The 129,526-nt window shown below is 39.4% G+C and overlaps 2 protein-coding genes across 3 annotated transcripts; one reads left to right on the forward strand and one right to left on the reverse strand.

The window, feature by feature from the left end:
• The first annotated feature begins 3,619 nt into the window (after positions 1–3,619).
• Positions 3,620–60,592, forward strand: LOC143031826 (pH-sensitive chloride channel 2-like). 2 transcript variants are annotated; one of them, XM_076196155.1, is made up of 12 exons: positions 3,620–3,775; positions 11,471–11,698; positions 14,730–15,066; positions 18,971–19,138; positions 22,195–22,634; positions 27,890–27,972; positions 28,608–28,814; positions 37,273–37,431; positions 37,874–38,039; positions 48,739–48,925; positions 52,019–52,162; positions 59,890–60,592. In XM_076196155.1, exons 2-12 carry the CDS (start codon positions 11,505–11,507, stop codon positions 60,034–60,036), a joined length of 2,232 nt encoding a protein of 743 aa, XP_076052270.1. In that variant the 5' UTR covers positions 3,620–3,775; positions 11,471–11,504; the 3' UTR covers positions 60,037–60,592. The 2 variants fall into 2 exon arrangements, 1 of the variants encoding a protein (XP_076052270.1); XR_012967041.1 differs by lacking the exons at positions 52,019–52,162; positions 59,890–60,592 and adding an exon at positions 44,078–44,194 and having other exon boundaries at positions 48,739–48,875.
• Positions 60,593–101,122: 40,530 nt separating this feature from the next.
• On the reverse strand, positions 101,123–124,876 carry LOC143031833 (receptor-type tyrosine-protein phosphatase epsilon-like). Its single transcript, XM_076196169.1, has 5 exons — positions 124,766–124,876; positions 108,579–108,704; positions 106,424–106,566; positions 103,988–104,123; positions 101,123–101,734 (listed from the first exon to the last, which is right to left on the reverse strand). The coding sequence occupies exons 1-5, from the start codon at positions 124,820–124,822 to the stop codon at positions 101,654–101,656; spliced, it is 543 nt and encodes a 180-aa protein (XP_076052284.1). The 5' UTR covers positions 124,823–124,876; the 3' UTR covers positions 101,123–101,653.
• Between the last annotated feature and the right edge of the window lie 4,650 nt (positions 124,877–129,526).

Genomic DNA, 129,526 nt, shown 5'->3' on the forward strand with positions numbered 1-129,526 from the left:
AGAAGGTATCTAATTCTGTAAACTCCATCACTACTTGGTTCTGAACTCTTTAAAAGATCAAGGATCCTTTTGTGTGCAGGCAATCACCACTTCCCGTCTCCACCATCCCTTATACAGCCTGTTTTAGCTACTGGCTTGCGAATTAATTAAACGAATTTCAAAAATTGTATTTAATGTCGCTATTACAGACAGGATAATGTAAAAATATTTCATATTCTGTTGATTCTGAAGCAAAATTCGTATATCACGGTAAAATATTCAGGGCTCCTTTGACCTTCCTTTTTATTATGATTATTTTGTCAGCCTTGTGGGCGGCATGCCCAGACTAGAATTGCCGCCCCGCTAAATGTGCCGCCCCAGGGCATCCACGTACCTACTGACGAAAGATCCTTGCCTTCTTCAACTTGGAAGATCTTTGGGAGTATTCAAGCTATTTGATTACGCAAAAACATACCAGAACAACAACGCACATGCATAATCACCAGGGACCCTGACATGGGGGAGGGGCCAGGGCCCCCTCCCCCATGTTAGGGCCCTGGTGATTATGCATGTGCGTTGTTGTTCTGGTATGTTTTTGCGTAATCAAATAGCTTGAATACTCCCAAAGATCTTCCAAGTTGAAGAAGGCAAGGATCTTTCGTCAGTAGGTACGTGGATGCGTCTGGAGTCGTTAGCTTTGCCCCATGCACCTGAACTCCTGGGACAAGTAACAATCACTGCTGGAAATCGGAGTGAAGTGCGGGACTCGAACCCACAACTAAGGGAATGCGAGGCCAGCACATGCATAATCACCAGGGCCCTCACATGGGGAAGGGGCCAGGGCCCCCGGGGGCCTAGGATCTAACTTTTTTTTTTTAACTTCCTTTGTACTAATTTGATATTGTCCCGGTATTCTCTTTTTACTTTTTCCAAACTCAATTATACTACATTTCTTAATGATGAAGTTCATTTCCCACTTCTGGCTCCATTTCCAGACTTCTTCCAGGTCTCTCTAGTGATTCACAGTCTTCCTCCATACTTACCTTCTTTAGTAGTTTTGCATCATCTGCAAAGAAGTTCATGTAACATTCCACACCTTCATCCATGCCATTTATATATATGGTGAACATTATCGGAGCCAATACCAAACCTTATCATTACTCCACTTATCATTACTTCCCAGGTCGAGTATTTGTTTCTAAGTATTACCCTCATTTTTCTCCCGGTCAAGAAATATTCCATCCATTTCAATAAATTTCCTTGAATACCACCTATTGATTCTATTTTTCTTAATAGCTTTTTGTGTGGTACTTTAACCCATTCAACTCCGATGACAAGATGTCTTGTCATTTGGTCAAATAAAACAAAAAATCATAAAACACCAAAATGTTTGATCAAACACCAGAAAAATATGACGTCAGTCCTCGCTTCGCTCGCAGCGAAGCGAGGACTGACGTCATATTTTTCTGGTGTTTGATCAAACATTTTGGTGTTTTATGATTTTTTGTTTTATTTGACCAAATGACAAGACATCTTGTCATCGGAGTTGAATGGGTTAATAGCTTTTTGTGTGGTACTTTAAGAAATGCTTTCTGTAGATCTAAGAAAGCACAATTTGCCCTTCCGTCCCTTTCTTGCATTATTTATATTAGGCTCGAGTAGAAGCAAATCAATTTTGTGCCATATGATCTTCCGTGTCTAAATCCAAATTGTGTTGGATTCAGAATATTATTTTTTTTTCCAGGTACTTAATCCATCTATTTTTGATAACCTTTTCACATATTTTTGCTACTGTGCTTGTAAGGGAGACCGGTCTATTTTTAGTTGGATTTTCCTTGTCCAATCCTGTGGTACCTTTCATTCTTTGAGTGAGTAATCAATTATCTTATATATTTTGTCCGTTAGTTCATCTAAGCATTCTTTTGATATCCAATTTGCAATTCCATCCAAACCATGTGATTTTCTGACGACAAGGTTTTTTATCTGGACCCTTATTTCCTTCTGTGTCACAGTTATTTCTGTCATTGGGAGGGGAACTTTCTCTCTCTGTATTTCCTCCCAATTTTGTGTACTTTCAATTGTGAATACAGATTTAAAATGTTTGTTCATAATTTCAGCCATTTCTACATCTATATATTCATTGTGTGTGTGTGTGTGTGTGTGTGTGTGTGTGTGTGTGTGTGTGTGTGTGTGTGATTCATCATGGTCTTGGATCACGTGCTGGACTCGTGACCGACAGCTATTTCCCTCCCGAAAGAGAGCTCAGAGGTCATATATGACCAATCTACGGGTAATGATGTGACCTTACGCTCACGCACACACCCAACTCCCAGCCCACGAGAGTTGGGGTGACGAATCGCGGCGCAACGATACTGAGATTATTTCAACCCTAGGTGGGATTCGAACCCGGACCTCCGTAGTGGCAGCGCCGGGAACTCTACCAACTCCGCAACGAGTTGTATATTCACTTGGTCTTTGGATCACGTGTTGGACTCGTGATCGACAGCTATTTCCCTTCTGGAAGAGAGCTCAGAGCTCGTAGGTCCGATCTATGGGTAATGCTATGACCTTGCACACACACACACACACCCAACTCCCCGCCCACGAGAGTCAGAGTAACGACCCGAGGTACAGCGATACCGAAATAATTTCGGCCCTGGGCAGGATTCGAACTGGGTACTGGGAGCACTTCTACTCCCCAGTTCAGCGCTCTACCAACTGTGCCACCGAGTCGGGGTGTGTGTGTGTGTGTGTGTGTGTGTGTGTGTGTGTGTGCACTTTATTATATTTACCTAATTGTAGTGTATAGGAAAGGAGCAACGCTCGGTGGGTTCCGTCTCCTATTTTCAAATCTTTATACAACCTAGCTTCAAATTCATGTGCAGCTCCAACTTAATCTATATCCTTGATTTCCAGTTATCATGTTTAGATTTTAACTCATTCAACTCCGATGACAAGATGTCTTGTCATTTGGTCAAATAAAACAAAAAATCATAAAACACCAAAATGTTTGATCAAACACCAGAAAAATATGACGTCAATCCTCGCTTCGCTCGCAGCGAAGCGCGAGCGAAGCGAGGACTGACGTCATATTTTTCTGGTGTTTGATCAAACATTTTGGTGTTTTATGATTTTTTGTTTTATTTGACCAAATGACAAGACATCTTGTCATCGGAGTTGAATGGGTTAACTCATGTATTTCTTGAGCTTGGCCTAAATCACCCTCTAAGCTATTTCACATTTTTAAGCATCTTTATGGAAAACTGATTCTTCGCATTCTTCAGACAAGTTGTCCTTCTTAATTTGTTCCTGTGCCCTATGTGTGTGTATGTGTGTATTCATTTACCTAGTTGTATTTTACGGGAAGGGGAGCTATGCTCGTGGTGCCCCGTCTTTATATCTCATTTTATCTAAACTATTGTATTGTGTGTGTGTGTGTGTGTGTGTGTGTGTGTGTGTGTGTGTGTGCGCGCGCGCGTGTGTGTGTGTGTGTGTGTTTACGATTAAACATATCCGTTTACATTTTACATAAAAAAAAAAAGAATTACATCATCCAACCGACGTCCTTATCAGGTGACAAATCCCTCATCCGCAGTCGACATGACGTCACCACGCGTTAACCATGGATTGTGCAGTAGCTCTAATATTCCTTCTAATAGGAATGATAAACTCGGGGCTTGGCATGATAATCGCTACCAGCTTTTGAGTGGCAGTAACCAGGACGCCACGAAGCAACTAACGTGAGGGCGACAAACACCAATTCCGCCTCAGTCACTCTTCGACCACGGAGCCCGCAGTATGTAATTCTGTTTACAGTTGTCGCCTTACAACCGCTCGGGCTGACTGTAGTGTTTGTATAGTATTATGAAGAACAAGAGATAATTATCTGGTGTTTTATATAACAACAAGTTCAAAGACGGCCACTTCACGGAAGGGATTTGATCGTACAGTGAGAATGTCAGTATGAGGATTTGACTGAAATTTGACCATGAGAATGCGCGCACGCACAGACAGGAAAGGATCAACGGATATGGGCCCAGTCTCTTACTCTTCGGTTATCATGTGTGTGTGTGTGTGTGTGTGTGTGTGTGTGTGTGTGTGTGTGTGTGTAAGAGGGAGACCAGACAGAAGGTGGAGAGACGAGATCGAGAAGTTTGCAGAAGTGGAATGCTATGAAGGAGGCCTTTGTTCAGCAGTGGACTCAGGATGGCTGAGACCAGCACTAATTCAGTATCAACTAACTTCTTAGTAGTTTTCTCTATCTTCCGAACAGACTTCTTACAATCAGAAGGGAGGTCAAACACGAGGATACCGAGATCCATGATATATTGCTAAGAAAATACTACACAATAATACGAATTACGAGCTTTCGGTTGATGCTTTCAACCATCTTCAGTCGAGAATAGATGCTAATACAGAAAAGGGGGCTAACACTTTAAGTGCAAATTTTTTGTTGAAAACATGGTACTAGGAGAGGCAACATATACTGGCGCTCCGTGGGAAGGGACAGTTGGTATCGCAGACCCAGCAACTCCAAGCAACAACAGCACCCCCACGGAGTTCCCGTAGACATACTCCCAGGACCGCGGACATAATCCCACGGAGTTCCAGCAGACATCCTCCCAGTATCGAAGACATAATCTCACCAAATAGCAACGGGCTAACCCTACGCAGTTGCGTAGGGTTAGTCCGTTGCTATTTGGTGAGATTATGTCTTCGATACTGGGAGGATGTCTGCTGGAACTCCGTGGGATTATGTCCGCGGTCCTGGGAGTATGTCTACTGGAACTCCGTGGGGTGGATCTGTTGTTGCTTGGAGTTGTTGGGTCTGCGATGTTCTTAGGATGTCTTTGAACAGTAGAGTTCTTATGCAGAAGGAGGGTACTAAGTGCGTCGGTCTGTATATTGATAAGAAGGGTTTGTTGTGAAATGTAGACTTTCTCAAAGATGTGTAGTTTTCTGTGATTGCTGCGTTGTCTAAGTATTTTCGTGTTATCCATCAAGTGTTGTCTTGTAAGGGTTTTGCTGTGAGTTTGATTCATATGTTTATGTATGCTGCCCTCACGAGCAGGCATTGTAAGTCTCCTGCATAGTGAAGTCATAGTAACACCAATGTAAGACACATTATTAAGAAGTTTGCAACCTTCTTCGGGACAGAAAAAATTGTATATTACATTGGTTTGTTTGAGGGGACTGTGGTCTTTAGACAAGTTGTTCATTATAAGGACGGTTGGAGACCTTGGGGTTTTTGTAGTAGATAATGATGGTTAATTTGTCTTGTGGGTTTGTGCAAGTGGTGTTTCGTGTGATTATTTCTTTCATGACGCGTTCATCCGCTTTGTAAGCAGGTATCATTTGGATTTTGTAATAGAGTAAGTGTTTATTGCCTCTCCCAGTACCATTAGGTTAAGAAAAAAAATTACTTAGAATGTTAGCCTCCTTTACTGTATTAGCACCTATTCTCGACTGAAGATGGTTGAAAGCATCAACCGAAAGCTCTCATTTTGTAATATTGCATAGTATTTTCTTAGCAATATACTATCGATCTCGGGATCTTCGTGTTTGACTTCCCTTCTGATTATAAGAAGTCTATTAGGAAGATAGGGAAAACTACTAAAAAAGTTAATTGATACCGAATTAGCGCTGGTCTTTAACCAAACTTGTTCAAAGAGAACTTACTGCCTATATATTCTAATGTGTAAATATATATATATATATATATATATATATATGTATATATATATGTGTGTGTGTGTGTGTGTATATATATATATATATATATATATATATATATATATTGGATGAATGGTTTAGACAGATGAGAGTGTGGGTGGAGAAAGAATAAGCGAAGATGGGCTGGAACTCCTTTATTGCTTATACGTTTCGACCGACTCGGTCTTCTTCAGTAAGCTGTCTACAAACAGCTTGAACCTTAGAATTATTCACACTCGAAGACGGGGACATGGACAGGTCATCCAGCTGGCTATCTGGGGATTCCCATTCCCGTACCATGTATATGTTTCCCAATTGCATTTATTATCAATTTACTTGCTGCCTTCGATAAACAAACGAAACCTTCCCTGTCATTGTTATTTTCATAAGAATTAATATAGGCAGCTTCAACAGTCTTCCTCATGTCCCTTTTTTAATCACATGTGTAGGACCTCGACCCCATCCCAGTGGGGCAGATGTCCAGACTGGTTAGAATGCTGAACAAGTGATTTAGACATCCTGTGTGACCTCAAGTCTCGTTTGTGCTCGGCTATGCGTTTCTCGACGCCTCGACCTGACTCGCCGTAATAAGAGGAGGTGCACCTGCTGCAAGGAATGCGATAAATGGTACTGAGGACGTTTTTGGGGACAGTCCCTTTATATTCTTGGTCTTGACAATTTTTCTATATTAGAATTGGATTATGTAGTGGTAAATAGGATTATGATAGGAAGAGTTAAGGATGTACATGTGCTAAGGGGAGAGGGTGGGGGAATATCAGATCATTTTTTGGTGGAAGGTAAGCTGAGAGTGGAGGATAGATGGAGAAGGAGGAAAGGGACAAAAGGTAGGGAGGTTCTTAGAGTGAACTCCTTGAATGAAAAGGAAAAGGGGAAGGAGTACGAAAAGAAGCTGAAGGAGGAGTGGGAGGGAGTAAAGGATAGAGCAGAGATGGGTGTGGAGGAGGAATGGGGATGGTTCAAGGAGGGAGTCTTAAAGTGTGCAAGGATGGTGTGTGGAACAAGAAGGACAGGGGGAAATAGAAGAAAGGGTAGTGAATGGTGGGATGAGGAAACAAAGAAGGCTGTAGAAGAGAAGAAGCGAGCATTCACAGATTGGTTACAAAAGAGGACAGGGGAGTCATATGAGAGGTACAAAGAAAAGAAAAGAGAAGTAAAGCAAAAGGTAAAGGAGGCAAAGAGGAGAGCAGATGTGAAATGGGGTAGGAGTATGACAGAAAATTTTGAAAGTAATAAAAAGATGTTTTGGAAAGAAATTAAGAGGAAGAGGAGGCGAATCAAGTAGGGAAGAAAAGGTAAAAGGTACAGATGGAGAGTTGATAATGGAAGAGATGGCAGTGAGGGGAAGATGGGCAGAATATTTTAGGGAGTTGCTGAATGTGAAGGAGGATAGGGAAGGAAAGATAGCTGCAGTGGGAAATGCGAAGAAAATGAGAGTGATGAGTGAGGAGAATGGAGGAGAAATAAGGAAGGATGAGGTGAAGGCAGTTGTAAAGATGATGAAAGCAGGTAAGGCACCTGGTCTGGATGGATGTCATGCAGAATGTCTGAAAAAGGGAGGTTCAGTGATGGTAGACTGGTTGGTGAGGTTATTTAATGTTTGCTGGAGAGAGGGTAGAGTACCGGAGGACTGGAGTAGTGCCTGTATAGTTCCTCTTTACAAGGGAAAAGGGGACAAGTGTGAATGTAGTAGTTTCAGAGGGATTAGCCTGTTGAGTGTAGTAGGGAAGGCTTATGGGAGGATCTTAATTGAGAGGATTAGGAGAGGAACAGAAGGAGTAATTGGTGAGGAACAGTGTGGATTTAGGACAGGTAGAGGTTGTGTAGATCAGATCTTTGTGGTAAGACAGATATGTGAGAAAGCTATAGGAAAGGGGAAGGATGTTTTTTGGGCTTTCATGGATCTGGAAAAGGCTTATGATAGGGTAGACAGAAAGGCACTGTGGGAGGTTATGCAGATTTATGGGATAGGAGGAAAGCTTTTGGGATCTGTCAAGAGTTTTTATGAGAGTAGTAGAGCATGTGTTAGGATTAGAAATGGAGAGAGTGAGTGGTTTGAAGTAAAGGTGGGACTTCGTCAAGGATGCGTTATGTCGCCCTGGCTGTTCAACTTATACATGGATGGGGTGGTGCGAGAGGTGAATGCTAGGGTAGTGAGTCAGGGATTGGAGATGGTTAAAGAAAATGGAGAAAAATGGGAGGTGAGCCAGCTGTTGTTTGCGGACGACACTGCGCTTGTGGCAGGGTCAGAGGAGGGATTGAGGAAGCTGGTGGCAGAGTTTGGGAGAGTATGTGATAGAAGAAAGCTAAAGATAAATGTGGGTAAAAGTAAGGTGATGAGATGTACAAGGGGTGAAAGTGGCAGTAGACTGGAAGTGAACATTAAGGGAGAGCGACTGGAGGAAGTGGATAGTTTTAGATACTTGGGTGCAAATGTAGCAGGAAAAGGTGGAGTGAAGGTGGAGGTAGAATGTAGATTGAGAGAAGCGAGTAAATGCCTTGGTGGTTTAAAGAGTGTAATGAGGAATAGACATTTGGGAATGGATGCAAAGAGGAGACTGTATGAAGGAGTGATTGTGCCAACAGCACTGTATGGGGCAGAAACGTGGAACATAAGAGAAGAAGAGAGAAGGAGTCTGAATGTGTTTGAGATGAGGTGTCTGAGAAGTATGGTGGGGGTTACTAGGCTAGATAGAGTGAGAAATGAGGAGGTGAGGAGGAGAACAGGGGTGAAAAAGGATTTGGGAGATAGGGTTGATGAAAGAATATTAGGATGGTTTGGACACATGGAAAGAATGAGTGAAGAAAGACTAGTAAAAGAGGTATGGAAGGCAGATGTGGAGGGAGTGAACATGAGGGGACGTCCTAGGATGAGGTGGATGGATGGGGTGAAGGGGGCTTTGGGGAAGAGGGGAATGTCTGTTGAGGAAGGAAGGGAGAGGACGGAAGACAGAGGTGAGTGGAGAATGGTTGTATATGGATGATGTTGTGACTGCATGAGGAGGAATGGGCGGGGTGGGTGGGGGGGGGTGGGGTCGTATGTGTGAGTAAATTTTTGACGCAGCCCGAAGGGATTTCTCCCCGTCCTCGCCTTAGATGCAAAGGGGGACGGAGAGGGGGGGTCGCCGATTAAATGAAGCGGCCTTGCTGTGGATGTACTGTGTCTTGCGACACTGCTTCTGACCCAGGGCGGTGGGCAAGGTGCAGGGATGACCCGTCATCCAGGAGGTGCTCAGATGAGAGGAAGGGTGGGAGGGGTGTGGAGTGTATTTAGGGATGAGATGGGTGGGAGTGTTTTTATGCCTTTCCCTTTTTGGCTACCTCCCTTGGAAGGGGGAAAAAGCCTTGGTATATGTATGTATGTATGTAGAATTGGAAGTCCTTGCTATTTTCACCCCACCTTTCCCAAGAAGTCTGTCTATGCCTTCGGTTTTCCTAGAATTGGGAGCCAAAATGTATTGTATTTTATTATTCTGGGACAATTGGGCATTTGGTCTCATGAATATGTTCCTAGCTACTTCTTTCAACTTGTTAGTCATCCCCCTGGATATTTTACTTTCTTAAAGGCATTGGTTAACTAAGTTAATTCATCTTCCAGTGAGGAATTTTTGGAAGATGAATTAACTTACAGCCAGCGGGATGACCTGTCCATGTCCGTCTGCGAGTGTAAAATGGTAAGGTTCAAGCTGTTTTTAGACAGCTTACTGAAGAAGACCGAGTGGGTCGAAACGTATAAGCAATAAAGGAGTTCCAGCCCATCTTCGCTTATTCTTCCTCCACCCACTCTCTCTCTCTCTCTCTCTCTCTCTCTCTCTCTCTCTCTCTCTCTCTCTCTCTCTCTCTCTCTCTCTCTCTCTCTCTCTCTCTCTCTCACACACACACACACACACACACACACACACACACACACACACACACACACACACACACATATATATATATATATATATATATATATATGTGTGTGTGTGTGTGTGTGTTTGTGTGTGTGTGTGTGTGTGTGTGTGTAAAGTTCGCGTATACGTATGTAACTCAGGCATACATATAAAAGTAATTGTGCTTAACTTATATCTCTCCTGATGGCTGAGTTGGTAAAGTCACTGTCCATCTTTTTATGTATCGGTTAGGTTCGAGTTCTCGGCCTGACAGCGTCTCAATTTCCGAATATGCTTCCATCGAGCAACATAGCCCTGTTAGTCTCGATCGTGCTTGCAAGGAATTGAAATGAAAATAAGTTAATGTGGTTGATAAGATGAATATCTGTGTATTGGGGACAGTTCAGGCTGTTGATATATATATATATATATATATATATATATATATATATATATATATATATATATATATATTTGTATATTCCTATATTTACATATTCACATATCTATTTATGTATTTACATATTCATGCATCTATATATTTACATATTTATATATTCATATATCTATATATGTATTTATGTATGCATTATGCATGTATATATATATATGCTTATGTTCCCTGTCTTACTGTACGCCTGTGAGATATGGTACAAAGTGCCTTTGGAGAATTATGGGATATCTCTGGAGTGAATTCATAACAGACCAGATCCTGTGCTGTGAGACTCAGTCTAGGCCAATTACCAGCTTAACCCATTCAACTCCGATGACAAGATGTCTTGTCATTTGGTCAAATAAAACAAAAAATCATAAAACACCAAAATGTTTGATCAAACACCAGAAAAATATGACGTCAGTCCTCGCTTCGCTCGCAGCGAAGCGAGGACTGAAGTCATATTTTTCTGGTGTTTGATCAAACATTTTGGTGTTTTATGATTTTTTGTTTTATTTGACCAAATGACAAGACATCTTGTCATCGGAGTTTAATGGGTTAATTCGTGAACATCAACACCGGTTATGGGCATGAGACACGTTTCCCTGACGTTGATCCTACTCACAGGGTTGTTTCCACAAGAGACGACTCTCGATGGTAGGAAAGGAAGGAGGCGCGAACAGAACTCATGGTTGTGGCAGGTTGATCGACCCTGTCGAGAGTTGATTAGAAGGTTGGCTGAATGGGAGAAAGTTGATAGAAAGACCATATGGGGACTGGCGCCGGCGTTTGAGTGAAAACAACGCGTTCCCTGGCTTATGCCTCTGTGACAGCTATGCAGCTTGAGTGAGTTCATTTGAGTAGAAACGACTTAAGCTACAATCTTTTATTTTTCGAATCTCCAAATGTCAAATTACCTTTGCGTCATATATTGAGAAGCTGAATAACAAACTAAGAGAAGTTAACCCATTCAACTCCGATGACAAGATGTCTTGTCATTTGGTCAAATAAAACAAAAAATCATAATAAAACAACAAAATGTTTGATGATCAAACAGCACCAGAAAAATATGACGTCGTCAGTCCTCCTCCTCGAGGAGGAGGACTGATGACGTCATATTTTTCTGGTGCTGTTTGATCATCAAACATTTTGTTGTTTTATTATGATTTTTTGTTTTATTTGACCAAATGACAAGACATCTTGTCATCGGAGTTGAATGGGGTAAGCATATTTGTGACAGGTCTAGTGGGTCCGTTCTATTTTGTATTTGGCAACCGTTGCACTATTTTTCATGGTATACGTATTTTACTTTTTGTATTTTACTTACTCAATTGTATTTCGTAATTAACCCTTTCCTTGCGCTGGTGGTGGCCAGAACAAACGTACAAATGACCAGTTGTGGAGACTGGTAATTGGAGACACTTTGACGAATCTATTCGCCTTTCTTTTACAGTCAGCAGGGCAAAGACAGACGTCTTCCTACAAAGATGGGAAGGAGAAGAGGAGGAGGAGGAGGAGGGAGAAGAGGAAGAGAAGGAAGGGCAATAATAGATAAGAGAAACGAAACCAACGTCACCATTACCAAGAACATAAACAAAGCAGTGAGGATGCAGAAGGTACTTGGTGGACAGGCGCTCGTCGCTTTGTTTATCCTCGTCTGTCCTGCGATGGTCCTCGCCAGGTACTGTACTCCCCGATACATTTGGCACTTCACTTCGTCCATCAGGGCCGGCCGTAGGCTGTGTTTCCACCGAGCGAGTATCGTCAGATTCTCATCAAGCGTTGTGAGTTCGTTTGGGCAGAAACGACTTCGGTTACAATCTTCTGTTTTTTTTCAATCTTCATATGTCAAATTGGCTTTGCGTCACGTATTGAGAAACCGAATGGCGAAATGAAAGGAGCGAAACCTTTACAAATGTTAGACAGATTGTTGAAATGTTCTTAGGGAAGTCTAGAATGTTGTAAACAAAGTCTTCTTCCAGCTATTCGAATTCACAGCATTTGACGAGAATCGGCCCTGACTCGCTCGGTGGAAACGCAGCCTATACCCTACACACGCTCAGACTTTTACTCAGACTTGTCTGCAGAAACCATGTATGCGCAGACAAGTCTGAATGTGTGTAGAGGAGATTTGTGGTCTGCACAGACCAAAATCAAAGACCAGAAAAATATGACGTCAGTCCTCCTCGCTTCGCGCGCTTCGCGCGCGAAGCGAGCGAAGCGAGGACTGACGTCGTATTTTTCTGGTCTTTGATTTTGGTCTGTGCAGACCACAAATCTCCTCTACACACATTCAGACTTGTCTGCGCATACATTGTTTGTGCAGACAAGTCTGAGTAAAAGTCTGAGCATGTGTAGGACCCTTTAGTCTGTGCGCTCTAAGCACCCCATTCTCGGCTTGGTATTAGTGATTTACCACTAGTCATTCTGCCAAATCAACCTTAGCACATGGCCTCTCCGTTATGTGCTATTTATTTCTTATATTCTGTATTTAATTAAGGAAGCTGTTAACTACAATGATTATAACGTTTTAGGATGAAAACAGTGATTTGAATAAATACTATGGCATGTGGCAACAGCGCCTTTTCCCACTGTTGCCACGCCGAAGTGTCATAGTTGAGGCGGGGGGAATGGGATGGATAATAATTGTTACAATCCTAAGAAATTATACTCATTGTAATATACATCTTCGTTTGCTATATACAGAATATATATATATATATATATATATATATATATATATATATATATATACACATATATATATATATTTCAAATGGCACATAGATGGGAAATAAGAGAGAGACGGGGAGAGGCATGTTCTAAGCTTGGTTTAAAAGAATGACTAGTATTAAGTCACGACGTGTGCCACATCCTAAACGGACCCCTTGGAGCGCACAGGCTGATAGTAAATGCAACAGGGCAACAGGGGATATAAAGAGCACTGGGAACCCTTTGACCTCCCCTAAGCCGTCTTGTTGCCTTAACCCATTCAACTCCGATGACAAGATGTCTTGTCATTTGGTCAAATAAAACAAAAAATCATAAAACACCAAAATGTTTGATCAAACACCAGAAAAATATGACGTCAGTCCTCGCTTCGCTGCGAGCGAAGCGAGGACTGACGTCATATTTTTCTGGTGTTTGATCAAACATTTTGGTGTTTTATGATTTTTTGTTTTATTTGACCAAATGACAAGACATCTTGTCATCGGAGTTGAATGGGTTAAGACCGACCTTGTTGGCGAGGCAATAATGGAATCCCCTCCCAACGGGTCCCTTCTCAGCTGATTCGAATTTCTGTTCATTACACAATATGTTTTCTTTTTTATTATATGCCAACGGGTCCCTTCTCAGCTGATTCAAATCTCTGTTCATTACACAATATGTTTTATTTTTCTATTGTACGTCAATGGTCAGGTTAGTTCCAAGTCAGGTGAGGAACAATTTATATATGAAAGTTAAGAGGTGGTGTCCAGGTTATGCCACTCTGTTGGGAGCGGTGGAAATGATGGAAGAGGAGTGGTTCCTGTCTGCAGTTGGCGGACCTGGATTCGTGGGAAGAGGCTGACTTTGACTTCGGAGATGAAGAGAGAGCAGTCAGGGGGCAGGATCAGGAAGGGAAGGCACCCCTCGATCCAAGACAGCGCCAGGGGGAGGGTGTGTTTTTAACCCATTCAACACCGATGACAAGATTCTTGTCATTTGGTCAAATAAAACTAAAAAATCATAAAACACCAAAATGTTTGATCAAACACCAGAAAAATATGACGTCAGCAGTCCTCGCTTCGCTCGCTGGCGCGAGCGAAGCGAGGACGACTGCTGACGTCATATTTTTCTGGTGTTTGATCAAACATTTTGGTGTTTTATGATTTTTTAGTTTTATTTGACCAAATGACAAGAATCTTGTCATCGGAGTTGAATGGGTTAAGGAAGTTGAGGGTTATTTCGGAAAGGGATACAGTAAGATGTTACTCCCCTCTTCCTGAGGCGAGTGGCGCGCTGAGGGACATAAGAAAGGGCAGTAGCTCTACACTCCAGGAGGTAATGGTACAGGGGTTGTTGTGCCGCGGCCCTTCAAATTCTGCAGTATTCATGATCATCTCTCCCTGCATGTAGTACTTGCCACTCACAAAGATATCCAAGGCGGATCCTGTGGAAGATAGTTTCCGTCCGTCCACCAGGTGGCAGGTGAATGGCCTCGTACCTAGTGACGAGGTATTACCACAGTGCTGAGTACGAAATAACATTAAGGCTGTTATGGTCATCCCTGGCCATCATTCTGGTCTTCTTGATGGTGACACCCTTGACCTGTGTGATTATGGGCGCCAGGCAGAGAGGGGATCTGTGGGGAAGTGACCTGTTGTACAATAATTCTATTCTCAAATTGGCGATGCCCTAATTTTTTTTATTATTATCATTATCATCATTATTATAATCATTATTATTATTATTATTATTATTATTATTATTATTATTATTATTATTATTATTGTTGTTATTGTTATTATTGTTATTATTGTTATTATTGTTATTATCATTATTATTATCATTATTATTACTATCATTATTATCATTATTACCATAATTATTAGTATTATTGTGAATATTTATTGTTATCATTAACATTGGTTCCTAAGTCCACCATTATGCTCTCCTACTTATTATTATTTATTTATTTATTTATTTATTTATTTTTTTTTTGTAATAAGATTCGTTTCAGAAGATGGGGCCGTATATAACACACCCAGAAGACAGAATTCTGGTCCCTCAACTTCTCCGATCTCAGGAGAAGATTTCCACTCAGACCCTTTCAAGCTGAGAGACCCGTTTGGCAGTGTCAACTCGGTTGGTCTCAGGGGCCACTCACAGGACCTCAGCGGCCCTGAAGAGGCCACAAAGAAATCCCTCGGGGGGCCGACGGGGCTTCCTTCTCAGCTGGGGAAGACAATCAGCTCGTCACACTTTTCGCGGTCGTCGTCGGAGTCAAGTCGTCAAGGATTTTTCTTACGTCATCACTTCCATCCGGCAGCTGAAATATCTGAGGAGGTAAGAGGGAGAGTTTTAGGCAGGGAATGGGTTATGCCGATGAATAGGTAAACACAATAGTGCATTGATAGTCCCTGAAATTTTGCCCATTCTCGTTAATTTGCGTTTTTGGGTCTTGAGGTTCATTTGGTTCCAGTCATGTATTCTGTTTCTTTTTCTTTTAACAAATTACAATTTCCTTGATCTTTTATTATCATTGTGATTTCTACGTCGTCTGCAAACATGTTAGCGTAGCTTGTTCTTCCCATCAAATCATTCATCAAGAACATTAATGGTATCAGTGCGCTAAGTTCTTTGGGACCGATCATGGACTTATGGGTGCAACACTCAGGTTGTATGCCAAGTCCAGGAGAATCTTGAAATGTGACCTGCCAGGATCCCATGTGATGAAACTCAGGAATGATTCACGTGCTTAGGCGCGTGCGGTAAGTCTCCAGTCAATTAGAAGTTCTTGGCACCCCTAAGAATCTTGGGGAATTGTAGAACTGTGGAATACGTTCAAATGTGAGACTCTGAAGGCTGTGAACGATTGTATTTAGAGCAACCAAGGTCGAGGAATAGTGTAAAGTTGCGTGGGACACTGAAGAAAATAGAGATGAGTCATACTCCCATGAATGCTGGGGACCTGGACCAATACAGGACTTTGAAACTAGAGACCTCACGAGGAGGGATGAAAAAGGTATGTAATGGAAATCAATGAGGATGTTGAGGGTCATTACAATGCGACTGACCTTAGACCTGGTGACCGACCCCTCTAAATCCACCAAGACTCAAGGCTACTAAGACTCAGGTAAGCACTATCCGAACAGCTAATGGATTACTTTCAATAGTTGTACATGGCTGCTTCTCTGAGCGGTCAGCTTCCCAGCCAGCGTTTGGGTGATGCTTGCCGATTCAATGGCAGATGAAACTCCACCTTCTCTAAAGTTAGAGAGGCTTTAAGTTGGAGGGTGGGAATGCATTTGGTATTTGCAACGTCATTATGGAGTCACTGAAAGATAGAAGTGAAATCATGATCTATAGGTTGCATACGGTGCTGTCTGCCGTGTGATAGTCCGGTGCCAATCCCTCTGACTGCAAAGAAGGTAATCGTCCCAAACTGAAGGGGGAGAAGGGACCAGCAGAACTTAACCCATTCAACTCCGATGACAAGATGTCTTGTCATTTGGTCAAATAAAACAAAAAATCATAAAACACCAAAATGTTTGATCAAACACCAGAAAAATATGACGTCAGTTCTCGCTTCGCTCGCAGCGAAGCGAGGACTGACGTCATATTTTTCTGGTGTTTGATCAAACATTTTGGTGTTTTATGATTTTTTGTTTTATTTGACCAAATGACAAGACATCTTGTCATCGGAGTTGAATGGGTTAACAAATGCCATGGTGATATAATACTCGGTGTGCTTGGGAAAGTGATTTTCCATCTGTTACTGGTTCGGGTTTGATCCCATCTGCTGAAGTTCCAGAGGCTGTGTTAGTCAACAACTGATCAGACCTTAGAGCTTCGTGATTTCGTGGAGCGCCAACGTGAGACTCAACAGGGGTTGCTTGCAGCCTTTGTTGACCTTAAGAAGGTGTTTGATTCGTGGGACTCCTTTGAGGATTACAGGCCTTGTGCCTAGCATGTTTTCTGAAAGATGGAGCTGTGGTGTGTGGAAGAGATGTACTTTGATTCTTTTGTATTAAGGAATCAGGCAGGGGTGTATTCTCGCCCCGATACATTTCCATAGCTGGATATTTGATGAGTTGTCGATCAGTGTCACTGACAACACTAAAGTAAGCACCCTTATCTTTATCGATAATGTGCAGCCTTACCCCTATACATTTCATTAGCTGTATGGGCTGAATATTGGATGCGTTGTCGATCACTGTCATTACGGGGTAACTATTGACTACACTAAAGTCATCACCCTTGTCTTTATCGATAATGATGTGCTTCTTGCGGAACTATTGGGGATTGTGGTCGCAGCCCTCAAATTACTGCACAGGGAGATGAAACCATTGGAACACAATTTTTACTGGACAAAGACAAAGGTCCAAGTGTTTCGGGGTTTACTGAACGATTCTTTCGATCTGTCCATGCATGTAGCGAGGACATTGAGGTCCTGAGAAATTTCACATGTCTTGATAGTGTTGTGTATAACAGTGGTGAGTTATGTCTTCTCTTTTTATGCATGATGGGAAGGAGAAGGAGGGTCGCTGATTAAGCGAAGCGGACTCGCTGTGGATGTTCTGTGTCTTGCTACATTGCTTCTGTCCCAGGGCAGTGGGTTGGATACAGACATGACCCATCATCTAGGAAGAGCTAAGATGAGAGGGAGGAAGGGGTAGTGGAGGGGAGTGGAATGGGTTGGAGTAGGTTCGTGCCTTTGACTTGGCTACCTCCCTTGTAAGGGGAAAAAGCTCTTGGTATATAGATGGATAGGGTCATGTCAGGAAGTCCTTTACAGCAGAGGTTCTCAACCTTTTTCCTTATGCTCCCTGTGCTTATGTCTCGCTGTTCTTCATCCTCCTAGAAATCCCATTACTAATTAATAGAACCAGAGTGTATCTAGAAACTATCACTAGTTTTTAATTCATGGTCCTATTTATGAACCACTGGGGACCACAAGGGCACATTGAACCATGGGTTGAGAACCACTGCTTTGCAGGATTGATATAGAACATGATGTTACTAACTCACTCGACTGTAGTATATGGCGTGGCCGATATTTATGTAGGTAGACTAAGATTCGAATCTTCAAGGTGTTTTGTGCTCCCTGTATTGTTGTGCGGTTGTGAGACATGGACATTGAGTACCAAGTGCCTTCGGAGAATTCTGGGCTGTCGTCGGTATTACTTTAACCCATTCAACTCCGATGACAAGATGTCTTGTCATCGGAGTTGAGTGACTGCTCCGTGAGAGTTGGTTATAGTCAATTACAAATAGAATTTGCAAACTTCAAGTCTGGCTGTATGTTGATCCCACTCACAAAAAAAAAAAAAAAAAAAAGTAGGGAAGACAAAGGTGGTGCTCACAGATTTTATGATTGGAGTAAATTGAAGGATCCTGACAAGAGCTCTTTGGAATAAGAATGGTGGCTACATGAGGGTTTGGTTGGAGAAATCGTAGAGAATGGTCAGTCCGTGAAAATGAAGCGACCCTCCTTACCCCAAGTGTATGACTCCCATTGATAACAATGAAAAATTCACACAATCCACCTATCCTCCTCTTTCTTGTACGACAGTAATTGTTTTTGAATAAAAACTTTACAGGTTTTATACTAATGATCTTCCAGTTCTGAAAATGAATAGAATTTTGGTAAGATGTTCATCTTTTCAAGGTATTTAGACTACTTGTTTTTAACTGCCCTCTCCCATAATTTAGCTATTGTACTGGTCAGGGATGATTTTGGAGAGAATGGCTTCACGGAAGAAGGCGTGACCGAGTCAAGTGGCAACGACTGGTAGAAAATGTCGATCCCCCACAGAAGCAAGAAATTGCAAAAGAAAAAGCTGGCCAAAGACACGGGCCTGTAGTACACAGGATTCTACTTATTTCTCCTTTATGAACTTATGTTACTGTGCTTTCACACATGCGTTCATGGTGGCAGAAATGCATCATGGGTCACCTGAAGAGTTGTCACCTCAGAACGTCCACCTGAAGATTCATCACCCCAGGATAACTCACCTGAAGAATTGTCACCCCAACCAAAAACACCTGAATAATCGTCACCCCATTTAGGTTAGGTAAGGTTAGGTCAGGTTAGGTTAGGTAAGGTTAGGTAAAGTAAGATTAGGTTTGGTTTGGTTAGGTTAGGTTAAGTTAGGTTAATTTAGGAATAATTACCATAGGATATCCCACCAGAAGAATTGTCACCCCAGAGTAGCCTACAGAAGCAGTTATCTCACTATACCCACAGGAAGCACAGTGGCTCTACATGCAGCTTACTGACTCGACCGTGTACGACCGGCAAGTGGGACCCCCTCAATCACCCGTAGCAGGATCTGGGGACCAAAGCATGTCTCCTCTGCAGGTCACTTCAGCTGTCTATGTCTACTACATCGGTGACATCAACTCCCAGGATGCGGTAAGGTTAAGTGTTTAATTAGAAACTTAACTAAATGCATTTGGCTAGGTATACTTAGGTAGATCAACAAGTTTTAAGGAACAAGTATAATGCCTGTTTTGTTTTTCCATGTTAGTTTAGACTCATGAGTAGATTGCTTTGAACTTTGTATGCTTAATGTCATATGGTCTCCCACCTTGTCCACTGAAAACCAAATGTAAGATGCCGTAAAGAATTAACAATTCAGCAAAATATGAGGAATTTGAGAAAAAGTATAAAACAATATTACACACATATGTAAACAACATATATCTATTTCAAAATAATTGTCTGGAGAAATATTGTATAGAAATTTAATTACGTGTTTCTTCATGTACATCATTAAATTGGTAGACTGGTTATTTAGATTTTTTCTGGATGTGATTTTGTTAGTCTGAAGTAGAGGAATCATAAATGCATCTGGTCCTTGAAAAACATTAATGAATCTGTTGAAAAATTACCCTTACTGCACAGAAAGATGAAACTGTTGGGACATTAATTTTCCTGGACAAAGACCAAAGTCCAAGTGTTTTTGGGGCTAATTGAATGATTCATTTCAATCTGCCCATCCATGTGGTGAGGACATTGAGGTCCTTAGAAGCTTCACGTGCCTTGATAGTATTGTGTATAATAGAAAAGAGCAGTTGAAGGTATATTTTACAAAAAAAAAAAAAAAAGGCATACTGTGGGATAATTAACTGCTTCACAGTTGTTACTGGCATGAGATACATCAGCATTTAGATTTGAGCATTTGCCAGGCTTGCTAGACCATGGGCACTCAACACAAGATCTGTATTCAAACCTAGGCCATTCTAGTTAGAATTTCTTTGGGATGCCATTACTACCATTCTGATCATCTGATCTTACACCATCAAACCCAGAGAGAAATAGATGTTGGATTTCCCCATCAATCATCTATAAATGTGAATGACTGCTGCATGTCTTGCAGTGTACTCTAGAACATATGTACTGTATATTTTATTCAATAGAATGATATTGGTTGAAGCTTAAGTTTGAGGCTGACAAGGTGTGGACAAGATTGATGAAGAAGATCTGTTTGTGTAGGGTGAAAGACTATCAGGAAGATAGTAAGAAACCTAAGAAGACAGATTTTTTGAAGGACATTAGAAATATGATTTTTTATGCAGAGGCAGTTTGTGAAAAAAAGCCTGGGTAGACAATATGAATTCATTCAAAGTAAATTTTTGATAATTGGAGACATAGACAAAACCTCATAAGCACTGCTCCTGTCCCATATATTGCAAGTAGGTAAATGATGTTTACATTTATATTTTTTCTTTCAGTACCCATCCATGCTTATATATTGATGATCCAGGGAGACATTGAATTCCTATTTCAGCCCCATCTCCACTTTCAACCGTTCAGTCTTTTTCCTAAGTATCTTCATATAAACCCCCCTTCTATGCACAGCCTTTGCACACCCCAATAGCTTTCCTATCACTATACATCTGATCTCTGCACCTCAATCTTTTACCAATTCTCTCATATGACCATCCTAATTCATAAGCATCTTAGATCTATCACATGTCCCTGCAGTTTTCACTTAATTTCCCTTATGATGAACACTTATGCCTAATACAACCACTCCTCGTTTAACGACGACAATTATGACCAGCGCGCCGTCGTTAACCGAATTGGTCGTTAAGCGAAAGTGTATACATATACGTACATGTACTGTATGTACAATGTCCAGCAATACATGTATCTTTATTTTCGTGTATTTCCCTCTTTTATACAGTACATTAAAGCTTTATTTACTCTTTATTTACGGTGGTTATGTTCCCGAAATTACCCTATATGACCAAATCCGCGTATGTTGACATTCCATATTGAATACCGGGGTATTTTTTTTTTTTTTCGACCATGGGCGCAATATAGCAATAGAAAATTAATTATTAATTTTGTAAATTAAAATGTATCAACGTAATATGCAATTTTGTGGGCGGAAATGAAAGTACCGGTAAAAAATACCTTGCTACAAGAAAATATGCTAATGAACGAAGTCGGTAGCATAGGCTCGGGACGCCATCTTGTCGTCTGCCAACGTCTCTCACGACGACGACAACGAGGACGAGCCGGATGACATTAAATTTGCAGGTAATGATTTATCAAACACAGGTTAGGTTAGTTTAGTTTAGGTTAGGCGAATTTATCATCCTTTCATTTCCTCGACATAGGCATCTATTATAACAAACATGGTGTACCATTCGTCCGACATGACTCCGTTACTCACGAAATTTGTTTTAGCATCTTTTTTTTTATTTCCGCTCACAAAATTGCATATTACGTTGATACATTATAATTTACAAAATTAATAATTAATTTTCTATTGCTACATTGCGCCCATGGTCGAAACTAAAAATTTACCACTACCGGTATATATTGTACCCCAGGTAGTTTTTGCAGCTTGCAGGATGGTAATGTAGACCTAAGCTTCAGAACACTTTACCTCACAGCTAATATCCACCGTACAAGTTCATTTATAACATCATACAAATTTGCCTCAGCCAACTTAATTATCGTACACGACGTCGTAACTTCGGGAGATTTACGTTAAACGACGTCATAAAGCCCGTCGTTACTCCGAGTTGTCGTTAACCGAGTAGGTCGTTAAACGAGGAGTACCTGTATACTCTTCCATACCTAAAGCCCCCTTACCCTTTTACCACCTTTTCCTCTATGGTCTTCCTTATGTAGATTATGTATTATTTTTTTCTGAATGGTGTCCTTGCTTATTGAAACAGCTTTGTGATTTTTAAAGTCCTTATTATCTCCTACCTTTATACAGAGATGCAACACATTATTTCTTCTAGACTTTAAGAACTTTTTCCGTTATTCTGTACACTTCAAAAACCCACAGTACCCACTCCACTATGCTTTCTTTACCTGTTACTCCATCTCCTGATGCCTTCTCAATTTTAAGATTATTACAGAATTTTCCTGTTTTCCTTTTCTTATTTCCCTTTTCCTCAAGTATTCCCTACATAGATGTATAAAACTATGTACATTATTGACAGAAATACAACACCATTATGCATATAACACATGCCTGGCAAGACCCTCGATTAGCCTTTGTCAACCTGACACGAGATGTTGCCAACAATGAAACTCGCCATACTGATGACAGTCCTGAAGTCAAGCCTGATGCACAATCCTTGGATAGTAACCAGTCAGGTGGTGACCAGGAGTACCTCGATTTTGATGGCAACCTGAAGACCCGCTTGCACCCTGATGGCCATAAGGACACTGCAGCCATTGTCAATGATGGGTTTCATGAGTATAGTAATAAGGAAGAAGAGATGGACACATGTATCACTGGAGGGGAGGCTGAGGCAGACCTCATCTGGCTTCCCCCAGTTTATGTGGTCAATGAGGCTGCTGCCCAGATCACTGGCATCCGGCAGAAGGACGAATATGTCACAGTGTGCTCCAGAGGGCATGTCTTCTATGAGTACAGGTAAGACAGGATTGTGATGTTAATGTAGTCCTTTTACCATAGTGGAAGTCTTTGTATATTTAACTGTAGATACTATATATGATTTTATGTAGCTGGATACTCAGAGCTAAGTCTTAATAAGTCAAGATCCTCCCCTAACACACACACACACACACACACACACACACACACACACACACACACACACACACACACACACACACACACACACACACACACACACACACTGACTCGATGGCGTAGTGGTAGAATTCGTAAATGCTGCTGCAGCAGTCTGAGTTCAAATCCCACCTAGGGCTGAAATAATTGGACAGGGAACTCGGACGGCGGCGCCGACGCCAGGATTACAATCACCAAAGTTCAGAAAATGGTAGGAGGCGTAATAGTAGAGAAAGGTGAATAAACGGAAAAATCTTTAGTGGGAGGTAAACTGAAATGAGAAAGTTAGAAAGGAAGCGAATTCTAGTTGAAGAAAAAGTATGTGTAGATGTTTGTGCGTGGGTCGTGAGAGGTGTGTGTATGTATCTTACGGGAAGTGAGTAGAGTTCACTTTCCGCGTGAGAACTCTGAATTCTGAATTCTGAATTCATAGGAAAGACCACCCGCTTGCGCGGGATCGGTTTTTGTGGGAGGGGAAGAATATCTGTAAGAAAATGAAAAGATAGTAGTGTATAAAAGAGGGCTATTGCCACCGGGCGAATTAGCGAGCAATTTGTGGCAGGTGGTGGTCGTGGCTCGAGAGAAATGGACTGGGAGCTTGGACGGCGGCGCCGACGCCGGGATTAGGATTAGGATCACCAACAAAAGTTTAGAAAATGGAAGGAGGCGTAGTAGTAGAGAAAGGTGGAAAAAACGGAAAAACCTTTAGTGGGAGGTAAACTGAAATGAGATGTAGTATAAGAGAAAGTTAGAAAGGAAGTGAACTTTAGTCGAAGAAAAAGTAAGTGTAGATATTTGTGCGTGTGTCGTGGCTATGTTCGTGAGAGGTGTGTGTGTGTATCTTACGGGAAGTGAGTAGAGTTCACTTCCCGTGTGTAGAGCGCGTTCCTGATAAGGCGGGCGGTGTAAACCCGCCTGCCGACATCAACGAAGAGGTCGGCCTATGCCAGACCGGTAGCAGCAGAGGAGATATATCTCCTCGCCACCACCGGCGAGCGTGTAGAGCGCGTTCCTGATAAGCCACAGGTGGGGCCTGAGTAGCCTGCTTTTCCCCAGGTTGGGTTTGAGATCCTGTAGAGTTGATTCAGTGGCGGTGCGAGGGGGGGCGCAGGCGGGCGGGTGTTGTATTATCCTTCTCCTTCCAATCACAATTCTGAAAGCAGAGAATTACGTGAGAACTGATCGTCTCTGTTAGGCGCCGTCCTTTTAAATTAAAGGAGGCTGGTGGGAACCCGGGGAGCTTCCCCGAGTTTCTGATTGGCTGGTCGAGACGTCTTTGCAAACTATGCTTGCCAACTACAGCGAGTATAAAGGCCCAGCTCGAGTTGTGTGACGGCCAGTCTGGTTTTGACCAGCGGCGCGTCACCACAGTGTCCCGCAAGGTTCGGCATTGGCTCAAATCATGTTTGCCATATATATATAAATGACATGGATGAGGGAATGGAGTGTTATATGAACTTCTTCGCAGATGACGCAAAAATACTAAAGAAAGTACAGAGGAAGATTGTGAATCATTACAGATACACCTAGACAAAATCTGGAAATGGAGTCAAAAGTGGTAAGTAAACTTCAATATCAAGAAGTGTAGTATAATGGAGTTTGGAAAAAATAAAGATAGAATATCGAGAAATTATAGAATTGGTGAAGAAGTCAAAAAAGTGAACTCTGAAAGAAACCTTGGAGTGATAATCAGAAAAGATATGTCACCGGAGGACAAACATATCAATAAAATTGTCGGAGAAACCTTCAACCTGTTAAATTAACCCATTCAACTCCGATGACAAGATGTCTTGTCATTTGGTCAAATAAAACAAAAAATCATAAAACACCAAAATGTTTGATCAAACACCAGAAAAATATGACGTCAGTCCTCGCTATGCTCGCGCTTCGCTGCGAGCGAAGCGAGGACTGACGTCATATTTTTCTGGTGTTTGATCAAACATTTTGGTGTTTTATGATTTTTTGTTTTATTTGACCAAATGACAAGATATCTTGTCATCGGAGTTGAATGGGTTAAAGTCAATGTAAGTGGTATTTGACTATTCGGACGAGGAAATTATTAAAAATATTAGTTACACTAATAAGACCAAAACGCATGCAGCAACACTAGCGACACCCAGTACTAAAAAGAATATATATATAAAAAAACACACACACACACACATAGGACAACGACAAAGATGGCACCAACTCTCTCCAAATTAACACCGAACAAAGATTGTCCAAATTGGAACTACCAACTCTGGAACAAAGAAGAGAAAGAGATCTACTGACTATACAATCATGAAAGGAATGGAAATCCTAGATAGAGATAGTTTATTAGAATGGGGCAACGGAAAAAAGAGGACATGAAAAGAAACTCAAAAAGGATAATTACAGAGGATTTCTGAAAAAGAATGGCTTCCCACATAGAGTGGTGGATACCTGAAATAAATTAGATAGGGAAACAGTACTATTCAAGATTTTAAGAAAAAAACTTGATACTGAGATACAAAGACGGGTTACCACGAGCATAGCTCACTTCCCGTATAAAAACTAGGTAAATACACACGCACACACCTACTAACCATCTACAGGATTATGAAAGGCAAGGAACTCCTTGATAAAGAGGACTATAAAATGGGACAGAAGAAAAAGAGGACATGCAAAGAAACTCAAAAAGGACAGCTACAGAAGAGGCCTGAAAAAGAATAGTTTCCCACACGGAGTGATAGATAGCTGGAACAAACTGGACGAAAAAATAGTGTTAAAAAAAAAAAAAAAAAAAAAAAAAAAAAAAAAAAAAACGGGTTACCATGAGCATAGCTTCCCTTCCTGTAAAATACAACTAGGTAAATAACTGCGCTGCAGGTTGTTACTCCAACCCTCATGGGCGGGGAGTTGGGTGTGTGTGTGTGCGTGTAAGGTCACAGCATTACCCATAGATTGGCCATATATAAGCTCTGAGCTCTTTTCCGGGAGTGAAATAGCTGTCGATCATGAGTCTAACATGTGATCTAAGACCATGGTGAATCACACACACTCCTTCAATCCTGATGGCTAAGATTCTGACCTTAAGGGTGTTCCAATTGAGAGTCTGTTCAAACTGGAGTTTACTCCTTCGGTGCATAAAACTACCTGTCCTAGGCAATAACAAAATTAATTATGTCAATCGGTTAAGGTTGTTAAGAGGGGTCCGAGTTCTCATGAACATGAAAAATAAATTGAAAAAGTGGACTTCCAGAAAATGAAGGGTGACCTCATTGAAAGGTGTTCAATGAAAGAGGGTGGCACATTTAAAAATAGAATTTGCATGTGAAGGGGGTGGGGGCTAATAACAGACTATTCTTTATTCTTTTCAGTTAAGTACTTGACTCAGGGAACAGGGTTTCAGATGATTGATACCCAGTTTAGTTCAAAGTCTTCTGCTTGACTGAAAATTATCATATGACAGGAAACTATAACTTGTGTCGCTGTGTTGAGAGTTAGAATAGTCTTGCACTTCTTTGGTGCAGTGAATAACATTTTCATTCATAAACCTTTGATATGTGATTCCATCTTGCATTTAATCATGACAGTATATTGGATAATGTCATTTGTCAGGGACTAGCCTTTGTTTTTGAGTTGATGTATCAAATCTCGGCCGTGATTTGAACAATTCCTTCAATCCAATGGCCAATGTGATGATTCTGCCTTTAATGGATTTCCTATCTTCACTCGGACAAAAAAAGAAGAAGAAAAAAAAGTGATATGCAAAATTTATTTAATTTACATGATATAAAAAAAAATCATATTTGGGTATGAACACAGTGCGAGCGAGGGATTTACAGAAAGCCAATGCTCGCGTTTTCTTGAATTTATACCACGACCACACAATGGGTGCAAAGGACGGGTGCTGATGTGTGTCTGTATAAGCCTATTCCATCCCTATTTGCCTGGCTTCACACAATCCTTCGAGTTCTATATTTGTGTGTGAAGGCTTATAAACTGTCAATCATTACCAATTTATACTAATGAGAGAACATAAATGCTTATGCAAGGATACTACTTCGTAGCGTCATTTTGTTTACACGCCCTCTAATCTTTGAGGGGAAAAGACCTCAATCTTGTACTCCGCCGTCCGTGCAGCATGGCCCCTTATAAACTAGGGCATTCATAAGGTACAGACAATTTATATCGAATCTTATTTTCTCATTTAAGATAACCCACTATTTGGCTGAATCCAACATCAATGGTCATCCCATTTAGGATGACCAGCAATATGGCTTTTGCTAGAACGTAGCTTGTGGTGCCATTATTTCTGTCCCCTTTTTGTCAGTGACACGTCGTGGAACATGACAGTGTTGTTGATGAAAAGTTTATATATTAAAGACCGTTTTTATCACTGAACTTTATTCAAAATATCATGAAGAATCTCAGTAACCTTGAATTATTCAATTTTGCAGTGCCATGATGAGTAAAGTTTTGGAATGGGGTTCTTTTTCAAAGGCCATATGACTTGTGAGTTGATAGCTTGAGACTGTCTTGGAGCAAGACAGACTCCTTAGATGCTGTGATTGGTTATTTTCAATGTGAGAAGAATATAATTGGCTGATAAAGAGCATATTTATGTTTATTTCTACAAATGCATGGACCAGGAGGCAGTGAAGTGTAGTGGGGTCCCTATATATTCGTACTATATACATACAAATCAAATAATGAAAATTTTCTGGAAGAAAATTGAATTCTTATAGTGAACAGATATTCAAATGATAAATTGTGAATCAACTATGCACATGAGTAGGCTACCCAGTAAATGGTAGGAAGCATCCAGAACTGACTCAGTTGCCATATATGATATTGTATTCATTTTGTGCTATAGGCTGTGAACTTAGCTCATGAAATATTTTTATTTTATTATAAACATAATGACTTTCATAAGATTTTTGGCTAAGATTATAACCATGGATGAAAAATTACTCACGCGATGACAATCAATTAACAAACTGGGCTGAGAATGGAATATGTTTGTATATATGGATCCCAGTTTATATAATTTTCTCCCACATATTGTTTGAATGTGGAAGTTGTGTGTTCATGATTGCACAGCTTGTGTTGCACACACTATCCTATTGCAGGTTGCAGGCCACGCTCTACTGCCCCATGGAACTTTCAAAATTTCCCTTTGACAAGCAAACATGTGACATCAGCATTGAAAGCTGTGAGTTACACTATGGATATATGTAGTGACCTTAATATCACTCTCTCTCTCTCTCTCTCTCTCTCTCTCTCTCTCTCTCTCTCTGTATGTTCTTCCCAACTATTTATATGTCAATTAATCTTGATGTATCAGATTATCATGGCCATGTGTGTTAGCTTTAGTTATGTCTCTTGGTACTCACAAAGTAGTTAATAAATATTTTGGAGCTCTAGGAACTGGGGTCTTAGGCAAAAAGGAAAAAAGAACTATTTGAGGTTGAAGCAGTTCCCACATTAGACCGCCTCATCCCAGCCTGACATTCTACCTTTTCATGTCTCCCCTTCATGTCCACCAGTTCTCAAGTCTTTTTACCCAGCAAACCTCAGTCCATACCATTAATTAGTTCAAATCTTTTGGTTGCTTGTCATGTTCAAGTCTCGTGAATTTCAGGAGAATGAAGTAGAATATTTCATAGATGTAAAGGAATGACATTACAGTACAGGTATTGAAATATACAACACGATTCCAGTAGCATTCCTCTAGGTATTCTTTGCTGACACAAGAGCTCCTTAAATCTTTTAGGGACTTCAACAAGTGCATCAAAATAGTAGTATAGAGACTAAAGGCATACTTGTTGCCTTCCTTACTTCCCACAGGGAGGTACAGCACTGATGAAATGACACTGCAGTGGTGCAAGGAAGAAGTGGAGGAGGATGGGAAGTTGAGACACCCTGAGAGGGAGAGACACTGCAAGAAAGCTCTGGTGGTGGTTCATGGCCCCACATCTGAATTTGATCTCACTTCATATGCAGGAACAGCCAAGCAGGTTCTTCACCCACCCAGGAATTTGTACTCTGAGCATGGTAGGAGAAAAAGAATTATGAAAATAGTATTTTCTGTAGCCATAAAGTATATTTTTGCTTCGAGTCACACTATTCATCATGTCAGTCTTCTGGATTGTTACTGTTCTGTAAAAACTTCTTACTTCTTTGAATTATGATAGTTTTTGCTATGGCTGGCAATGCTTCTTAGGCCCCCTCATAGATCTCTAAAGGAAGAAACTTTGGACTGTTGTCTGTGTTGTATTATTGTGAAATTGTTTCTATGTCTCTGGGTGAAAGTAGTAAGAGGAGGGTAGCAGATACCAATTAGCAGCTTTTCTTATATGAAAACATAAAAGAAATATAGTTGAAATTGATAGAGATGTCTTGGGTTCAGCAAGTATCATTGTTATAAATGTCTGTCCCAATAGTCTTTTTTGGATGGTATGTGCTTAGGAAAAGTGCTGGTAGAGTGACCTTCCTTGAATCCATGTTGGTTGAGGGAGGTGGGAATTTCTGATTAGATTCTTGCTGCCATCGGCCTTTTCATTAGTTTGGATATTGTGAAAAGTGGTGATATTGGTCTGTATGATGCAAGTTTTTTGGGGGTTTGGGTTAAAGATTGGGATTATGTAAGCTCTTTTTCAGGTGTTTAGGATTTTGTTATATAACCATGTGTAGATGAAGATATCAGTTGAGGCTCATATGGTTGGTTGACCAAGGTGTTTGAGATTTGTCTAGGTCTTTTTTTATGGCCCCTTTTTTATCTTTACTACTGAAAAGGAGGGCTTTACTGTCAGATTATATATATATATATATATATATATATATATATATATATATGTATATATATATATATATATATATATATATATATATATATATATATATATATAAGATTGAAGGTGGAGGAAGCAGACGAGTAGTAATGGGAGAATTTTAATTATTTAACATTTGGACCCGCAGGGTCTTGATCACAAAGCTAACAACTCATACATAACAGGGGATTTTATACATAGACGGGTCATCTCATAGGATGCCTCGGAGAGCTTGTTATTTCATTTGTGTATTCTTTTATTATTGATAAGCTTGTGGCTTTTGCTAGACATATAAAGCCTTCTCCATGGTTAATGTTGTTATTAGTGTCAGTGTATGCTGCTTCAATTGTCTTCCTCAGTTTCTTAGATGATCCTTTATTTAATATGTGGGCTGAAATGTTAAAGCATTAAAAATCTCCCATTACTCCTTGTCTGCTTCCTCCACCTTCAGTCTTATTTGTCATAATATATATATATATATATATATATATATATATATATATGTATATATATATATATATATCCTATTTTCTGGTGTTGTGCACTTGAAACTAGTTTTGGAGATATGTTTGTTGAAGATATCTCACTACTGTTCTTGGTGATGACATTTTACCCTGAGTTACACCAACTGCTTCAAGGGTGGAGGGGACTTATGTAGTTTTGAGTTTTTGAGGATCTTTACAGCTCTCTACATTTTGTCATTTTATCTACTGTAGTTCTTTCCATCTATTTTGTTGGTTATTTTTTCCAGTTCTTTTTCTGTTTGTTATTAATTCGATTTGTGACATTTCTATTAAACTATTTTAGATATGCTTTTTCTTGTTTTCTTAAGTTGTTTTTATCTATTTTTTCCCTTTAAGTAGGCTACCTCCTGTGTGCAGTTGGGATTAAATTTTTTGTAATCTCTGAGAATGTGCCTTTTACAGTATATACCATCTGGATGATAGTTACTATTTTGTTTACTGCTATATCCAGAGGTAGGAATTGGTCTGTTTCAAACTATTGAAACCCTTTCTCTATATTTTCTGAGTACTCTTGATTGTTTTTTGGTAGTTTATAAATGTTCTCTTAATTTCTTGTATTTTCTTTTCCAGCTCTATGATAATATTTATTGGTAAGTCATTAGATGAAAAGCTTTGTATGTTTTCCCACATTTGTGTTTGTCAGGAGGGTGAACACATTATTATGTCAGGGGATGATGGTTAACCCATTAAACTCCGATGACAAGATGTCTTGTCATTTGGTCAAATAAAACAAAAAATCATAAAACACCAAAATGTTTTATCAAACACCAGAAAAAAATATGACGTCTTTCCTCGCAGGAAGCGAGGACAGACGTCATATTTTTTTCTGGTGTTTGATCAAACATTTTGGTGTTTTATGATTTTTTGTTTTATTTGACCAAATGACAAGACATCTTGTCATCGGAGTTTAATGGGTTAATGATTGAGTTGGTGTCTTGGACTAGCATTTGTGTTTGTGTTGATATATCAAACCTCGGTCGCGGTTTGGTCAGTTCCTTCAATCCAGTAGCTAGGGTGAGGTGCAAAAACTATTCAATTTACATGATATAGAAATATAACTTTTAACTTACATTAAATTAGAGTGTATGAACAGGGCATGAGCATGGTAATCAGAGCATTGGAGTCGGAGATGCCACTGCCTACAAGTGCCAATTTGTTACATTTATAAGCCTAATCTATCTCTATTAGGTTTTGCACAATCCATCCACTTCTCTATTTTTGTGTGAAGAAGGCTCACAATTCATCAACAGATATTTATCTAACAAAATAGTAAAAACAGCTAATTTGTATGATGACTACTTCTTCAGTCTTGTCGGCTTTTGCCATTGTGATTCTTCATTGTTATGGTAACTTATAACCTTAGCCACAAAATGTACTAGTTGTGTACTACTCCACTGCTGGCTTGTAAGACCCTTGTAACTGGAAGACTTATATAAGGTATAGCCAAATTCAAGTTTAAATCTTATTATCTGATTTAAGATAACCTACTAATTGGTTGAATTTAATATCAATAGGCATTTTCATTAAGGATGGCGAGCAAATATGGCTTTTGCTAGGATGTGGCTTAATGCACCATACTTGCATCTCTTTGTGTTATTGTGACACATAATGACACATCATAAAACTTGACACATGACACGTCACGGAATATGACAGTTGGAGAGGTTGTTAAGTGAGGTTGTTGTTGTAGTTATCTTTAGGTTGGGGAGTTGTTAAAATATTTTGTGTCCTCTTTCATCTGCTGTTTGAACTTCAATATCTCAAAGTGCAGCGTGTTAAACATAAGGCTACACAACCCTGAAAATAGATATAGCTTAGATAACATTTTATCTTTTTTATTTTTTTATTTTTTTTAAGAAAACTGAGTACAAGAGAGACATGGGAGTTCTAGTGAGCCCTGATCTTAAATCCAGGAAACAGTGCATTAGCACCAGAAATAAAGCTAACAGAGCATTAAGTTTCATTGCAAGGATGGTTACAAATAAAAGTTCAGAGGTAATTATCAAATTCTATCTAGCATTAGTGAGACCCATCCTTGACTATGCGGTACAGTTTTGGTCTCAGTCTTATAGAATGTACATCAACTCACTAGAATCAGAACAGAGGAGAATGACCAAAATGATATATGGGCTCTATTAGATGCGGGGTGATCTAATAGAGGTGTTGAAGTGGATCAAGGGCAAGACTTGCAGTAATGGATTTAAACTGGACAAATTTAGATTTTAGAAGGAAATAGGCAAGAACTAGTTTACTAATAGGGTGGTCAACAAATGGAATAGACTTAGTAACCATGTAGTGAGTGCTGAAACTATCAGTTGTTTTAAGAAATGGTTAGTCAACTTTATGGATGTGGATGACAGATGGTGAGGGATACGGAGCTGCCTAGTGTAGGCCTCATGGTCTCTTGCAGTCTCCTTCATTTTTTTGTTCCTATGTAAACCAGATTGGATGATGTATGTTCAGATCACTTGCCAGTAGGTGGTTTGGGAAAGAGTTGAGTGGTTGGAGTTGAGGGATGAAAGCATGTGTGGTTGATGTAGTTAGTGGGATGTGTATGCTTGTGATAGTGTATGTTGTTTTCTTGATTTGTATTTGGATTGTCATTATTTGAGTGATGGTGTCTGTGATTGTATATCTAGTATCTCTCTCTCTATCTCTTTCTCTTTTTGATGGGTATGCTGTTGTGTACTAGCATTATGAGTCCCTCTTTGTGTTTTGTGTTGTCTTCTTCTAGTGTTGTGTAATACTTGAATGAGGGTATTGTTATTTGTGATGTCAATTTTGTTTCTTGTGCAAGTGCTATATGTATGTTGTGCTTATGTAGGAAGTGGAACAACTCTGAGAGTTTGTTAGTGAGTCCATTTATATTTATCTGCAGTGTAATTAGTGAGTGATTTTGTGTTGATTTGTTTGTGGATGTGAGTGTTGTCATGTATTGGTTACACTTCCTGTTATTTGTGTATGGTTTGTGTTTGTAAATGTTGTACATGTTAAGTGGAACCAGTAGTGACACCTGTTGCATTTTATTAATTAATGTGTGTGCATAGTTCATGAGCATTTGGGGCAAGTGTAAGGGCCTGGGTTGGTTTCTGAGTCAACAGACAATAGAAAGAGAAATGGGAGGCCAATATCATTGTACTGACCTTCTTATGTGAAAGAAAATAATAGAAATATGATACAGGAAAATAGTTTGGCATTCTGTGGGAAAGTGTAAAAAGTGACTCTTTGCCCCAGTCTGGAGACTCCTTTAAACCTAAACTGTCCCTCTGTTCTGCTTAATTCTCTTTACTCTATGTTTTACTCCTTCTACAACTACTCACTTCACTTTCTGCCAATCTTCAGAGTGGAAGATGCCTAGGCCGTCGGGTTCGATTGTCAGGTTTTCACTATAAGCAGCCACACTGGGAAGACCCTCAAAGGGGCAGGTCCATCAGGGCCTGGAAATACCCACCAACATAGTGCTATCTCGGGGTTAGGCAGCCTTCCCCTCGTGGCAGCACATTTATGAGGTGTGCGGGGCCTAGCTCCCACACGACAATGACAAATGCCAATGTCAGTCTTTCTGTGTGTGCACAGGGATGCAGAGGTGGTGCAGGCCTGGAAATCATGGCCTACTTCGAGTGGGATCCTGAAACATCCTGAGCCTTTTGGATGACAATGGACTGCCACTGTTTTTAGCAGAGCTGGAAAAGTTGGGAGTCGCTGTCACTATGCTCTCTGAGGTCTGGAGGCTGGGTGAAGGCTCGACTAGTTGTGGGGGATCACACCTACTTCTGGTCGGATCGTCGTGATGGGATCCGCCAGGAGGGCGTGGTGATGGCAATCACGGATAAGTACCGCTTCGCCATGGTGCAGGTTACTTCAGTTGATGAGCGCATCATGATGACGAGGTTGAGTCACCCCCTTGGGTTCATTTTTCTCATTGCTGTATACGCTCTTATAGAGGTGTATACTCCTGAGAAGAAGACATTCTATGCCAAGCTCAACTCTGTCATGGACCTTTGTCCTCAGTGGGATGTTCTAACTCTTGTGGGCAACTTCAATGCAGTAACAGGAGTGGAGAGTGGAGGATACGAGGAAAGCGTAGGTCCCCATGGCTCTGGAGTCAGGAGTACCAACAGTTCACTTTTGGACTTTGCAAGATTTAAGAGACTGAGAGTCACGGGATCTTGGATCCAGAGACCAGACGTACACTGCTGGACTTGGATTACCGATACTGGTGATATATTCGAGAAGATTGATCATATCTTGGTTGGAGGATACTAAGGAACTGGAGGGTATACCGGAGTGCTGTGTTCTTTGCTACCGACCACAGACTTGACATTGCTACCCTGGGCATATGCTTAAAGTTCCGGAGAATCATGGGAGGTGGGGGTGGCCATCCAGGCCTGTACCTCAAGAAGCTTCAGGATGGAGAGACAGCCAGCGAGTATGCAAGGGCAATATTGAATTGGTTTTGGATACCATAGAATCCAAGACTCTCACTGCTGCCAAGCAGTGTGTTGGAGAGCGCCCGCGGACGGGGAGAGGGATTGTCTTGCGAGAGACACTGAACCTGATAGAGAAGGGCCATGCTGCCAGACTGGCATAGGTCTCTGAACTGCAGGATATGAGCCTCCCTCCAGTGGGACAAGGAGAGTTATGTAAGAGATACCATTGAGGAGGTCTAAGGGAACCTAGCCACAGGTGACCTTGGGCCTGCCTACCAGGGTCTGAGAAAGCTTCGTTCTAAGTCCACTTCCCAGGTTTGCTCGATCCGGGTGGCAGATGGGACTATCGTGACAGACACAGCGGGGCGTAGAGCTTGTTGGACTGAGTACTTTGAACTGTTGTACATGGCAGAACCCCTGCGGGGTATCTTCCTGCTGCGGATGCACAACTTCTGGTGCCCTACCTTCCCATCTGCTGGCCCCCCTCCTCCCTCGAGGAGGTGAGGGGGGTGGTGGCTGGCTTGAGAGGTGTTATCGCGGGGCTGTTCAAAGCTGGGAGCGAGGCCATGATCCGCAGGTTGCATTATGTAGTTACTGTAGTCTGGCAGTCTGGTACCATTCTTCCTAACTGGAAATGTGGCTTGGTCACCCATATCTGGAAAAGGAAAGGGAATTAGGTGTATTACAATAACTACCGTGGGGTTACACTGGTCAGCGTGCTGTGCAAGGTGCTCGCCAACCTACTGCTGTCACGTTGTCAGGACTACCTATTGAAGACTCAGAGACCTGAGCAGTTCACGTTCAAGAAGTCTTCCACTGATCGGGCACTGGAGCTACAGGTCCTCGTGGAATGCCGACGGGAGTTTCAGCGTGAATTGCTTGCAGCTTACGATGATTTCAAGAAGGCATGTTGTTGCCACTATTGGCTCATACTTATTGATATAGCGACTCACTTCCTTTAGTTGGAAAGCCCAGTTCCCTCCATTCAATCAACTTTGTCAAGTTCTAGGGTGCCTGTTCCACTTAGTGTTGGTTTTCTTCATTGATAGTCTTTTACCTCTCACTTCACTAAATGTTCCTGTGAAAGAATTGAAATCCATATTTTTCTATATTTTTCTTCTGTTCAGTCCTATTAAGAATACACAATGCACTCTCTGAGGTTTTTCTAAGGAATACCCCTAGAGCACATACAGTATACAAAATCATACGTTAGCTTTCCTTAGTCCAATGATCTTTAAGTTTATATTTAAGATCCTCTCCAAATGGCGTAATCTTACATTTGTGAACCAATTAGAATTTTCTCCTCCACTCTTTCACCAATCAAATTCTTTGTTTCAAGCCTTTACAGCAATATTGTTTACTTGGAATAATCTCGAGTCTCTGTATAATTCTCACTATGGTTACAAAGGGGTGTCATTTCAGCAATATGTAAATATATATATTTGAGCTCCCGAGCCCAGCTATTACATTACCTACACAAAGTGGACCAAGGCAGCTCACTTGGGCTGTTATTTACAAACAACCTACCTATAAGATGCAACAATCCATCTCCTACCCCTCTTTCTACCCTCTTTTCTACCAGCCCCTTACAGGTGTTCGATTCTGTGCACTGAAAGACACTATGGGAACTCTTGAGATTATGTGGGGTTCCCACCGGGATTACGGATCTTATTGCAGGGCTGTATTCAGATAGTGAGAGTGCTGTCAAGTGTTGTGGGGGGGGGGATGTCGGACTTCTTCCCAGTCTCCTCGGGGGTCAGGGAGGGTTGTGTCATTGCCCCGACATTTTCAATACTAGCATAGGCAGGATTATATTTCACGACAAGTCTGGGCCATCGTGTCTCGAGATCTCCTGGATCAAGAGCAAGATCCAGGCACTTGGCGGCCTGTTGGACGGCACAGTCAAATCTGTGTATATTTATATACCTTGGTAATTAGATTCTTAGCATTAGAGATTCAGCCAGAGAGGTACATCGTCACCTTTGGCTGGCCTACGATGCTATGAATTCTCTTGAGAGTGTTTGGTGTTGTCGGTATCTGAGTAAGACTAAATTTTAGGTCATCAATACCCTACTGATCCATATCTTATTGTATGGCAGTGAGACATGGACACTGAATGGTGATCTGAGGGGGTGGCTGAAGAATGCCTTTGGTACTAAGTCATTATGCAGAATCATTGGATATCGCTGGTATGACCGTGTGTCTAACCAGCAACTACTCTGTGAGGCTGATATGGGAACAGTTACCTGCCAGATATTAGAACACCAACTCTGACTATACAGGCATGTGGCCCACCTCCATGAGGTTGACCCTGTCCATGGGTTGGTCTTGACTGAGATTAACTGTGACTGGAGGAGACCCAGCTATTGGCCACGGAACTCGTGGTTGAGGCAAGCTGATCGAGCATGCCGGAAGTTGTTTGGGGTGGGAGGGGTGACTCCTTAGAGATGGGTTAGTAAAGACTATGAGCATTGAAGACGAAAGGTCAATGAGGTAATACTCTGCTGTGACGTCTACTTCCACTGACTGGTTGATATATGTATTGTTATAAGGTTACATTTTTTTTTTTTTTAAGAATATTCAAATTAACCAATGCTTACAAGTCATGTCTTCTCACTGGTTGGTTGAAATCAAACTGCTTGTTCTAGTAGTAGACAGTGGTTGATAGCAATCTGTGATTTCAATAAGAGCATAACTCTCTGCTCTACTTTTTGTGTGTATGCTTCAGGGCAACATCTGTATAGCCGACTGGGGATCCAGTTCTGTCTGCAGCGGGCAGGTGGTCACTATGTGCTTGACTACTACCTACCAGGGCTTCTCTTAGTCACCGTTTCTTGGGTGTCCTTCTGGCTTGATCCAGCTGCAGCACCAGCCAGGATTACATTAGGTTAGTGAGTGTAGTGCCTTCAAGGGAAATGTGGAGGGGAAGAGTTTATGGAATTTTGTAGCCATTTCTTAACCCTGAGTGCCTTTGTAAATGTTTTTTCTGACTAATATAAACAATTCTGTTTAGTTGTGTGGAAGACTCTCGTTGAAGAGGTTCTTGACAACACCATGCAATTATGTTCAATTTAGGGGTTTGAACCTGGACTAAAGGCGGTCAGGATTGTAATCATTAAAATACTCCAACCTACCCACCAATATAAAGATGTCAATTCTTAGGTAAAGTTGAAGCTTAAGAAAAACCTATAAACCTTACCATTTCTTGAGAGCTTTCAGCTTCCACAAATGCAAACCTTAATATATTAGACCTTGATGGTCACACCACACATGTCTCACCCCACCTGCATTCTACCTTATGTCCACCATCCCTTCCCGTCTCCCAACAGGCACCAGCACGCTCCTGACATTTGTGACAATGACCAGCAATGCCAAGGGGGCACTGCCAAAGGTCCCCTATGTGAAAGTGCTTGACTGGTGGTTCCTCGCTGGCATCCTCTTCATCTTCTGCTCACTGATTGAATATGCCTTTGTCAATACCATTCATAGACGAAAGTAAGTCCAAAGACAGTCAAAGAATAGGGAAGAGAGGCTTGGCTTTCTCAAGGGGTACAACAGTGTTTTCAAACTTTTCAGTCATGATCCTGTATATAATATTGTTCAGCCCTTGTAACTATAAACACACACACACACACACACACACACACACACACACACACACACACACACACACACACACACACACACACACTGGAACAAACTGGACAATGGAATAGTATGCGCAAAAACCATTCATGAGTTTAAAAACAAACTAGACACTGCAAGATACAAAGGCGGGACATCACGAGCATAGCTCCCCTTCCCGCAAAATACAACTAGGTAAATACAACTAGGTAAATACACACACACACACACACACACACACACACACACACACACACACACACACACACACACACACACACACACACACACACACTTTCAACGAACGGACGGCTTGAAGAACGTTCTGAAGAAAAGTGCCGATTGTGGATCCCAACTCAAAGAGAAGTACCTTTTTGTATTTGCAGGGTGGGGGGAAATTGCTCGTGGGGCAGTAGGTAAGTAGGAAAAGAGGAGAAGGGGAGGGATTGCTGGGGAAATGGAAGGAAATGAGGAAGTGGAGGACTTGGCCCAAGCAGACAAGCGTAAGGTCAACATGAAACGACCACCGGACCAGCTCAGTGATGACGAAATGGCTAATAAAAATGTAAAGATTAGAAGTATAGAGAGGAGCAATACAGTAGAAAGTGACGAGAATATGTTCCAGGGATTTAAAGAGGGTGGGGGGGACACAACCCCCACCCCCCCACCCCACCCCCGACTGATAAGACTAGAGGAGAGAGTTGATAAGGTGATCGAGGACTTGGAACGTAAGTTAGGTAATGTTGACAGTATGATACGAAGAATTGAAAAATTGGAAGAACTAGAGAGGGCGAACAAAAACTTAACTAAGGAAATTGAAGAATTAAAACAACAGTTAAAAGAAGTAAAAGATGAGAATAAAGTCTTAAAGGAGAATAATATGGAGAACAAGGAGGGTTGGAAAAAAATTCATGAAAATAGCAAGGTTGCATTCACTGACATAATCAGACAGCAAATGAATGAACAAACTGAAAACTCAGTTATTAAAGTGATGAGACAGAAGGAGAATATAGTAAGAGACTTAGCAGACAAAAAGAAATGTATAATTATATTAGGAATGGAAGAGAAACATAACCCAGATAGAACCACAAGAATCAAAGAGGAAAATGAAAAAGTAAGAAATTTACTATAATTAGTTCAGGAAGATGAACCAGAAATAATGAAACAAATCGAAGAGAAATTCAGGCTAGGGAAATATAGTACAGACAAGACCAGACCAATCAAGATTAAATTCAGGTCACAAACTACGGCTGAGAATATCTTATCCAAAACAGGGAAACTAGCAACAAGTGAACAATATAAAAAGGTATGGATAAAAAGGGAAATGAATAAAGAGGAAAGAGAGGAAGAAAAACAGAAAAGACTTGAAGCAAAGGAAAAAAAACGAGATAAGAACGGAGTCAGAAAAAGAGAGATTCTATTGGAGAATAGTGAATATGAAACTGAAGAAAGTCGACATACAAGAGAAAAACAAAAGGGAAACAGAGAACACAATGGAAGTGACAGAAAACTAAGAGTGTCTTACACAAATATAGATGGATTAATAACAGGATTGAATGAACTGAATGATTATTTGAAAGAAAAAGAACCAGACATAATGGGAATTGTAGAAACAAAATTAAAAGGTCCACTACCACCCAACAGTGTAGGACATGATGCATATAATTATTGGATTAGAAACAGAGTGAAAAAGGAAGGGGGTGGAGTTATGTTCCTGACTAAGAAGGATATAAACGTGAAGGGTGTCACATATGGAAAGAATACAGTAGAAATGATAATGATGGAAGTAGAAGACAGAGATAAGAAGAACAGAAAGTTTGTGATAAATTATGTGCCCCCAAAAACAGCCTCATGGGAAGAGAGTGAACATAAAAGTATGTTAGAGGACACAAAGATAACATTAAACAAGATAATGGAAGAGGGAGGAAAAATAGTTATGATGGGCGACTTTAATTGCAAAGAAATCTGCTGGGAAGAAATGACAGTAAAGGGTGGAGACGGCTCATGGGGAAACGCTCTACTCGAGATGGTTACTGACCATACAATGACACAATGGATACAGGAGAACACTAGGTATAGAAATGAAGAGCCATCGAAACTAGACCTAGTAATTACATCCGAACCTAGAATAGTGGACAAAATTGAATATAAAACACCAATAAGTAAAAGTGACCACGTATTGATTGAACTGGAACTTAATGAAGAAATATATATGAAAAGAAATGAACAATACAGAAAAGGAAGAATGATGTATGAAAAAACAAACTTTGATAAAATAAGAGAATTCTTTCAACAAGAAAACTGGGAAGAAATATACAAAGAAGAAACAACAGTAGAAGAGAAATGGAATATTTTGACAAAAATTTACAAAAAAGGAGTGGAAAAGTATGTCCCAAGACAAAAACAAGAAAAAGAATATGTAAAATGCTGGTACAACAAAAGCTGTAGGGAGTTAAAAGACAAAAGAGACAAAGCCTGGACCAGATGGAAAAAAGACAGAAGACCTGAAAAATGGAATATATATACCTGCTATAGAAATGAATATGTACAAATGTGCAGAGAAGAAAAGAGAAAATATGAAAAAGATATCATAGAAAAGTGTAAAGATCAACCGAAACTATTCTACAGATTTGTAAACAATAAACTGAAAAACAAACAAGACTTGGAGAAATTAAGACAGGAGGGAGTTGAATACACTGAGGAAATGGAAATGGCGGAAATTATGAACAAACATTTTAAATCAGTGTTTACAAGGGAGAACATACAACCTGAAGAGAACGAATGGAAAGAGAAAGTCCCCCCTATGGAAGAAATAGAAGTAACAAAGAATGAAATATTAACACACTTGAGTAATCTTGATGTCAGAAAATCGCATGGACCAGATGAAATAGCAAACTGGATACTAAAAGAATGCAGGAATGAACTGGCAGACAAAATACATAGCATACTAAATAGTTCCTTGAAAGAAGGAAAAGTTCCAGAAGATTGGAAAAAAGCAAACATAGTACCTATATACAAAGGAGGAAATAAAGAAGAACCTACCAACTATAGACCAGTCTCTCTAACAAGTACAATAGCAAAACTTTGTGAAAGAATTATCAAAAGTAGATGGGTAAAATATTTAGAAAAAAAACAAAGTGTTAAATCCAAGGCAATTTGGATTCAGACAAGGACGATCATGCGTCACCAATTTAATATGTTTCTATTCAAGACTAATAGATATAATACAGGAAAGAGATGGATGGGCGGACTGTGCATTTTTAGATCTAAAGAAAGCTTTTGACAAAGTACCACATAAGAAGTTGCTTAAGAAATTAGAAACTGAAGGAGGAATACAGGGCAAGCTACTAAATTGGATGGAGGACTTTTTGCAAGAAAGAAAAATGAGAGTAGTGATAAGAAACCAGCACTCAAAATGGGATGAAGTAATAAGCGGTGTTCCGCAGGGAACAGTTCTGGCCCCAATAATGTTTGCTATATATATTAATGATATGGATGAAGGAATAGAAAGCTATATGAGCTTCTTTGCAGATGATGCAAAACTACTGAAAAGAGTGAAAACTGAAGAGGATTGTGAATCACTACAGAGAGATCTAAATAAAGTACAAGAATGGAGTAGGAAATGGGAGATGGAGTTCAATATTATGAAGTGTAGTATAATGGAATTTGGAAAAAGCAAAAACAGAATAACAGGAGCATATAAATTGGGAGAAGAAGGAATAAAAAAAGTAGAAAATGAGAAGGACCTGGGAGTCATTGTTATGAATAATATGTCACCTGAGAAACATATAAATAAGATTTTCGGAGAGACTTATAATCTAATAAGAACGATCAAAGTTGCATTTACATACCTGGATGAAGAAATAGTGAAGAAAATCCTAATCACCCTGATAAGACCAAGATTGGAATATGCAGCAACGATATGGTCACCAAGTACAAAAAAATGTATAAAAAAACTTGAAAGAATACAAAGAGCAATTACAAAACTGGCACCAACACTCTCAAAACTATCATATGAAGAGAGACTAGAAAAACTTGAACTACAGACACTAGAGCAAAGAAGAGAGAGAGGAGATTTGATAGCTATTTACAGAATCATGAAAGGCATAGAAATTACTGATAGAGAGAATCTGATAAAATGGGATGACAGAAATACAAAAGGACACGGAAAGAAAATAAAAAAAGACAGCTATAGAAGAGATTTGAAAAAGAACAGCTTTCCTCACAGAGTAATAGACAGTTGGAACAAGTTAGATGAGAAAGTGGTGTGTGCAAAAACAATACATGAATTTAAAAATAGTTTAGATAAAATGAGATATGAAGACGGGACCCCACGAGCATAGCTCCCCTTCCCGTAAAATACAACTAGGTAAATACAACTAGGTAAATACACACACACACTCACACCCTTCCCGTAAAATACAACTAGGTAAATACAACTAGGTAAATACGCACACACTATAGCAAAGAAGAGAGAGAGGAGATTTGATAGCTATTTACAGAATCATGAAAGGCATAGAAATTACTGATAGAGAAAATCTGATAAAATGGGATGACAGAAATACAAGAGGACATGGAAAGAAAATAAAAAAAGACAGCTATAGAAAAGACCTGAAAAGGAACAGCTTTCCTCAGAGTAATTGACAGTTGGAACAAATTAGATGAGAAAGTGGTGTGTGCAAAAACAATACATGAATTTAAAAATAGTTTAGATAAAATGAGATACAAAAACGGGACACAATACCAAAGAAACGAGTGAACTTGTTGGTGTAGATAAGTCAACAGTGAGGTGCTGGGCTGCCAGGTGCCAGCTTGAAAACAGTGGTAAGCTGCTGTTACTCAATCCCTGCTCAGTACGCCCTAGAAAGATATCTTAGCATTGTATAAATGTTGTAAAGAGAGCTATAAAAAAAAACTTACATAGAAGCCAGAGTTTTAAAGGAGAGTAGTCCATAATGTTTGATGACTTGTGTGAGGACTGTATCTCGCCATGTACACCAGTCACAAGCCTGTTCCTAAAGCCCTTCTCAGTCGAGCTTAGAGGATTCTGCCTGTTGCTTTTGCTGATAAGCACCTTGCCTGGAACAATAACGACTGGTCGGACATCCTGTGGTCGGACGAGGCGACATTTACCGTCAGCTGTACCAGAGAGGCTTGTGACTATTGCAGGTGTGCAAACATATCCCATGACCCCCACTACATGGAAAACACCATTAAACACCCAGACTCATTGATGGCTTGGAGCTGCTTCTCTGGCAGGGGTCTAGGAAAGTTAGTAGTGGTCAATAAGAATGAAAAAAGTTTGTTAACAGAATTATCTGGAGCAACTGTGTGACCATCTACCAAAGTCTGTCAACTGCACAGGGGCCAAGGTGTTCCAACAGGGCGGTGCCCCTGTTCACACCACAAAATCTGTATCAATGGCTTAATGACTGCCAGGTACATTTTATAAAGGTCTGGCAGGGCAACAGTCCTTATTTAAACCCAAAAGAAAATGTCTGGTACCTCATCAAGTGCGACCTCCAGTGGAAGGACATCAGCTCTGTGCCCAAGCTGCAGGCAACCATCCAAGAATCCTGGGACAATCTGAACCTCCAGTACCTTGAAAACCTTGCCCTATCCCTGCCAAGAAAACTCCAGATTGTAAAGAATAAAAAAAAGGCCTCACTACTAAGTATTGAATGTAAGCTTTATGAATTAATTATCTTTATTTTAATTGACTATTTACATTTTTGTGTGGGCAGAGGGGACAGGCACTTCTTTTGCCAAGCACTGTCTATATGTGAGTGTGTTTGTCTGTGTATATTAAACCAAGAAACACACTTCCAGTCCTTGTTTAGTCTGAAAGGCAGGACAGATATTCCAGGCAGTAAATAAAATATAATAATGATGATAATTGTTGCCTCAAGTTTCAGAGTGGCTGGCAACTGTCTTCAAACCCTCCTTTAGATCAAGTGACACATTGCCCCCAGGTCTCTATATTGCAAGAGACCCACAGCTCCCAGGGATGTAGCAACAGCCACCAGGTTGGTCCATGTGTCACTTAAGGACAAAAGACTGGAGTAAGGCAGTGTAGAATGAGGTGTTCAGTGTCTTCTGTATTGTGATTAAATCTGGGACAATTTCATTCTGCCACCTGGCCTATTCTATGTTGGTACTGTTTTGAGGCTGGACGGTGGCCTGAATACAACTGTCCTCCCTGTTTGTCTGTTCTATTTTTTGCCAAGTGGTTGTGTAGACCTTGTCCCACTGTACTTGTTGATAGAGGGCCTTTCAGTTTTGTCTCCACAATTCCCATAATGTCAGGTTTCTCTATTTCCAGATAGTCATTTAGTTCATTAATTCCAGAGATCATACCATCGATATTTGTGTATGCCACTTTTAGTTTCATATTTTCCTCTCTTTTTTTGTTCAAGTTTCCATTCTTCTGATGTACCATTTTTTCAGTCTCAGGTCCAGTACTTCCCTCACTTCTACATTTATATCTGCTAAACCTGTTTTTAGCTCCCTTTGCTTTTCTCCAAAAAGTTGCACTCTTTTGTGAAGACCAATTGGAAACCTTCTTTCATTATTTCTGCCTGAGCTGAGGCCTCTTCAAAGACCTCACCATCTACTATTAACTCAGTGATTTCTTCCCTGTGTCTCAATTTACCATTTATAAACCTGTAAAACAGTTTTTGTTATCTCTGTAGGAGAGAGGCCAAACGCAGAGTATGTGATCCAATATATTTGACGTTTCGTCCAGTAGGGCTTCTTCAGAAATAACACAGTTGAGAAACATTTCACTCCTTATATAGCCTGAGCTTGCAGGGAGAAACAAACATAAAATGCTGTACACACAATTTGCACAAATTGCTTGTTACTTGGTTATCAAAATTGCCAATGGTTTATTTACTGCAATTTTTTTGCAATAAATAAACCATTGGCAATTTTAATAACCAAGTAACAAGCAATTTGTGCAAATTGTGTGTACACCATTTTATGTTTGTTTCTCCCCGCAAGCTCGGGCTATATAAGGAGTGAAATGTTTCTCAACTGTGTTATTTCTGAAGAAGCCCTACTGGGTGAAATGTCAAATATATTGGATCCCATACTCTGCGTTTGGCCTCTCTCCTACAGTGCTGTTGCAGTCGTTGCTACTTTTACTAATTTGGTTATCTTTACATTTTTCTACTACACCTCTTTCAGAATTGCTCTCTTCCTCCCTGCGAATTCTGGTATAGTCATTCCTAGCTTCTTTTGTTTTGTTGCTTCTTTTCTTTCCCTATTTCCCCCAAGCCACATCCTTGGCCTTTTTTGCAATCTCACACTTTTCGTTAAACCAGTCATGTTTTTGCTTCTATCCTAGGTTGTAAATGTCAAGAATTATTTCCCATTTCCTCCTGTGGTACCCATTAATTCCTCCCAGTTTGTTTCTTCAAAGAATTTTTCAACCCTAAGTGATCTGCTTTCTTAAAATTGAGTCTCCTTTGGGTCTATATCCTCATCCTCCAGCTGAAATTCAATTGTTGCAGGGTCACTTTTTCCTGTTGGGCAAAGGTAGTTCAAGGAGCCAATATCTGACTCTTTGGTTAGTAACAGATCCAATCTTGTGGGAGTGTCATCTTCTCTTACCTGGGTCACTTACTTTACCCACTGGGTCATTGTGTTCTCCATAGCTATTCTCAACGGTGTATTTCCCCAGGAATCTGCTTTGCTGCTTGCTTCCCATTCTTCCCAGTTGACATCATTACAATCAAAATCTCCAGTACGGATTATATTACTATTCTGTTCGATATTTTTCTTTAGGAAAAAGAGTTGTATCCTTTAATATTTCTTGATATTCACTTTTATCCTAAGCTCTTGTCTTAGGGGGAACATATGCCACCATGAAGTCACTTTTTTTTGTGTGTCCTTTAGTACTGATCTTTGGATGAATTGCTTCAGCCCTGACTGCCTTCACCCACATTTGCTTCTACCTTTATGTCACTTCTCGCCACCATCATTACTCCTCCTCCTTTACCCTTTTTATCTTCTCTGTCTCTTGTTATGAAGCAATGCTAACACAGAATTAACTTGGCCACAGACTCAAATTTCCCTAAAAACAATCACCACACCAAAGACAATGAACATCTCCTCTTATACTGTTTTGCTCTCCCTCTATTCAGACAGCAAGACAGTATAATTTCCTTAATAAATTGTAGCCCAACCTGGAGGCTGTTGCTGGTTACCTGATTGGTTGACAGGCAATTATATACAACTGATGGGTCCTGATTGATCCATAAAAATCTACTGGTCAAAGTTCTTCCCTTGGCTACAAAGAATTACTTGTTGTTAGCCAGAAAACACACACAGTATATCACTGCACTAAAGATATTAAGTGGGAGGTTTTAAGGAACCAAAAAAATGAGGAGGGAAACACAAATTTTGTTATTCCTTGACCTTATTTGTTTCATTGTCATATTCTCTATTCAGAGAACTTGACAACCTAGGATATTTTTAGCATTTTTTAGCACAAAAAGGTCTAAGTATGTAAACATGTTAAAGGGAGTTGACTGTGTTAAATAGGGAGTGTCACTGACAAGCTGGTACTGCCAGGAATTGAACCCAGGGTCTCCCACTGTCTAAGTAGGCATGCATACCAATTAGACCATGGTTGCCTCTAATGACCACTCACATATCTCCTTTCCCTGGCCTTTCACCAGTCTGGGAATGTGCACTGCTGCAGGATCCTACTCACTGCACCATGTTAGGCATGCATACCAATTAGACCATGGTTGCCTCTAATGACCACTCACATATCTCCTTTCCCTGGCCTTTCACCAGTCTGGGAATGTGCACTGCTGCAGGATCCTACTCACTGCACCATGTTAGGCATGCATACCAATTAGACCATGGTTGCCTCTAATGACCACCCACATATCTCCTTTCCCTGGCCTTTCACCAGTCTGGGAATGTGCACTGCTGCAGGATCCTACTCACTGCACCATGTTAGGCATGCATACCAATTAGACCATGGTTGCCTCTAATGACCACTCACATATCTCCTTTCCCTGGCCTTTCACCAGTCTGGGAATGTGCACTGCTGCAGGATCCTACTCACTGCACCATGTTAGGCATGCATACCAATTAGACCATGGTTGCTTCTAATGACCACTCACATATCTCCTTTCCCTGGCCTTTCACCAGTCTGGGAATGTGCACTGCTGCAGGATCCTACTCACTGCACCATGTTGGGTAGGGAGCATCACTGAAAAGCTGGGACCACTTGGGAAACAAACTCAGGATCTCCCACTGTCTGGGCAGATGTGCTTATTGATTACCATGGTCACTTCTAGTAACCACTTGCACACCTCCCTTCCCTGTGCCTCTGCCAGTTTGGGAATGTGCACTGCTGTGGAATCCTATTTGCTGTGCCATGTTGGATAGAGAGCATCACTAAAATGCTAGCACCATCTGGAAATTGGACCTGAGACCTCCCACTGTCCAGGAAGGCATGCTTATCAACCATACCACAATCACCTCTAGTAACCACTTGCACACCTCCCTTCCCTGGGCCTCCATCAATCTGGGAATGTGCAGCAATGTGGGATACTACTCACTGCACCATGTTGGATAGGGAGCATCACTGAAAACTGGCACCACTCAGGAATCAAACCTGGGACCTCCCACTGTCCGGGCAGGCATGCTGACTGATTACACCATGGTCATGTTGACTGATTACACCATGGTCACCCCTAGTGACTGCTCACACAGACTGTGAAAAACTTTTCCTAATATGAGTAAAATCATATAGCAATACCCAGAACAATGACATGCAAACAATTCACTGACAGAGTTTTTAATACTACAATACAGAATCTAATGGGAATTCTTGCCAGAATTTTTTGCTTTGCTCAAAACCAGACAGTTTTATTCTGCAAGGGGGTAAGATTGAGACAAAGCGGGATTGTAGTAAATGACATACTTATTCATTTAATTCATAATAATTTTTTTGTGGTCATCTCAAGATAAGGAAATACAGTGTAGATTACATTTTTCTGGGAAGATGATCTTGAAACAATTATCTATGAGATTACTAAATTTATATCAGATAGTTCTTGATAAGATTGCTAAGTTGAGCTAGAAGCAGGTTATGGAATTGTAAACATTGTTGTTTTGAATATCTGAGCTTCTGTTAAGAGAGGTGTTTCTAATGGAACATAGAAATAAAAAACTTTTAAACTTAGATTGACAGAAGCTATAAGATTATCTATTTATATACCAAGAGACTTTTTTCATCTTATAAGGGAAATAGCCAGCCAGGGCATGGTTCCATCCCCATCCATCCTACTCCCATTGATTACCTACTTTCCCTATTATCTTATACATTGATAAAATCATAAACTGTGCATCATTCTAATTGCAAAGCCTCTAGCTAGAGATATGTTTATAGTGGAGTTCTTTAAGGTTTTGTTCTTGGATTGCTTCTGTCTGCGATATTGTACTAATGGTATTAATCAGCGACTGAAATTTATTATGTTATATAAAGGTGTTGTTAGATTAAAAAAAATAGTGTATAACAGCTTTATTCTATAATCAATACTTGCAGAGACTTGTATGAGTTGAAGAAGGTTGATACTAGGAATATTCTCAAATCCACCATGAGCACACCTGCTTCCTCCTCCATTACCAGCAGTAACTCAACAGTTTCTACATGTTATCCTTCTTCCTCTTTTTCTTCACTACCAAACCTTAAATACACTTCTGGACATTTGCCCAAGGACTTCACAGAAATGGTAAAGACCAGCACTTAACTTTTTGTGTCTTCTTGGACAGATTATATAAAGTGTATTGTGAATTTTGATATAATTGAGTTTTGTTCCGCATGGTTTTATTATACTTCAGTCAATATCATGTGCAGTGCAGAGACAAGTTTTGTTGGGATTCCATTTGTTCACTACTTTATTTAGGAAACTATTTTTGTATATCTTTATTGGTCATTTTCCTATGCAGTTAGCAGTTGTACTCACCTGTATTCTTTTTTGACCATTGATATGATTAGTGGAACCATCAATGACCACCTGCACATGGTGGTTCCATGTGATGGATGTCAGAATAATTTTCTTTACTGCCTGTCTTTAAAGCCCTTCAGCCCCCCCTCACCTATATTAAGATGAATGACTCTTGATCTTTGGACTAGGCCCGAGATATATGTTCCCTCATTTTTTCATGTTAGGAGAAAGGTAAATTCAGTAATGAAAAAATTAGAATTAAAATTGTGGCTGGAGATAATGAAAATAGAATATACTGAATTTACCAAATTGTGTTTACCTATTTTGATATAAAGGAAATGAGTTACAATTATACAAAGGGATAGACTATAAAGGAGATGCAAACAGCAACATACCTAGTGGTCCTTACTTGTGAATTGAAAGGGGGTGTAAACAGTGGATATAGCTAAGAACCACTGGATTCCATATATATTTCTAGTCACTTTTCAAGTGTCAATTGTATTTGGAATTATAACTTGAACAGATTTTTTTTTCCCAAATATTCACAATGCAGTTAAAAAAAAAAGACAAATTGATTCCTTAGTGTTTGATCTCTGATAGACTATTTTGTAACAATTATTTCTTGTGATTACTATGGTCCACAATAAGATAATCATCTATATATTAACAAAGCCATGGAACATTTTAAAAAATTGCAGTTAAATCATCCCACATTCTATGTTAGGATAAGCTAGATAAATCAAGTTCACTTAGATGCTCTTCATAGAAGTTATTATGTAAATGAGGGATCATTTAAATGATTCTACATTGTACCCTCTCTAATTTGTGGGGTCCATACCGCTTATGCATATTCTAGTCTTGAATGGATCAGGGTTTGGATGAATTTTTTCATTATCTCTTCCCCCATATAGTGAAAGGTCAGTTTAATCTGCAGTAATCCATATGCCCCCCACAATCCTGATGATGTGTTTGTCAGGTGACAGGTTGTCTTCCATAAACACTCCAAAACCTTTTTCCTCTTTTGTTCTTGTAATGAGTTCATTTCCCAAGTAATAATTTAAAGATGGTCTTTCACAGCTATTACCCATTTCCAGTAATTTCCATTTTTTTGGTATTGAACTTCATTTCCCATTCTTGAGTTTATGCAGAAACAGTGTCTAGATCTCTTTGAAATACCCTAGAGTCCTCCTCCTGTCATTTTACTTCTCTTATGATTTTAGCATTATCGGCAAGCATATTAACATAGCTTGTTGTACCTTCAATTATGTCGTCAGAGACATAGACAAGAATCATTGTTGGTGCAAGCACAGAACCATGTGGAATTCTGCTCGTTACTCTTCTCCACCGTAACATCTTTATGTATCTTCCTTCAAGAAATCTTTCATACATTCAAGTAGTTTGTCTCTCAGTCATCTAGCATCCTCCAGTTTCCACACAAGTCGACTGTGGAGTACTTTATCTAAAATATTCTCAAGGTCGATGTACACACAGTCCACCTTACCCTCTCTCTCTCTCTCTTGCAGAACATCAATCACTATTGAGTAAAAGTTTGACACACATGACCTTCTTGATCTGACTCCAAACTGACCGACTGTCTGTCAGAAGGTTTAGGGCCCTACACACGCTCAGACTTTTACTCAGACTTGTCTGCAGAAACCATGCAGACCACAAATCTCCTCTACATAGACACATTCAGACTTGTCTGCGCATACATGGTTTCTGCAGACAAGTCTGAGTAAAAGTCTGAGCGTGTGTAGGGCCCTTTTTTTATCTCTTCAAGATATTGTATTTGGTCAATTGAACTTTCACAATCCTATCGCATAATTTCACTAGTGTGCTGGTCAGTGATACTGGCCTATGATTTTGTGGTGTCTCCTTATTTCCACCTTTGTGAATTGGTACAACATTTGCCTTTTTCCAATGAAGTGGCATTATGCCTCTTTTCAATGAACAATAAGACTGTGAATCTTGTCAGCCAGTTGTTCCTTACATACTTTAAGTATCCAGTTTGAGATCCTGTCGGACCCTGAAGCTTCTGTCACATCCAATGATCCCAAAAGGTTGATCACATCCTCACTTCTACATGTATATCATCCAGACCTGAATTTTTGCTCCCCTCACTATTCTCCAAAGAATTGCTCTCCTTTGTAAAGACAAATTGGAAAATTTCATTCCTTATTTGTGGCTGAGCTGAAGCCTCCTCAAAGACCTCACCACCCACTATTAGTTTGGTGTTTATTTCCCTGCATCTCAATTTATAAACCTGTAAAACTGTTTTGGTTCATCTTTGCATTTATCTACAATGTCTTTCTCAAAATTACTTTCTTACTTCCTGTGGATTCTTGTATAGTTGGGTGGCCATGCTAAAATGACATCAACAGGTTCTCCTGAAAGCAGTCATAAACAAATAGATAGGTTTAATCAGTGGAAACAAAGATGCAGGGCCCTGTACATTGCAATTTAGGTAAATACAATTAGGTAATGTGGCTCTACAAAATTACTCCACTAAGTTAACCAGTAGCTGTGGCCAATTTTGTAAGGGTGCAGGTCTCTTGCAAGAGAGAACTACAGCAACAGTTTGATTGGTTTATCCTTTGACCATAAGCAGATATGATATTAGCTATCACTGAAATTGTTATTGTTATTTTATTCCACTTAAGATATATTTAGCTTTTGTAGGGGAAAATATCCTGTAATAAGACTTCCCTCAAAAGTAGTTACTGACAAACCTGAACATAGCTGAACACCATAGAGTGCTACATAAAGATGTGGTGGTAACGTCCATCCATGGACACCAGAGGTGATAGTCAAAACTAGTTTGACTACCAAACACTGACTATCTTGGATAAATTGACCCACCAATGTCCCTCATTACAGAATGAATTAACTGTGGCCTCTATCAGTCAGCTGACAGTTGGATCCCTTGACTCTATGCTACGACAGTCAGCAAGACACAGCAGCAACAAGGATTCATCTGAAGATTCAGAAAGTTCAGCAAGTCTTGAGGAGCTGCAGCTCCAGGTAATAGACTTGACAATATAGGTCATTATGTAGGGAAGGATATAAATTTCTTATGGTAGTTATTTAAACATTTTGACTATGTTGTAAGGCATTATTCTACAGTAAGTGCATGTGTATAGCGGAGTGATGTATGGAATGTGGGGTTAGAATTTTAGGAACTGTGTAGTGATACAAGGAATGAGGTTGAAAATTTAGGAATCTAATTATCTTAGTTTACCTTCCATTACAGTTACAACTGATTGCCAGAATATTTTCATATAATCTCTAAAGTAAATTCATGTGCGGTATCCCTGCTCTCCATATATTACTTTATCCAACAATCACACAATACAGATAATAATACAAAGTGTCACAGACTAGCCTCTGTATTTGAGTTGATGTATCAAATCTCAGCTGTGATTTGAACAGTTCCTTCGATCAAGAATCTAGTATGACTATTTTGCTTTTTAAAGGGATTTTTTCACTTCACAAGGACAAATGAGAGGGTGAAGTGCAAACCTATTTAATTCACATGATATAAAAAATATACAATTTACCTTAGCCTGGTGTATGTAGGGCATGTGTGGGGCATGAGCAAGGGAATCAGAGAGACACCACTGCCCACGTCTCTTAGACTTATATCAAGACCACACAACACAGTGCCAACAGCAAGTGCCATTTTATTATAATTATAATCCTAATCTACCACTACCTGGCTTCACACAATCTATTCATTTCATTATTTTTGTGCAAAGAAGGTTTACAAATTATTAATTTCTAATTATCTAACAAAAAAGGAGACCACCCATAATAATGCGGACTCTACTTCTTCGCATCATCATTCATGGTGACCTTTAACCTAGGACACAAGTACCTGAGTTGTGTACTCCTCCACCGCTGGTTTGTAGGTCCTCCTGCAATTGGGACATGTATATGAGAAAAAGCCTAATTCATATTTAAATCTTATTATCTAATTTAAGATAACCTACTAATTGGTTGAATTTAACATCAATAGGCATTTTCATTAAGGATGGTGAGCAAATATGGCTCATGCTAGAATGTGGCTTATGGTGCCATTATTTGTGTCTCATTGTGTCAGTGATGCATCATGGAACATGACAAAATGTTTTTGTCAGGTTATTTATAAGCCAAATTTGTGTCTTGGTCTGAATATCTTGAGGTTATGGGTCTCTAGCAAGAGAAAAGAGAAAATAAAATTCTATTGATAACTGGAGATGAGGTAGAAGGGTTAGGGAACTTATTAACATGAATGTATTTACCTAGTTGTATTTTACAGGACGAGAGCTATGCTCGTAGTGACCCATTTTCGTATCTCTCCGCATCCAGTTTATTCTTAAAATCTTGTATAGTTTTGGCACTCACTGTTTCTCCATTTAGTTTGTTCCAGACATCAATCACTCTATGTGGGAAGCTATTCTTTTTCAGGTCTCTTCTGTAACTGTCCTTCTTTAGCTTCTTTTTATGTCCTCTTGTTTCTCTTCCATCCCATTTTAATAAGTTGTCTCTATCAAGAATTTCCATCCCTTTTATAATTCTGTGAATAGTCAATGGTCAACAAATCACCTCTTTCTCTTCTCTGTTCCAGTGTTGATAGATGTAATTTCTCCAATCTTTGTTCATATGTCAAATTTGATAGTGTAGGTGCCATTTTTGTTGCTGCTCTTTGAATTCTTTCTAATTTTCTTATGTTCTTTTTTGTGCTAGGTGCCCATAGTGTTGCAGCATACTCTAGTTTAGGTCTTATCAGTGCAACCACTATTTTCTTTACCATTTCTTCATCCATGTAGTCAAATGCCACTTTCATGGATCTTAATAAGTTTAAAGTCTCTCCAACTAATTTACTGACATGTTTATCATGTGTCAAGTCACTTGAGATAATCACTCCCAGGTCCCTTTCTGAGCCGACTTTTTTGACTTCCTTGTTACCAATTTTATATTGACCATATATTCTATTTTTGGTTTTTCCAAATTCCATTATACTACATTTCTTAATGTTAAAGTTCATTTCACACCTCTGACTCCATTCCCATATTTTGTCCAGGTCTTCTTGTAGTGATCTGCAATCATCTGTGCTTACTCTCTTGAGTAATTTGCCATCGTCAGCAAAGAAGTTTATGTAACACTTCACTCCCTCATCCACATTATTTATATATATGGCAAACATTAAAGGAGCCAGTACAGAACCTTGTGGGACACCACTTATCACATCATCCCAGTTCTAATTTTTGTCTCTAAGTAGCACTCTCATTTTTCTCCCCCTTAAGAAATCCTTCATCCACTCCAGTAGCTTACCTTGTATTCCTTCTATTATTTCAATTTTTCATAACAATTCTTTATGTGGTACTTTGTCAAAAGCTTCTGCAAGTCCAAGAAGGCGCAATCTGCCCAGCCATCTCTTTCTTGTATTATCTCAACTAATCTCAAGTAAAAGCATATTAAGTTTGTGGTACATGATCTTCCACTTCTAAAGCCAAATTGTTTAGGGTTTGATATTTTATTCTCTTCCAAGTGTTTGATCCATTTGTTTCTGATAACCTTTTCACATATTTTTGCTACTGTGCTTGTAAGGGATACTGGTCTGAAGTTTGTAGGGTCTTCTTTGTCTCCTTTTTTATTGGTACTATGTTTGCATCTTTGCAATCTTACGGTACCTTTCCTTCTTTGAGTAAAAAGTCTATTATCTTGTATAATTTGTCTGTCAGTTCGTGATGATCAGCATATTTACCTAGTTGTATTTACCTAGTTGTATTTTACGGGACAAGAGCCATGCTCGCAGTGACCCGTTTTCGTATCTCTCCGCATCCAGTTTATTCTTAAAATCTTGTTTAATTTTGGCACTCACTGTTTCTCCATTTAGTTTGTTCCAGGGGTGAGGATAAACACATGTGGGGGTGATTGCTAGGCTTAACCTGCTTTACTCTATATATGGCACTTATTTCATAAATACATTTTCCTAAACTTTCCTATTTTCCTGAACTCACACATACAACTCAATTTCATTATGCATGAGGATGGCTTACAAATGTTATTATAACCCATCTAAAGTCTCTTTACAGTTTTCTGTAGTCTCAGGTTTGACACTATTTCTTGTGCACCTGAGTTGGTGCAAAGACATATCATTGTTGTGTTCTGGCAGGAAAAAACTGGGATCTTATGTATGGTTTGGATTGGTGCAACTGTGACTGAGATTCTTACTTAACTACCATGTACCTACAATTCCCAACTATTTCCATTACAATGGGGTTGCAGCCAGGTACCATATCTAAACTCTCATTTGTAAATACCAGGAGAAAATATTTATTAACCCATTCAACTCCGATAACAAGATGTCTTGTCATTTGGTCAAATAAAACAAAAAATCATAATAAAACAACAAAATGTTTGATGATCAAACAGCACCAGAAAAATATGACGTCGTCAGTCCTCCTCGAGGAGGACTGACGATGTCATATTTTTCTGGTGCTGTTTGATCATCAAACATTTTGTTGTTTTATTATGATTTTTTGTTTTATTTGACCAAATGACAAGACATCTTGTTATCGGAGTTGAATGGGTTAAATGCCTCACTCATTTTTCCTCTGAAACTATCATGACATCTTTGTCAATTTTATTTGGGCATATCCTTTCCTTATTTTTTGTTCTGTAGAGATGGGTTGGATCTTGCTTGTCTGGCAACCTTAATTTCATAGTTTTGCTGTGCACATGTTTTTTTTAATCAATGTAGCCATATCATTATACTTAGATCTAATGTGTTTCCCTGTTTTTTTTTCTGATATAAAGCCCTCTTTTTATTCCAATCTCATTTTTCAGCCTATCTGTCATCCATTTCGGAGTATTAGTATTCATCCTTATTGGTTTGAGGGAAATATATTTATGCTGGGCACACAAAATACTAGTGGCTAGGTTACTTGCATTTCATCTAGAATGCTGACTTAGCTACTGACCTTAGGGCTTAGCTGGTATGTGACTTCACATGGGGATCTTATACCTCCTTCTTTGAGTTGACCTTGGTCTAGACCCCTGACTGTGCTAATGACCTCAAGACTGACCATGGACCTGACCTCATTATACTTTCATCTGGACAGCTGACCCTGTTATTGTCCTCCAGGCTGGCCTCATATTTGACCAATTGTTCTATTTCCTCAGGTTTTCAGAATTGGCTCTATTGAAGTCAGGTACTATAACGTTCATACTATTCTGTTCTTTCCATCTAATATCAAATCTTATTTCTTGATAATCACTAGTCCCTAGACTATCACCTACCTTTACATTTCTTGTTAGATCCTCATTATTAGTTAAGAATAAGTCCAGAGTATTCTTTCCCCTTGTAGGACTGGTAATAATTTGTTTTAGAAAAAAGAAATAATAATAAACAAATAAACAAAAAAAAATAGTGAAAATCTTGTATGGTTTGGGAGTGTTTTCTCTTCAGAGCTATGTCTTGTGGATAGAGCACTGCATTATTTTGCATGTAGATACTGTTCCTGTATATCAGGTATTGTGCAGATTGTCTCTTTGTCTGCAAGGAGGTATTGGTAGAACTGGTCAAACTACAATTAACCAGGATCATTGAGTTTGTCAACAGAGCTTATTGAATTAATCTGCTTTGGTCACCTGAGTGTAAGGGCAGCTGCATCAGATGGAATTTGATACCCAATTTCCTCCCAATATTCACCCACTCTCTACAATCACTGAGCTACAAACTTAGCTACATGGGTTGTTCTACAACAAAATTTATCTTTGCTCTGCACATCAATTGCTTTTAGAACCTTTCTCATGGTCACTCACGATGTTTATCATACTGGACGTATTGCTCTGTTTTCTGAGAGTGGTGTTTGGTCTGTTGTCAGTGTGCTCCACATTTCAGAAGAAACTGGATGGTCTCCAGAGTTGAATACCTGGTGTCCAGAACTACTTAGATGACATTATTTGTTCAACTGGATGAAAGCTGAACACAACTGCCCATGACATGTGGCAGTACTGAAGCATCCCAGTGTGTCCATGCACTATTGAAAGTCTGTGCAGTGCATGTACAGTTTTGACTATTGTAGATATATTAATGCTGATGGCATTGTGGTGCTTCCTAGTTATGTGTATGCCATCCAGGAGGTGCTGCCACCATAGTCTACTGCTGAGTTGTGTAGCTACCTCAGTCTCTTCAGCTGACAGTCACACTTTGTACTGAGCTATGCTATAATTATGGACCCTCTCTTTGTGCTACTGAAGAAAAAGACATCACCTTCAGTTGGGACATCACAGCTGAAGAAGCATTTGCATGCCTGAAGAATGCCATCTCAGCAGGGTGTGCATTGTATCAGTTCAATCGGGAGCTGCCCACTTTTGTAACCTCTGATACCAATGTCAAAGATGTCAGTGTAATATCTCACAAGTCACCATCCAGGGGCACAAATGCATTATCTCCTGGAGCTAGTGGTACTCAAGTGTTGTGACCTTATATAAGCTATTCTGTGCATAGGTTTTATTAAGTAAATATAATGATAATAATTGTTGCCTTAAGTTTCATTCATCAGAAAACTTGCAGGTCCACAGCAGCTGGTAATGGTCTTTAGGTCTTCCCACACATCTTTCTTGGAAGAAACATTGAACTGTTGTTTTTGTTGCATTGGTATGGGACTGTTTCTTTGTCACCAACTGAAAATGGTACAAGACCTGTCCCTAGTTGGCTGCTCCCCATTTATAAAGAGGTGTAAGAAATACACTTAAAGTTGACAGAGAGAGAGAGAGTCAGTCTGGAGACAAAGTGTCAGCCCCTCAGAATTAATAGAAGTGAGGGGTTGATGGGTTTTGAAAATGGGCAGTTTTGCTATCCATCTTGCATGACACCTTATACAGGTATCCATCATTGGCCTCTACAGTAAATATTTAACCCATTAAACTCCGATGACAAGATGTCTTGTCATTTGGTCAAATAAAACAAAAAATTATAAAACATCAAAATGTTTGATCAAACACCAGAAAAATATGACGTCAGTCCTCGCTTCGCTCACGAGTGAAGCGAGGACTGACGTCGTATTTTTCTGGTGTTTGATCAAACATTTTGGTGTTTTATAATTTTTTGTTTTATTTGACCAAATGACAAGACATCTTGTCATCGGAGTTTAATGGGTTAAGGGGGGGGGTGACCAATGATGGTTACCTGCTTGTGGTGATCCTGCAGGATTAATGGCAAAGAGAATTATCTTCTTGTAATCCATTTTCAAAATCAATTAACACCCCCAAGGGTCGGTCTCCAAACCAGGCCTAAAATCTCTCTCTACCAAATTTAACTAATTCTCCCACCTTTTTGCATACAAATAGCTGACAACTGGCAAATACTTCCCTCCTACTATCTTCAGCTGGTGATACAGAAACATTCTCATGCCAGCACAGATGATAATCCAAAGTTTCTGCCCAGAGAGGGCCTGAGGACCATTGTCATTTAATGTGGGGATACATATTTCCAGTCAATGAAAGCCTAGCAGAGTAGCAGGGAACAGTAATGACCTTTTATCTGTTAAGTGTTTATTATTAAATGGTGAGATTGGAGGAGCAATGAAAAGGTTTTGATTGGTGTCGAGTGGATATGGGTGAATGTATGCTTTGATTGGCCACCTCTCTAAAAAGGGGAAGACAACTTTCTGGTATGTATGTTTAAAATTTGAGTGGCAACTATTGATAGTATATTTTAAGGGCTTTAGTGATATCCCTACAGCCCAAAGTTATACAGTATTCATTTATGATTGGAAATTACATACATACATACATATTTTAGGTAAATACAGTTAGGTAAATACATACATACATACATATACCAATGGATTTATACCCCATACAAGGGAAGTAGCCAAAGTCAAAGGCATAAATCCACTCCCACTCATTTCATCCCCACATACTCCACTCCCATTCACCATCCCTCCCTCCCTCCCTCTGTTCTTGGCTCCTCCTGGATGATGGGTCATCCCTGCATCTTATCCACTTCCCTGGATCAGAAGCAATATAGCAAGACACAGCACATCCACAGCAAGGCCACTTCATTTATTTGGCAACCCCCCCTCACTGTCCACTCATACAGAAAAAGAGAGGACAGGGAGAAATTCCTTTGGGCTGCATCACATCATTCATACATACTCCCTCACATCTACAAAATTATGAAAGGGATGGAAGTCCACTATAGGGGTGATTTATTATAGTGGGATTAAAAAAAAAAAAAAGAGGACATGAAAAGAAACTCAAAAAGGATAGTTATAGAAGAGATCTGAAAAAGAATAGTTTCCACACAGAGTGGTGGATATCTGGAATAAATTGGATGAGAAAACTGTGAGTGCAAAAACTATACAAGAATTTAAGAACAAACTTGATGCTGAAAGATGCAAAGATGGGTCACTATGAGCATAGCTCTCTTCCCGTATAATACAACTAGGCAAATACACACACCCATCCCCCACCCACTCACCTTCCATGCATCACAGGATTATCCATACACAACCATTCTCCACTCACCACTATCTTCTGTCTTCTCCCCACTCTCTATTTATATATTTATTTTTTTGTTAACAGAATTGGATGAAAGTCAGATAAAACCTGAGAGAGAGAAAGAGAGAGAGAAGTGGAGGGGTGCACTATTGATATTAGTCACAACAAACCAACTTGAAGGAGAGTGTGTGTGAAGGTGCTTGAAAGTAGACCTGAAATAGTCTAATCCCTTGACCCAACCCTATTTTTTGCAGGTACCACATATAGCACTTCATCATCACCAGCCGCACCTCATGACACCACAGGAAACAGCTGCCTGGATTGATCGTAGGGCACGTGTAGCCTTCCCTGTTGTTTTTGCTGTCTTCAATGTGGTCTACTGGGCCCTTCTCTGGTGGTAATGGGATTGTCTTACCCAATTGTGGTTTAATTATGAAGCTCTTGATAATTATCACTATAATAATGATGATGATGATGATAATGACATTCATGACTATTAAGAAAACTGCAGTACAAGGCAATCTAAATGCATTTGCACTGTCCATCACCCAGCATTGTGCCATGCTGTAAAGAGCACAGGATGAGGTAAGTTTATGTAGTACATCAGTGTGCAAAAAACTGGTGACAATGTGTACTTGGAGTATGGTAAGAGGAATATTTGTTAAAAGGAGATCTTATTGTTCAATGACTAGTATCTCAATACTGTGGCACACTTTGGAAATTTTACTTTAGCAAACACTAAATGGTTTTATTCAACTGAGGGATGGACCACATTAAGGATTTGCTTCACCCTTAAAAATTAGGTATTCACCCATCTGAATAGAATCATTTGATGGCAAAAAATAAAGAGGATACGGAGTTTAAATGGGCTGCTTAAATTTTTATCCAACCAAATTTTTAGAAGTTGGGGAGGGGCTTTATTAAATATAATTATTTAGTGTCAGAGAGAGAGAGAGAGAGAGAGAGAGAGAGAAAAAAAAAAAAAAAAAAAAAAAAAAAAAAAAAATTATATATATATATATATATATATATATATATATATATATATATATATATATATATATACATGAGGACAATTTAGATGGATTTATGACCATCAGAACAGAACAAAAGCATCTGGCAAAGTGTTTGACATTGATAATTTAATTTTCAGTGTGGAATATGAATAATATGCTTATGAAGTTCTGTGAAGGAGCCTGATCCATGTTATCATACTAGGGAATTTCTTGTGCAGGTAATCTGGCACCTGTTTTAGCCATTAAGACCTAGTGCCACATCCATATTTCAACTCATGATGGCAGATTCAGTGAAACAAGTCACTGGATGAGTTCCAACTCTTATTGCTGCAGATATGGAGAAAGGGTGTTATTGTATTTCCTTAGTGTTTCTGTGAAAAACTAAAAAAACATGCCAAAGATTAAGGCATTTGTTTGCTTGTTTCTCACTTTAGACATTTCCACAATTTATACTTAAAGTGCTTCTGTACTCTCATATAAATGTAGACATGAGTATACAGTGGTACCATTTGCAACTGCTACTCCAGTGGTCTCAGTTCGAATCCCACTCAGGGCCAAAATAAATTTCTGTATCGCTGTGCTGCGAGTTGGCACTCCAACTCTCGTGGGTGTATGTGTGTGTAAGGTCACAGCATTACCCATAGATTGGTCATATTTGAGCTCTGAGCTCTCATCCGGGAGGGTAATACTTGTCAATTGTGAGTTCAACACATGATCCAAGACCATGGTGAATCACAGTAGAAGCTATATTATTTGGCACCAGTGGGACCAAGGGTTTGGTGACCCGGTTGGCCACTACCTACCATATAGTTGGTTCAAAAGTGGAAACTTTTATCTTGAACAGTCGGAAGGCCCAAAACTGCTGACATACCATCTGAATAAAATATAGATAACCATGTAATGCCATCACTAATGCAGGTTCTATGATGTCAATTTGCCTCCCCTTTGTAAAGGGGCCAGATGTACCACCTAGGGAACTTGGAACATGCAAGACCAAAACATTTTATTGAATCAATAAAATAATCAAATTCCAAAGCATTTGTTTCATATATATACCTCATATGTGTACATGGGTGGGGTGGTGCAGGAGGTAAATGCAAGGGTAATGGGCAGGAAACAGGAGATGGTTAAAATAAATGGAGAAAAGTGGGAGGTGAGCCAGTTGTTTGCTGATGACACTGTACTTGTGGCAGGGTCAGAAAGGGGATCAAAGCAGTGATGGAGTTTGGAAAGGTATGCAATAGGAGAAAGTTGAATGTAAATGTGGGTGATGAGATGTACAAGGGGAGATGATGGGAGAGAGTTGGAAGTAAGTCTTAAAGGAGAGAGGCTGGAGGAAGTGGATAGGTTTAGGTATTTGGGATCACATGTGGCAGGAAAGGGAGGAGTGGAGGTAGAGGTAAATTGTAGGTTGAGAGGTCAATTGTAAATTGAGAAATAGGCATCTGGGAATGGATTCAAAGATAAGAGTATATGAAGGGGTGATTGTGCTGATAACAATGTATGGGACTGAGACTTGCAATTTAGAAGAGGCAGAACAAAGTTTAAATGTGTTTGGGATGAAATGTCTGAGAAGTATAGTAAGGATTATAAGATTGGACAGAGTGAGAAATGAGGAGAGCAAGGGTGGAAAAGGAGATGATAGATAGGGCTGATGAAATATTATTGGGATGGTTTGGACACATGGAAAGAATGAGTGAAAAAAGATTAGTAAAAGGGGTTGTGGAAGGTAGAGGTGTGGGGAGTGAACTTGATGGACTGACTAAGGATGAGATGGATAGATAGGGTGAAAGGGGCAGGAAGAGGTTAATGTCTGTTGAGCAAGGAAGGGAGAAGGCAGGAGATAAGTGAGTGGAGAATGACTGTGTATAGATGACACTGGGATGCAAGGAAGACATGGGGGGGTAGGGAGTGGTTATTTGTAAATGATATTTTGACACAGCCTAAAGGGATTTCTCCCAATTTTCTTTATTTTCCACATGAGGTGACAGAGAGTTGAGGTTGCCAATTAAGTGAAGTAGCCATGCTGTGGATGAACTGTGTCTTGCTGCATTGCTCCTGACCCAGGGTAGGAGACAGGAATGACCTTTCATCCATGAGGAGCTAAGATGAGAGGAGGGAAGGGGTGGTGGGTGGGGAAGGAATAAGAGGGAGGGGATATGTAACATTTGACTTAGCTACCCCCTCTATAAAAGAGAAAAAGCCCTTTATATTGGTATACATACTTCATATAATAACACTGTAACTGTATGCATATATATATATATATATGTGTATTTACCTAGTTGTATTTTATGGGAAGGGGAGCTATGCTAATGGTGTCCCGTCTTCATATCTCATTTTATCTAAACTATTTTTAAATTCATGTATTGTTTTTGCACACACCACTTTCTCATCTAACTTGTTCCAACTGTCTATTACTCTGTGAGGAAAGCTGTTCTTTTTTCAGATCTCTTCTATAGCTGTCTTTTTTTATTTTCTTTCCGTGTCCTCTTGTATTTCTATCATCCCATTTTATCAGATTCTCTCTATCAATAATTTCTATGCCTTTCGTGATTCTGTAAATAGCTATCAAATTTCCTCTCTCTCTTCTTTGCTCTAGTGTCTGTAGTTCAAGTTTTGCTAGTCTCTCTTCATATGATAGTTTTGAGAGTGTTGGTGCCAATTTTGTAATTGCTCTTTGTATTCTTTCAAGTTTTTTTTATATATTTTTTTGTACTTGGTGACCATATCATTGTTGCATATTCCAATCTTGGTCTTATTAGGGTGATTAGAATTTTCTTCACCATTTCTTCGTCCAGGTATGTAAATGCAACTTTGATTGTTCTTATTAGATTATAAGTTTCTCCAAAAATTTATTTATATGTTTCTCAGGTGACATATTATTCATAACAATGACTCCCAGGTCCTTCTCATTTTCTACTTTTTTATTCCTTCTTCTCCCAATTTATATGATCCTGTTATTCTGTTTTTGCTTTTTTCCAAATTCCATTATACTACACTTTTTAGTATTGAACTCCATCTCCCACTTCCTACTCCATTCCTGTACTTTATTTAGATCACTCTGTAGTGATTCACAATCTTCTTCCGTGTTCACTTTTTCAGTAGTTTTGCATCATCTGCAAAGAAGCTCATATAGCTTTCAATTCCTTCATCCATATCATTAATATATATAGCAAACATTATTGGGGCCAGAACTGTTCCTTGCGGAACACCGCTTATTACTTCATCCCATTTTGAGTGTTTGTCTCTTATCACTACTCTCATTTTTCTTTCTTGCAAAAAGTCTTCCATCCAATTAAGCAGTTTGCCCTGTATTCCTCCTTCAGTTTCTAATTTCTTAAGCAACTTCTTATGTGGTACTGGCTAGTGAGGTTATTTAATGTTTGCTGGAGAGAAGGTAGAGTGCCAGAGGACTGGAGGAGTGCTTGTATAGTTCCACTTTACAAGGGAAAGGGGGACAAGTGTGAATGTAGTAGTTTCAGAGGGATTAGCTTGTTAAGTGTAGTTGGGAAGGCTTATGGGAGGATCTTGATTGAGAGGATTAGGAGAGGAACAGAGGGAGTAATTGGTGAGGAACAGTGTGGGTTTAGGACAGGTAGAGGTTGTGTAGATCAGATTTTTGTGGTAAGACATATATGTGAGAAAGCTATAGGAAAGGGGGAGGATGTTTTTTGGGCCTTTATGGATCTGGAAAAGGCTTACGACAGGGTAGACAGTAAGGCACTGTGGGAGGTTATGCAGATATACGGGATAGGAGGAAAGCTTCTGGGAGCTGTCAAGAGTTTTTATGAGAGTAGCAGAGCTTGTGTCAGGATTAGAAATGGAGAGAGTGAGTGGTTTGAGGTAAAGGTGGGACTTCGTCATGGATGCGTTATGTCACCCTGGCTGTTCAACTTATACATGGATGGGGTAGTGCGAGAGGTGAATGTAAGGGTAGTGGGTCAGGGATTGGAGATGGTTAAGGAAAATGGAGAAAAGTGGGAGGTGAGCCAGCTGTTGTTTGCGGACGACACTGCGCTTGTGGTAGGATCGGAGGAGGGATTGAGGAAGTTGGTGACAGAGTTTGGGAGAGTGTGTGATAGAAGAAAGCTGAAGATAAATGTGGGTAAAAGTAAGGTGATGAGATGTACAAGGGGTGAAAGTGGCAGTAATCTGGAAGTGAGCATTAAGGGAGAGCAACTTGAGGAAGTGGATAGTTTTAGATACTTGGGTGCAAATGTGGCAGGAAAAGGTGGAGTGAAGGTGGAGGTAGAATGTAGATTGAGAGAAGTGAGTAAATGCCTTGGTGGTTTAAAAAGTGTAATGAGGAATAGAAATTTGGGAATGGATGCTAAAAGGAGACTGTATGAAGGAGTGATTGTGCCAACAGCACTGTATGGAGCAGAAACATGGAACATAAGAGAGGAAGAGAGAAGGAACTTAAATGTGTTTGAGATAAAGTGTCTGAGAAGTATGATGGGGGTTACTAGGCTTGATAGAGTGAGAAATGAGGAGGTGAGGAGGAGAACAGGAGTGGAAAGGGAGCTGGGAGGTAGGGTTGATGAAAGAATATTAGGATGGTTTGGACACATGGAAAGAATGAGTGAAGAAAGACTAGTAAAGGAGGTATGGAAGGCAGATGTGGAAGGAGTGAACATGAGGGGACGTCCAAGGATGAGATGGATGGATGGGGTGAAGGGGGCTTTGGGGAAGAGGGGAATGTCTGTTGAGGAGGGACGGGAAAGGACAGAAGACAGGGGTGAATGGAGAATGGTTGTATATGGAAAATGTTGTGATGCATGAGGTGGAATGGACGGGGGAATGGGGGGGTGAGGTAGTGTGTGTGAGCAAAAATTTTGACGCAGCCCGAAGGGATTTCTCCCCGTCTTCTCCTTTATATGGGGGGACGGAGAGGGGGGGGGGGTCGCCGATTTAATGAAGCGGCCTTGCTGTGGATGTGCTGTGTCCTGCGACACTACTTCTGACCCAGGGCAGTGGACAGGGTGCAGGGATGACCCGTCATCTAGGAGGTGCTAAGATGGGAGGGAGGGTGGAGGGGTGTGGAGTGTTTTCGGGGATGGAATGGGTGGGAATGATTTTATGCCTTGTCCTTTTTGGCTACCTCCCTGGTAAGGGGGAAAAAGCCTTGGTATATGTATGTATGTATGTAGAAATGCACAATCAGCCCATCCATCTCTTTCTTGTATTATATCTATTAGCCTTGAATAGAAACATACTAAATTGGTGACGCATGATCATCCTTGTCTGAATCCAAATTGCCTTGGATTTAGCATGTTGTTTTTTCCTAAATATTTTACCCATCTACTTTTGACAATTCTTTCACAAATTTTTGCTATTGTACTTGTTAGAGAGACTGGTCTATAGTTGGTAGGGTCTTCTTTATTTCCTCCTTTATATATAGGTACTATATTTGCTTTTTTCCAATCATCTGGAACTTTTCCTTCTTTCAAGGAACTGTTTATTATGCTATGTATTTTATCTGCCAGTTCATTCCTGCATTCTTTCAAAATCCAGTTTGCTATTTCATCTGGTCCATGCGATTTTCTGACATCAAGATTACTCAAGTGTTTCAATATTTCATTCTTTGTTACTTCTATTTCTTTCATAGGGGGACTTTCTCTTTCCATTCGATCTCTTCAGGTTGTATGTTCTCCCTTGTAAACACTGATTAAAAATGTTTGTTCATAATTTCCGCCATTTCAATTTCCTCTGTGTATTCAACTCCTTGTCTTAATTTCTCCAAGTCTTGTTTGTTTTTCAGTTGTTTACAAATCTGTAAAATAGTTTTGGTTGATTTTTACATTTTTCTATGACATCTTTTTCATATTTTCTCTTTTCCTCTCTGCACGTTTGTACATATTCATTTCTATAACAAGTATATATTTTCCATTTTTCAGGCCTTCTGTCTTTTTTCCATCTGGTCCAAGCTTTGTCTCTTTTGTCTTTTAACTCCCTACAACTTTTATTGTACCAGCATTTTACATATTCTTTTTCTTGTTTTTGTCTTGGGACATACTTTTCCACTCCTTTTTTGTAAATTTTTGTCAAAATATTCCATTTCCCTTCCACTGTTGTTTCTTCTTTGTATATTCCTTCCCAGTTTTCTTTTTGAAAGAATTCTCTTATTTTATCAAAGTTTGTTTTTTCATACATCATTCTTCCTTTTCTATATTGTTCATTTCTTTTCATGTATTTTTCCTCATTTAGTTCCAGTTCAATCAATATGTGGTCACTTTTACTTATTGGTGTTTTATATTCAATCTTGTCCACTATTCTAGGTTCAGATGTAATTATTAGGTCTAGTGTTCTCCTGTATCCACTGTGTCATTGTATGGTCAGTAATCATCTCAAGTAGAGCATTTCCCCATGAGCCGTCTCCACCTTTTACTGTCATCTCTTCCCAGCAGATTTCTTTGCAATTAAAGTCGCCCATCATAACTATTCTTCCTCCATCTTCCATTATCTTATTTAATGTTATCTTTGTGTCCTCTAACATAATTTTATGTTCACTCTCTTCCCACGAGGCTGTTTTTGGAGGCACATAATTTATCACAAACTTTCTGCTCTTCTTATCTCTGTCTTCCGCTTCGATCATAATCATCTCTACTGTATTCTTTCCATATGTGACACACCTCACGTTTATATCCTTCTTAGTCAGGAACATAACTCTACCCTCTTGCTTTGTCTCTCTGTTTCTAATCCAATAATTATATGCATCATGTCCTACACTGTTGGGTGGTAGTGGACCTTTTAATTTTGTTTCTACAATTCCCATTATGTCCGGTTCTTTTTCCTTCAGATAATCATTCAGCTCATTCAATCCTGTTATTAATCCATCTATATTTGTGTAAGACACTTAGTTTTCTGCCACTTCCATTGTGTTCTCTGTTTCCCTTTTGTTTTTCTCTTGTATGTTGAATTTCCTTAGTTTCATATTCACTACTCTCCAATAGAATCTCTCTTTTTCTGACTCTGTTCTGTTCTCGTTTTTTCCTTAGCTTCAAGTCTTTTCTGCTTTTCTTCCTCTCTTTCCTCTTTATTCATTTCCCTTTTTATCCATACCTTTTTATATTGTTCACTTGTTGCTAGTTTCCCTGTTTTGGATAAGATATTCTCAGCTGTCGTTTGTGACCTTGTCACGAATCTAGGCTCCGTGTTTGAGTTGATACGTCGAATCGAGACTATGACTCGAGTAGTTCCTACAATCTAGAATTTTAGATTCGAGCACAGCCTCGTTTTTGGATATTCCTTCTCTACACGGGGATAAGTAAAGACGACGATGGAACAAAAGAATACTATTTGAGCACAGTACAAGTGTAAAAATATCTCTTACCAAAATGGAGAATGAATACAGGGAGCGGCGCTGGAACAGGAGTACGTGGGCCTAAGGACCACCGCTCCCTTTCTTATATACACAGGCCGCGTGACACCGGTGCCATGGCACAGGTGCCGACATGTAAATTTAATTAACTTATCTTATTTCTACTTTGCCCAACTTCACATCTATCATCATCTTTCTTTATTTTCTGTGTGGAGAGGGCTCACAAAGTTTCTACCTAAAATCTTAATTCTACACTACACTGTGAGCAGATATATATTGGCTCTACGTTGCCGTCTGGTTTTGGCGAGCGTGCCCCTTAATCTCGGTCGGTGGGGGCACCGGTTTCTCGTATTCCTCCGCTGCAGGTCCATTGGCACCTTCGCGCGCACTTCTAGTTGCTAACGTCTTTGCGCACAAGGGGACTATTGTTTCTTTTGGATCCGGGCTCCTTCGCTACAGGTCCGTGAGTACCCTTATGCTCATTAATCACCGTAGGAGGGTCACACTTGCACAACGGTTCGTTGTTTATGTTGCGTCCTAGGGTTGCGTCGCTCCAAGTATGGGCCTGTGGTATGTGGGGCACGGCAGGGAGGTGCGTAGCCACATACATAGCACGATACTGTCATGGTCGAGGTATCGTGAACATGAACTATGACCATGACATGGTCGAGGTATCGTGAACATGAACTATGACCATGACATATCCCCCATTCGCCGGAAAAAATGATCAGGCCTGTGAAACAGGATCTGAGCATTTTATGTCGGGGCGTGACAGGGCATCAGCTACCACATTAGACTTTCCTGGAATGTATTTAACCGTGAGATCGTATCCTTGGAGGGCTAACGCCCATCTAGCTATCCTATCATTCTTAGTCTTACCTTCTATGATATATTTTAATGGGTTATAATCACTAAGGATAATTACTTTTCTATCTAGAAATACATGGAATTTCTTAAGAGCTAATACAAGGGCGAGGGCTTCCTTTTCAATGGTGGAGTACCGTGTTTGGTAGTCCTTAAGGACCTGAGACATTGGTACAATATTTGCATTTTTTCAATCTTGTGGTACCTTTCCTTCTTTGAGTGAGTAATCAATTATCTTATAGATTGTGTCCATTAGTTCATCTATACATTCTTTTAATACCCAATTTGTAATTCCATCTGGACTGTGTGATTTTCTGACATCAAGATTCATTACTTGGTCCCTTATTTACTTCTGTGTCACAATTATTTCTTTACATGGGGGGTGGGGATCTTTGTCTCTGTCCTTCATCCCAATTACGTGTACTTTCAATTGTGAATACGAATCTAAAATGTTTGTTCATAATTTCAGCCATTTCTACATCTATACATTCATCATTCCCTTAATACAGTTTCACTATTTCTTGTTTATCTCTTAATTTACCATTCACATACCCATAGAATAGTTTAGGTTGGTCCTTGCATTTGTCTATTATGTCCTTTTCATAGTTTCTCTTATTTTCCCTGTGTATTTTTACATATTCATTTCCTAGTTTGGTATATATTGGCCATGTACTCTTTTTTTTTCTTTTTTCATCATTTCCAAGCTTTGTCTCTTTTATCTTTAGCCTCACTACATTTTTTGCTTCTGAATTGGTACATATTTGTCTGTTCCCGCTGTATAAAATTCTTTTAAGATGTTCCATTTCCCTTCCATCTTTATTTCTTCAATTAATTAGTTTTCCCAATTTACATTTTGATTATTCTAAGTTTCTAAGTTTGTAAAAAAAAATGTATATATGTATGTCTAATTGTATTTAATATTGTTGAATAAACCTATAATAATAAATAAAAATAAAATCCGTTTTGTTGTACATTAGTTTTTGTTTTCTATATTTCTCATTTCTTCTCAAATAAATTTCTTCTTTTAGTTTGAACTCTATTAGTATGTGGTCACTCTTCCCAATTGGTGTCTTGTATTTCATTTTACCCACAATTTCAGGCTCTGACGTAAATATTAACTCTAGTCTCTACGGTTCTTCATTGTTCCTATATCTGGTATTTTCCTTTACCCATTGAGCCATTGTATATTCAATGGTCATGTCCATTGGTAAATTTCCTCGAAGGTCTTCTTCAGCTTTCATTGTCATTTCTTCCCAACATATTTCTTTTGAGTTAAAGTCACCCAAAATTACTATGTTTCCTCCTTTCAGTAATTCAATGCATGCTTTGTGTCTTCCAATATCTTGTAATGATCACTCTCTGTTTTAAGAATATATTTTTTGGGGCACATATATTACTACAAATTTTCTACTTTTCATGTCACTGTTTTAAACTTTTATCATAATCAATTTCACATTATTTTTCCTTCTGTTATCTTTGTCACATTTAAGCCTTTCTTAGTCAAAAACATGACTCCACCATGTTTCTCCTTTCTATTTTTCATCCAATGGTTGTATAGACCTTGTCCCACAGTATTAGGTGGTAATGGACCTTTTAATTTCATCTCCACAATTCCCATTATGTCTAGTCTTTCTACTGCCAGACAGGCGTTTAATTCGTTTAGTCCTGAAAGCAGATTATCTATGTTGGTATAGTTTATTTTTCATTACATTTCCCTTTTTTATATACTATTTTCTGAGCCTCAGGTCTAGTATTCCAAGAATTAACCCATTCAACTCCGATGACAAGATGTCTTGTCATTTGGTCAAATAAAACAAAAAATCATAAAACACCAAAATGTTTGATGAAACACCAGAAAAATATGACGTCAGTCCTCGCTTCGCTCGCAGCGAAGCGAGGACTGACGTCATATTTTTCTGGTGTTTCATCAAACATTTTGGTGTTTTATGATTTTTTGTTTTATTTGACCAAATGACAAGACATCTTGTCATCGGAGTTGAATGGGTTAACTCTTTTCTGTCTCTGTTCTTCTCTCTCTTTTTTTTTTTTTTTTATTTATTTCTTAGTGTCTTTTCCCTCTCTTTCTTCATCGCTAATTGTTTTTTTTTAATCCATACATTTGTGTAATTTTCTCTATATGCCAGCTTTGCTGTTTTTGACAGTACTGCTATCATTTGAGACCTAAGTTTGATTTTGAGTGGTCTATATATTTTTTCCTTTGGAGTACTGTCCCATTCTGTATATTTCTATTTCTTTTTCCATTACTAGTTCCTCGTATTGTATCTCTTTCAAAATTTCTTTGGCATTTTTTCTCTTCTTTTTCTCTTTGGTATCTAGGTACATTATGTTTTTCTTTAATACCATAAACTACTATACACTTTTTTTTATCCACTGTGTCATTGACCCAATCCTCTTTTTTCTTAATAATTTTAATTACTGTTTCTTTAGCTTCCACTTGTTGCTGTACTGTTTCTTTAAAAGTCCCACTTTCCACTTTTTTTTTTTTTTTTTTTTTTTTTTTTTTTTTTTTTTTTTTTATGATCTATCTCTGTTTCTCCAAATTTCTCGGTCACCACTTGTATTTGTTCTTTCACTTCATTTTTGTTTTTATCTTCATTTTGTCGTTCAACACTTTTGACTATGTTTAATTCCTTTTTTTTTTTAGATCATTAAGCTCTGTTTTTTTTTTTTGTATTAATTGTTTTAGCTGGCTCATCTCTCTGTGCATTGTCCTGTACTCAGCTTTCAGATCAATTAGTCCCTCTATCAATTCTGCAATCTTCCGATTTCTCAGGACATTTTTATACCTAGGGTCTCTGTCCAATTCTAAACATCTACCTAGTATTCAACTTTCGTTTACAAACCCTGAAAATACATTATTATCAAACCTTTGAGTTGATACCAGGGTTTCATCACATTCGACTTCTTATGTATAACCCCCAATGGTGATTCTACTCTGGATCCAATCTTCTCTTCATTGGTTTCCTAGATTTTCGTCTTTCTCCTTCATCATTCTCCATTTTGTATTGTTTATAGCACTAATGTCGAATTTACTCTATTATTTTGGTCACTAGATAAGCATAGCTCTCTATCCCGAATATAAATACAAAGCTAGGTGTTTCCTCCAGACTTATCGTGTATGTGTGTATGTATTTACCTAGTTGTATCTTATGGGAAGGGGTGCTACGATCGTGGTGTCCCGTCTCTGTATCGCGCAGTGTCTAAATTGCTCTTAAATTCGTGTACGGCTTTTGCACACACTCTAGTTTTGTCCAGTTTGTTCCATACATCCACCACTCTATGGGGAAAGCTGTTCTTTATCAGGTCTCTTCTATAACTTTTTTTTTTTTTTTTTTTTTTTTTTTTTTTTTAGCTTCCTCCCATGTCACCTTGTATTTCTCTTATCACAATTTAGTAAGTCATCTCTATCAAGGACTTCCATAACTTTCACGATTCTATAGATGGACAACAAATCACCTCTTTCTCTTTGTTCCAGAGTCGGTAATTCTAGTTTTGACCATTTCTATTCATATGACAGTTTTGAAAGTGTTGGGGCTATATTTGTATAGTTGCTCTCTGGATTCTCTCAATCTTCCTTATAATATAAAATAAATGATAGTCATTACTATCGACATCCTGGAATATTATGTGTGGGATTATGAACAATGGGATAATATTGACTATGACATTTTGATTCGTGGGATTTTGATGTATGGTTACAAAATTTAATTTTTCAGATCTCCAAACAACAAATTATCTCTCCGTCATATGCTGTTGAATATGTCCTTAGAGACGTCTAGATGTCTGCAACGGAAGCCATATTTTCTTTATTCAAATGGAGGTTGGAGGTACGAGTACACTTGCCATTGTGTTTGCGAATTTTGATGATCATTATATCATCATCTTGATACTTGGTATCTTTATAATTACTTCTGTCAATTAATTTGTAATATTAGGTTCTTTCGGGAAGAAGGAATCAAATGAAGACATTGTATTTAATGTAGATACTTTGCAGTAAATGAAATGCGCCAAAAAAGGTGAGTTTGGACAAGAAATATTTCCATTTTGGTGGAAATATGTTGTTGTCAGAAATATAATCTATGTGTAACAACTGTTTAATCATACAACTATGCTCATGCATAGTTGACAAAAAGAAAAAGAAAAAACACTAATTTTTAGATTCTCACATTGGGAAAGACGTCATTAATCCCACAATGCACCGCGCTCCATTGACGTCATTATTTTCGTGACCTCGATAGAAAACGCTATTTTGTATATATATATATATATATATATATATATATATATATACATATATATAATTATATGTATATATATATATTATATATAATTGTGCATATATATATATATATATATATATATATATATATATATATATATATATATATATATATATATATATATATATATAAAGTTTCCTGATTATCTCCATCGAGTTTTTGGCCCTCAAAATACAGAAATATGTCTTCATCGCCAAAAGTCAAGGAAAAAGTTGCCTACGCGCGATGACCATACACAAGGATCGAAAAATCTTCCCGCGCTCTGACGCCGACGTTATGACGTCACGTCGCATCACGCAGAATTGATCTCAGATGGAAAATGGAAAAGTAACTTGTAGAGAGAACTTGCAAATTTTAGAATCAGATGCATGCGCTTCTTTCCGAGTGTAGCACTGGTGTGAATGGGGGCTGTCAAACACACGTTTGTCAAACGTGTTTGAAGCGTATGTGAAGTTTTCTTCTATGTGTATTTTCATGTGTATGTGTATTTATTGTGTAATGTATGTGTGTATGTATGCAGAAAGCGCACATTTGTGTGTCATGTAATTCTTATGCACATACACACTTCCTCACTGTGTGTCGGTGTGATTCACAATGGTCTTGGATAACGTGTTGGACTCGTGATCGACAGCTACTACCCTTCCGGAAGAGAGCTCAGAGCTCGTATGACCGATCTATGGGTAATGCTTTGACCTTACACACACACACACAACTCCCCTCCCACGAGAGTTGGAGTAACGACTCGCAGCGCAGCGTTATTTAAATTATTTCAGCCCTGGGCGGGATTCGAACCCGGACCGCCGTAGTGGCGGCCGGGAACTCTAGCACTGCGTCATCGTGTGTGTATGTGCGTACGTATGTGTGTGCATGTGTGTGTATTCTTAAGCTGATGTGTACAATCATGTACACACGTGAGAAGAAGAAGAAGAAGAAGAAGAAGAAGAAGAAGAAGAAGAAGAAGAAGTGTGACAGAAACCTTTAGGAGGAGGAAGAGGAAGAAGAGGAGGAGGAGGAGGAAGACGAGGAAAAGGAAGAGGAGGAGAAGGAAGAGGGGAGGAGGAGGAAGAGAAGGAGAAGGGAGAGGGGGAGGAGGAGAAGGAGGAGGAAGATGAGGAGGAGGAGAAGGAGAAGGAGAAGGAAGAGGAGGAAGATGAGGAGGACGAGGAAGAGAAGGAGAAGGAAGAGGGGGAGGAGGAGGAAGATGAGGAGGAGGAGAAGGGGAAAGAGGAGGAGGAGGAGGAAGAAGAAGAGGAGGAGGAGGAGGGAGGGAGTTGGGGAGGAGGAGGAGGAAGATAAGGAGGAGAAGGGGGAAGGGGAGGAGGAGGAGGAGGAAGGGGAGGAGGAGGAGGACGAGGAAGAGAAGGAGGGAGGGGAGGAGGAAGATTAGGAGGAGGAGGAGGAGAAGAAGGAAGAGGAGGAGGAGGAGGAGGAGGAAGAAGAAGAGGAGGAGGAAGAAGAAAGCTTATGACCACTTGTTATTATTGTAAGGAGTTGGGAGGGAGTAGGGGGAGGAGGAGGAGGAACAAGGGAGTGGGAAGGAGGAGGAGGAGGAAGAAGAGGAGGAGGAGGAGGGAGGGAGTTGGGGAGGACGAGGAGGAAGATAAGGAGGAGGAGAAGAAGGAAGAGGAGGAGGAGGAGGAGAAGGAGTAGGAGGAGAAGGGGGAAGAGGAGGAGGAAGAAGCAAGATTATGACCACTTGTTATTGTTGTAAGGAGTTGGAAGGGAGTAGGGGGAGGAGGAGGAAGAAGGGAGTGGGAGGGAGGAGGAGGAAGAGGAAACGAAGTTAGGAGGGAGTGGGAGGAAGGAGGAGGAGGAGGGGAGTATAAACAGGGGGAGCTTAGTAGAAAATTAGGGGTTGGGACAGCCTTGTGAGTTTGTTGGGGAGGATAATTGAAAAGATGGGGGAATAAGAGAGGAGAGGAGAGGGGGGTAAATGAGGTTTGTGGGGGGAGAGAGAGGATATGGGGGGATAGGGAAGGGGGGAAGAAAGTATTTTAAGAGGAAGAGGTTGTTGGCTGCTGAGGCCATTTAGAAATATCCCCCCCATTCCCCCATAGATTCCCCCCCCCCCAGTGGGTGTATGTGTGGAGGAGGGGGGGTCGTTAAGGACAGATCTACATATGTTATGGAGGAGGAAGAAGAGGAGGAGAGGAGGAGGAGAGGGAGAAGGAGGCAGGGGAGGGGAAAGAGGAGGAAGGAGAGGCGAAGGAGGAGGAGGAGGAGGAAGAAGAAAAGGAGGAGGGGAGGAGGAGGAAGGGGAAGAGGAAGAGGAGAAGGGGAGGAAGAAGAAAAGTAGGAGGAAGAAGAGGAGGAGGAGTGGGAAGAAGAAAAAGGATGATGATGCACACACACACACACGCACACACACACACACACACACACGCACACACACACACACACACACACACACTGAAACACAAACACACACACCTTTACGGGTTTTTGGGGAAAAACATTTTCGACGGTATTTCTGTTCCGTTGAAGAAACTCAGTGTGGGATTTTTTTTTTTTTTTTTTTTTTTTTTTTTTTTTTTTTTTTTTGACGCGAATAGAACAAAAAATAAACGATTTTTTCTGCCAAATGTGAAGGAAGGCATCGACATAGAAAACCAAAATCGACGGCATTGTGTCCAGTGTGAAGATGGAAATCGACGGCATTTTTGCCTAGTGTGTACATTAAAAACGACGGTAATTTTGCTTACTGTGTAGATGGAAATCGACGGCATTTTTGTCTAGTGTGAAGGCGGAAATCGATGGTAGTTTTGCCTAGTGTGATGATGGAAATCAACGGTCTTTTTGCCTAGTGTGAAGATGGAAATCGACGGCAGTTTTGCCTACTATGAAGATGGAAATCGACGGTATTTTTGCCCCGTGTGAAGGCGGAAATCGACGGCATTTTTGCCTAGTGTGAAGGAGGAAATCGACGGTAGTTTTGCCTAATGTGAAGATAGAAATCGACGGTATTTTTGCCTAGTGTGAAGATGGAATTCGACGGCAGTTTTGCCTAGTGTGAACATGGAAATCAACGGTATTTTTGCTTATTGTGTGGATGAAAATTTTTGCCCTGTATGAAGGAGAAAATCGACGACATTTTTGTCTCGTGTGTATATGAAAATCGACGGCAGTTTTGCCTAGTGTGTACATGGAAATCGATGGTATTTTTGTCCTGTGTGAAGGAGGAAATCGACGGCATTTTTGCCTTGTGTGAAGATGAAAATCGACGGTATGTTAGCCTAGTTTGAAGATGAAAATCGACGGTGTTTTTGCCTAGTTTAAGACGACGTGAAAGGGAAATCAAGATGTTGTCATGGTATCAGGGAGCAAAATTTTCAGGTCAGCACGTGGCCTTACGTAACACTGAACGAAACATTATGAGAAAACCGTGTAGAGAAAAATGCTTTAGGACGATGAATTTTGACAATTGTGTTCTTATCGAAACATTCTGAGAAAATCATTAAATACATGCAGAGAGAAACGTTTTAAAAATATAGAAGAAACAGTTTTAAAACACGTGGAAAGAAAGATGTTTTAAAAATATAGAAAATATGATGGATTTTGATGCGACATGACGTCATAACGTCGGCATCAGAGCGCATGAAGATTTTTCGGTCATCGAGAATAAAACAAAAAATAAACGATTTTTCTGCCAAGTGTGAAGGAAGACCTCGACATAGAAAACCAAAATCGACGGCATTTCCCCTAGTGTGAAGATATAAATCGGTGTCAATTTTGCTTAGCATGTACATGAAAATCTATGGTAATTTTGCCTAGTGTGAGGATAGAAATTGACGGTATTTTTGCCTAGTGTGAACATGGAAATCAACGGTATTTTTGCCTAGTGTGAAGATAGAAATTGACGGTATTTTTGCCTAGTTTGAAGATAGAAATCGATGGTATTTTTGCCTAGTGTGAAGGCGGAAATCGACGGCATTTTTGCCTAGTGTGAAGGAGGAAATCGACGGTAGTTTTGCCTAGTGTGAAGATGGAAATCGACGGTATTTTTGCCTAGTGTGAACATGGAAATCAACGGTATTTTTGCCTAGTGTGAAGGAGGAAATCGACGGTAGTTTTGCCTAGTGTGAAGATGGAAATCGACGGTATTTTTGCCCCGTGTGAAGGCGGAAATCGGCGGCATTTTTGCCTAGTGTGAAGGAGGAAATCGACGGTAGTTTTGCCTAATGTGAAGATAGAAATCGACGGTATTTTTGCCTAGTGTGAAGATGGAATTCGACGGCAGTTTTGCCTAGTGTGAACATGGAAATCAACGGTATTTTTGTCCTGTGTGAAGGAGGAAATCGACGGCATTTTTGCCTTGTGTGAAGATGAAAATCGACGGTATGTTAGCCTAATTTGAAGATGAAAATCGACGGTGTTTTTGCCTAGTTTAAGACGACGTGAAAGAGAAATCAAGATGTCATGGTATCAGGGAGCGAAATTTTCAGGTCAGCACGTGGCCTTACGTAACACTGAACGAAACATTCTGAGAAAGCCCTTAAACACGTGTAGAGAAAAATGTTTTAAGAATATAGAAAAGACGATGAATTTTGACAATTGTGTTCTTATTAAAACTGAGCGAAACATTTGAGAAAATTCTTAAATACATGTAGAGAGAAACGTTTTAAAATATAGATCAGACGATGAATTTTGACATTTGTGTTGAACGAAACATTCTGAGAAAACACGTGGAGAGAAAAATGTTTTAAAAATATGATTTTGACAATTGTGTTCATATTATCACTGAGCGAAACATTCTGAGAAAACCCTTAAACACGTGGAGAGAATTTTTTTTTAAAGATATAGAAAAGACGATGATTCTTGACATTGTTCATATCAACACTGAGCGAAACATTCTGAGAAAATCGTTAAACACTTGTAGAGAAAATATAAAAAAAAATACTTGTATAGATAATACGATAAATTTTGACAATTATGTTCATTTTAACACTGAGCGAAACATTCTGAAAAATCTCTCATATACAATTAATAGAAATAAGAAATAATAGAAGAGTACGATGAATTTTGACAATTATCTTCATATTAACACTGAGCGAAACATTCTGAGAAAGTTAAAAAATATCGAATGAACTTATACGATATAGATTAAAAAACACAACAATATTTTCACATGTTTTCATTTTAAAATTAGCGAAACATTCTGAAAAAGTCCTGGAAATTACCGATTGAGAAACTATTTAAATAAAAACACGATGATTTCTGACAACTTTTCCTTAAACATATCGTATGAAAACATGAAATATACGAAAAAAAAACAAGATGAAATTTGACAATTATTCTCATACTAATGCTGAGCGAAATATTACGAGAAAACCCTCAAAGAAATAGTGAACAAATATCAAAGACATAAAAAAAAATACGATAGAATATAGAAGAGATGATGAATTTTGACAATTGTGTTCTTATTAAAACTGAGTGAAACATTTGAGAAAATTCTTAAATCTAAGTAGAGAGAAACGTTTTAAAATATAGAAAAGACGACGAATTTTGACAATTATGTTGAACGAAACATTCTGAGAAAATTCTTAAACACGTGGAGAATTTTTTTTTTTAGATATGATTTTGACAATTGTGTTCATATTAACACTGAGCGAAACATTCTGAGAAAACCCTTAAACTTGTGGAAAGAAGAATGTTTTAAAGATATAGAAAAGACGACGATTCTTGACAATTATGTTCATATTAATTCTGAGCGAAACATTCTGAGAAAATCCTTAAACACTTGTAGAGAATATATGAAAAAATACTCGTATAGAAAATACGATAAATTTTGACAATTATGTTCATTTTAACGTTGAGCGAAACATTCTGAGAAAACTCTTTTATACAATTATTAGAAATAGGAAATAATAAAAAAGTACGATGAATTTTGACAATTATCTTCATATTAACACTGAGCGAAACATTCTGAGAAAGTTAAAAAATATCGAATGAAATTATACGATATAAATTAAAAAACAACAATATTTTCACATGTTTCATTTTAAAATGAGCGAAATATTCTGAAAAAGTCCTGGAAATTACCGATTGAGAAACTATTTAATAAATAAAAACACGATGAATTTTGACAATTTTTCCTTAAACATATCGTATGAAAACATATGAAGTATACGAAAAGAATAAAATGAAATTTGACAATTTTTCTCATATTAATGCTGAGCGAAATATGAGAAAACCCTCAAAGAAATGTAGTGTAAAAATATTAATAGAAATAAAAAATACGATGAATTTTGACAAATATTCTAATATTAATGATGAGTGCAACATTGAGAGAAACTGAAAATATCGAATGAAAAAATGTGAAATAAATAAAATACGAAGAATTTTAACAATCATATTATCATATCATCACTGAGCGAAACACTGAGAAAAATCTTATTCACAGAAAAAAAAAGAAACGAAAAAATATGGGAAATACGATAATTTTTGACAATTATTTCCATATAGCATACATACACACATATACCAAGGCTTTTTCCCCCTTACCAGGGAGGTAGCCAAAAAGAAAAAGGCATGAAATCATTCCCACGCATTCCATCCCTGAAAACACTCCACACCCCTCCACCCTCCTCCCATCTTAGCACCTCCTAGATGACGGGTCATCCCTGCACCTTGTCTACTGCCCTGGGTCAGATGCAGTGTCGCAGGACACAGCACATCCACAGCAAGGCCGCTTCATTAAATCGGCGACCCCCCCTCTCCCTCCCCCCAATAAACGAGAAGACGGGGAGAAATCCCTTCGGGCTGCGTCAAAATTTTGCTCACACACACTACCTCACCCCCCATCCCCCCGTCCATTCCACCTCATGCATCACAACATTTTCCATATACAACCATTCTCCATTCACCCCTGTCTTCTGTCCTCTCCCGTCCTTCCTCAACAGACATTCTCCTCTTCCCCAAAGCCCCCTTCACCCCATCCATCCATCTCATCCTAGGACGTCCCCTCATGTTCACTCCCTCCACATCTGCCTTCCATACCTCCTTTACTAGTCTTTCTTCACTCATTCTTTCCATGTGTCCAAACCATCCTAATACTCTTTCATCAACCCTATCTCCCAACTCCCTTTCCACCCCTGTTCTCCTCCTCACCTCCTCATTTCTCACTCTATCCAGCCTAGTAACCCCCATCATACTTCTCAGACACCTCATCTCAAACACATTCAAGTTCCTTCTCTCTTCCTCTCTTATGTTCCATGTTTCTGCTCCATACAGTGCTGTTGGCACAATCACTCCTTCATACAGTCTCCTCTTAGCATCCATTCCCAGATGTCTATTTCTCATTACACTTTTTAATCCACCAAGGCATTTACTCGCTTCTCTCAATCTACATTCTACCTCCACCTTTACTCCACCTTTTCCTGCCACATTTGCACCCAAGTATCTAAAACTATCCACTTCCTCAAGTTGCTCTCCCTTAATGCTCACTTCCAGATTACTGCCACTTTCACCCCTTGTACATCTCATCACCTTATTTTTACCCACATTTATCTTCAGCTTTCTTCTATCACACACTCTCCCAAACTCTGTCACCAACTTCCTCAATCCCTCCTCCGATCCTGCCACAAGCGCAGTGTCGTCCGCAAACAACAGCTGGCTCACCTCCCACTTTTCTCCATTTTCTTTAACCATCTCCAATCCCTGACCCACTACCCTTGCATTTACCTCTCGCACTACCCCATCCATGTATAAGTTGAACAGCCAGGGTGACATAACACATCCCTGACGAAGTACCTTTACCTCAAACCACTCACTCTCTCCATTTCTAATCCTGACACAAGCTCTACTACTCTCATAAAAACTCTTGACAGCTCCCAGAAGCTTTCCTCCTATCCCGTATATCCGCATAACCTCCCACAGTGCCTTTCTGTCTACCCTGTCGTAAGCCTTTTCCAGATCCATAAAGGCCCAAAAAACATCCTTCCCCTTTCCTATAGCTTTCTCACATATCTGTCTTACCACAAAAATCTGATCTACACAACCTCTACCTGTCCTAAATCTACACTGTTCCTCACCAATTACTCCCTCTGTTCCTCTCCTAATCCTCTCAATCAAGATCCTCCCATAAGCCTTCCCAACTACACTTAACAAGCTAATCCCTCTGAAACTACTACATTCACACTTGTCCCCCTTTCCCTTGTAAAGTGGAACTATAGAAGCACTCCTCCAGTCCTCTGGCACTCTACCTTCTCTCCAGCAAACATTAAATAATCTCACCAACCAGTCCACTATCACTGTACCTCCCTTTTTAAGACATTCTGCATGGCATCCATCCAGACCAGGTGCCTTACCTACTTTCATCATCTTAACTGCTGCCTTCACTTCATCCTTCCTTATTTCTCCTCCATTTTCCTCACTCATCACTCTCATTTTCTTAGCATTTCCCATTGCAGCTATCTTTCCCTCCCTATCCTCCTTCACATTTAGCAACTCCTTAAAATATTCTGCCCATCTTCCCCTTACTGCCTTCTCTTCCATTATCATCTCTCCATCTGCACCTTTTACTTTTTCTTCTCTACTTGATTCGCCTCCTCTTCCTCTCTTAATTTCTTTCCAAAACATCTTTTTATTACTTTCAAAATTTTCTATCATACTCTTACCCCATTTTACATCTGCTCTCCTCTTTGCCTCCTTTACCTTTTTCTTTACTTCTCTTTTCTTTTCTTTGTACGTCTCATATGACTCCCTCGTCCTACTTTGTAACCAATCTGTGTAAGCTCGCTTCTTCTTCATTTCCTCATCCCAACATTCACTACCCTTCCTTCTATTCCCTCCTGTCCTTCTTGTTCCACACACCATCCTTGCACACTTTGTGACTCCCTCCTTGAACCATCCCCATTCCTCCTCCACACCTACCTCTACTCTATCCTTCACTCCCTCCCACTCCTCCAACTTCTTCTTGTACTCCTTCTCCTTTTCCTTTTCATTTAAAGAGTTCACTCTAAGCACCTCCCTACCTTTTGTCCCTTTCCTCTTTCTCCATCTGTCCTCCACTCTCAACTTACCTTCCACCAGAAAATGATCTGATATTCCCCCACCCTCTCCCCTTAGCACATGTACATCCTTAACTCTTCCTATCATAGTCCTATTTACCACTACATAGTCCATTAAAGCTCTATCTACCACCTTTCCCTCCACCACCCTCTCCCATGTGTACTTATGCTTGACTTTCTTCCGAAACACTGTATTTCCATATAGAACATTACTTATTATGATAAGATCTATGTATGTTTATGTTTACACGGAATACCACGAAGAATTGTGGGAAATACGATATATTTCCAAAACTGGAACAAAATTATGTCCTGAGCCATTAATATACACATGTGTATATGTTGTGTGTGTTTGTGTATATGTTTCATATATATGCGTATATTTTTGTATCCATGTATGTATACGTGTGTGTATACATGTATGTATACATGTGTATGTGCGTGTCTGCGTGTACACATCCTTTCTACTCTGAAAAGCTTAACATTTAATGCAAGTCATTAGAGAGAGAGAAAGAGAGAGAGAGAGAGAGAAAGAAAGAGAGAGAGAGAGAGAGAGAGAGAGAGAGAGAGAGAGAGAGAGAGAGAGAGAGAGAGAGAGAGAGAGAGAGAAAGAGAATGTACTTTGTGGGTTGCCTACTATTGCAGATTCATCAGAATCTATTCTTCTTTCGGAATAACTGTTTAATAACAATGTGGTGGTGGATAAGGTGGGGAGAGGGGGAGAGAGGAGAGGAGAGAGCGAAGGTGGAAGGGGAGAGCCTGGGATGGGGAGGGAGAGGAGAGAGGGTGGAAGTGGAAGGGGGAGACGGTGGAGGGGGAGGGGAGGAGAGAGGGTGGAAGAGGGAGGGGAGGGGATAGGGGGTGAGGGTGAAGGGGATAGGGGGAGAGGGTGAAAGAGAAGGGATGGGGACAGGGCGAAGGGGGAGGGGGGGAGGGGAGGGGGAAGGGAGAGGAGAAAGGGTGGATGGGATATGAGGAGAGGGTGGGAGGGGGAGAGAGGGAGGGGAAAGGGAAATAGGGAAGGAAAGTTCACACGTGTGTGTGTGTGTATGTGTAAGTATGTGTACGTGTGTGTGCGTGTGTGTACGTGTGTTCCCCTGCAATAATAAACATGTAAATAGTATCCACAAATAAATAGTTACAAAAAAATAAAAAAATAAAAAATATGAAAATTAATAAATAGAAATATAAATTCTTATTTCCCGATAGTAATAGTAAAAGAAATAATAATAAATAACAATTGTAATAATAATAAACGGTGATAATAATAATAATAATAATTAAATAGGTAAATTAACCCATTCAACTCCGATGACAAGATGTCTTGTCATTTGGTCAAATAAAACAAAAAATCATAAAACACCAAAATGTTTGATCAAACACCAGAAAAATATGACGTCAGTCCTCGCTTCGCTGCGAGCGAAGCGAGGATTGACGTCATATTTTTCTGGTGTTTGATCAAACATTTTGGTGTTTTATGATTTTTTGTTTTATTTGACCAAATGACAAGACATCTTGTCATCGGAGTTGAATGGGTTAAAAGATAGATATATATGTGTGTGTGTGTGTGTGTGTGTGTGTGTGTGTGTGTGTGTGTGTGTGTGTGTGTGTGTGTGTGTGTGTGTGTGTGTGTGTGTGTGTGTCATGCGCCACATATGTGCATGATCTGCGCATGCGTTCAGACTGGACATCTGTTCACCACGAACTCGAACGGACCTTCTCCTAAGTTCTTGTAAACAATAGTTTCCCTAATTACACTGTTGAGAGATCTATATAGGATGAAGTCGATCGACCGTTGGTACCTTGGACATGACGCCGCACCAACGCCCCAAACAAGACACACGACATAAAACTGTTTTACAAAAGCCACATGACATCAGCATATAAAACTGTAGAAAGAGCCATGAAGAATATCATCTGCCGCAACGTAAAACCAATACCCGAAGTTAGATATCTTAATTTTATTATCTTTTACCAAATCCAAGACGTCTTCTAAACTTTCATTAAGAAACAAACGGTTTTCGTAAACATCACCAATTATGATGAAAACATAGAAAATAAGAACTACTGATGTAGGGTCCATATATTGTAAGGTTATCCGTGTGAATGGTTGTCAAACGATTTGTCAAACATGTTTGTCAAATGTGTTTGAAGTGATGTTTGACCGTGGGAATGTTTGACAAACAGTTTGTCAAATGTGTTAAAATGATGTTTGACAGTGGGAATGTTTGACAAACCGTTTGTCAAACATATTTGTCAAAGGTGTTTGAAGTGATGTTTGCCCATGGAAGTGTTTGACAAACCGTTTGCCAAACATGTTTGAAGTGATGTTTGACCGTGGGAATGTTTGACAAACCCTTCGACAAACATTTCACGTTGACATGTTTAGTCGACACTTTTGTCTGCAAAGAAATTCATTTAACATTCTACTCCTTCATCCATGTCATTTATGTATATGGCAAACATGATCAGGGCCAGTAATGATCCCTGCAGAACACCACTTATCATTTCTTCCCAATTTGAGAATTTATCTCTAATTACTACCCTCATTTTCCTCCCAGTCAGGAAGTCTTTCATCCATTCCAATAATTGTTTCTCTGATGCCACCTATTGACTCTATTTTCCTTATTCTTTTTGGTACTGGGTAGCCATTGTGTTGCTGTGTACTCCAGCCTAGCCCTTATCAATGTGACTAGTATTTTCAATATTTCTTCATCCAAGTAAGTAAAACCCTGCTTTATTGATCTTAGCAAGTTGTAGGTTTCTCCAATAATTTTGTTTATTTGTTTATCAGGGAACATGTCATGTTTGATGATTACTCCCAGGCCTTTTTCAGATCCCATTTTCATTACTTCCTTAGGACCAATTTGATATTGTCCTGATATCCTGTTTTTACTTTTTCCAAATTCCATTATACTACATTTCTTAATGTTGAAGTCCTCTTCCTACTTCTGACTCCATTCCTAAACCATGTTCAGATCTCTTTGCAGTAAATTGCAATCCATTTCAATACTCACTTTCTTCAACAGTTTTGGATCATCTGTAAAGAAGCTCATGTAACATTCTACACCTTCATCCAGGTCATTCACGTAAATAGCAAACATTATTGGAGCCAATACTGAACCCTATGGAGCTCTATTAATCACCTCTTTATAAGTAGAACTCCTATCTCTGAGCACTACTTTCATTTTTTTCCATGCAAGAAACCTTCCATCCATTACAGTAGTTTACCTTGTATCCCTCCTATGGTTTCCAGTTTTCTTAATATTTTTTTTTTTATGTGGTACTTTGTCAAAAGCTTTTTGTAGGTCTAGAATTATATCTAATAGTCTTGAGTAGAGACAGATAAAATTTGTGGCACATGATCTTCCCTGTCTAAATTCAAATTGCCTCGGATTTAGTATGTTAATTTTCTCCAGGTGTCTTGTCCATTTATTTTTGATAACTTTTTCACAATTTTTGGCTACCATAATTGTGAGGGAAACTGATCTATAATTTGTTGAGTCTTCCTTGTTTCCTCCTTTATATACTGGTACAATATCAGCATTTTCCCAGTCTTCTGGTATTTTTCCTTTTTTGAGTGAGCAACTTATATATTTTGTCCATTAGTTCTTCTTTACATGCTCTTAGTATCCAGTTTGCAATTCCATCCGAGCCGTGCTAGTTCCTGATACCAAGGTTCTGTATTTGGTCCATTATTCCATTATTTCTTTTGGTGTTACTATTATTTCCCTCATGGGGGGAGGGGATATCTCACTTCACACTCTTCATCCCAATGCTGTACATTTTCTCTAGTGAAAACCATCTTGAAGTGCTTGCTCATGACTTCAGCAATTTCTGTATCTTCTGTATATACCATATTCCCTTGGTGTAGTTTCACTATTTCCTGTTTGTTTTTTAGTTTACCGTTTACATATCTATAGAATATTTTTGGCTGATCTTTACACTTTTCTATTGTCTTTTCCATATTTTCTGTTTTCCACCCTGTGTATTTTTACATATTCATTCCTTTGATTAATATATATTTGCCACTTTCTAATTTTTCCCATTTTTTCCATCTTTTCCAAGCTTTGTTTCTTCTATCTTTTGCTTCGCTGCACCTTCTTTTAAACCAGGACTTAGCATATACATTTTCCTGTTCTTGTATATGTTCATCCACTCCTTCTTAGATTTCCATCAGAATAATCCATTTTTCTTCCACTAGTGTTTCTTCACTTTGGAATTTTTCCCAACTCGTTTTTTGAAAAAAAAATTCCTATGTTTCTCAAAGTCCATTTTACTTTACATCAGTCTTCCTTTTCTGTATTTCTCATTTCTCTCTCTCTCTCGCTCTCTATATATATATATATGGTCATTCTTCCCAATTGGCGTCTTGTATTCAATTCTATCCGCAATATCAGGTTCTAGCGTAAATAATAAACCTAGTCTCAACAGTTCTTCATTGCTTCTATATCTCGTATTTTCTTTTACCTATTGTGACATTGTATGTTCTATAGTCAATACATTTCCCTTTGATCCACTTGACCTTTCTCTGTCATCTCTTCCCATCAGATTTCTTTGCAATCAAAATCTCCCATAAGTACCACGTTTCCTCCATCCTTCAGCATCTCATTTAATGAAAGCCTTGTATCTTCTAAACTTTTAGAATAAGTTATCTCTCTCCAATACCACAGTTTTGGGGGCACATAAATCACGACAAACTTTTTACTTTTCATATCACGTCACTATCTTCAACTCTTATTGTGATAATTTCCACCCTGTTCTCTCCATATGTAGCTTTCATCACAATTAAGTTTTTCTTAGTCAAGAACATGACTCCACTCTGTTTCTCCTCTCTATTTCTAAGCCAGTGATTATATAATTCATGTCCAACACTGGTAATAGTGAACTATAACTGTCCTTTTTGAGTTTATTTTCATGTCCCCTTGTAATTCTCTTATCCAAATGTAGTAAGTCCTCTCTATCAAGGACTTCCATGCCTTTCATGATTCTGTAGATGGTTAGTAGGTCACCTCTTTCTCTTCTTTGTTCCAGAGTAGGTAATTTCAGTTTTGACAATCTCTCCTCATATGACAGTTTTGAAAGTGTTGGGGCCATCTTTGTAGTTGCTCTCTGGATTCTTTCAATTTTCTTTATATTCTTTTTGGTACTGGGTGACCATAATGTCGTAGCATACTCCAGCCTAGGCCTTATCAGTATGACTAGTATTTTCTTCACCATTTCTTCATCCAAAAATGTAAAAGCCACCTTCATTGATCTTAGCAAGTTGTAGGATTCTTCAACAATTTTGTTTATCTGTTTATCAGGAGACATGTAATTTGGGATGATTACTCACAAGTCGTTTTCGGATCCCACTTTCTTTACTTCCTTTGTATTTCATATTGTCCTTATATTCTTTTTTTTTTTTTTTTTTTTACTTTTTCCAAATTCCATTATGCTACATTTCTTAATGTTGAACTCCACTTCCCACTTCTGACTCCATTTGCAAACCTTGTTCAGATCTCTCTGCAGTGATTCACAATCCTTTTCAGTGTTCACCTTCCTCCGCAATTTTGCATCATCTGCAAAGAAGCTCATGTAACATTCCACATCTTCATCCGGGTCATTTACATAAACAGCGAACATTATTGGAGCCAATACTCATCCCTTTGGAACTCCACTAATCACCTCTTCACAAGTTGAACTCTTTTCTCTGAGCTCTCATTTTCCTTCCATGCAAGAAATTCTCCATCCAGTTTAGTAGTTACCTTGTATCCCTCCTATGTTTTCCAGTTTTTTTGAAAATAACTTTTCATGTAGTACTTTGTCAAAGACCTTTTGTAAATTTAGGAAATCATAATCAACCCATCCACTGCTTTCTTATGTCTATTAGTCTTCAATAGAAACAGATAAAATTTGTGGCACATGATCTTCCCTGTCTAAATCCAAAATGTCTTATTTATTATATTATTTTCCAGATGTTTTACCCATCTATTCTTAAAAACTTTTTCACAAATTTTGTGTGTATTCACCAACATGGTCTTTGATCATGTGTTGGACTCATGATCGACAACTATTTCCCTCCCAGAAAAGAGCTCAGAGCTTATATATGACCAATCTATGGGTAATGCTGTGACCTTACATGCACACACACACCCAACTCCCCACTCATGAGGGTTGGAGTAACAGCTCACAGCACAGTGATACTGGAATTATTTCACCCCTGGGCAGGATTCAAAACTGGACCACCATAGTGGTGGCTGGGAACTCTACCACTCCCTGCGCACATGTGTGTGTGTGTATTTATCTAGTTGTATTTACCTAATTGTATCTTACGGGAAGGGGAGCTACACTCATGGTGTCCCGTCTCTGTATCCTGCAGTATCTAAATTGTTCTTGAATTTGTGTATGGTTTCTACACACAGTATCATTTTATTCAGTTTGTTCCATACATTCACCACTCTGTGTGGAAAGCTGTTCTTTTTCAGGTCTCTTTTATAACTGTCCTTTTTTTTTTTTTAACTTTCTTCCATGTCCTCTTGTATTTCTCATATCCCAATTTAGTATTTTCTTTTATCAAAGACTTCCATACTTCTCATAATTCTATAGATGGTCAACAAGTCTCCTCTTTCTCTTCTTCACTCCCTGTGTATGTGTGTTTACCTAATTTTATTTACCGTACATGTTTGAATCTTATGGGAAGGGAAGCTACACTTGTGGTTTCCTGTCTTTGTATCTCACAGTGTATAGTTTGCTCTCAAATTTGTGTATAGTTTTTGCACACACTATTGTTTTGTTCAGTTAGTTCCAGACATTCACCACACTGTGTGGAAAGCTATTTTTTTTTTTCAGACCTCTTCTGTAACTGTCCTTTTTGAGTTTCTTTTCATGTCCCCTTGTAATTCTCTTATCCCAATTTGTAAAGTAAGTCTTCTCTATCAAGGACTTCCACACCTTTCATGATTCCATAGATCATCAGCAAATCCCCTCATTCTCTTCTTTGTTCCATAGTCAGTAATTTCAGTTTTGACAATCTCTCCTCATATGTCAGTTTTGAAAGTGTTGGGACTACCTTTGTAGTTGCTCTTTGGATTCTTTCAATTTTCTTTATATTCTTTTTGTACTGGATGACCATAGTGTCCCAGCATACTCCAGCCTAGGCCTTATCAGTATGACTAGTATTTTCTTCATAATTTCTTTGTCCAAGTAGGTAAAAGCCACCTTTATTGATCTTAGCAAGTTGTAGGATTCTCCGATAATTTTGTTTACCGTATCTGTTTATCAGCAGACATGTAATTTGTGATGATTACTCCCAGGTCTTTTTCAGATCCCACTTTCTTTACTTCCTATATACCAAGTATATATTGTACCGATATTCTTTTTTTACTTTTTCCAAATTTTTGTAATCCCATTACACTATAACCGTTGACATACTATATCCCCCTTCCCATATCTAAGCATAACATATTACCCTTAGTTACTATATACCTATTATTCATATTTTAACAGCTCCTTTTTTTCTTAGATTACAAATCAAAACTAACTATTAACTAATACATGACTTAACAACATGGCCTTTGCCACCAGATCAAAACTAAAACAAAGCTTACATAGCGTCTTCTCAAAGTCTAGAGAAGAAAAACACCAAAATGACATATCCAGTGACAAAGAGGAAATACACACAGAAGACTTAATTGGCAATGACAAAACTAATCCTAATGCAGATACCCCTATAACTCCCCTTTATGAGAACGATGTCTTACCTTTTTTCAACCAGCCTTCTCAAGTAGACACCTCCAACCCATCACAACAAAAACAACCCACCCAACAAAAACCTCATGTTGCTCCTCCTAATATCATGCCCTTCAACCAGCTTCCTCAAGTAGACCCCTTTCACCCCTCACAATCACAACCACCCATTCCTCCCATCCAACCAAATATGCAAACAAAACCTCCTATAAACCATAATCCATCCAACCCCCATATCCCAACACATAATAACCCCCCTCCCATTCAGCAACAGTACCAAACCTTCCCCTTTCCTTACCCCCATACCCCACCTGTTCAAACCCACTCCACACCATACCACCAACCACCACCTAACCTTCCCCCAAACCCACAATATTATCCTTACCCACAACCTCAACCAACAATAATTAACAACTATCAAACCATAACCCCCCTCACAGAAATCCCAACCTTTTCCCAAGATAGTGGACTATCCATTACAGATTTCTTGACAGCATGTGACCTGTTCTTCTCCAAGAACATCCAATACTCGGAGACAGATAAAATAAATTTGTGCCGTCAGAAAATAAACCCATCTGACATTTGCCGTTCAAAGGCAAGGATGCTAGACAGCTTAGTTGCATGTGGAATCACTTATCAGGAATATAAACGCCACCTTCTTAAGGTCTTTCATAACAAACAACCTAACAACATTTCATTTCTCATCACTTTCCTCAATAACACTAGAGTCCAACCACATTCCATTACTAATATAATGGATTTTGTGGCAAACGGAATGAAAGAGGTCAGAGAAGACCTAGAGAATAACTCTCCTTGGACTCACACTGACCAATTTGGTCAAAATGTAATGCCAACAAAACACTTACTAACATTCCTTGAAATAGCTTCCTATCTTTCCCAACTCCCTCCAAAGTGTTTAAAGGAAGCCTCCAAAAGGGAACTAGACACTAGAAATCCTCTAGCTTATACCTATATCTTAGATATCATGAATGCTTGCAATGTATCCTTAGATACCCCCAACCATCTCCCCAGACTAAATAGCCTTCACTCACAGCAACCCCCTCCCACCAATCAAGGACAACCTTCTAAGTGGTGCTCCTACCATTCATCAAACAGTCACAACACAAAAGACTGCATACAGCAACAACAATACCCGCAGGTACAACACCACCCTATCCCTTGCTCAGTTAATGGAACCATTTCCCACACCGATGCCCAGTGTTGGACACAGCAGAAACAACACACGCAGGTACAACACCACCCTATCCCTTGTTCAGTACATGGAACCATTTCCCACACAGATGCCCAGTGTTGGACACAGCAAAAACAACACCCACTCCTACCTACACCAACACATCCAATCAAATACTGCAACCTACACCAAACATCAACTCACTCCAACAAAGAGTGTTACCTACAGAAAACACAACATCAACCAAATCAGAGAACTAACAAACCATTCACCACCCCTCGACAAACAGCTCCCTCCCACACGACACGCAATACTCAACAACGATTGGGGGAACGTGTACCAGCCTCACGCACCAAACCACCATAGGAATATCTCATACACAACACAAATACCTCACCCTAGAAGTAAGTGTAGACCAACTTAAAGTTGACATGATGGTTGATACAGGAACAAACCTGAACATCATCCCAAGAGCTCTGTATGAAGCATTAAATGACCCACCCCAAATTCAATTTTCCAATATGGAAGGACTCCTAATAGAAGGGAGCACAATTTCTCTACACGACACCATAGACTTAAACATTGAAGTCAATAATTGTAAGGTAGGTCTCACACCTTTCCACATAGCTGATGAATGGAGTCTTGATCAACAAGGTATAATAGGACTAAACTCATTGAAGATTTGGAAAACTAAGATAGACTTTGAGACTAACAAAATCTCCTTCCGAGATGTAAATAATGAGTCAACAGTTCCTGAGACACCCGACTCAGACACACAACATCTCTCATGTCTACCTTCCTTCAATACTCCCAATCCCACTAACAGCTATTTCTTCCGACCACCCCCTTATGTCACCTCAAAGGCACTGATGTCTAACACAGTCATCATACCCCCTAGACATTCAATAACAGTCCCACTATACATACCCGGTGCAATAGACCATCAGGACGTCATAATCGACTCAGACACGTCCAGGATTAACAACATAACCATTGAGTCCTCCTGGGACACAATATCAGAAAATAAACATACACTAGCTATGTTAACAAACATATCAGACCAACACCGTAAAATCAGGAAGAATACAAACATCTGCGCAGTCCATCTCCATAATTCCCCTATCCAGGAACCACTGCCGCAACACATCAACCAAGTAAGACCAACACAACCCCTTCCCCCTATTCCCCCAGACCAAATCACGACATCAGCTGACGGAGAAAGTCATAACGAGCTATTAGCTCTCCTACAGAGGAATAGATCAGCTGTCGCCTTAGAAGACGAACCACTAGGCAAATGTGATATAATCAAACATCACATCCAAATTCCCCCAAACACCACCCCTTCATACACCCCCGCTTACCGCATACCCCACAGTAGGAAATCCCAAGTCAATGACAGTGTACATGAGATGATACACCAAGGCGTAATTTCCCATTCAGACTCCCCATGGAACAGTCCCCTCTTTTTGGTCCCTAAGAAAGACGGAACCTTACGCCCTGTTGTTGACTTCAGAAAAATAAACAACCTAACTCAATCTGACCCACACCCCCTCCCCGCCATGCAAGATGTACTACAATGCATTGGCAACGGGAACTCTGTTTTTTCCACAATAGACCTCAAGTCAGCCTTCTGGCAGGTCGAACTAACAGAAGAATCAAAACCCGTAACTGCATTTTCCACTGACAAAGGACACTTTCATTTTGAACGTATGCCCTTTGGCCTTAAGAATGCCCCCTCAACCCAACAAAGGTTGATGACCCGCATTTTCAGTGACATGATAGGAATCTCATTATTCGTCTATTTAGACGACCTCATTATATATAGTCCCACAGAAAGAGACCACCTTAACACTTTAGAGATTGTCATCAAACGTCTCAAACATACGGGATTAAAGATTCAATTAAAGAAATGTAGATTCCTCATGAAGGAACTCACCTTCCTAGGCCATAAAGTGGATGCAAAAGGGATTCACACAACCACAGATAAAATAGATACAATAAACAATTCCCCAACCCCCAGAAACGCTAACGAAACAAGAAGATTCATCGGGTTAGCCTCCTATTACAGACACTTCATAAGAAACTTTTCTGATATTGCTTCCCCTCTGACCAAATTCACAAGGAAAGGCGAGCCATTTCAATGGTCAGAAACAGAACAGCAAAGTTTCGACACGCACTCACCACAGCCCCTGTACTAGTTTTCCCTGACATGAAGAAAGAATTCTTTCTTTACACAGACACCTCCTCTAAAGGAATAGACGCAGTCCTACAACAGAAAGATGACAATGGCAAAGAACACGCCATAGCATACGCAAGTAGAGTCTTAAACAACACTGAAAATAACTACTCAACTACACACAAAGAAGGCCTTGCAATCATATGGGCACTAAAACACTTTAAATACCTCATTTTAGGCTACAAGATTACCATACTAACAGACCACCAACCCCTAGTCTATCTTTTTAACTCCAAAGACTTACATGGGAGAGTTGCTAGATGGAAAACAACTCTCCTTGATTACGATCCCATGATCGTATACTTAGCTGGGAAAGCTAACGTAGTGGCAGACTGCTTGAGCAGACAAACTCACATCACCCCCATAACCCAAACCACATGCATACCTATGCAAGAACTCAGAAATGAAACTGACAGAGACCCAATATGGTCCCCAATAAAACAGCATCTCATTTCACAAACCCCCTTATACTCCCGACCACCTGTCCCTATTGAGGAACTCAATCTGGTCGACGGAGTCATAAGGAGAACCATCAATACAAGAGAGGTTACTGTTATCCCCAGAGCCCTAGTCCCCAAGCTCCTACATATATTGCACGACAGTGCAATGGGAGGCCACTCGGGCAGAGATAAGACACTAAACACTGCTAGGCACACATATTACTGGCCTTACATGAAAAGAGATATAACCACACACATAGATTCTTGTGTAACTTGCAACCAATTCAGAGGCCCTAACCTGAAGCAAATCAACATAAAAGATATCCCACTCCCTGCTGAGCCATGGGAAACACTTGGCATTGACCTACTGAAAATGCTAACGAGCCATCAAGGTTCCAATTATGTACTCACAGCAGTTGATTATTTCTCTAAATACACAATCTTAATACCACTCCAGGACAAAACAGCAGAGACTGTAGCCAAAACCCTGGTCAACAATATCTTTTGTAGATACAACATACCACACACAATGTTATCTGACAATGGCTCAGAATTCAAAAATGAGGTGATGCGCGAAATAGCACATCTACAACATTGACCAAACATTTGCCACTGCATACCACCCCCAGGGAAACGGTCTGACTGAGCGAACAAATCGCAAGGTCCTAGAAATTCTCAGACCATTGGTCAATGACCTCATGGACACTTGGGAAGATTGGCTACCACAGGTACAAGCCAGTATCAATAGCACAGTCAATTCCGCAACAAAGATGTCCCCACATGAGATCATTTTCGGCCAACCAATGCGCCTACCCTACCAAATATTCAACCAACCACCCCCACCCTTATATAACCTAGATAACCTCGCACACTGCATCAAAAGAGGTATGCAAACAATTTACAAAAAAGTTAGAGCAAACCTGAAAGAAGCCCAGGAAAAGACAAAGACAAAACAACACAAACGGTCAATTCCACTTGACATAGCACCTGGCGACACAGTCATGTTAAAAGACTCAGGTAGAACAAACAAACTCAAACCAAAATTCCTAGGCCCCTTCATAGTCACAAGTTCACTCCCTAACAATGTTTTCCTACTAACAGATCCTTCTGATCACACCACCTTCACCAAACATGGAGAGAAGTTGAGAAAGGTCAAACTGAACCTCGACCCAATCTCACCTCCCATCCACAACCCACCTATCACAGACACACACCAATCACCAATACGCAAGTCTCATCCCATGACTCTGCGTCGACGCAACTAAACATGCACTCTAGCTCTCGCCCCTGAAGATGCAGGACGTCATGTATCTATCAGTGGAGGTTAAAATGGCCCATTTCCAATAAGAACTCTTTTCCACATATCTATCAAAACTTCTCTACTTCCTTCCGACCAATATAACCTTAGCGAGAGTCAGATAAACATATCCTCATTCACTGAGACATAACCTTCATCCTCCAAAAGTAAATACATCATTAATTACCCACCTTAAACATCGACTACTTTTGACATGGACTCATTCGACTTACATCATAGGATTCTTCCATATAACTCCACAGCCCTTTCCCTCTTAATCATTCTCTTTATACTAATAATAATAATCATATTCTGTTGCATGAAGTAACACCTTCCAAAACCTTTCCACCTCCATACCCAAATTGTTGTAAACCTAGATTAAGTTTATTCTTGTGTCTCACCCAATATCTTAAATACCATAAACATTATTACGGAAACTATATATCCATACTATGAAATAAAACAAGTGCAATGTGACACACCAAACTGACCATAGAACAGTGTTTAGAAAAACAACACTCCCAACAGTGATAGTGTTAAACCATAAAAACAATAACATTTAAAAAGTGAATTAAACAGTGTATGTGAAATCCAATATAACATGTAATCTGGTGAGACACAACGTTACACTTCTGAGACACAACATCGCTACCCCTATTTACAGTGCATGATCCCCCTTGGGACCTCAGAATCTCTTCAACAACACCCCCCCATCTGCACATTTATAATCCCACAGGATTTTGTGTCTCTGAAATTTTTTCTCGATGTATTACCTATATATATACTTTTGTAAACCATGTACCCTAGGTGCCGGGAGCCACCTAACCCCAGGGGGAGAGCGATATGTATACGCCTCATATACAAGTGAGTATATCACTCAGTCATATAACCCACTCACCTCCACTCACTCCCACACTCACACCAGCCGGCCGACAATAAGGCGCCTAAGACATCCTGTTCATTTCGCTGACCAATCTGCTGACAAGGCATTCCCTGTCGCGCCACCACTCACCATGCACACGCGATCACACAGTAATAAACACATTATTACGTATACTGACGAACCTCCCCTGGATATATATTATAGTCTGGCTGTCAGACTAAATTATAAACTAATTATGTAAATTAAAATAAGATGTGACGAACTAAACCCAGCTCACATAAACAAGTCAGTTTATACGAGCGTGGCACCTCACAAAACCAGTTTCCGGCCTTCTTAAGATGATGCACGGAGCTCGGAGAGGAGTCGGTCGATAACTTACAATGTGTACTGTAGTGATAAGGAACATGTGAGACATTATTATTAAATATAAACATTCCTGTGTAGTGACAATAAGTGATTAAAATAGAACTAAGGTGACATATAGTGTTTGATATATTCGCCTACACATCTGGATAGGGACGGGACCACGTATGGACACAACCTCTTCACAAGTTGAACTCTTTTCTCTGAGTACTACCCTAGTTAGTTAGTTAATTAGTTAAGGTTTATTCAACAAAATAAAATACAATTTATACATACATATATACAAAATTTTGACAAAATTGCCTCTTGAAAAGGGAGAGCGTGAAGCAAAGCTTATGGGGAAATGCTCTCCCTTTAAGGAAAGAATTATTTTTATTTTATTTATTTATTTTTGTTACATGTTAGTATGATACATACATATAAATATATACACATATATACATATATACACTCACTTTCCTTCCATGTAAAAAATCCTCCATCCAGTTCAGTAATTCACCTTGTAGCCCTACTATGGTTTCCAGTTTTTTTTTTAATAACTTTTCATGTAGTACTTTGTCAAAGGCTTTTTCGTAAATTTAGGAAAGCACAATCATCCCATCCATCCATCCATCTTGTATTAGTCTTGAGTAGTCTTGAGTATTAGTCTTGAGTAGAAACAAATCAAATTTGTGGCACATGATCTTCCCTGTCTAAATCCAAATTGTCTTAGGTTTAGTATATTGTTTTCTTCCAGATGTTTTATCCACATGTGTATGTGTATGTATTTACTTAGTTGTATTGTACAGGAAGGGAGCTATCCTTGCGGTGACCCATCTTTGTATCTTTGAGCATCAAGTTTTTTCTTAAAATCTTGAATAGTGTTTGCACACACTGTTTCCTTTTCTAATTTATTCCAGGTATCCACCACTCTATGCAGGAAACTATCTCTCCTAGAATTATCCTTTTTGATTTTTTTTTCATGTCCTCTTGTTTTTCCATTGTCCCATTTTAGTAAATCATTCCTATCTAGGATTTCCATTCCTTTCATGATTCTATAGTCAGTAGATTTCCTCTTTCTCCTCTTTGTTCCAGAGTTGGTAGTTCCAATTTGGACAATCTTTGTTCGTATGTTAATTTGGAGAGAGTTGGTGCCAACTTTGTCATTGCTCTTTGTATTCTTTCTAATATCTTTATATTACTTTTAGTACTGGGTGTCCATAGTGTTGCTGCATAATCCAGTTTTGGTCTTATTAGTGTAACTAGTACTTTTTTATCATTTCCTCATCCAAATAGTCAAATGCCACTTTCATTGACCTTAATAGGTTGAATGTTTCTCCTGACTATTTTATTGATACATTTGTCTGGTGGTATGTCTTTGCTGATTATCACTCCAAGGTCTCTTTCTGTGCTCTCTTTTTTGACTTCTTCAATTCTATAATTTCTCAATATTCTATTTTTATTTTTTCCAAACTCCATTATACTAAACTTCTTGATATTGAAGTTTACTTCCCACTTTTGAGTCCATTTCCAGATTTTGTCTAGGTCTCTCTGTAGTGATTTACAGTCTTCCCCTGTACCTACCGTATTTGATGGCTCATAAGATGCACCTTTTTTCCAAAAGAAAGTGTCAGGAAATGAGCAGCCTGCATCCTATGAGGCCAAGGTTGAGCACTGAGGCCCAAAATCAAACCCCAGACATCCTGATACATGTAAACAAAGTGATGATTGGTACTATACCACAAAACAACTCCTCTTTCTTTCAAGGTAACAAAAAATAATAGGTCATACTTACTGGTAATTCACATAGAATGATACCAGCTAGGAAGAATTTGCCTACGTGATCATGCCCCACGCATTGCATGTACCAAAACAAAGACGCTGTTGGTTATGCTCCGATGCTGAACACAATAATTTGTGTTTGATATCAAAATGAATAGAATGAATTTATTTTCATTTATCTGAATTTGAATAAAAGATACAATTATACTAGATTTCATGATGAACAGAAAAACATTCTTTTGTATTGGAAATATAATGAATATTTCAAAATTAATAAAGTATGTTTTAGAAAATAAGGTTGGTAAATCTGCTTTCACATATCCTTTGGCTTTGAAAATGTACTAAAATACTACATTAGAATTATGTGTAGAATGATGATAAAAAAATATTAACAAACTTTACTACATCTGTAGTCTCTCACAGTCACTGCCGATGCCATATGCCAGGTACATGTTTACATCTCACAACAGGATTGGTACGTAGGCTACTAGCAAATACTAAAGTTTTTAAATGCATAGTATTGGTATCTAATAATGATCTAAATGCATGTCAGAGTCTTCAAATGTCAGGTGAAATCCATTACTTCACATTCAGAACTTAAATCCACTCATTTAGCTTTTTCTTTTTATTCTTTATTTCAATGTATGCCAAAATTGGGTGCATCTTATGAGCCCATGCATCTTATGAGCCATCAAATACGGTACTTTCTTTAGTATTTCTGCGTCATCTGCGAAGTTCATATAACATTCCACTCTCTCATCCATGTCATTTATATATGTGGCAAACATGATTGGAGCCAGCACCAACCCCTGTGGGACACCACTTATCATTTCTTCCCAGGTTGAGTATTTGTCTCCAATTACTATCCTCATTTTCCTCCCAGTCAAGAAGTTTTCCATCCATCCCAATAATTTTCCTTTAATGCCACCTATTGATTCTATTTTTATTATTTTTTTATAATGTACTTTATCAAATGCTTTTTGTAGGTCTAGATAAGCACAGGCCACCCATCCATCCCGCTCTTGCATTGTTTCTATTAGTTTTGAATAGAAGCAGATCAGGTTTGTTGTACATGATCTTCCTTGTCTAAATCCAAATTGATTTGGATTCAGTATATTTTTTCTTCCATGTGTATCACATTATACTGTGTGCATTTAAATAAAAAATAGTGGTTATGTTTTAAATTTTAGTGAACAAAGGAGAGGTACTGAAACAACATAACTAGATAGTACATAAGTACAGCTAATGCCAACTGAAACATAAAATAATGGATAATAAAGAAATAATATGAAGCAATGTTATACCACAAACTACAGAATAGCCACATAAATTATCAACCAAATTACTGTAATTTGGATTAACTACAAATATGAAAGTAACTATACTTTAATCTAGTAGATCTTTTACTCACTGAATAGTTGATCTGAATGTTTAAAATTTTTACATTTTTTCCACACTTGCTACTCTACAACTGACATAATCTTAGTTTTTTTGAGAAAGTTCTGCTAACTTAAACAAATTAAATATTCCTAATTTCTAACAGAGATTCTTTATCTTAGATGTGTTTCATGTAGCCGATCATACTATTGCCTCAAATAATCTTTGACATACATACATACATATACCAAGGCTTTTTCCCCCTTTCAAGGGAGGTAGCCAAAAAGGGAAAGGCATAAAAACACTCCCACCCATTTCATCCCTAAATACACTCCACACCCCTCCCACCCTCCCTCTCATCTGAGCACCTCCTGGATGACGGGTCATCCCTGCACCTTGCCCAAAGCCCTGGGTCAGAAGCAGCGACGCAAGACACAGCACATCCACAGCAAGGCCGCTTCATTTAATCGGCGAACCCCCCTCTCCGTCCCCCTTTGCATATAAGGAGAGGACAGGGAGAAATCCCTTCGGGCTGCTTCAAAATTTACTCACACATACTACCCCCACCCCCCACCCCCCCACCCATTCCTCCTCATGCAATCACAACATCATCTATATACAACCATTCTCCACTCACCTCTGTCTTCCGTCCTCTCCCTTCCTTCCTCAACAGACATTCCCCTCTTCCCCAAAGCCCCCTTCACCCCATCCATCCACCTCATCCTAGGACGTCCCCTCATGTTCACTCCCTCCACATCTGCCTTCCATACCTCTTTTACTAGTCTTTCTTCACTCATTCTTTCCATGTGTCCAAACCATCCTAATATTCTTTCATCAACCCTATCTCCCAGCTCCTTTTTCACCCTGTTCTCCTCCTCACCTCCTCATTTCTCACTCTATCCAGCCTAGTAACCCCCACCATACTTCTCAGACACCTCATCTCAAACACATTCAAACTCCTTTTCTCTTCTTCTCTTATGTTCCACGTTTCTGCCCCATACAGTGCTGTTGGCACAATCACTCCTTCATACAGTCTCCTCTTCGCATCCATTCCCAAATGTCTATTCCTCATTACACTCTTTAATCCACCAAGGCATTTACTCGCTTCTCTCAATCTACATTCTACCTCCACCTTCACTCCACCTTTTCCTGCTACACTTGCACCCAAGTATCTAAAACTATCCACTTCCTCCAGTCGCTCTCCCTTAATGTTCACTTCCAGTCTACTGCCACTTTCACCCCTTGTACATCTCATCACCTTACTTTTACCCACATTTATCTTCAGCTTTCTTCTATCACATACTCTCCCAAACTCTGCCACCAGCTTCCTCAATCCCTCCTCCGACCCTGCCACAAGTGCAGTGTCGTCCGCAAACAACAGCTGGCTTACCTCCCACTTTTCTCCATTTTCTTTAACCATCTCCAATCCCTGACCCACTACCCTAGCATTCACCTCTCGCACCACCCCATCCATGTATAAGTTGAACAGCCAGGGCGACATAACGCATCCTTGACGAAGTCCCACCTTTACCTCAAACCACTCACTCTCTCCATTTCCAATCCTGACACAAGCTCTACTACTCTCATAAAAACTCTTGACAGCTCCCAAAAGCTTTCCTCCTATCCCATAAATCTGCATAACCTCCCACAGTGCCTTTCTGTCTACCCTATCATAAGCCTTTTCCAGATCCATAAAAGCCCAAAAAACATCCTTCCCCTTTCCTATAGCTTTCTCACATATCTGTCTTACCACAAAAATCTGATCTACACAACCTCTACCTGTCCTAAATCCACACTGTTCCTCACCAATTACTCCTTCTGTTCCTCTCCTAATCCTCTCAATCAAGATCCTCCCATAAGCCTTCCCTACTACACTTAACAGGCTAATCCCTCTGAAACTACTACATTCACACTTGTCCCCTTTTCCCTTGTAAAGAGGAACTATACAGGCACTTCTCCAGTCCTCCGGTACTCTACCTCTTTGAGAGGGTGTAAAAACCATCATGAATTACATTGGAATATACTAGAAATATGAAGTACATAACCAACTCTCATATATAATTTAAAACTGAAAACCAGTTAGCTCATAAGCCTGCCAGTCAGCTGAATTAAGACATAGCAAAAAATGTACAATTTCTACAACTTTCTTAATTTTTGGAAGGTCACCAAACATTCTTTGTTGGTTTCTTGTCCAGCTGGCTATTCTTATGCATATCAATCTGTGGGGGTCATACTCTGTAGAAATTGTTGTATATGCTATGATTCTGTATGTATTCCAGGGATGCATCATAAAGAAACTCCAGCTGGGTCTGAAAAGTCAGTATAAATGTTAATTTCCTGTTGTATAAGCACTTATTAAAAAAAAGGAAAAAAAAAAAAAAAAAAAAATTGCCCTTGGCTGAATTGGACTACCTTACTGTAACTAGAATGAAATCCCTAAAATGTACAATTGGAGTAAATTTGTTAAATATAACACAGTAGAGTTTTGCAATTACATGCAATTATTACACTGCAAAGGACTAGACAAGGGTGGTACTACCAAGATGAACGTGCAAGATGCAGCACTGCCATCTGAGAGAAATAGAGAACCACTGGAGGAAATAGAACTTCTAATGTGGACCTGATACCTCCCAGATGCATGACATTGTACAACCCCCAAATCCACATGGAGGTGGAGTCCTGAGGGGCTGATACTTGGTCTCTAGATTAGGTCCAGAAACTCACATTTTGTTGTCTCTTTTCCTACCAATCTATATGTACTTTCTTTTCTGTTTTTACACACAAGGTCAGTACTTGCACTTGCCCTCCATCATTTTCTTGTAGCTGGAGACATTAAAATCAGCCTAGGCCAATACATAAAAAGAAAGAAAGAAAGAAAAAAAAAAACCAGACCTACATGCACAAAACCCACATATCACTCAAATATATCTATCCAGTACAACATGTACTACCAATGGGTTCATCTCTCATGCACCAAACTCACCAACACAATAAAATGCACAAAGAGCTGAAGGTGCAGCCATCTCACATCTACATACACTCCCAAAAACACTACTACAAAAAAAATATTCTCTAAAAAAATAAACACCAACACCATCACAAACAAATACACAGACAAACACAGTCTATTCCCCAGGAAGGGGAATAGACCATTATCATTCATTTCTATGAATGTACTGGTCAACTCTACATCAGAGAATTTTGTATCTTATTTTACCAGAATTGTATTGTACTTATATCATACTTCACCAGAATTGTCCATGTATAATTTATTTTTGTACAATTGTCATTGTTGCTGTATTTGATGGTATATTTTTTGTTATTGCAGTCTACTCTTGACAATGTCCTTCTTAAGAGGAAATGTTGAGCTCTACAATTAAAGGAAAGAAAATAGAAGAATATGGAAACCTGGTTTCTTTTCACCCAGTTAATGGCAGAATTTTCATCAGGAAAATGAGAATACAAGAAAAAACTAAACAACTAATGCAATGCTGTTGTTTTCAACTCTACATGCATATATATATATATATATATATATATATATATATATATATATATAAAATATATTGCAGTTTCTGGAAAATTTGAGAAAAATTGTGATGTATGAACACCTAAAAATTTTCATTAAATCTATTAAAATATCAATAATAATTATTTTCTAGTCTAGGAACAACAAAACAAGCATAAAAAACATATACAGGGGTATTTGAACTATAACTCACATGAAAAAAAAAAAAAAATCTAGAATGTGATATGTATACAGTACCTGCATACGAGTATCCCGTTGTTGAGAAAATGCAAAGCGTACCATCCTCTCCTCATTGCCGACACCCTCCCCACCACACTCTCAAACTCAAAATCACCCCTTCCTATCAATACAAAGGGACTGCTGGATAGGGAAAATATGTCAGACTGATCCATGGCAGGTTGGTGGGGGTAGTGGTCCTGTGAGACTGGCATCAGAGGATATCATCTCCCTGCTACCCATCTTCAAAACCAATGAACACCCTCACATCACACAGCACATCTATAGGTGCAGCTCCAGGGAGCTGACATGTAGTCTCTATTAAGTTAAACTGTATTCCCTCCAACTTTACATATAAAAAAGAGCTGGTAACTGGCAATTACTCCTATTCCTACTACTATAAGCTAATAGAAGCACTCCCACACTTGTATAAGATAGTTGATAATCCAATATAGCAAAAACAAAAGTGTATGTGGGCCTCAGTGGATTTGGATTAATATCACTGATTCCCCCCTATCAGGAGGCTAGGACAGTGCCTCTTACAGAGGATTTTGTAGCATGGAATTTAATGAACAATGCCCTTGGTTCAATTTGCTGGTGGCAGGGTTTGAACCATCATCAACTCGACCTTCGCTGTAAGTAGCAATGGCCTAACCTGCTCAGCCAGTGAGCATCCAAACAGTTAACAGTTATTACCATTATCATTATCATCAAAAGAAAGTGACGAAGGAAAATTATAATTTAATTTGGTCGGCAAGAGAGTGTCTCTTACTCAGCCCTATATTGTTTCCAATGTTAAACATTAAGTCTTACATACCAGATGATTGATGAATTGTGGTCTATCATGCAAGATAGTCTGCACAGCATGATAGATGTCCACTTCTTCCATTTGTTGCACTTTGGCAAGTATATTTAGAAAGGCTGCAGTCAGACCACAGCCAGTCACACCATCCCTAGTATGAAACAGAATTACCTTAAGCAGAATATACTAAAAAATTAATATACATACATATACCAAAAGCTTTTTCCCCCTTACAAGGGAGGTAGCCAAAAAACAAAAACATATAAACCACTCCCACTCATTCCATCCCCACATACTCCACTCCCATCCACCCCTTTCCCTCCCTCTTGGTTCTTCATGGATGATGGATCATCACTGCATCTCACCCACTACCCTGGGTCAGAAGCAGTGTCACAAGACACAGCACATCCACAGCAAGGCCGCTTTAATAAATTGGCAACCCCTTCTCTTCATGCTGCATCAATTTATTTTTCACATGTATTACCTCACCCACCATCCCCCATCCACTCCCCATCATGCATTACAGCATCATCCATACACAACCATTCTCCATTCTCCTGTCATCTCCCATCCTTCCTCAACAGGCATTTCCCTCTTTCCCAATGCCCCTTTTACCCCATCCATCCATGTTATCCTTGGTCACCCCCTCATGTTCACTCCTTCCACCTCTGTCTTCTACACCTCTCTTACTAATCTTTCTTCACTCATTCTTTCCATGTGTCCAAACTATCCCAATACTCTTTCATCAACCCTATCTCCCAACTCCCTTTCCACCCCCACTCTCCTCCTTACTTCCTTGTTTCTCACTCTATCCAACCTAGTAGCCCCTATCATACTTCTCAGGCACCTCATCTTAAACACATTCAAACTCCTCCTCTCTTATGTTCTATGTTTCTGCTCCATATAGTGCTGTCAGCACAATTACTCCTTCATACAATCTCCTCTTAGCATACATTTCCAAATGTCCATTTCTCATTACACTTTTTAATCTCCCAAGGCATTTACTTGCTTCTCTCAATCTACATTCTACCTCCAATTCCACTCCTTTTCCTGCCACATTCACACCCAAGTATCTAAAACTATCCACTTCCTCCAGACTCTCTCCCTTAATACTCACTTCCAGTCTGCTACCACTTTCTTCCCTTGCATATCTCATCACCTTACCTTTACCCACATTTATCTTCAACTTCCATCTTTTGCACACCTTCCCAAACTCTGTCACTAACTTCCTCAATCCCTCCTTTGATTATGCTATAAGCACAGTGTCATCCGTAATAAACAACTGGCTTATCTTCCACTTTTCTCCATTTTCTTTAACCATCTCCAATCCCCGCCCCACTACACTTGCATTTACCTCTTGCACTACCCCATCTATTTATAAATTGAACAGCCAAGGCAACATAACACATCCCTGATGAAGTCCCACCTTTGCCTCAAACCACTCACTCTCTTTATTTCTGATTCTAACACAAGCCCTACTACTCATGTAAAAACTCTTGACTGCTCTTAAAAGCTTTCCTCCTGTCTCATATATCTGCAATACCTCCCACAGTGCCTTTCTTTCCTAAACCCACACTGTTCCTCACCAATTACTCCCTCTGTTCCTCTCCTAATCCTCTCAGTCAAGACCATCCCATAAACCTTCCCAACTACATTTAACAAGCTAATCCCTCTGAAATTGCTACATTCACATTTGTCCCCTTTTCCCTTGTAAAGTGGGACTATACAGGCACTCCTCCAGTCCTCTGGCACTCTACCTTCTCTCCAGCAAACATTAAATAACCTCACCAACCAGTCCACCATCACTATACCTCCTTTTTTAAGACATTCTGCATGGCATCCATCCAGACCAGGTGCCTTACCTGCTCTCATCATCTTAACATCTGCCTTCACCTCATCTTTCCTTATTTCTCCTCCATTTTCCTCATTCATCACTGTCATTTCCTTAGTGCTTCCCACTGCAACTACCTTTCCCTCCCTCCCTAAATTAATATACTGCACATAATCCACAACCTAAGCAGCAATATGCATGAAGGCAAACAAGAATACATGTGGAACAAAAAGTTGTCTTAAAAGATTGCTGACAGGACTAATCTCTCCATTACTGAAACATAAGGACTAATCTCATTGTAGCATGTCAGATCAGCATGCAACAAGCTTAGTGAGCAAATTTCTGTAGAAGGTAATTAAGAATTGATGGGCATAACTTCCTGAAAAAAATAACTGTTAAGGTTCTATCCTAAGTGGAGTTTATGGCTGTTATGTACTAAAGCTCATTATTTTTTTCTCTTAACATTTCATCCTCTTTTACATCCTAAGCAGAGGAGTACTAGCATACACCATAATTATAATTTGGTTTAAAAAAAAAAAAAAAATTACAACATTTCAGAAGTCCTCACTTGAGAAGTAATGACTCATTGCTGTGGTTAAATAATAAGTATCTGGACTTACGGACAACACAGGAGAATAGGTTTAGGCTTTTTCAGAGCCTGTATATATTCTAGCATAGTTAAGAAGGCATTAGGTGTGGGGATTGTGCATCCTAAGGGCCAGGCAGTAAATATCACTAGTTGTACTTCATGGCTGTATAAACCCTGGAATAGTTCATAGCACTATTAGGTCATGCTAATCATTGACATATTTTGCAATGGTAATATTTTCATCAAAGAATATTTAATGAACTAAGATCTTAATAAGATCAGATCAAATGGGTATGCTTGCTACCCCCTTTCCCTCCCCTTCTGAGAAACATATTTCTCTGGTCCTTTGAAATTACATGCTTGGCTTAGAAGGGACATAAGTGGTCCTGGCCAGTGTCTCAAATTTCCTGGACTTTGGCTCCCAACTGCAGCTATCCCCCTTCCTCAATTTCTCAGTGTATGAGAAATTCTCATGCTAGTCAATCTCTTTCCTTCTTCCACTGTCCAGGGATTTTGGGACAAAGTATACAGAAGAATTGTTAGACTAGCAATGATATATATATAGGACTGATACATGGCCTCTGATGAAGACATAAAAAAGAAAAGTGAAAGCGCTGGAAATGAGAATGATACAATGGATGTATAGGATTAAAACAAGCCAAATAATAAATGAAATTGTATAAGGAGCAATAAAGGTGGTAGAGGTGTTAATAAAGGTACAAGAGAAACTGCAGTTGTATGGTCATGTGAACAAAAGTGAAGAGATGTATATAAGAGAATCATAATCATGAAAATGGATGGGAAGAGTAGAAGAAAACAGGACTCAGGTGTTACATTATTGTTAAAGACCTGCATGAAAAGGGAATAGGTGAGAATGGAGAACAATGCTAGGGAAAAATGGAAAAGGCTTAGACAGAAGAGCAATTTCATGTAGAGATGGGAAAAAGTTGTAGAAGAAGAAGATTGTTGGCAGGCAAAAATGTAGGACATGTCTTCATGCCCTGGCACAGACTTCTGATGAGACACTGACACCCACAAGCTGATATATAAACCATACTTTAGGTCTATGCTGAACTGGAAGACAACACAATACCACAAACTATAGATCACATTTGCAGACTATACACACATAACACCCACAGATCTCCTACATACACACTGGAGTCCCATGTATATGTATTTATCTAAATATATCTACCTAATTGTCATATTCAGAAAGGAATTACAGCCATGGTATCCTTTCTCTTTTCTTCAAGTTCTATGGACATTATCAACTACTAAGCTATTCCAGGAGTTGATGCATCTGTATGGAAAATAGTGTTTCTGGACATCTTAAGTATTCATTCTCATGATCCTGTGATTTTCTTCTATCCATTGCCAAGAAATATTCCTTGTCAGTTTTATTTACTCCTTTTAGTAATTTAAACATCTTAAATAACATAAACAAGTTTTTTTTTTATATAATGGATGATCCATTGCTAGTTTCTCTTTATGTTTTACTTCCAAGGCTGGGGACCTTCTTGGTAGCATGCATGATACACAATACTATACATAGCATCTATAAAATAAAACTCACATCACCCATCACACTACATGAGAAACCACTCATGAACACACATACGTGGCAAATCCCACAGCACTACCACAATGCAATACACACCATCCCAGAACCCTTAACCAGTCACACTAAAATGAACAAACACATACATACAGTTCTCACAGACAGTGTGCTGGCTAGTGTAGAACCTAACAGGATTCTTGCTATCCCCCACTGCCAGTACACCTATAAAAAACTAAGTTACATAGAACAGCCAGAGCCTGTGACCACAATACATCACTTATGACATACCAATTCAGATTAAGAAATGGAACAAATGACAAATGTTTGCTTTGCAATGTTACCTCACACACAACTGAACACATATCTATGAACAATTCAACTCTGGCAGTACATATACATGACCACAACAATGTGAAGTAAAGAACCTCTGGTTAGAGCCTTAGAAAGCAAATTGTTGCTTCCATGATTCCCGGGTCATAGGTTAATAACACTGTGACCTGACTAAAGATAACAACTACCGTGAGGGTGTCACATGTCTGAATAGAATTACTTGGCAATAGCCACACTAAAAAAATAAGTGCCACTTAATATTTATGACAAAAAATACACACTTATAAACACTTACTGATGATTTTGAAATCACAGAGACATTAACTTCTTTGAAGTATGTGAATGTCTGTGAGTTCTTCACATGCACATGAACTTTCCAGTCTCTTTGGTCAGACAATGAAGGTATAAGGGGGATGAAATTCTGCATTGGAAAGTTAAGATTAGTCATAATTTTCTTCAAGATATAATTAAGGTAAAGCATATTTACAATGTGTTTTATTATACCTGCTGTGATTATCTATGTTGGTGATCTGAAATTAAAGAAGAATTAATGCCTTTGATTTACTGATTTCTGGATAGATTTTGCTCTAGATTGCCAAAATATCATGTTCAGATTGGGACTTAGAGCAAAATGGGTTCATCATTGATAGTGTCATATGATAATAATAATAATATACATACATACATATACCAAAGGCTTTTTCCCTTTTACATGGGGGGGGGGGTAGACAAAAAGAAAAAGGCATAGAAACCACTCCCACCCATTCCATCCCCTACATATTTCACTTCCCTCCACCCTCCTCCCTCCCTCTCATCTTGGCACCTCCTGGATGATGGGTCATCCCTGCATCTCACCCACTGCCCTGGGTTAGAAGCAGTGTCACAAGACAGCACATCCACAGCAAGGTCGCTTCATTAATTCGGCGACCCCCCTATCCGTCCCCTCATGCAGAAAAGGAGAAGACAGGGAGAAATCCCTTCGGGCTGCGTCAAATTTCTCATACATACTTCCTCACCCCCCATCCCCCACCCACTCCCCCTCATGCATCACAGCCTCATCTATACACAACCCTTCTCCATTCACCCCTATCTTCTGTCTTCTCCCATTCATTCTCAACAGACATTCCTCTCTTACGTAATGCCCCTTTTACCCCATCCATCAATCTCATCCTAGGACACTCCCTCATATTCACTCCTTCCACCTTTGCCTTCCACACCTCTTTTACTAATCTTTCTTCATTCATTCTTTCCATATGTCTAAACCATCCTGATACTCTTTCATTAACCCTATCTCCCAACTCCCTTTCCACCCTTGTTCTCCTCCTTACCTCATTTTTCACTCTATCTAGCCTAGTGACCCCTATCATACCCCATCTGGGGTATTGGCTCCCCATCTGGGGTATTGGCTGCATATTATTGTGGCAAAGTAGCATGTAGTTGATACTTTAGGGTCTGTATGGGGTGTCCCTATAGACCAGAGCCACACACCATTTTGTTTGTGATAGAGGAAAACTCTGTTCATAGAAAAATGATGACACTTTTATACTACGACTGTTCCTCCATTATGCTGTCCCCCAACCCTTGTTACTGTCCTGTACCATTTCTTGGAATATTCATTTCCTTTTTTCGCCTACCTACCCTCTGGTGGGGGAAAAGAATGCTGCCACTAAGTCTTCCCACTTGAGTCATAAAAGGCGACAAAAACGGGATGGGGGATGGGATTAGGAGTCCTGCTACCTGTAGTCCCAATGGGGCCATTCCTAAAAAAAAAAAAAAAAAAAAAAAAAAAAAAAATAGGGAAAAAAAAAATAATAATACATACATATACCAATGGCTATTTCTCCCTTACAAGGGAGGTAGCCCCCCCCAAAAAAGGCATAAAATCCACTCCCACCCATTTCCTTCCTGCATACTCCACTCCCATTTACCATCCTCCCTCTTATTTTGGCTCTTCCTGGATGACAGGTCATCACTGCATCTCACCCACTGCCCTGGGTAAGAAGCAGTGCAGCGCAAGGCTGCTTCATTTAATCGGTGACCCTCCTCTCTGTCCTCTCATGCAGAAAGAGAGAAGACAGGGAGAAATCCATTTGGCTGCATTAATATATCATTCACACATACTCCCTCACCCACCATCCCCATCCAGTCCTTTCCATGCATCACATCATCATCCATACACAATCATTCTTCAACTCACCCTATCCTCTGTCTTCTCCCTTCCTTCTTCAACAGACATTCCCCTTTTTCCCAATTCCCCTTTTATCCTATCCATTCATCTCATTCTTGGTTGCCCCCTCATGTTCACTCCTTCCACTTCTGTCTTCCACACCTTTTTGACTAATCTTTCTTCACTCATTCTTTCCATGTGTCCAAACCATCCCAATACTCTTTCATCAACCCTATCTCCCAATTCCCTTTCCACCCCCATTCTCCTCCTCACCTCATTTCTCACTCTATCCAGCCTAGTAACCCCTATCCTGCTTCTCAGGCACCTCATCTCTAAACGAAGAGGAAAAGGAGAAGGAGTACAAGAGGAAGCTGAAGGAGGAGTGGGAGGGAGTGAAGGATAGAGTGGAGGTAGGTGTGGAGGAGGAATGGGGATGGTTCAAGGAGGGAGTCATAAAGTGTGCAAGGATGGTGTGTGGAACAAGAAGGTCAGGAGGAAATAGAAGGAAGGGTAGTGAATGGTGGGATGAGGAAACAAAGAAGGTTGTAGAAGAGAAGAAGCGAGCTTTCACAGATTGGTTACAAAGTAGGACGAGGGAGTCATATGAGAAGTACAGGGAAAAGAAAAGAGAAGTAAAGAAAAGGGTAAAGGAGGCAAAGAGGAGAGCAGATGTAAAATGGGGTAAGAGTATGACAGAAAATTTTGAAAGTAATAAAAAGATGTTTTGGAAAGAAATTAAGAGAGGAAGAGGAGGCGAATCAAGTAGAGAAGAAAAGGTAAAAGGTGCAGATGGAGAGATGATAATGGAGGAGAAGGCAGTAAGGGGAAGATGGGCAGAATATTTTAGAGAGTTGCTAAATGTGAAGGAGGATAGGGAGGGAAAGATAGCTGCAGTGGGAAATGCTAAGAAAATGAGAGTGATGAGTGAGGAAAATGGAGGAGAAATAAGGAAGGATGAAGTGAAGGTAGCAGTTAAGATGATGAAAGCAGGTAAGGAACCTGGTCTGGATGGATGCCATGCAGAATGTCTTAAAAAAGGAGGTATAGTGATGGTGGACTGGTTGGTGAGGTTATTTAATGTTTGCTGGAGAGAAGGTAGAGTGCCAGAGGACTGGAGGAGTGCCTGTATAGTTCCACTTTACAAGGGAAAGGGGGACAAGTGTGAATGTAGTAGTTTCAGAGGGATTAGCTTGTTAAGTGTAGTTGGGAAGGCTTATGGGAGGATCTTGATTGAGAGGATTAGGAGAGGAACAGAGGGAGTAATTGGTGAGGAACAGTGTGGGTTTAGGACAGGTAGAGGTTGTGTAGATCAGATTTTTGTGGTAAGACAGATATGTGAGAAAGCTATAGGAAAGGGGAAGGATGTTTTCTGGGCCTTTATGGATCTGGAAAAGGCTTACGACAGGGTAGACAGAAAGGCACTGTGGGAGGTTATGCGGATATACGGGATAGGAGGAAAGCTTCTGGGAGCTGTCAAGAGTTTTTATGAGAGTAGTAGAGCTTGTGTCAGGATTAGAAATGGAGAGAGTGAGTGGTTTGAGGTAAAGGTGGGACTTCGTCAGGGATGCGTTATGTCACCCTGGCTGTTCAACTTATACATGGATGGGGTAGTGCGAGAGGTAAATGCAAGGGTAGTGGGTCAGGGATTGGAGATGGTTAAGGAAAATGGAGAAAAGTGGGAGGTGAGCCAGCTGTTGTTTGCGGACGACATTGCGCTTGTGGGAGGAACGGAGGAGGGATTGAGGAAGCTGGTGACAGAATTTGGGAGAGTGTGTGATAGAAGAAAGCTGAAGATAAATGTGGGTAAATGTAAGGTGATGAGATGTACAAGGGGTGAAAGTGGCAGTAATCTGGAAATGAGCATTAAGGGAGAGCAACTGGAGGAAGTGGATAGTTTTAGATACTTGGGTGCAAAATGTGGCAGGAAAGGGTGGAGTGAAGGTGGAGGTAGATTGTAGATTAAGAGAAGCGAGTAAATGCCTTGGTGGTTTAAAAAGTGTAATGAGGAATAGGAATCTGGGAATGGATGCTAAGAGGAGACTGTATGAAGGAGTGATTGTGCCAACAGCACTGTATGGAGCAGAAACATGGAACATGAGAGAGGAAGAGAGAAGGAACTTGAATGTGTTTGAGATGAAGTGTCTGAGAAGTATGATGGGGGTTACTAGGCTAGATAGAGTGAGAAATGAGGAAGTGAGGAGGAGAACAGGGGTGGAAAGGGAGCTGTGAGATAGGGTGGATGAAAGAGTATTAGGATGGTTTGGACACATGGAAAAAATGAGTGAAGAAAGACTAGTAAAGAAGGTATGGAAGGCAGATGTGGAGGGAGTGAACATGAGGGGACGTCCTAGGATGAGATGGATGGATGGGGTGAAGGGGGCTTTGGGGAAGAGGGGAATGTCGGTTGAGGAAGGACGGGAGAAGACAGAAGACAGGGGTGAATGGAGAATGGTTGTATATGGAAAATGTTGTGATGCATGAGGTGGATTGGACGGGGGAATGGGGGTGAGGTAGTGTGTGTGAGCAAAAATTTTGACAGCCCGAAGGGATTTCTCCCCGTCCTCTCCTTTATATGGTAGGACGGAGAGGGGGGGTCGCCGATTTAATGAAGCGGCCTTGCTGTGGATGTGCTGTGTCCTGCGTTACTGCTTCTGACCCAGGGCAGTGGACAGGGTGCAGGGATGACCCGTCATCTAGGAGGTGCTAAGATGGGAGGGAGGGTGGAGGGGTGTGGAGTGTTTTCGGGGATGAAATGGGTGGGAATGTTTTTGTGCCTTGTCCTTTTTGGCTATCCCCCTGGTAAGGGGGAAAAAAGCCTTGGTATATGTATGTATGTATGTCAAACATAGCACCAATATATAAAGGAGGAAATAGGGAAGATCCTACAAACTTCAGACCAGTATCCCTCACAAGCACAATAGCAAAAATATGCAAAAAAGTCTTCAGGAACAAATGGACCAAACACTTGGAAGATAACAAAATAATAAACCCCAAGCAATTTGGTTTTAGAAGTGGAAGATTGTGCATACAAATCTAACCTGCTTTTACTCGATATTAATTGAGATAATACAAGAAAGGGATGGGTAGGGAGATTGCGCCTTCTTGGATTTGCAGAAAACATTTGACAAAAAACACACAAAAAATTAATAAGTAAAATTGAAAAAATAGGAGGAATTCAAGGCAAATTGTTGGAAGGGGTGAATGATTTCTTAACTGGGAGAAAAATGAGAATGGCAGAGACAAAAATTCGAAATGTGAAGATGTAAAAAGTGGCATCCCACAAGGCTCTGTTTTGGCTCCTTTAATGTTTGCCATATACATACCGGTAAATGATATGGATGAAGGAGTAAATTGTTACATGAACTTTTTTGTTGATGATGCCAAATTACTCAAGAGTGTAAGAACAGAAGAAGATTGCAGATCGCTGCAAGATGACCTGGGTAATGGAATTTGGAAAACGTAAAAACAGAGTTTCGGTACAATATAAGATTGGAAACAAGTCAAAAAAGTAAACTCAGAGAGGGACCTAGGAGTAATCATCTCAAGTGACTTGACACCTGACAAACATGTTAATTAATTATTTGGAGAGACTTACAACTTATCAAGATCAATGAAAGTGGCCTTCGATTACATAGATGAGGAGATGGTTAAAAAAATATTTGTTACACTGATAAGACCAAAATTAGAATATGCTGTATCAATGTGGGCACCTAGCATAATTTTTTTTTTTATAAAGAATCCAAAGAACAGCGACAAAAATGGTACCCACACTGTCAAATCTGACATATGAACATAGATTGGAGAAATTACAGTTGTCAACACTAGAACAGAGAAGGGAAAGAGGAAATTTGTTGGAAATTTTCAGAATTATGAAAGGGATGGAAGTTCTCGATAGAGACGACCTATACGTGTGGCAGAAGAGAAACAAGAGGACACGAAAAGAAACTAAAGAAAGTTAGAGAAGAGACCTAAAAAGAAAGAAAAAATAGCTTCCCACATAGAGTGATCGATGTCTGGACCAAACTGAACAGAGAAAGGGTAAATGCCAGAACTATACATGATTTTAAGAACAAACTGGATGTGGAGAGATACGAAAACAGGTCACTATGAGCATAGCTCCCGTCCCATAAAATACAACTAGGTAAAAACGAGGTAAATACATTCAAACTCCTCCTCTCTTATGTTCCATGTTTCTGCTCCATATAGTGCTAGCGGCACAGCCACTCCTTCATACAATCTCCTCTTAGTATCTATTCCCAAGTATCTATTTCTCATTATACTTTTTGATACACCAAGGTATTTACTTGCTTCTCTCTACCTACATTCTACCTCCACCTCCACTCCTCCCCTTCCCACCACATTCACGCTCAAGTATCTAAAACTATTCTTTCCCTTAATACTCACTCCCAATTTGCTGCCAATTTCTCCCCTCGTACATCTTATCACCTTTGTTATGTCCCATGATGCATCACTGACACAAAGAGATGCAAATATGGCGCCATAAGCTACATTTTAGCATGAACCATATTTGCTCGACATCCTTAATGCAATGCCTATTGATGTTAAATTCAACCAGTTGGTAGGTTATCTTAAATTAGATAATCAAACTTAAATGTGAGTTAGACTTTTTCTCATGCAGATGTCCCAGTTGCAGGGCTTACAAACCAGCAGTGGAGGAGTACACGACTCTTGGGCAGGTTGAAGGTTGCCATGAATGAAGACGCAAAGTAACATCTGCATTATTATAGGTGTTCTCCCTTTTGTTAGATAACTAGGAATTGATGAATTGTAAGCCTTCTTCACACAAAAATAAAGAAGTACAGGTACTCCTCGTTTAACGACGACAATTGGGATCAGCGCGCCGTCGTTAACCCAATTGGTCGTTAAGCAAAAGTGTATACATATACGTGCATGCACTGTATGTACAATGTCCAGCAATACGTGTGTCTTTATTTTCGTGTATTTTCCTCTTTTATACAGTACATTAAAGCTATATTTACTGTTTATTTACGGTGGTTAGGTTCCTGAAATTACCGTATATGACCAAATCCGTGTATGCTGACATTCCATATTGAATACTGGGGTATTTTTTTAGTTTCGACCATGGACGCAATATAACAATAGAAATTTAATGATTAATTTTGTAAATTAAAATGTATCAACGTAATATGCAATTTTGTGGGCGGAAATGAAAGTAAAAAATACCATGCTACAAGAAAATATGCTAATGAACGAAGTCGGTAGCATAGGCTTGGGACGCCATCTTGTCGTCTGCCAACGTCTCTCACGAGGACGAGCCGGATGACATTTAATTTGCAGGTAATGATTTATCAAACACAGGTTAGGTTAGTTTAGTTTAGGTTAGATGGATTTATCATCCTTTCATTTCTTCGACATCGGCATCTATCATAACAAACATGGTGTACCATTCGTCCGACATGACTTCGTTACTTACGAAATTTGTTTTAGCACCTATTTTTTCCGCTCACAAAATTGCATATTACGTTGATACATTATAATTTACAAAATTAATAATTAATTTTCTATTGCTATACTGCACCCTCGGTCGAAACTAAAGATTTACCACTACCGGTATATACTGTACCCCAGGTAGTTTTTTTCAGCTTGCATGATGGTAATGTAGACCTAAGCTTCAGAACACTTTACCTCACAGGTAATATCCACCGTTTAAGTTCATTTATAACATCATACAAATTTGCCTCAGCCAACTTAATTATCGTACACGACGTCGTAACTTCGGGAGATTTACGTTAAACGAATGTCATAAAGCCTGTCGTTACTCCAAGTTGTCGTTAACCGAGTAGGTCGTTAAACGAGGAGTACCTGTAAATAGATTGTGTGAAGCCAAACAAATAGAGGTAGGTTAGGTTTATATTTATAATAAACTAGCACTTGCCATGGCACTTTGTTGTACAGCCCTGGTATAATACAAGGATATGCAAGAATTGTCATATCTCTGACTCCCTTGCTTGTACCTTGGATGTATCCCATATACACCAGTCTAAGGTAAATTGTATATTTTATATTATGTGAATTAAATATTTTTGCACTCGACTCTCATTGTCCTTGTAAAGTGAAAAAAACTTTCAAAGGCAAAATAGGTATACAGTACTAGATACTGGATTGAAGAACTGTTCAAGTTATGGCCAAAATTTGATACATCAACTCAAATACAGAGGCTACTCCGTGACATATAAATGGGGGTCTTTTATCTGGGATCAATTTTCTTCTTCACTGGATAAAGAAATTGGTGTGTGCAAATCACCTGAGAGAAAATAGAAGAAGTTGGGTCACTGAGTGAATTTAAACTGCGATCAATCAAAGAAACAGAAGTGCATCCACCATATTTGTTGTTCACACATTAGACATACAAAGCAAAGAAAGAAAATATATCGGTCAAACAACTGGAATAGTATTGACAATAACTCAGACATTTATGATGTAGGAGACGGTAGGAGTGAGAGCAGAATAGATGATAAGTATAGAAACAAGGGACAGAACAAAACTGATCTAAGATAGAGATCACAGTTTCATAGCTTCGAAGAGTCCCCACAGGTAAGGGACCGGTATCATAGTAGAAAGGATGATAGGAAAGACAATAGAATAAGAGAGAAATATAATGAAGTCAATCTAAGACAGGGGGCAGAATTTCACGATTTCGAGGGATTCCCACAGGTAAAGGACAGACATTATGGTATTGAGGATAACAGGAATAAATATAGCATAGGTGAAGGATTACTGAGATTAAGAAGAGGATATTACATGGAGGAAGTTAGAATTGATAATGAAAGACCTCCACCGGAAAGAGGAAGATGTTATAACATAGTAGATAATATGAGTGGAATTAGAATAAGTAGGGAACCTAGAGTTGAATTGCATAGTGAGGTCTATTTTAGATGAGGGGCAGAGTCCCAAAGGGAAACCGATAGGGTTGGAGCAGGGTAGCCTACGCAATGGTCAATTGGGGTGAGTAGTGAGAGAACTGTAGAGAATAGTATCATAAAGGTGAGTCATCTTATCCCCAGATTTATGGAAAGGGATCCAGGATTGTTCTTTTCTACATTCAAAGGCACAGTAATTCAATTAGGATGGAGAAAGAACCTCTTTTCGGCAATGATATGAACTAGCCTAACCCCAAAAGCCGTAAGTGTGTTCACAGTATTTGATAGAGATGGCAAATATGATTATGAACAGATTAAAAGCGAAATATTAGAAGCAAACAAGATTTCTCCAGAGTACTTCAGAAAGAAATTCAGAGAAGCTAGGAAGGATATTGGTCATTGATATATGGATCTAGCCAGGAATGTGAGGAGTGACTTAGACAAATGGATGCATGCAGATGGTGCAGTGACTGTTGAGAAAATCATGGAGGTGTTTGCAAGTGAACAATTCCTTAACTTGTTCAACAATGAGGCTAGGCTATATGTAACCAAGCAGAAATGTGAGACCTTATTACAGGCAGCCAGCTTTGCAGAAAATTTTGTGTTAAGGACAAGTAAGAATAGAAAAAAAGTGTGACACAAACTCAGGGGGGTGAGAAAAGATTGTGAGTCAAAGATGCATGAGGCCACAGATAGGGGAGAGTTGGAGGAAACCAGTCCTATGTTTTAGCTGTGGAAGATTTGGGCAAAGAAGTCAGGATTATTATGCTAGGCAGAGTGAACAAAGGTGCAGGCACGAAATGGGAAACAAGCAAACTAGGCAGGAAATAATGTGTGTAGAAGGAAACAGGAGGGATGTGAATCAGAGTATATGTTACACCTGTGGAGCCTACAATCATGGGATGGAAAACTGTCCCAAAGGAAATGAAAAGGAGACACACAAGACTGGAGACAAGGAAAGGACTATAGCAAGACAAAGGAGAGGAAGTAGCAGGTGAGAAGGATGATACCAATTGCTGTGTAGGTGAAAATAGATTAGACAAGACAGAAAATATAGGAGTCAGCCAAGAGTGGTTACTTTATGTGAAAGATGCCAAGATAGGAATAGAGGGGAGTGAAAAGAAATATGCGGTGAAGGCTCTGCAAGACACAGGGGCATCCCACACCATTGCGAGACCAGCTGTGATACCAGGATTAGAAAATAGGCACATAGGGCAGTTCACCATAAGATTAGCCAGAAGAGTGATGACATTAGCACCCATAGCTAAGGTATTACTTGAAACAGATGGTCAGACAGTGAGCGTTGAAGTGGGAGTAGTGGAACTTCCACTGAAAGGAATAGATGTCCTCCTAGGAAATGATGTAGGAGAGATAGTCCAGGTTAGACTTAAGATCGTAAATGACCCAATGACCAGACAGACAAATGACAGTGCTGATATGGCAGACCCAGTGGTGATCGTCACCTGAGCCAAGGCCAAGAAAGTATGAGAGGAAGATGAACAAGGTGATGACAACCTAAACCCCCTGTTTGAGCAGGTGATGCAGATAAGGTCCTACAGGATTCAAAAGACGAACATGGAGAGGAGAAGAAGCAGGTAGCAGCAGAAGATGAAGGAGACCAGGGAGGCAATGCCCAAGGAGAAAAAATTATCTTTGGGGAAGCCACAGATAGGAAAGGGCTCATTCGACTACAACAGGAGGACCTGGAGCTGGAGGAGGTGCACCAAGCAGCTGAGGAGGAGGAGGAGCAGGAAGAAGAGGAAGACAGCAAGACCAAGTTTGTCATGCAAGATGGTGTACTTCTGAGAAAATATAAGGGCACCAGAAAAGGTAGGAGGTGATGCTGTTACCCAAATCATAGTTCTATGGAAGATCAGGGAGAAGATTATGAGGCTAGCTCATGCAACTTTGTGTGCCCACCTTGGCATCACCAAGACTAGAAAATTAATCTTGATGCATTCCTTTTGGCCTTGGTTGTCAGAAGATGTCAGGAGAGTGGTTAGGCGATGTGTTGTGTGTCAAGTGACTGGGAAACCAAATGACACTCCTAGGAAGATACCCATGTGCCAAGTTCCTGTCATTGAGGAACCTTTCAGTAGAGTAGTGATTGACTGTGTAAGACCTCTCCCAAAGACTAAGTCAAGGAAGTCCTTTTTCATTACCATAATTTGCCAATCCACACAGTATGCTGAAGCGATACCTCTTCCAAACATAAAGGGTAGGACAATCACTAAGGCCTTAATGTCTTATTTCAGTAAGATGGGTATGCCTTGGGTGGTACAAAGTGACAGAAGCACTAACTTTTTAAATGGAATATTGGAAGGGGCCCTGGAAGGCTTCAATATAAAGCATGTAATCACGTCAGCATATCACCACCAAAGTCAAGGGAGTCTTGAGAGATTCCATGGAATTTTAAAACACATGATCAGAGCATTTGTGTTAGAGTTTGAGAAGGATTGGGATGATGGCATAGACTTACTGTTATATGCCACTAGAATAACTGCACATGAGGGTCTAGGACTTTCTCCTTTTTAATTGATATTTGGGAGAACCCTGCAAGAACCCTTTGCATCCTTATACGAACTGATGCTATCAAAGAGTTAAGAAGGAAGTACAGTGAGACCTCTCATTAACGGACATTAATTAGCTGTGTTTGCGGTGTTTTCGCTGTGTTTTCGGTGTTTTGGAGTGGTTTTTGGGTGGCATAGTGATTGCACGCACTAAACAACAGCACCAAAAACACCGAAAACACAGTGAAAACACAGCAAACACAGCTAGTTAACGTCCGTTAATGAGAGGTCTCACTGTACCTCTTACCCAAAGCTAGTTGGTACTAACTTCGAGAAGTTGAGGAAGCTTAGGGAGATAGCAAAATGAAATCTTGAAAAGTCTCAAGACTCTTACAAGGATTATTATGATAGGGAGGAAATTATAAAGGAGCTAAATATTGGGGATTATGTACTTGTGTTATCTCCTTAGAAAACTTCATTGCATCTGAAATAAGAGGGACCATTCAAGGTGCTGGAGAGAAAGGGTCGAAATAACTACCAGATCCAAATCCCGATAAGGATATCAGTCATACAACAAGCACATAAATCTTCTGAGGAAATTCAATGGGATTGTAGATAAGGCAGTTGGTATGATTGAGACAAGACAAGCTGATGGAAACTGATTCAGATATTGGGGATCTAAATTTTTTTTTATGATTTAGACAGGTCACACATAAGTGAGGCATTAGATAGATCTCTGTCATCACTAAAGGGAGAGATGTGTAAAGAAGTCCAAGTGCTCTTCTGCAAGAATGCAGAGATTTTTTTCCTTATGCCCCACCATTACTCTAGCAATATCACACGACGTCATCTTAGAAGATGGAGCCAAGCTGGTGTGGCAGACTCCTTACAGATTATCGCCCCAGATGAGGAGGATCATGGAGAAGGAATTGAAGCAGCTTGTGGATCAAGGATTAGTGGAACCTAGTACTAGTCCTTGGGCTTCACCAGCTGTGCTGGTACCTATGCCAAGAGGTGAGTGGAGACTATATGTTGATTACAGGAAGGTGAACACAGTCACAAAAGTGAACCCTTACCCTCTCCCCAGAATAAATTACCTCATCAAGGAAGTTGTGGCTGCAAAGTTCCTGTCAAGGTTAGACTTAATGAAGGGATATCATTAGATCCTTCTTACAAGTAGAGCTCCTGAGATATCTGCTTTTGTTACCCCACACAGGTACTTTCAATACGAAGTGGCCCCCCATTTGGTATGACATAATGGAGCATCCTTTCAGTGCCTTGTAAATTGGCTAGTCGAGGGGTTGCCAGGTGTTAGAGCATACTTGGATGACATAGTTGTGTTCTATCACACATGGAGTGATCACATGCACAGATTGAAGGGTTTATTTGACAGACAAAAACAAGCCCAGCTCACTGTGAACCTGAAGGAGAGTTCCTTTGGGAGGAGCACCATTGACTATCCAGATCAAGTCAGCCAGAATAGCATCAACTCAAGTATAGAGGCTAGTCCGTGACATATAAATGGCCGTGTTGTGCAGCCATGGCATAAAATGAGATGTGAGAATTGGCATCTCTCTGACTCCCTCGCTTGTGCCCCGCATGTATCCCATATACATCAGGCTAAGGTAAATTGTATATTTTTATATCATGTGAATTAGTTTTACACCTCACCATTTCATTTTCCTTGTAAAGTGAAAAGAAAAAAATTAAAAGGCAAAATATTTATACTAGATACTGGACTGAGGAATTGTTCAGGTCACGGCCGAGATTTGATATATCAACTCAAATACAGAGGCTAGTCCGTAACACCTTGCTTTTACCCACATTTATCTTCAACTTCCTTCTTTCACATACCTTCCCAAACTCTGTCACTAATTTCCTTAATTCTTCCTCTGATCCTGCCACAAGTGCACTGTTGTCAGCAAACAACAGCTGGGTTATCTCCAACTTTTTGATAATAATAATAAAGATAATAATAATAATAATAATGATAATAATAATAATAATAATAATAATGATAATAATAATAATAATAATAATAATGATAATAGTGATAATAGTAATAATTATAATGATAATAATGATAATGATGATGATGATGATAATTATAATAATAACAATAATAATAATAATGATAATAATAGTAATAATAATAATGATAATAATAATGATAACAATAGTCATAATAGTAATAATAATAATGATGATAATGATGATAATGATGATGATGATAACAATAATAATAATAATATAATAATAATAATAATAATAATAATAATAATAATAATAATAATGATATTTGTTGTTTGAAGTCTCATTGGCTTGAAACCTTGGACTGTCTGCATTATATTAGTATGGGACTGCTTCTATATCACCAGGTTGTGAGAGTATGTGGAGGGGAGCAATCACTTGTTATCTCTTCTTTCCTGAAAAGGTGGAGGAAATTCAGTTGAACATTATAGAGATCTTGGGCCCAGTGAAAACAATTGTCTACCCACTGGGGCTGGCTGCATCTATAAATGGAGATGAGGATATTGATAGATCTTGAAGAGCAACAGGGGATGTTTCTCTTTTACACCCATCTCATAAGACCACATTATGAAGGTACTTGTTGTTGATCCCTTTGAGTCCTTTGCAATTGATTTTGTATTTCTGTGGACTTACCTACTTGTAGTATATAGGAAAGGAGTAATACAGATGCTCCTCAACTTACATTTTAGTTACGTTCCGAACGGCCGAACGTAACGTGAAAATGAACGTAAGTTGTTACTCTACGTTCCAGTAATGTATGACCGTTCATACTGTACTATACATCCATAAATTCTATTACCGTATCATATAAAACACCCCTAAATAATTATAAACATAACATTGTAAAATAATAACATTAATTTCAAATAAATTAAATTCAAGCAACAAAGTGAGATGGGGAGGAGGAGAAGAGGCAAGGCATGTTCAGGCTGTCGTTTGTACCATGTAAACAATGGACGCAGTGTCATGTGTAAGTATCGTTTGAATGTCTCGTGCTACGGAGAGCACGCTAAACAAAAAAATTCACTCAATTTTTTTTTTTTTTACAATTTATTTTTTTACAGTCGGTTCAAGCGTATAATCGAAAAAACGTAAAATGAATGAACGTAAGTAGAGGAGCATCTGTACTCATGGAGTCTTAGTTCCTATCTGATTTATCATACCTAGCCTAGCTAAGTCATGCACTGTTGAGAAACATAGCTTTAATGAGAAAAATGCTTCAAAGAAAATCAGCAGGTCCTGCCTCTTAATATTCAATTACATCTCATTTAATCCATGTATAGTTTTAGCTTGTGCTATGTTATCTCCTATGCTATCCCAGACTTTATGCATCTGTATAGAAAATATGAAAGCATATTTATCACAAGCTTCAGACATGTGATCTCTTTCTGTATTCCTGACCGGTTTTGCAGAAGCTACAAGCGAAACCGGTCAGGAATACAGAAAGAGATCACATGTCTGAAGCTTTGATAAATATGCTTTCATATTTTCTATACAGATGCATAAAGTCTGGGATAGCATAGGAGATAACATAGCACAAGCTAAAACTATACATGGATTAAATGAGATGTAATTGAATATTAAGAGGCAGGACCTGCTTGTGATTCCCTTTTATCCCAAATCAATAGATCTTCTTTGTTAAATTTGCTAATTCCCTTCAATAGTATTTGTGCACCATAATCTGGAAACATTGCTAATGTAGCTGTGCTGGCAATTATGTTTTGACTATACAAATTTTGGTCAGGTTTGAATTGAAAGATACAATAGTACTGTCCAACAGCTCCCAAATCACAAGACACTTCAGAATTCAAATGAGGTCTTTTTCCTACACCACTTTGCTCTATTAGATCACTACTATCCATAGCCATCTCTGAACTCCTCATGATAGGTTTGTTAAGGCCCTAAAATCATCTCTTCCAAGGCTCGGGTTTGTCTGTCTAATCCAGCTACAGTGACCTTCACATTAATGAAATAAACTCTTAGAAGTTGTTCTGATTTGTGGGCATATAAAGTATCCTAATACTTGAGAATCTTCAGCCTCACTTTGTGATACATCTGCATGTCCTTATGAGATGTCATCATATGATGTCTCAGCTAAATTATTACCAATTTCAGTTGAGCCATTTGTTACAGAGCAAGATCTTGAGTTTACTTGGGAAACTCCTCTGATTTGAGATATCATGAAGTAAATCCCTGGTTACCATTGTACTTTTTGAGCAATGAGTCTCATTGATATTGGTGCAATAATAATAACACTTGCTTTAACTTTCACCAACTGGAAATCCACAGCCCCAGTAGTAAACATGAATCCTTGGACTCTCCAATAGATATCTCTTGAAAGAAATATTTTGACTACTGTCTGTATTATACTATTGTGGATCTCTGGGTCTATTTTGATGTTACTACTAGCAATAGAAGAAAGGGAACAGATACAAGTTGTCAGTTCTCTGTGTGTGAAAAAGTGGAGGAAAAGTGGCAGTTGACAGAGATTTTGGGCACAGTCTTGAGATCAGGTACCAGCCACTTGTGTCTGCAATTCTAAAGGTTATTTAATGATGAAGAGCAAGGAGTTGAAATCTGATGTTTCATCTCAAAGGAATATTAGCAGGCACCCATCATTGGTCCCTGCCTGGAATAATTAAAAGGTAATGATTTATGATGTTTTGTAAATGAATACTCTGATTTATGTAGTAAGGATAAACATATAATTATTCTATCTAGTGGGGATAAGTGTTAAGCCATCATATGTTTACATGACTTTTACTTGCACCATATATCTTGTCTTGAACTTAATTTGGGTTGTCACAGATATGCACTTTTAAGAGTTCAACAGAACCTATCAGAGGTCTTTAATTTGTACAAAAGGACTTACCTCGTCTTCAATATTGGTCAGAAGAACCACAAGTGAAGCATTCTTTTCATATACCATTCGCCAAAAGGAATGTAGGGTGTGGGGCAGTGGGTGTTCTGTGGCAATATATTTGTCCTGGTCAAAGAAAATAAAGAAATGTTTACATTTGGATAATAAAAAGGAAAAGGACTACATATCTTAAACTACAGAAATGTGCAACAATGCATATGATATACTTGGGGAAGAATCTATTAAAAGCAAAGATGTCTGTACATCTTTTCTGTGAAGGAAAGTGACCAAACAAATCCTGGAGGGAGACTTTAATTGCAAGGAGGTAAATGAGAGGAAGAAGAGTAGGTGGTAATGAAAATTCCAAGAGTTTTGTTAAATATTGTTAAGTCACATTTATCAATAATTTCTTCAATACAAGTCAAATATTCTGGAGCCAAAAGTGGGAAGTGAACTTCAACATCAAGAAATGTAGTATAATGGAGTTTGGAAAAAGTAAAAATAGAATATCAGGGCAATATAAAATTGGTACAAAGGAAGTAAAAAAAGTTAGCTTGGAAAAGGACCTAGGAGTAATTATTAACAAAGACATGTCACCAGACAAGCATATTAACAAAATAATCAGAGAAACCTAAGATCAATAAAGGTGACCTACTTGGATGAGGTAATGGTAAAGAAAATATTAGTCACACTGATAAGACCAAGATTGGAGTGTGCCGTTACGAGCAGTAACGGGGCCTTTCTATAATTCCGTGTATCTCCATGTTTACATATTTTTTGTCGTAAGGCTCATTTCCCCTCGGAAGGGGTTTTCTATTTTGTTTTTTGTTATGCTTTAATTTTAAGTGTATTTCGAGCAGAGACCTCTTTTGTTTCGAAATCCTACATTTGTAAGTTGTCTGCAGGGCCGTGTGTCGCAAGATAACATCGCATTTTGTACAATGTTCACTTTAAGAATTAGAATTAAGAAGGTGTGTAAAGACTGGTTGCCGTTTTTGATGTCACGTCACGCATCTAGGCGCCAGTCTGGTTCGAAAACTTGAAAGGTGTACACACCCCTCTTGTAGCCAACTCAGTAAGTCTGCAAGCCGTGTCGCAAGATAACATCGCATTTTGTACAATGTTCACTTTAAGAATTAGAATTAAGAAGGTGTGTAAAGACCGGTTGCCGTTTTTGATGTCATGTCACGCATCTAGGCGCCAGTCTGGTTCGAAACTCGAAAGGTGTACAACCCCTCTTGTAGCCAACTCAGTAAGTCGTAAAAACCCTTTATATTTTAGGTTTAGAGTGTACTAGTGTTCCTTTGCAATCTTTTATATCATGTGTAGCTTTTAGCCTTTAGTAACTACAGTCCCATTTCCAGTTTTCATCATTTCACCGTAACTATCGAAATTCCTTTGGGTCCATCCTGCGTGATGGATCGGATCTACAATAAAGTGGCATCGAACATCCTGTGAATAAATAACCTTCCGTCCCAAGTCTGTCTACGTCACGGATGCTAAGATGCTGATTGTCCATTTGATCTGCGCAGTCCCCAGTTCGCTGCACCACATGGAGTATGCTGTGACACTATGGACACCCAATACAAAAAAGACTATAAAGAAATTAGAGAGAATCCAAAGAGCAACAACAAAGATGGTGCCAACACTCTCTAATTATGAAATACAAACAAAGATTGTCCAAACTAGAACTACCAACCCTGGAACAAAGAAGAGAAAGAGGAGATCTATTGGCCATTTACAGAACTATGAAAGGGATGGAAGTCCTCATCAGAGAAAGATTTTTATTAAGGTGAGATAAAAGTAAAACAAGAGGACATGAAAAGAAACTCAAAAAGGATAGTTATAGAAGATATCTGAAAAAAAAAGGTTTCCCACACAGAGTGGCTGATGTTCTGGAACAGATTGGACAAGGCAACAGTGTGTGCAAAATTTGTACAAGAATTTAAGAAGAAACTAGATGCTGAAAGATACAAAGACGGGTCACTACAAGCAGAGCTCCCTTCCCGTATAATACAACTAGGTAAAAAATACATCAGGTTGCCTGATTTACAATGATGCATCACAATATAAGCATTACAAAATATAAAGTTACTGCTGTTATACTTATTCTCTTTCACCCTGAATAAATATAACATCACAGAAAACAGGATCGAGGCTGTTCATAGAATGTGGGGGTCACTCAACTACAACTACAATATGAATATAATCAGAAAGCCGATGCTGGCATCCTCATATACCCCACTCGTGGCTCATGATGCATACATATGCATCATTGTATTCAAGAACCTGCTGCTACAAAACCTGATATCACTCATTCATTGAAGTGTATGACCATGGAGCATAATTCCAATTGATACAAGAAAATATGGTACCAAAAAAGAAATCATACAAACAAGGCAGATAAAATCTGAAAAGACAAATTTCTCTGGTTTGTGTACTTTTTTTTGAATGAAATGGAATTCATACATGCACATGGATGAACCACTGACTAAAACAGACATCTAGAACAAGCTCTGGAGTACTGTACAGTGCTTTTACAGCGCTTTTTCACTAAGTTGGAGGAAATGAACTCCTAGTTTGGTATTTGTATGGGAATGGGAAAGTTTAATGGTTGCCTGAAATGAGTTAATAGAGTGAATTTGGTGAGTGAAAAAGAAAAAAAAAATGGAGGATGGTGAAGGCAGACAGAAATATGGTGAAGCAACTGAAAGAAGACTAGATGTGTGCAGGTTTGAATCACCATTAGGTGTTATCACCAAGAAAAGCTATAATATTGAGATGCCACAACGGAATCAAAGGTATAAAGAGGAAATTTGTTTTGGTTTTTCCGGTTTTTCAAGAGACGGTAGAATACTAGGTAAAAGTATAGATTTAGAAAGGGAGATGAAGTATAAAAGTATTTCATGGAATCAAAAGATTACAGAGTTAAATATATTATAGATCTAAGAGCAGAATGCATGGCAATGTATAGAGAAAATGGTGTTGAGTTAAAAACACAAAATGCACAAACCCATAGGAGCTTAGTGATCTGAAAAAAGAACTAAACATAGTAAAATAAATGAAAAATGAAAGGATGAAAAATGAAGGATTACTAACAAATTTGAGGCTTGAGCAAGAGATGTAACAAGAACAAATTAAAGCAGTGACTGAGACAAGTTGGAGATAGGATGAGGAGAGGGGGGGAGACAGAGCTTCAAGAAATAAAAAAAAACAATCGGATAATTAGATTAGGAAAAAATGTATATATAGCATTTAAAAATGGTACTAAGTGGAAGAAAATGCCAAAGGAAACAGTCATTTTAAAGTAAATCAAAGAGAAAACAAAATTGGGTCAGGGACACAGTGGGAAGAAAAAAAGTTCATAGTGGTATATGGTATTAAAAAACACAATGTAGCTAGACTACGAGAAAAAAGATGAGGAAAGAAAGAAAAAATTCTGGAAAAGAGGTACAAGATGAGGTGCAAGAAATTGAAAAGGAAATAGAAATGCATGCATGTATAGGACACTCTAAAGAAAAAATTGACCTCTAATTATTAAATTAAAGATTCACAAATGATAGCAGAATGTATTAGCAAAACACAGCAAAGTTGGCAAAAAAGTGTAAAAACTTACAAAAATTTATGGATAAAAAGGATATGAGCAATGAAGAAAAAGAGAGAGAAAAGACACCAAATGAAATGAAGCTAATGAAAAAAAAGGGACTTGAGGATGAGAAAATTGGATATACCAAAATTGATTGCCTTCCTAGACTTTGCCAAAAAGCCTTTGACAAAGTATCACACAGAAAGTTACAAAAAACAACAACTGGGAAACACATGGGAGGAAATACAAGGGAACCTACTTAAAATGGATGGAGGACTTCCTGACTGGTAGAAGATGAGAGTAGTGCTCAGATGGAATAAATATTCAGATTGGAAAGAGGTGATCAGTGGGGGGGGGAAGTACCGCAAGGATCTGTATTGGCCACCAATAATGTTTTTACTATTTATGTGAATGACGATGGACGAGGATGTGAAAATGTTACATGAGCTTCTTTGCGGACAACACCAAACTGTTAAGATAAGTAGAAAACTTGATAAGGACTGTGAAGCACTGCAGGGCAAGACCTGGAAATAACTGGTATTGGAACTGGAGTCAGATAATGGGAAGTGGACTTTAATACTAAGAAGTGTAGCATAATGGAGTTTTCTGGAAAGAAGCAAAAAACAGAATATCAGGAAAATATACAATTGGAACCAAGGAGGTAAAGAAGGCTGGATCTGAAAAAGATTTCGGGAGGGTAAGTTATCACAAATGACTTACAAACTTACTAAGATCAATAAAAGTGGTATTTGCAATTACTTGGACGAAGAATGATAAGGAAAAAATATTGGTTACATTGATAAGGCATAGACTTAGAGTATGCAACAATATTGGTGGCCACCAGTACAGTACCAAAAAAGGAATATAAAGAAAAATTAGAGAAGAATCCAGTGAGGCAGGCAAACCAAAGTGGCACCTGCACTTGCCAAACCTATCCATATGTGTGAGATTGGCTAAACTGGAAGTTACCGATGCTGGAGCAAAAGAAGAGGAGAGAGGTGACCTACTGACCATCTACAGAATTCATGAAAGGCACAGAGATACTCGATAGAAAGGACTTTACTAAACTGGGACAAGGAGAAAACACAAGAGGACATGGGAAAGGGAAAAATAAAAAAATAACTACAGAAGAGAATTGAAGAAAAAACAGTTTTTCCACGTAGAGTAGGGACACTTGGAACAAACGT

Source organism: Oratosquilla oratoria, chromosome 12 (assembly GCF_046742065.1).
Source record: "Oratosquilla oratoria isolate Oo_2021 chromosome 12, ASM4674206v1, whole genome shotgun sequence".
Classification (NCBI taxonomy): Eukaryota; Metazoa; Arthropoda; class Malacostraca; order Stomatopoda; family Squillidae; genus Oratosquilla; species Oratosquilla oratoria.

Coding starts and splice junctions, on each gene's coding strand:
- LOC143031826 (XM_076196155.1), top strand. CDS start 11,505: ATGGGAAGGAGAAGAGGAGGAGGAGGAGGAGGGAGAAGAGGAAGAGAA. Junction 11,699..14,729: donor CCTGCGATGGTCCTCGCCAG/GTACTGTACTCC, acceptor TTTTGTAATAAG/ATTCGTTTCAGAAGATGGGG. Junction 37,432..37,873: donor ACCAGCCAGGATTACATTAG/GTTAGTGAGTGT, acceptor GTCTCCCAACAG/GCACCAGCACGCTCCTGACA.
- LOC143031833 (XM_076196169.1), bottom strand. CDS start 124,822: ATGGTATATGAAAAGAATGCTTCACTTGTGGTTCTTCTGACCAATATT. Junction 104,124..106,423: donor CCTATTCTCCTGTGTTGTCC/GTAAGTCCAGAT, acceptor GTTTCATACTAG/GGATGGTGTGACTGGCTGTG. Junction 101,735..103,987: donor CACAATTCATCAATCATCTG/GTATGTAAGACT, acceptor CTGACTTTTCAG/ACCCAGCTGGAGTTTCTTTA.